Raw genomic sequence first — 144,179 nt, 5'->3', positions numbered from 1 at the left:
CAATGATAGTAGAGTGCACAACAAGATCCAAACCCAATAACCTTGCAAACAAAAACTACAATAACCCCTTAAATACCAAAGCCCCAATTTAGATTCAGCGACAGTAGAGGACATAATAAGACCCAAAACTAATAACCCTACAAATAAACTATAATAACCCCAAAGCCCCAATTTTGATTCAGCAACAGTAGAGGGTGAAACAAGACCCAAAGCCAATAACCCTACAAATAGAGCGATGCAAACAGAGCTAACAGAGATATGAAATATAGATAACAGATCCAACCGAGCTATGACAAATAACAAAATAAAGTGTTGATAAACACAAAACTGCAAACAGAGATAAATCCACCATAGAGTGCCTAGTTGGTAGGATTTAGAATCCTACCGAAGAACCGCAGAATCCACCACCACGTCCAAATGTTGCCCCAAACATCACCATACCTCTTCAACGTCAGCGATACACATTACTTGCAACAAAAATAGAGAAAAGTGAACAATAAACACAAAAAATGCAACCAATTTTGCCAAAAAACCATAGAAATTCACTAGTGACCACCAAACTGCATGTCGACCACCAAACTTGGTCAAATCTCGCACTGACTCCTTCACAAACAAGGACAAGCACCGAATGAACCTCCCACTAGCTCCTTCACAAAGAAGGACAAGTGCTGAATGAACAAACACAAAACCCCCACAGACCAAGTGAACAGACAAAGGCGAAACCACAAACCAAAACCAACATTGCAAACAACAACGTCGGCTGAGCATCGCTATAATGGTGGACCGAGTGAATAGACAAAGGTGAAATGATCAACCCAAGACCAACCTCTACAAACAACAATGTTGGCTGAGCAGTGCTACAGTGATGGACCAAGTGAACAAACAAAGGCGAAACCACAAACCCAAAACCCAACGCTGCAAACAACATTGTCGGTACCTCATCTCAGCAATGATGGACTAGGTGAATAGGAATTGGAGCCGAAAAAGGACATCGTCAGCAGAGCGAAATGCCCACACATCGGGCCCAGACAAAATAATACAGGGCATGAAACACAACTCACAAAACCTCCCGCAATAAACCATAAACATGTCGAAAGTGTGAATATTAATAACTCCCACCAACCACGACACGTGGCTACGTACGATGGACACTTGTCATACATAATATCTAGTGGGGTCCACATCGATTGCCAGCGTGGATGGGAGGGCGCATAGGTAATGGTGTCCCTCCCCTATCACTAATAGATTCCAAATTTCTGAATTCTGGTAGCACATTTTGCTCGTTTCTATTATAGCAATAATAGATTGCAGATTTTAGAATAGGAGTGAAGTAAATTGTTAATTTTATTAATTGTTTGACTTTGTTCATGTCCATTAAAATTTCTAAATATTTATTAAATGATGAATTGCATAATGTTGTTATTCATATGTGTTTCCCAATTTCTATCGCTATAGTATTGACCATCCCCATCTAAGAATCCAAGAAAAAAATAAGAAAATAAAAATCAACAAAGATAAAAACAATAAAGGAGAAGTAAAAAAATAATATTAGATTTCGTTCCAAATTGTTGAATATCACAAAAGTGTGAAACATGTATTTTATTTTTATGAGTTAGAAAATTAAAAATTTTAAGTGCTTATTACTGTGGGTGTGTTAATTTTTCATTCTTTTTTGAAATAGATTGATTATTATTTTTAAATGATTTTTTTCCAATTTTATAATATAAAATTAATTTGGACAAATTATTTTAAGAATTTTTTTTTTTGAAAAATATGTTTTTAGGAAAAAGCATAAAAATCCATTACACTTATAAATATTAGCGCATAAAATTTTTCTTGTTCTAAATTATGAAAATTAGCATAGATCCATCTTAACTCCAGATCTACCAAGTGTCAAGAGGGATCAAATCTCTCAAAATGCAAACTTCTTTTTGAGTGCAAAACTTGAAAAAAGGTTTGCAACTCTAGAGATTTGATTACTCTCATCCCTTGATAGATCCTTATTTATGATAGACCTATGTTGGTTCTTAATAATATTATCTATATTATATAAATTTCAAGTGAAAATATTTTTATTTTTAATTTTATTAAAACTTTGATTTAATCTCTACGGAATATTCACAAAATATTTTTAGTAGTAGAGGATAGATGGTTTAGATATGTCTCAAAAGTAATTATTGCATTTTTTTATTATCTTAGATTTAATTAAAAAATGTCATAAAATTAAAATATTTATAAAATATTTTGATTCTGAAATGAGTTATGGTTTTTAGGCTTTTGGTATTGATAAGCCATGGTATTGGCCCATGATATTATAACAAAACCTATTTACAAGTTAATAATATTAATGGTAAAGTGGAGGTGAACTTCCATGGCTGAGAATCAAAATTACAATATAACAAATTGAATTTTATTATTTTTAACTTTTTATTATTAATTTAGCCAACATTTAAATATTTATACTTATTTATGAACATTACAACATCTCCTACATGCTGGGCTCTATATTACTTTTAACCTTTTAATTAAGTGGACATGTAAATGTTTACAAAAATTTACACCACTACAACATCACCCCTATACTGGGCTCTAGAATGCCTCTCGACGCACTAAAATTAGTTTACCTTATAAACTTCCAAAATTTTATAGGAATTATATAAAATTATTATAAATTTGACTATCTTTACAAAAATATCACTACATATCATGAACTAGTAAGATTCACTAAAGTTTCTAGCATGATTGGGCTTTGAGTGTGCTCTGACAGCCATTATGCTCTAGATATCTTGCTTTGATTAGTTCCCATGACCCCTTCGGAGTCCTCTCCTGGGGGTGATCCCCTGCTCTGCCTAATCTAGCTAAAATCCCATTCTTGTCTCTTATTTCATCTCTCGTCCCACCCGTGATTGCCCCTATGTTTCCAAATGTGTTAAACAATTGGACTCCATACCTAAGATTGATCTTATCCCGACCATTCCTTGCAAGGAATATCTCTCCCTTGTTGTGAAAGAATTGGTCGGGAAATTCACTGATCTCTAGCCCTCTCCAAAAGTTATGCAAAAATGGATAGAGTGAATCTCATCTCCAAAAATCAAAGAGAAAGTCTCAGCACGCTTTTGTGGAATAGGATACTTCACCTTCTATTTCGAATCCAAGAATGACAAAGACTTAATATTTAGAAATGGATAGTATTTCATGGATTTGGGGGGTCTCTAGTTAAATATATGGACCCTCGACTTTGGTCCAAATCTTGACATCCCTAACGTTGTGCCATTCTAGGTTTGTCTCCCTCATTTCCCTCTCCATTACCCGGGGGACAAATCAATAAGAACCATTGAATGTAATCAGAAAATGCATAGATCAAAGTGAACCAAAGGAGAATATTCATGCATACACAAGGATATGCATATAAGTCGATCTAGCCAAAGGACTCCTTGAAGTAGTAAATCTCAAGGTTGATAACTAGACACATATTTACTAATTAGAATACAAATATCTACCTTCAAATGAAAGGTATGTCATGAATATGGCCACTTTGCTAATAGATGTCTAGAACATTTTTCATCTGAATCTTAAGAGGCCTGTGATGAACAATGGGAAACAATTAGGTGAAAAAATAATGACCCCAACAAATCTACTAAATGACCTGAGCCTTCACACCCTACATTTACTTCGTTCCCTCACCCTGCATCCTTTGTTCCTTCTTCTTCAAATCCTAACCCCTTGCCTCAATCTGGGGTCTCTATACCCAACTCCTATAATACCATTGGGATTTTAGCCAATCTCTCTTCTAACCCAAGTGACCTTCAAACCTCCAATGAGCTTGTGGAGGCCTTAGAAGAACCACCTCCCTTAATCCAACCTCATATTATCCATCAAATTGTAGGTGTCGATCATATCATCCCTCTTCCCACTCCCGCTTCATTTGATCTAGTAATAGTTCAAGACATATCTCATGATGATCCCATCACCCTCCTCTCCAATATTCCCCCCTACTTCCTTGAATCGCTCGTCCCCCTTGTTCGCTAGAATCTTGACTAGAATCGTTTTTGATGAAGAAAGAAAAAATGACATGGAAAACAATGAATGGACTCATTCTTAGGGAAAGGGAAATCACCAAAAGAACCTCAAGCCTAGGCAGGGAGAGTTAAGGGATTTTCCACCCCTTCACAAGGTGAATAATGAATTTAGTCTCCTGGAATTGTAAGGGCCTTGGGAATGTTACAAAAATAAATGCAATAAAATATTTGATAAGATCATAAAATCCCATAGTCCTATTAATCCATGAGACCAAAGTAAGAGAGGAAGAAATGATATCCACAATCAAGAAATTGCTAAGGATTTTAAAGAGACAACAATTAGCACACAAGGTGCATCAAGAGGAATATGCATTGTGTGGAACCTGATTCAGATTTTTGTAGGAACAAAATGAAATACAAATATAAAAAAAAAACAGAGCTAAAACAAAAACATAACTTCATTTCATTAGTAACAAAGTGCTGAAAATCGTTACATGCAAAATGGAAATAAACTAGTTCGGGTGATGGTAGCTTATCTCTGAGAACATATGTGGTGGCTACATGCCTTCTAAACTATGTTAAAATGAGGCTTGGAGGAATTTCTATCATTAAGAAACAATAAGAAACCATAAACATCCAAAAACCTAACCCTAGAAGATTACACACCAAAAGCTTGTGGGCCCCGTTGGGGTTAATTAGAACGTCAAATTCCTGGGGTTGTAATTTTGGCATATGATCTCTGTTTGAATGTCATAATACCTCATTTGGAAAATCTCCAAGAGGATACCAGAAGAAGGTTAAGAAACTAGCTTTTCACTTTTCTAGTCTCTCTGTTTTCCTAAAAACGACTTTTAGGCCATCAAAACGACTTCGAAAGTTTAGGATCTAAAAAACAACTCCAAAAATTGTAAGTTGTGCTACAATGAAGGAAATTGAAAGAAAAAATGTTGGAGGTCCGAGTGGAATAGGAAAGTGGCTATCAATATCCACCTGGATCAGTCCTCCTCCCTTAGGAGGTAATGGTCCCCATTGCGTTGAGTGCCTCCATGAGATGGAGAAACATCTATTGAACTTGGTCCTTGGTGAGCCACTTGCCTTGGTGCATGAGTTAGCCCACTTTGAAAACTTGATATAGTTGGATATTCTATTGGCGAATGTTCTTGATATGTAATTCCATGATTCGATCATTTGTGGCTTGTTCAATGCAATTTGGGTGTTGGATGTTATGCAATGTTTGATGTGTCTAGCAATGGTGGAAAGTATGGCCAAAGGTGATCCACATTAAACACTGGGTTCAACCCAATGAATGGGGGAGTGTTGATCTCGAAAGAATTATCTCCCACAGCCTTGGTGATGGTGTAAGGCCCATATCAGAGTGGTTGAATCTTCTGATGGGCTCTAGCAAGGCATTCTTTATGCAAATGCATCCAAAAATTGTCACCCACCTGAAACTTATGTGGCACCCAATGTTGATCATGTTGCTACTTGTACTTGGCATTGGACTTCTCCAAGATGTCGTGAACCTTCTTGCAAATGTGTTAGATGCATTCAAGAAACTTGGCTTCTTTATCAACCTCATATTGTACGTATGTGTATTATGTTTTTGTAGTCGCATGAGGCATGGAAACATCAATCATACACAAATGTTGAAATCCCAGACCCACTTGAAAGGGCATTAGGGGAATTTTTAGGTATAAAATGGGCCTCCTAAGGAAACTATAAAATAATATTGGAAATAATAAAATAATATTAGATTACATCATCAAATTTTAGAGGAAAAAAGAAAAAACTACTTTTTCAACTCGTATTTTCAACTTATCTCTTTTTGTGTTTACTGAAATTTTGAGCGGGAGCACTCATTACATGTATAATTTGATTCCTCATCCAAGGAGTACCCATGTTGCGTACTTTTGATGGACCCTACTATACAAAAAATGAGAAATACATGAAAAATGTGATAAAAATGTGATTGCAATCACATTTTTTCATGTATTTCTCATTTTTAATGTAATAGGGTCCATTGAATGTATGCAACATGGGTACTCATTGGATGAGGAATTAAATTTTACATCCAATGAGTACTCATGCTCGAAATTTGAGTAAAACCTGAGGGAGATAAGTTGAAAATACAAGTTGAAAAAGTAGTTTTATTATTTTATTATTTTTTAATCTTTTTACTTTTTTACCCCAAAAATGGTGAATCATCCCCCATTGTTGACATCATCATCTTTAATCCTATTGGTTCTTATAAATTTTATTTTGGTTGTACATTTTTCTTAGGAGGCCCATTTTAGACCTCAAAAGTTCCCTAATGACTACGACGAGTCAAGCTATGGAGAGCTCTATTATAGCTAGGTTGTACTGCTGATGACCTTTATCTGGCCATCAATATGGGGATGGAATGCAATCAACTTGGTGAACTTGGTGTTAAGTAGTGTCTAGAGGCTCGACCAGAATGTGCTAACAAAACTACTATCCTGATTGATATAATGGTCTATGGGATCCCAAAATGTACCCACACTCATTCAAACAACATTTTGGTAGTTTCCTCTATTGTGATACTCTTCTTACAGGCCACCAATACAATCATCTTAGAAAATATGTCCACGACCACAAATACACAATCATTACGATGCTCAGTAGAAGGGAGGCTAGACAAATAGTCCAAGCAGATGGATTCCCAAGGTTGGTTGGGAGTAGGCACAAGAGTGTACAGGACTTGCTTCTTGATGGTTGGCTTGGCAATCACACAAGCAGTGTATGATTTGATATATTTTCCAACATCCTGTTAGAGTTTTGGCCAATAAGAATACTTTTGTAGTATGACCATAGTTTTCTCCACACCAAAGTGTCCTACGACCATACTGTAGTGTGCCTCCCAAATCAGCTTGGCATGCTCACTTGAAGGAACATAAAGGTGGACTAAGTAGCATAATAATGCATCCTGTAGGTGGAAATATGGAACTTGCTTTCCATCCACTAGCATCTAACACGTGGTGGTGAAATATGGATCATTTTTGTATAGTTGTGGCCATCTAGAGGTCTCATTGCTGCAAGAGTTGAGAACAGTAGTTAGTGTTGCATCTGGGGGTCGAATGATGGAATCTTCAACGTGATTGGTGTTTTCCTTTTTGTATTTAATTTTCAAGTGGAATTTTTGCAGATATGTAGATCACTTCTAATGGTGATCGTTCTGCAACTTCCCTTGTGTCTGTATAAACTAAAGAGGTCAGTGATCTATGTGGATGATTGTCTCCTTCCTCAAAATGTAACGTTTCTAGTGTCAGAAAGCATACACGATATAACACATCTCTTTATCATAGGTAGGGTAGTTCCGAATTTTATTAGAATAGTGTCTCACTATGATAGGCCACCAGATGCTCTTTTTGGGTGAGAATTTCACCAATGGCATAGTTGGAGGTGACCGTCTCAATTTCAAATGGTTGTTGCAGGTTTGGAAATATGAGTATGGGTGTAGAGAAGAGGAGGTGCTTTATCTCAATGAATACCTTATATTAAGACTCAGACCAAGAAAAAATTGATTTTTCTCCACCCTTGGTAACCTGATTCAAAGGTCAAGTGATATGAGAGAATCCCAACACGAACCTCCGATAAAATTGGAAAGGCCCAAATAGTTGTCAAGATTTGTTAGGGTGATCGGGGTTGGCCAATCTTAAATGACTTGGATCTTAGTCAAATCCACATGCACACCTTAGTCATCCATGATGTAACCCAGATATTGGACGTGGCTCATGCCAAAGGTGCATTTATCCAAGTTGGAACATATTTTATGCTACCACAGGGTTTGAAGGGCCTGTCGAATGTGTTGCAAGTGTTTTTCCCAACTCTTGCTAAAGATGAGGATGGCATCTAGATAAATAACCATGAACGAGTTGGTGAAGGGACACAAGATTTCATCCATCAACCTCATAAAAGTTGTAGGGGTGTTTGTTAACTAGAAAGGCATGACCAACCATTCAAAAATGCCTTCCTTGGATTTGAAGTTGGTCCTCCATACATCTGTGGGCTCTATTGGAACTTGGTGATAGCTAGACTTCAAATCAATCTTGCTCAAATAATTGGCCCCCTTGAGATGATCTAGAAGGTCATCAATCTGTGGGATTGGATACCTGTTCGTGACAATGATTTTATTTATTTCCCGATAATTAATTTAGAGCCTCCAGGTCCCATCCTTCTTCTATACAAGTATAATCAGGCACCCACAAAGTCACAAACTTGGTCAGATGTGTCCTTTTTGTAGAAACTCCTGGATCTGTCACTTGATATTTTCATTTTCAAAAGTGGAGTGGTGTTATATCAGGCCATTGGATAGAGGTGCTTCAGGAGTCAAATCAATTGAATGCTTGACCTAACAGGAAAGGGCACCCCTGTGGGTGAGGAGAAGATGTCCATTTACTTTTCCAAGACCTTACCCACCTGATTATGCTAAGAGGAGGAACCCTTCCCAGGGTTCATGGATGTGGCCATGATCTTCCCCTTACTTTGAGAGTGAATAAAAAAGAAAACCAATTTACCAGTCTGGGAGATGATCTTACTACATTTCTTAGCAGAGATCAAAGAGATCACAGTAGGAGAGGTTATCTTGAGTATCCTGTATAACTTATTGACCTAAGTAATAATTACAATGCAAGGCCTAGAATCATACACTTCATGACACTTCCATGAGTATGTTTGGACTAATAATATATTAAAAACTTCAAGAGGAGAAATGTCACGTGGTACCTCATCCATAAAGGGTTTGATGTCATAGGGAAGGAAACACTATTGGATAACATGAATATCTTGTCATTGGTGGAGCCACCTAATGTTGTATTGTTGTAGGTGTGGTGTGGTTGGCAGGTCCAGCCTCTTAATGAATTCTATTGAGATGAGGTTCTTTGTACTCCTGTTGTTGACAATGAACTACAATGACGACCCCTTCACCCACATATGTGAGTGGAAGAGACTCTCCCCTTACTCTTAGTCTTCGGACTCAATATTTTGAAACTTGATGGTGGAAACGGTGGTGCTGGAATCTGCATCAATAATTTTCTTTTGTTTTCCATTCCCCTTGTTAGGGTCTGACTCATATTCGGAACATGCATCTGACTTTGAAACCTTCAGCTTGTCCACCGGTGACTGCTTGGAACAAAACTCGCTTGTGTTTTGAGTGGGGCTCTTTTGGAACTCACCACTAGTTCCCTGTGTCCTTCTCTCTCTTAGTGGTGCTATTCTTTGCTTCCGGCTTTAATGGGTTGTCCTAGGTTACCCTGCCTCAGGTTTGTCCTTTTTTCTACGATTTGGGGCAACCTTTTCCTTGATTTGAATTCGCAAATCCAAAGTCTTTCTTCTTTTGTTTGAATTTCTGCTTGATCTTAACAATGTATCGGTATGTGGCGTTGAGCAAGGAGATGTCCAAGAACTATATCTCATCCTAGATGTATTTGTGTAGACAGACGTAGTACTTGAGTTCTAGCTTCCACTGAAAATCCTTGATACCCAACTTCGTGCGAAGGGCATGAAAAATATTTGTGAACTCTAGCAAGTCTTGAATCCTTCCCTGCCTAAGTGTGATTTGTTTTATGTACTTATCTTCATAGCTCCCGAAAGGGTAATATTGTTCCTTAAAAACATCTTGAAAGGAATTCCAAGTGGGTGAAACTGAAAATAGTGAGGGTTCCCTCTCATCCTTCTAGTCACAATAGGTTTCCCACTAGTCCTTGACATGGGGGGAGGCTTTGAGGAGAGAAAAGGTAATCTTTTCCTTATCTGAAAAATCATGAACCGAAAAATATCCTTCCAACAAATTTAACCATTTATCTACAACATCTGTGTCTATTTGACCTTCAAGTATAGGGATATCAAAGTTAACTTATAGCTTAAAGGGGATGACACCTCCGAAGTGACTATTGGATGAAGGTGTGTCACCTATTGGCATTTGCGAAGGATCTGGGCAAAGTTATCCATCATCTCGTTCCTTTGTAGCTCGAGGGCTTCTTCTAGCAGAAATTCGATAGGATATCCTACTCCCTCTTCTTTCTTTTCTTCTCCCATGGGCATTTGTCAGTTCCATCAGGGGCGATCGTGCAAGGGTTCAACCAATTCAAGTCCCAACTACTTATACCCCGATCTCGCTGGGGACATGCAAAGAAAAATAGAGAAAAAGAATACCACTTTGATACTAATAATTTGGATTTATGCAGGAACTAAATGAAATACAAATATAAACATAAACAAATATCTACAACGAAAACATAACTTTAATTCATTAATAACAAAGTATTGAAAACTATTACATGTGGAATGGAAATAAACTAGTTCAAGCAATGGTAGCTTATCTCTGAGAAGAGATGTCGTGGCTACATGCCTTATAAATTGTGTTACAATGAGACTTGAAAGCCTTTTTATCATTAAGAAACAATGGGAGACCCTAAACATCCAAATACCTAACCCTAGGAGATGAAGTGCTAAAAGCTTGTGGGCCCGATTGGGGTTGGTTGGAACGTCAACTTCCTAGGGTCATAACTCTGGCATACAATTTATGTTTGACTATCATAATACCTTATTTCGAAGATCCCCAAGAGTAAGCCAAAATAAGAATAAGAAATTAGTTTTTCACTTTTACGGTCTTTATGTTTTCCCAAAAAATGTCTTTTAGGCCCTTAAAACGTTTCCGGAAGTTTAGGACCCAAAAAAATGCCAAAAATAGTCAGTTGTGCTACAATTAAGGAAACTGAAAGAAACAATGGTAGGGGTCCAAGTGGAATAAGTGGGTGGCCACCAATATCCACCAAGATCAGAACCATACAATTTTGGACCATCCAAAATATCCACATAGAATAACACTAGATAAAGATAGATTTTCACAACAAAGTAAGTGTAAACAATTACACAATCTACAACATTTACACCCTTGTGAATTATAGGGACAAAGAGAAATTTTTCAACTCTCTCTGTTATTTATACCTAATCTTAGATCTGGTTTTTCATCCTTGTCCTGATGATGAACCACAATAGATGGTTCGAAATGTCGACTCCGAAACAACTATGAGATTATTCCAAAAATTATATATAATAATGATATGGATCACAAAAGTCTGAAATAAAAAACTAATATATAATTAGATGGTGGCCATTTCATTACACTAGGCGGTGACTTGAAACTTGTTATGAGCACTGAAGAAAAAAGAGGTGGTCTCTACCTCCCCGATCCAAGCAAAGACAAGCTAGAAATTGTTATGGTTGATCATAGTTTTATGGCATCAAACCAAAGAATGGAAAATTCACCTGGAGCAATAAATGAATAGGAAAATTCAATATCAAAGAAAAGTTGGACTGATTCATTTTCCATAAGGACCTCATTGCAGGATCTTCCAAGATACTCTCTACAACAGTATCTGATCACAAGCCCACCAACTTAAATTTGGATGAGAGAAAATATATCGACCCTCTTCCCTTCCATTACAACCCCCTCTAATCCACATATAAAGAAGTAAATAAGTTGATTGAATAAGCTTAGCACATAATAATAGATGGTTCTCCAAGCTTTGTCTAAGAGACAAATTAAATCTTGTTAGATATCCTCTCAAGAGCTAGGAAAAAAACGAGCTATAGAGATCCAACAAAGGAAAAGAGAAACCTCCAAAGGGAGATAATAGAAGATAAAAAATGCTAGAAATTGAGGAGGAGATAGTAGAGCTCCAAGAAAAAGAGAAGGAGCTATACAGGAAGACATATCAAATTAACAGAAAAGAAGAAGATGAATGAAGAATCAAATCTAGAAGATTATGAATCCAAGCAGGTTATAAGAACATTGCCTTCTTTCACAATCAAATGAAGGCCCAAAGAAATAAAAGCAATGTCAAATCAATCTATGGCGAAGGGAATGTGCTCATCGAAGGGACAAAGGAAGTCAAACATGAAGCATATCTGCATTTAAGAAGAAATTTGATAATAGATCCTAAGCTAACCAATTTTGAGGAAATTTTGAGATTGATACCAAAAAAAGGTAATAGACGAATCTAATGCTACTCTAACCAAGACAATGAATTAAGAAGCGATGTAATGAGAAGTATGGAGTTTGCTTCTTAACAAAGCACTAGGTTCATATGGATTCACCATCTCCTTCTACCAATATTATTGGGAGCTCATAAAAAATAATTCCCTCAAAATGATCCATTGGGTATAATAGAAATTCAAAGTTGGAGGTAACAACAATTCAACCTTTCTTGCATTAATTCACAAAGAAACCAGACCCTCCTCCTTCAACAGATTTTGGCCTATTTTATTATGAAATTCTTCTTATAAAATATTTTCCAAAATCCTCACAAATCGACTCTATATCCTTCTCCCCCATATGATCTCCAAAAATTGGGGTGGCTTCACTAAAACAAGACAGGTAGTGGACAATATTCTCTTAGTATAGGAAGCAATTCACTCAAGTCTTTATAAAGAAGAGCAAGGCTTCGTCCTCAAGCTCAACATGGCCAATGCCTTTGATAGGGCAATGCAATCCTTCTTGTTTGTTGTTTTAAAAATATTTGGCTTTGGTATTAAATTTTTTAATCTGATTAAAGCTTATATTAGTAAGCCATGGATAACAACCTTAAGAAATGAAGGACCAGGCCACTTCTTCCAAAGTGCATGGGGCATAAGGCAAGGGTCCCCCCTCTCTCTTCCTATATGTCCTTATGGCATAAGTTCTCATCATAAATCTTGAGCAAGACAGAAAAATAGGGTTGATCATCGACATCCACTACAAAAAGGGAGTAAAAATCCTAAACCACTCTTAATTCAATTATGAGACATTATTAATAGGAGGAGATTCATGAATAGCGGTTAAAAGAATAAATACCAACCTGGACCTCTTTCTTGAAGCATGAGGAGGATTACTCAACAAATTCAAGAGTAATATATATGGATGGAACACCCCCCACCGCACCCCCTCAAATTTCAAGAGAAATTCTTAAACCTTTGAAATTCATTACAAATATGAATGGACTCACTTCAATTATCTAGTAATGCCAATATTTAAATAATGCACGAAGGCTAAGGTATGGGAAGAAACAATAGATAAGATGAGTAAAAAACTTCAATATTGGGGGACATTGAGGTTAAATTTGGTAAGTCGCATCCCCCTAATAAAATTGATATTATCCACTCTTCACATTTTTCAATACACAATCCTTCAAGCCTCGAACAACATTCAAAAGCCAATCAAAATTTTCTTAAGAAATTTTTTTGTGGCATGGAGGTAAGACAAGCACAAAAAAATTCCACCTCCTTAATTGGAAGAATGTAACACCCCCATATGAAAGAGGGGGGATCAACATCAAGCAACCTGAACTTATGAATATAGCCCTGGGAGTGAAAATCTTCTCGAGATTAATCACTAAGGGATTAACATGGTGGAAAAATTCCATATAAGGAAAATATTTTAACACCTCTCGAAAACATATTTTCAAGTCTCAGATACCTCTCAAAAATTTCTCTTCAATTTGTAAAATGTGAAAAAAGGCCCCCCCTCTTATCAAATTTCATACTTCTATAATCCTAGGGAATGGAAATGAGATTGAATTTTGGGATGATGACATTCTAGGAAAATCAATTATGTCCACCATGATTGACCTTCAAATGTTAAGGAATTGGTGTGTAGAAAGAGGTATAACAAATATGGCACAAATTTCATTTTGGGAGAAAAATAGATAAGCTTGGAGTGCTTGGAAACCTCCACTTATTGCAGCTATAATTTCCCATCAATGGAACTTACTTACTGAAAGGTGTTGCACCAATCCAAATAAATCAACATGATGGATTCAAATAGAATTTAACAGCAAAATATTATACGGTCAAAAATGGCTACAACAAAGTTCAAGAAGAGAAAACCTAATAGCCTATCTAGCCACGTGGGAAAATAGTATGGAAACCTAAAATTTTACCCAATATCAAACTTTTTACTTGGATGCTTCTCAAAGGAAAGATTCCAACAATAGAAAATTTAAAGAAACACAATATACAGGTACCATCTAGATTTTCCCTATGCATGAATTCAAAAGAGACAACCCAAAATTTGTTTCATTCTTGACCCTTCTCTTAAACATGATATAACTCCTTGCTCCAACCACTTCCATTCCATCCAAATTTTGAATTGAATATGGAAAATTTCTTTTCTCACTAGAATACAAGTTATCCCTTCCCTCTTAAAATGAAAAACTTGATCAAGTGTTTTTGGCTCAATCTCTTGAAATTCCTTTGCTTGTAAATATGGCTAGCAAGAAACAAGATCATATTCAACTTTGAAAATCCTGAGAAAAGAGACATTTTGGCTAAATATGGGGCCTTACAACTAAAGCTATCATCTCAAAGGGTAACAACAAGTTGGATCTCCAAAGGCTATAGGAGGAAAAAATTCAGTGGTTCCAATTTTCCCTCACAAAAACTGCTAAAGTTGCCAAAAACCTACCAAGGGTCCTCCTCTACTTCAAAACTAGAAAATAAGGTTAAAGGATCGAGACTTCATGGCCCAGTTAAAAGAGCGGAAAAGGACTTGTCCTCTTTTTAATATAGCTTCTAAAAACAATCCAGGGAAAGAAGGAGCAATGGGATTCATCATAGCCCTTGGAGGAGAAGAATGAGTATCATTTAAATGGAGCCTTGGACAAGAATCAAATAACAAAATGAAAACCTACAGTATTCTCTTGGGAATCACCATTCTTCGCAAGCTCCACATTGGTAGTCTCATTGTTTTGGGGGATTCTGCCTTGCTAATTAACTAGTTATGCAAAGGTATAACTCCCAACAATGTCGAGCTCAGTCAAATCATAACCCACATCCTAACTCAAATAGTGAATCTAAGGGGGGCCTCCTTCTATCACATCTTAAGAGGTAAAAATAAAGAATCTAATCACCATGCAAATAGATCATGTTAGAGATCCCAAGGGGAGGCAAGAATAAACTCAAACATTTATGAGGATTTCCATCCCTTGACCATGAGCATTGATGTCAGCGCACCTTTTGAATATGTCATTCCCTCCACAGGTTCCAAGTTTGCACTATGTAGGTTTTAAACCCATAAAAAAATTACCTGCATATGAATTCTAAAAACAAAAAATAAAAAATGGTGAGAACATTAAACATAAAAGAAATGCAGACAAAATTTTTCCCTTTGATCCCAAAACCTGGACTACGAAATTGAATTTTCATTATTTTCCTTTCAATGTTACAATACATATATATATACATGTTAAAGCATTCATAAACCCCAATCCATTAACCCTAGATTAAAACATGATCATGGTTCCCTTGACCAAATCTACAAAATACCATAGGCACAAAACCATCATGCCCAAAACCATGTGCAAAACCCATGCACAAAACCATAGGAACATAGAAAATACATGGCTAATCAGCGTAGAATGGACTCTAGTTGTAAACTATGACTCTGCGCAGGAACGTAGAATGGACATGGCTAATCAGCATCCTTGTTGTAAAAATGTCAAAATTAAAGCTACATCCTATGAATCAAGGTCAACAAGTCAAAGGTTTTTGAAACTGACTCAATTTGGGTAAAATAGGTTGATAGCAATTCCCATAAACAATCTGTGTTGTTAGTTGTTTTGAGTGAGCTAGCCAAATGGACCTTTGTCAAAATAACAAGTGTAGGTTGATGTATCTATAGTGTTGGGATGAATGTCCTATTGGTTCTTGGTTATGTTAAAGATATTTCAAGTTTTTAAGGAATTATATATGTGTGTGTGTGTGTGTGAGTGTTTGTGTGTGTATAAGTTGGTAACAATTGTGCTTCGAGGGGAGTAAAGCTCAACGAGATCAAGAGAAGAAACTTGAGGAAAGTTTTTGTAAGTTCTTTGTAAATATACCTTGCTAAGGAAATATAATTTTTGTGTGCATATATGTTTTTACATGTTGTGTTTGTATCCTCAGTTTCAGTGGAGCACGTATAATGGGCTGGGGCACTGTCACAATAAGTATTCGGTCACAATTATGAGCTTGTTGACATATTTGTGCTTTGTTTGAGAGACCAGAGTGGTCCAAGAGAGGAGAGAGAGTTGATTGAGCATGAATCAGACGTTTTAAATGGAATTATGTGCTTATCTAGTGATGTTCGTGTACTTTGTTATAGTTGATTTTCCCAACACTTCATTTCCTTATGAGCTAAGTATGGTGAGTTGTAAGCTCACATAGGGACTTGCATTTTCCTAGTTTTCGTAGTTATCTTTAACCAACACTGGGCCTCCATTGCTATATAATGGAGGTCTTCTATGCACTTTTACACAACAATGTGAGTAAGAAATAAAGCCTTGCTCAAATTTAAGTAAGAAAGCCTTTCCCCAGAATAATTTCATGTAATAGCCCTGGTAAAAATCCATGTAATAAAGTTAAATAAAGGAAAAATAACAACCAAGGTCATGGGACACATATTCCAAATTGAATGCTAGGAAAAAACATAGTGATGGGGATAACTTATGATTAATTAATGGCTATGGAAATTGGCAAAGGCAATGGAAAAGACTTTGGAAAGGAGTGAGGCATTAATTGCCATTTTATTTATGGAAATAATGGAAATTAGGAGACAAGGAAGGTGAAAGTTCATAGGTTTCATATGAGGAGGAAAATGAAGGAAAATAATGGAAAAATGAAGAAAATAGAGGCCTCATTAATAAAAGGATTATGAGGATCAGTTTGTAACCTTTTGTCGGTTCAGTTTTGGAGCTCTCTCTCTCATACTCTTGGACACTTAGATTTTCCTTGGATCACACTTGGAGGAGTGTGACATACTTAGAGTTTTAGATCAAGAAGGGAAAGGAAGAGCAGGAAAGTGCAAGAGGACATTAGGATTCACAGCTACAATGGCTTTTTCTTGCAGGTACCAAATTGTATGTATGATTTCCTTGCTAGTTTTTGCATTCATGGCATATGCATGTGGTTTCTTGGTTATGATCTGGCATTGACATGAAGGAATGCCTGGATTGATGGGGAATTTTCTTAGCCTTTCCATTTCTTGGATAGCCATGGTGTTGTGGGTTTCTTTCCTTTTATTTTTTGGTTGGTTATCATATTCCCTTGGTTGTGGGTTGAGTTATTAGTTCCTGGATCCTTGGCTGAACAAACTCTTTGGAGCCCTGTAATAGCTTGGGTTACATTACTAGTCCTGGTTCCTTGGTTGGAAAAATGCTATGGATCCCTTGGCGGGTTGGGTTACTAATATCGGAGCCTTGGTTGGACAAAAGCTCTAGAGCCCAGCAACTGCTGTGGGCTGAGTTACTAGTCTTGGAAGCCTTGGTTGGAACAAACACTCTGGAGCGTTGGACAACTTGGGTTGAGGGTTAGTGATGTTTGACTGTGAGTTGGAATCACTAGTTGAGGGTTGAGGTGGTTTTTCCCCTGGAAGCCCTGGTTTGGTTTTGTTGGATGTGTTTCATGAGATCCCACATTCATGCTTGGAATATGGCATGGGGGTGACTAGCTGAAAGAGAGATTTGGTTCAACCTAGTCTATGGCCGGGTGGTTCATGGAAGTCCCAAACCTAGTTGCATTTTTCATATGTTAATGATAGCTTATTTCCTCCTATATTTGATGGATAAATATGCTTTTTTATATGTGGTATTTATGGATGAAATATCCATGTTATTTTTGTTGGTTATATGATGTTTATGAGCATGTTTTATGGTAGTGATGATGTATGGCTCTCATCATGTTTTGATTTGTAAAGGAATGAACAATGAATATATGACCTAATAGATGATAATGAAAATAATGTGATAATGCATCAAAGGTTCTTAGTGATTCTCAGATAAGTATGAGACCCCTATGCTCAGATATGTTGTTATGACTTGTAGAATGCATATTTGTGACATGTTTGACAAAATGTTTGTCATGGCTAGTGGGGGTCCAGTCAAGTTTTTGTTCAAGTATTTGCATTAGCATCAATGTTTCACTATTACTTTTAATTCTTTAAGGTTTCATGGAGTTTTGGGAAGTGGCCTGGGTCCTAGCCCTAAAAAGGTGGTACAAAATCTTGGATCATTGGCTCTGAACTAGCTAAAAATGTCCTTACTTTCTTACATGCCCTTGTTGTGGGAGTAAATGGAGGGTTTCAGTTGCATGCATTCCCATGTCATGGGAGCAATTGAGGCCCTAGGTTAGTAAAATGTTAAGCTGCCTTAGGGGTTGGTCACATGGAAAGGTTGGTTGGCTCATGGAGGTTCTGTAGCCTATGTAGAAGGTCAGATTGGTTGTGTTTTGTTGGTTCCACTCCCTTAACTATACAAGGGGAGCTGAATTAGATCATAGTATCCTCTTGTCACATGTTTACCCCAGTGAACAGATTAACTTGGGTAAATGTGGGAGGACGGTTGTTACATTTCACCCCGAAAAACCAATTATATAATATATTATTCTCTTTTATTTTATTTTTGAAAACAAAAAAAAACCTTTTATAATTGCCTTTTTGCTTCTATATAAAATAAAATCATGTGGAGAGATCAAAAAATTGGGTGAATTAAAATAATGGGCGAAAGGAAAACTTGTCAAATCTGAATTATTTTCAGTGCTTGTTATCACTCAGGTTTTCCCAGAAGTTGTAAGAAAGGGAAAGGAGGCTGAGGTAACCACTAACCAATATTTTAGATATAGAATCTAGCCAATCTGTATCCAGAGAGGGCTCTCTCTTTATGATTTAGCTTTGTTTTTAAAGGTATTAGGCTAGTTATGAAGTTCAAGGGTTTTGTTTGAGTTTGGGTGGTGAGATTTAATAGAGCAGAGAGGTAAGACAAAGTAGTTCAGTCCATTGGGCTAATGGAGTCAAAGAAGATGGCTTTCTGGATTTGGTTTGTTAATAGAGGATGTCTTCACAGAGCAAGACAGTCAAACAGGGAACAAATAAAGACTTGAAACGGATGGAATGGGCTGAAACAGGGTGAAGGGCAGTTAAGAATCCTTCAACCTATTTAAAGAGGGAAATTGGATGATTACTGATAAGGAGCAGTTAAGTATTCTTTAGCAAATAATCAACATGAAATAATTAGGAAATAGGACCAATTAAGATTTCACTGTTTACCCTAATTCTGAAGAAAACACAGGGAACAATAATGACTGAAAACAGAGGGCAATCAAGCATATTCTAAAATTAATCATTTCTTTATCATTCAGATTGTGAAACGCAGATGATATAATAAACTAAGAAAACTTTAAAACACAAGATATAGAGGACTTATTGATACAGTGGTTGATTCAGGAAGTTTGTGACAAGTCCTCTGCTTCACTTCTTCATCCAGTAGGCCATGCAATAGTTGATTCCAACAACTCTTTATTCCAAATAATCAATATTACAGCAAAGTCTATGAATCCACCCACAATACTCCATTTGGGGGGGGGGGTATTTATGAAACAAATTATAAAACAAATATCTCATAACAGAGTGAGATAATATCTAGGATGATTAAAAATAGTTTATAAGAAATAGAAATAGCTAGCCTTGAAAATAGGGAAAAGATGAATTGATGTTGTGCTGGTCCTGTTTTTGTTAAATGTGCTGGAGGTAGGCCCTATGATTTAGCTTGCAGCGGTCTTTCTTCGGTCACTCTGTGCTAGCTGCCCTATTCTTACTGATACTCTTTAACCCTAACTTGATACACTTTGACCTTCTTACCTTGTTCACCTTTGTCCATCGTGTTCTGGTAAAACAAAACTGCTAACATGTCTTCTCACCATTTTTCTCTGATAATTCGTGCTTCTGAAGTTTCCTCGAGTGTGAGGAGCATCGACGGGTGGAAAAAGGGGTTTCTATCTTTAGTTCTTTGTAGATTGAAACTGGAATTCGGGCCTTCTGAGGAAAAATAGACCAACAAATGGTTTGGGAGCTCTTCGTGGCAACACCGACTGCATTAAAGAAGGAAACCATATAATAGTTGGTTGGCTAATAGGCCGCGGAGCTCATGCTGTAGTTTTGCTGGTCAGAAAACTAGAAATGTGAACTCGACGTTGTCATTATGCCTGGAGCGCTGTATGCAGCGTATAACACTAAAAAACATGTTTTTTCCCGTTTATTTCAACAAAACAAAGGTTGGCAGGATTTTTTTCATTTGACGGATGACATCAGCGGAGGGCGGATGACGTCAGCAGAGAGTGGATGACGTGGTAGATGACGTCAGTGGAGGGCGGATGATGTGGCGGGTGACGTGGCGGATGACCTGATGTTAGCGGAAGGCAGTTAGTGGTTTTTCCCACACTGCTTTTGGGGTTGGGTGGTTTTGGGCAGAGGGTGAGCGAGCACGTTGGATGGGCGACGCGTGGCAGAGGTACGACAGAAAACCGTCGGGCCCCCATGAGTTAATGCTCGGTGGTAAGGGGGGTTGCGATATCGATATAGACCGCCGGATGAATGGGGGATGATCGAATGGCGGATGGGCGCTGGAGATGGCGGGGGGTTAACTTGTGGTGGGGCTCCATGTATTTATAACTGTTTTAATCATTTCGGGCGCATTTTGATTGGTCGGGGGATGGTTTTTAATTAACCAAAATGGTTAATTAATCCCGTTATCACATGGGGAGGGTTCTTAATAAACTTCAAATAAATTTATCAATCCATGTTAAATTATAACTATGGTTGTATTTGACCGGGGCCGGGATATTTATAATATCGGGGTTTTTATTATATATTTACATAATACGGGGAAGGGTATATTGTAAAGGAATTATATAATAAACGTTAAAAGTTAATATGACAATGAATTGATAATAAGCGCTAAGTTAAAAACAATTGGCTTTTGTAGTTAAACTTAGGCTTAGGATGAAAAAAGGGGTTTTGAGGTGATATCATGCATCTTCCTAAGCAAAATAGGGTTTTTACTTAGGGAAACTTTATGAAATGGAATGAGTGGTTTATGAGTGATATTAAGCACTTAGACTTTTCACAAACCTGAATACTTAGGCAAAATTAGTGAATGATTAGGGAAAAGTATGAAGGGGAGTTAGTTATTTAACCTCGTCTTGCTTGAGCTGCATTAAGTATAATGTCTGCCTCGCACTTTGTGATAAAAATTAACACATTTAGAGACATAATCTAACACAAGTATCATTCTGCAACACCATCTACCTACCCTACCTACTTTGGCCTAGCATTTTTTCTTCTTTATTCAGGTGCACTTAGACTGGCAAACCCTTATCAACTTTCCTTTTCTTTTCATGGTAAGCCTACCTAAGTCTGCACTTATAACACCCAAGGGCTCAGATTAAACTGTTGAGCTCCTTTTTATTTACTCTACCTATCTACTTATCTGCCAAGATTAAATAGTTTGGTCAGATTTTATTCTCTATCTCTAAAATAGGAAATTCAAATATGAATGAGCCACAATTAAGCTGTTTGACTCTTCATCAATGGTGGCATAGATTAACAAGCTGCACACAATGCTTATTACAGAAAATGAAAAAGTAGTGGCATTTTGGACTTGCATACTTTCCTGGTCTATTTTTGTTTGGGGTTCATTTCGTTCACTTTTTTGACCATTTTATTCTTTTTACCCTTTGATTTTTCTTTTAGGGCATACCCCCTTTACATTTTTTAAATTTTTTGATAATATGGAAAACCTTTGCAACAGGAAAGGAATGAACATATTACAAAGCTCATCAAGTCAATCATGAAATATGACACCTATTGGTATAGGAGTATAAAAGTGGCTCCAGTTGGGGATGGCTTTTCCTAGTGGAAATTCAAGAACAACAGGTCATATGGCCTTCTGAATAACTTAGACTGTGCTTTGAAGTCTCCTTCTGTTGGTTGCTTTATTGTATATATATGACAACACACTTGTGAAGTTTAGGGCCTTCTCTTCGGGCTTCAACTCCAGCAAGTTACTATCCAATCCAAACTTTGACATTATCAAGGATATAGTATGTACATGTTAGAGTCAGAATACATTAAAAAATTGGATCAAAGTAATGTTTCAGCATTCGACCATTCACTGGTCCTTCTTCTGTTTCTGTACCATCCAGGCTCTTCAGAAAGTAGGTATTGTTCCCTTGAAAGGCCTGGATAATAAAAGGTCCTTTCCACAGGAAGTCAAACTTCTCATGTTTTCCTTTGTATTCTCTCCTGGAATCTCACCTTAGAACTTTGTCTCCAAGGTAGAAGTCTTCTGCTTTGGTCCTTTTATCAAATATTTTCTTGAGTTTTTCTTGTAACACTTGGGATCTTTGGTGCACTTTTTCTCTGGTCTGCTGCAAATGGATGGTCTGATTTATTCTCCTTTGAATGTCATTGGGTTCCACCTGAGATTCTTGCAGTAATTTCATTACAGGAACTCCTAAAGATACAGGAAATATAGCCTCCATGCCATAAACTAACTCATAAGGGCTAGTTCCAATAGATGTTTTTATAGTAAGTCTATCTACCCATAGTGCATTTGTAAGTTTCTTGTGCCAGTTTTTCTTGTTCTCTTCCAACAATTTTTTAATAATACTAATAAGGCTTTTATTGGAAGATTCAGCTAGACCATTACCTTGAGGGTGATAGGTTGTGGCATGGCCTAAATTGATATGGTATTTGTTACAGAAATTTATCATTTTCTTGGACTTGAAGGCAACAGTATTATCGGTTATGATCTTTTCAGCACAGCCAAATCTAGACAATATGTTGGTTTCTAAGAATCCTATAATCACTGTATCATTGGCTTTTTTAGAAGGAATGGCTTCTATCCATTTGGTGAAATAGTCTGTGGCAGTGAGGATCCATTTATGTTGGCTAGAAGAGGGAGGATGGATTTCTCTAATGAAGTGCAAACCACATTGTTGAAAGGGCTTTTCAGTGGAAATTGGTCTCAAGGGTAAGGGTAACAGTTTCCTTTTTCCTTCGAAAATTTGGCATTTGTGGCAAGCAGTGACAAATTTCTTTACATCAGCGAACAAGTTTGGCCAATAAAATCCAGCCCTTAGGATTTTGTCTGCATTTGATTTCCAGTAAAGGTGTCCACCGCAGTCCCCTGCATGAAATTCTTTGAGAACCTTGTCAGCTTCTTCTTTTATTAAACAATTCAATAGAATATCTTCATGATTTTTCCAAAAGAGAGCATTATCTAAAATACAAAATTTTGAAGATTTCATCTTTAAAAACCTTTTCTTTGTTTTGGATAACCCTGGAGGAGCCTGCAGGTTTAATAATACATGAGTTATATCAGCATACCAAGGTGATTCTAAGAAGGCCTAGCTGATTTGTGGAGTCGCCATCTGTTACAGGGAAAAGTGTCTATTTAGAACTGCTCTATCCCACTAAGGTGTGACAGCTGCCTTAGAAACAAACAGAGAAAAACTACTTTTGTTTTTCCTTTATGAATTATAGATAGAGAGGAACAGAAAGACCAACCTCTGTCTTGCGCTAATCCTTCAATTCAATCCCTCTCTTCTTTGATAGTCCTCAGCTACCTGCTCCCTTGCACGCCCAGCTTCATAAAGTACCTGTAAGATCACAGAAGCATAGAACTATACAAAGACATGGATCTATAATCATAAACAATCTAGGATCAGATGTAAATTGACCATACAAATGTAACAAGCATCAATGATACAAAAGCATGGAGGAAAAACTCAAATAGTTTTTATTGATAAACAAGAAAAGAGACAGGAGGAGTTACAACCAGTTGTTTCGACCCATCATCAACCTCCCAGCAAAGAAGCCCCTCTTCACCTCAAACAAAGCTTAGATCACCCTAAAATCTGATGTTTGTCTCAGAAAACCAACAACAATTCCTTACAATATGGAAAATTCCAGCCTCTGGATCTCTGGGATGAGGGATCCATATATAGATATTTGTAAGGGGGATGAGTCAGCTTGTGATTTGATTAGTGTCTTCTCTCTGATAGTTCTTACTTCCACTTGGAGACTGAGGGCCTCTTTCTCATCCTTGGTCGAATTCAGTGAGCCAAGTGTCACAGGAGAAGATTCTGGAAGCTTCCATTGACTCTCCACCTCGCGGAATGACACTGCCATTTGTCATTTCTCACCCATCGCACCCCACAGAAGGGACTTTTGAAATGCAACGCACCCTCACAGTGTATTTGGGTGAGATGCAACGCACCTAGTCAGTGGAGCAACTGCAATGATCCTGTTTTGACCAATTCTGAGCAGTTTCTCATGGAGAACTTATGGGAGAAGCTGTAATCTGTTGACCTTGTTCCTTTAGGGGTTAGAACAACACTTTTAGGGACTTAGGAGCCCTTGGTTTATGGACATTTCATGCTTGGGGTTGTAGGGCCCAAAAATGTCTATAACAATTGCCCCCTAAAGTATGAGGCCGTTAATCTTTTGTTGTCGGGTGAAATGCTTTATTATGAGGATCCGAAGTTCTTTCAATGCTGGGAGGAGACCTGTAATAAGATACAATACAATACATTATCTTCATATTGTTTTCATGATCTAGCTGAGGCGGGCATTCCCATGCTCAGCTTTATAAATTCATTTTCACGTACATAGGACAGACAATCGTCTGAGTGTAGACTGATGATTCTGGTAGAGCCATCATCCTTTTTATAGGATGATTATCTGTGCTACAATGATGTACATTTAATGTCTTTATTTCCCTGAATATATATCGCAGCCTGGATGGATGAAACTAGATCCGGGGTCTTAAATCTCGTCCGATCTTCACTCAAAATACAAGTCGATCCATGTGAGAAATGTTTTGAAGTCGAACATGGAAAGACATCGCTTGATTACCAGTCAATGATGTAAACTGTTAACAAGCGTGAGAGGAATCACCAATAATGATAATGACCCTCAAGGTACTGCAGTACAATTCACATGGTGTGAATAAAGGACTTGGAGTCGAACACCACGCAAAATATTTCGGTCGAAGGCCATTGATGTAAACCCATCGCCGGAAGTGAGAAACTTGCCATTGAGGCATGCAAGCTTCAAATTACTGAATGGGGTGTTCCTAGATCAACTTCTTGGATAATGAGTTGATGTTGAGAAGAAGTGATACGTCACAGGAGGGCCTTAATGAATCCCACATCAATGACACGGAACAGAGCAAATGATTTTAATGGAGGTGAAAATGATCTGGTGATATAAGGTTCAAGGTGGCAGTCATGAAAGAATGGAGTATAATGTATGGTAGTGGGTGGGACACAGGTGAATTCTCTGAATGACTTCTCTTGAACATATTGGAAACACTGATGTGATGGATTGGTAGCATTAACCCCAAATGTGGATGGTATGGCGTGACCATGGTGATGTGACCGGTGAATGAAACAACCCAACCCGACTCGGACATGGAGCGGAAGTGTCATGTTCAAGAGTGACTTCCTACCAACAAAGTTTCTTTGAGTTTTCTTCCCAATTTTCCCCAGTCATTGCTGACCAGTACCTCTTTATTTTTGTCAAGCTTGAGGAGGATAACATATGCTTTTTCTATAATTTTCCCTTCGGGCAAACCCATCGCTATGTTTTAACGAGCCTAGCGATAGTGAAACTCGTTCTCGTCTATAGACAAGTTTGTCGCTATTTAATCTTTTTAGCGAGTTTAACGACAAAGATAACTCAGTCCTTTTCAATTTTAGAGAGTCTGAAAAGGAACGTAAAGGTAACTCCAAAATTCCTTTTTCGTCATCTAATCCCTTAAGTCTAAAAAAGTATAAAACAATACAGAAGGGATGGATTTTCGATACTTTTAACGAGCCGAACAAAACAAGCGCTTGATCTTTTTGTGTAATAATCCCTCAATTCCAAAATATTAAAATCTAGAGGAGGGATAGCACTTCCTGTCCCTTTAACGAGCTGGAGAGGCCAATGGCTCGGCAATCTTTTCATTTTTTACGAGTCAGTTGAAAAGAGCTTAAAGGAGACTCGTCTTTTGAGGAACGAGTGATAAAACGGGTAACAGCTGATTCCAGGTAAGGTTTGGAATTTTCCAATCATGGCAGTGTCACAAGGATGGCTAGTGAAATCACTCTTCGCAGCTATTCCTCAAAATGGGTAAACAATCAAATGGAGGTGAATGATCGGCCAATGAAAAAGTGGAGGTGACGGTGCAAACATGCCCAAGGCTTTAACGGCTGAAGTACTACATTCATGATGGTTATTTACCGGGGAATAGTTCATTTTTTAACGAGCTTAAACGCAGGTGGAAACATTTGCTCATGTCTTATGTTTATTTTTTAACGAGCCTGAACTATGTGCTAAAACTGCTCGATTAATCCAGTCGTGTGATAAGAATGTCTCATATAAAACGGCAACTTTTAGAGTTTTGCCCCACATCCTTTCTTTATGAAAGTTAGGAAACGACTAATCCTATGAGTTTAAAGGGTTAGAGGTCCTAAAAATTTAAAAAATAAATAGTCGCTCTTCGCTTGCACGCCAAAAGGCTTGAATGCCCCTAGGTATAAAACAGAGTTTCAAGGTCACCTTCTATTCGAGCTGACAAAAAATTTGTTTTATCAGGAAAGGTATACCTCTTTCAGGCTACCCAAATATTGTTCTGTAAACAAAACACTTCTCCGGCGATGTCTACCGAAATAAACAAAGGTGAGCGGCGATGCCCGCCAACCCACATACCTTTGACAAGAGGATCTTATTCCAGTCCAACTCCCTCTTCCAATCACGGACGGGAATACGGAGGTCATATTCTCTCACAAAAACCTACCCTATACCCGAAGTTTTCCTGCCGAAGCAGATCAGGGTGCATGCCCCCTGGGTTTCAGTCATGTCCCCTCGAATCACTCGCGCTCATCGAGTGGATGGACTGGAGATTGAGACATTTCTTGCGTGAAAAGACCATTTAGGGATGGTATATGACTATTTGCTATGCGTGATCCGGGAAATGAAAGCTGGTCTATGAGCTTGACCACTCTTCCTTTGTGCGGAAAACACATCACTCTAAAGAGTGATGAGACAATGGCTCTCATGCAATAAATATAGTCTCGTCCAAGGAATAGATTGTAATCCAGGGGTCCTTGAACTACCATCACGTTCATGTGAATGGTTTTCCCTCTCAATGTTATGGGCACATTGGGAAGGATCCCTAACGGTCGACTGGTTCCTTTATCAAAGCATGTTAGATTTCTCATCTCAGGAAAAAGCGATGGTGAACCAAGCGCTTTCCAAGCAGTTGAGGAAAGGATACTCACAGAAGCCCCTTCATCTATGATGGTACCAGCCATAACCATTCTATATATTTGAACAATAATTCGGAATGGTATCCTAGCTGGTAAACGAGGTCTGCCTAGTTGATTCAAGTTGAAGGAGACAACTAGGTTGCTTGGAGGTGGGACCGAATAGACGGCCGGGTACGACTCTGACGAACTTCCTTCCTGCCGTAAAGGAACGGGTAAATTGACCCCATGTTCGTTGGAATCTTTGCTTATGAAAAGAATTTGGACTGTGTCATCCTTGTTCTCTTCAGTGATTGTATCATCTGAAGATGGAACCTCTGAAGGCAAGACCGGGTCAACTGCCGCCTTGACCTTTTGACTTTCGTCTGGTATGGGTTCAGATGTTTTATCTTCAATGATAGATGCTTCGGCCGACCACCTGAGCGGGCTAGCCGGATTTTCAACTAGTGACGGACTCAGAAAGAGTTTTTTATACCCAGGAGGAAGTCATAACGGTGAAACCAGACGATCATCCAAAACTCTTTTAGCTTCATCTAAGAAGGGACAACGGTGGATGGCATGATCGCCTTCGCACAGTTTACAAGGAAATCTATACTTTCCTTTTTGTTCTGGGGATTCACTTTCACTAGTTGACGGTGTGTTTTCAACATGATCATCAGAGGTTGATGACACGGGGTTGTGCAAACGAGGAGACCAGTCCCTTAAGATCCGAGGGGACTTACAATATGAGCCAAAGGGAGTAGTACACAAGTCGACGTTTAATCCCCATGTTAGAGCAGCACAACATTATAATATAGTGGAAGATTTGGCCCAATCGCCATCCGCTATGTTGACTCTTGAAGTATTGCAGAATTTCCCATCCCAAAGGCAGGCTTTGTTATCAGCCATTGGTGGGTTTGACCCAAAGGATTCCAATCTTGTATCCTTCGATCATAAAGGATACGATCCTCAATTACCAGCTCAACTATCTTTCCTTGTTCAAGTGAAAGCCCTCAACAAAACTGTTCATCGAACAATTATTGATGAGGGGGCATCTACATGGATTATGTCGATGAGTTGCTGGAAAAATTTAGGATCTCACACCTTGTCGTGATCTTCGACGACATTAAAAGCATTTGACGGAAGGACATATACCCCATATGGTATCCTAAGTAACTTGAAAGTTGAACTAGGAGGGAAAACGGTAGAAATATATGTTTAAGTCATCGATGGAAATCTTGATTACAACATCCTACTAGGAAGACCATGGATATATGCTATGGTGGCTGTTGTGTCGACCTATATTAGGAAGATTGCATTTCCCTTTCAAGGAGGGATTACAATCGTCGATTAACAAAACTTCCTCTCCAATGGTTCTCAAGTTACAGGAAGCATTCCCATGATCCATGGAAGCCCCCATTCGCTTCAAAATATCGGAGTAGGCCTACTAAAAGATCCTATACTAATGGGAACTTTCTCCCTTCCACCTCCAATCAACCTGGCGGAAGTAGCGTCGATAGGAACCTGCAATATGATATCTTGTAAAAAGATCTCAGAAAACGATATCGACATGGATCATGCCATGGTTTTGCCCCCAAGCCAAACGGAAATATTATAGCAATCAATGTTCCTAGCGTGGGAGGCAAACCCAAATCAACGCTCATCAAGCATTTAGATAGATAGGTCTAAAGAATATGGTACCCCTTTAGATCCTTGGTCGCAAGTGCATGTCACCGACGAAGGAATTGTCCAATCAATGGTAATTGAAGGGGCACCATGGAATGATTCCCACCATCGTTCCCTTCTTCCAGATTACGGAGAAGATATTAAAGATGACCTTTATCATCCTTCAGTCTTTGATTTCCTATCAAATACTGTAAACACGGTGGATTCCGAGCGAAACTTGTCCAATATTGAAGAGACCATCACCATAAATATCTCGACCAAAAAAGATGTTGTAGAGAATATTTATGTTGGCAAATGTTGTTCTCCTTCAGAACTGGAAATATATAACGCTCTTTTTCACGAATTCAGAGATGTCTTTGCTTGGTTATACAGTGAAATTCCAGGCATTGACTCGAGTATCGTTGAACATGAAATTAAGATGTATCTAGATGTCAGACCAGTACGACAACGGCTAAGGCAGGTGCACCCCAAGAAAGCCGCTGCCATTAAGGCAGAAGTTGAAAAACTTCTCCATGCTGGTTTCATCTACCCGGTTCCTCTAACCGATTGGGTATCGAATATTGTCCCTGTTATGAAAAAACAAGGAACAATTAGAGTGTGCGTCGATTATAGGGATGTAAATCAGGCTTGTCCAAAAGACAACTACCCTACACCCTTCATTGACCAGATAATTGATGAATGCGCCGGATGTGAAATCTTTTCATTCATGGATGGATTCTCTGGGTATAATCAAATAAATATCTGCCCATAGGACCAGTCAAAGACTACATTTATTTGTTCGTGGGGCACATTCGCATATCAAAAATTACCCTTTGGTTTGAAGAATGCAGGGGTGATGTTTCAGAGGGCAATGAACTATGCTTTCCATGACATCAAAAACATCGTTCAACCATACCTCGACGACCTACCGGCTCATTCGCGAAAGCGGACTGATCACCCGCAGCATTTAAGAGCAATATTTCTACGTTGTCAACACTACAAGATACGACTCAATCCACACAAATGTGTATTTTGTGTCAGTTCTGGTCGTTTGCTTGGATTTGTAGTCTCGAAGGACAGGATTTGACTCGACCCATGTAAGGTCCAGGCAATCATAAATTTGCCTCCACCTTCAAATTTGCTTCAGATTCAGAAACTCCAAGGGAAAGCGAACTTTCTGAGGAGGTTCATTCCAAATTACGCTGAACTTGCTAAAGGTTATACACGTCTTTTGAAAAAGCAAGTGCCCTTTGTCTGGGATTAGGTTGCGCAAGCTTCCTTTGATGCTTTAAAAGAATCACTAATGAAGGCATCATTAATGTACGCTCCTGATTATCAAAAATATTTTAACCTGTATCTAGCTGCAGCGGATACGACCATCGCAATGGTTTTAGTTCAAGAAGTCGATGGAATTGAACATCCTATATATTATTTAAGCAAAAACTTAAATGATACAGAAAGCAAATATTCTTACGTTGAAAAGCTAGCACTTGCAGCTGTTCAAGCGATACAGAGATTCCGACACTATGTCCTCTTTCGGAAAACTACTATTCTGTTAGATTGCAACCCCATGACTTATATATTGTCGCGACAGTTGCTGGGGGGAAAATATTCAAAATGGATAGCAATCCTACAAGAGTTTTATCTGGAATTTGTAAAATCCAAGTCGAAGAAAGCTCTAGTCTTCGCAGAATTATTATGCGATCTCCCATCGTCATCCAACGATGAAACATCCGAAGAAACAATCGTGGACGAAAGTTTGTTTCTGATATCTTCAAGCAACGAGTGGTATGGAGATATAATAATTTATCTCCAAACCCAAAAATACAGGCCAAACACCTCCCACTCCAAATAAAAACGTATTCGATACCAAGCAAAAGGCTACATGATCGTCGGTGATACACTTTACCGTCGTGGTATCGATACAGTTCTGAGAAGGTGCATCACCCATGAGGAGGCCGAAAAAGTCCTGAATGATTGTCATTCAGGCGCGTGTGGGGGGCATCAATCTAGATATGCTACAACGCAAAAAATCTTACGAGCAGGATACTTCTGGCCAACAATGTTCAAACATTGCATAACCACAGTCAGAAGTTTCCATGCTTGTCAAATTTTCGATAGCAAAACCAGAAGACCACCCGCACCTCTACAGCCAATAGTGGCTGTTGGGCCATTCACCAAATGGGGCATCGATTTCATGACATGTAACCCCACCTCGACCGGGGGGCATGGGTATATCATAGTCGCAGTTGACTATTTTACCAAATGGGCCGAGGCGATGCCTACATTAGATAATACTGGTGAAAGAACTGCCCTCTTTTTTTTCAATCATGTAGTCGCCAGATTTGGCGTACCACAGGCTATAGTCACAGATCATGCTTCACATTTTCGCAATCACATGATGGTCGAATTAGCTGCCAAACTAGGGTTGTCTCACGATAGCTCTACTCCATATTATCCGCAAGCCAATGGACAGGTTGAAGCAATCAACAAGGTCCTAAAGCGCATGCTGCAAAGGATGATTGGAGTTCACAAAAGAAGATGGCACCTAATCCTGTACTCAGCTTTGTGGGCTTTTTGTGGGCTTACCGAACATCGGTAAGGAATGCAACCGGGTTTACACATTTCCAACTGGTATATGGCGTGGAAGCAGTCTTACCAATCCAGTGCGAAATCTCGTCTCTCAAACTCGCAATTGATCTCCTCCCCAGAACTTCAGAAGAAGAAGCTCATTTCTTGGAATTAATCCAATTGGATGAAACCCGTCATGATGCCGCTTTGGCTAACGAAGCCCATAAGAAACGAGTCAAGGCACAGTTCGACAAAAATGTCAAACCCTGTGTCTTCTCAAAAGGTGACTTGGTCTTGCTTTACGACCAAGAATCCAATAAATTGGGAGCAGGTAAATTTAAGTCTTTATGGATGGGCCCCTATATTGTTAAATGAGTGCTAGCAAAAGGAGCCTACGAGTTAATGGACTATGACGGAATTCCACTAGCGCAACCTCGTAATGGGTTGTACCTCAAGGGTTACTATGCGTAATGGTAACCTGTATGCTTTTGTTATGTTTTTGTTTTTGCTAAAGTGTTTATTTTGGTCAAGTAATCCAATTTTTACATTTTTTGCAGATGTCAAAGCTATTGGAGTCATGTGTTGGATATGCCGACGGAGCGAGTCATAGTTCGTGGAACCTATCTTCCGCAGCTTGGGCTATTTTTGATCCAAGCGGCAAGTTAGTAAGTTTTAGAGGGGTATGTATTGGTCGATCAACAAATAACATCGCTGAATATAGCGCGTTGATAGAACTTCTCTCTGATGCCATCACACATGGTATACGCCGACTAATTGTCAGGCTAGACTCACAACTCGTAATACTACAACTCACGGGTATATATTCCGTCCGAAACCCAACTATTTATCGCATGTTCCTAAGGGTTAAGATTTTGGAAAGACAATTTGATTTTATTCAATATCAACACATTTCCAGAAACTTGAACACATTAACTGACTCATTAGAAAATTATGTGTTAGATAGACATTTGCAACATTTATAAAAGAAAACATACTATCAATGTTTGCATGTGGATCATGTAACTTAACCAAAATAAAACTCCGAAAATAAAAAATATATATATATAACTGTTTATGGTTTACACATAATGTTCTGTAACCAAGACAAAATCGGTCAAATGACCAAAAAACTCAAAATGCTAGGGGGCACCCTAGTCTAATGATGCTCCTGATAAAAAGTCACAGCCTATGCGATCATGCGTAAGAGACGAGTCTATCGTCTTGGCACACCAGTAGTATGCCGCTGTAACCTCAAAGGTAGCTTGTCAGTCCTCACATCTGGAATACCAAGAGTGAGACCCTCAACCTGCTCCCGTAATGCTATAAGAGTCTCGACCACATCGAGGTCACGAAGGATAGCCCTTCCGACGGCCTCTCTTGCTGGGGCAGTAGCTGGTACTCTCAGGCGAACTACTGGACGAACAGGACCAACATCTGCATATGCACATGAGTTTGATTAAAGTCTTGATAGAATAAAGTACAAGGACATTATAAATGAAAAATGATAAACATGAATATGGTCAAAGATTTTACCAATGGCGCCCCACTGTTCGCCATCCGGCAGTACTAAATCTGGATCACCCCGGAAGTCCATACCCGCATATGGATACTCGGAATAAACCATCTCCTGACAATCAAACCACCTGAAGAAGGTATCAGAAAATGAAATCTGAGACTGACTTGCATGCCTAGACATATGGTCAACCCATCTCTGCATACGTGGTTCAGTAGGAGAAGGTAAATCGAGTGCAATATACTGCGGCTGCATCAGTGGTATCTTCTCCAAGGCAAAGGCAGTCAAAATAGAACCGTACCCAAAGTTATTCAACCTCTCGCTCTTTATCTTGGTCAACTGTTCTTTCATCACAAGAAGTACTGCGTCGCACCAGTTGAACATCTTCGGTTGGAGGCATTCCAAGGCATACTACATGTAAGATCGGTTGGCTACATGAAGAGACGCACCACCGGCCATCCTACCAAAAGTAAACAGAATAGTCCTGAGGGACCTGTCAGTGACATCACGAATGATGATCTTGCCGTCTTTACTCAGCTGAGATCCTTCTCTGCAGTACCGGTGAACATAATCTCTCACAGAGTCGCCTCCTCGACCCGAACCTGATAAAGAGATGGGGGCACCTCGCCTCGACAAGCCAGTCAAGAAATAGATGTCTACTACAGTCAAGGGGATAGATTTGCCCCTGATCTGGAAAATCTGGTTGGTAGGATCCCAAGCATCGAGCAAATACTGCAGTAAGTTTATCTGTTGTCTCATGCTAGAAATGCGGAAGAACTTCAGCAAGCCACAGTTCCGCAGTGCATTTACTGTAACTGGATCATGTAGGGCAAGCATGTCCTCTTCTTCATGCTCATGTTCTCGCCATGTAATGGTAATCTTACTCCAAAGATCTCTGAAAAACAAACAAGAGAAGAGTTAGATCCTGATTTTGGTAAGAAACAAGCAAAATTTCCATCAAAAATTGTGCATTAAATTCCTTTTCTGCGCCCAACGCACCTGCAGCAGTGTTCTAGGTGCATTGAATGTCAGATAGCTTTTAGACAGGTCAACATTCAATGCACCTTTCGATACACAAAGGGTGCACTGAAGGCAGAACGAGTTCTTCAAACCCCAGGGGCTCAGAAAAACTAGGAATCAAGCTCAAAATGCAAAATGGAAACCATGAAATGAAAGAGCTCAGGTTTAGCTCCTACTTGGTCCAGATGGCGCCGAGAATCGTCCACAGAATCTCCCGTAATCAGCTGATGAAAATCAAGGGGGAAAAGCACCTCCAAAGCTCCAACAAACCAAAGTTCAAATGGAATGGTAAAATGAGAGGTAAAAACACTTTTTCATTACTTTTTACGTAGTTCAAAGTAAAATATTAGTATTCTAACTCGTTTTCAAGCATGTATTGTTCATTTCTGACTAGTTTGATGAAGCAGTTGAAAATACAGTATGATCTTTGAAAGAATAAAGCTATTTATGGTAAAATAAAAAAGGGACCATTCAATCGAGCAGTTTTAGCACATAGTTCAGGCTCGTTAAAAAATAAACATAAGACATGAGCAAATGTTTCCACCCGCATTTAAGCTCATTAAAAAATGAACTATTCCCAGGTAAATAACCATCGTGAATGTAGTACTTCAGCCGTTAAAGCCTTGGTCGTGTTTGCACCGTCACCTCCACTTTTTCATTGGCCGATCATTCACCTCCATTTGACTGTTTACCCATTTTGAGGAACAGCTGCGAAGAGTGATTTCACTAGCCATCCTTGTGACACTACCGTGATTGGAAAATTCCAAACCTTACCTGGAATCAGCTGCTACCCGTTTTATCACTCGTTCCTCAAAAGACGAGTCTCCTTTAAGCTCTTTTCAAGTGACTCGTAAAAAATGAAAAGATTGTCGAGCCATTGGCCTCTCCAGCTCGTTAAAGGGACAGGAAGTGCTGTCCCTCCTCTAGATTTTAATATTTTTGGACTTGAGGGATTATTACACAAAAAGATCGAGCGCTTGTTTTGTTCGGTTCGTTAAAAGTATCAAAAATCCATCCCTTTTGTATTGTTTTATACTTTTTTGGACGTAAGGGATTAGATGAAGAAAAATGAATTTTGGAGTTACCTTTACATTCCTTTTCAGACTCTCTAAAATTGAAAAGGACCGAGTTATCTTTGTCGTTAAACGCGTTAAAAAGATTAATAGTGACAAACTTGTCCATAGACGAGAACGAGTTTCACTATCGCTAGGCTCGTTAAAACATAGCGATGGGACTTTCATTATCGCACCCCACAAAAGGGACTTTTGAAATGCAACGCACCCTCACAGTGTATTTGGGTGAGATGCAACGCACCTAGCCAGTGGAGCAGCTGCAATGATCCTGTTTTGACCAATTCTGAGCAGTTTCTCATGGAGAACTTCTGGGAGAAGCTGTAATCTGTTGACCTTGTTCCTTTAGGGGTTAGAACAACACTTTTAGGGACTTAGGAGCCCTTGGTTTATGGACATTTCATGCTTGGGGTTGTAGGGCCCAAAAATGTCTATAACAGTTGCCCCCTAAAGTATGAGGCTGTTAATCTTTTGGTGTCGGGTGAAATGCTTTATTATGAGGATCCGAAGTTCTTTCAATGTTGGGAGGAGACCTGTAATAAGATACAATACAATACATTATATTCATATTGTTTTCATGATCTAGCTGAGGCGGGCATTCCCATGCTCAGCTTTATAAATTCATTTTCAGGTACATAGGACAGACAATCGTCTAAGTGTAGACTGATGATATTGGTAGAGCTATCATCCTTTTGATAGGATGATTATCTGTGCTGCAATGATGTACATTTAATGTCTTTATTTCCCTGAATATATATCGCAGCCCGGATGGATGAAACTAGATCTAAGGTCTTCAATCTCGTTCGATCTTCACTCAAAGTACAAGTCGATCCATGTGAGAAATGTTCTGAAGTCGAACATGGAAAGACATCGCTTGATTACCAGTCAATGATGTAAACTGTTAACAAGTGCGAGAGGAATCACCGATAATGATAATGACCCTCAAGGTACTGCAGTACAATTCACGTGGTGTGAATAAAGGACTTGGCGTCAAACACCACACAAAATCTTTCGGTCGAAGGCCATTGATGTAAACCCATCGTCGGAAGTGAGAAACTTGCCATTGAGGCATGCAAGCTTCAAAGTACTGAATGGGGTGTTCCTAGATCAACTTCTTGGATAATGAGCTGATGTTGACAAGAAGTGATCCGTCACAGGAGGGCCTTAATGAATCCCACATCAATAACACGGAACAGAGCAAATGATTTTAATGGAGGTGAAAATGATCTGGTGATATAAGGTTCAGGGTGGCGGTCATGAAAGAATGGAGTATAATGTATGGTAGTGGGTGGGACACAGGTGAATTCTCTGAATGACTTCTCTTGAACATATCGGCGATACTGATGTGATGGATTGGTAGCATTAACCCCAAATGTGGATGGTATGGTGTGACCATGGTGATGTGACTGGTGAATGAAACAACCCAACCCGACTCGGACATGGAGCGGAAGTGTCATGTTCAAGAGTGACTTGCTACCAACAAAGTTTCTTTGAGTTTTCTTCCCAATTTTCCCCAGTCATTGCTGACCAATACCTCTTTATTTTTGTCAAGCTTGAGGAGGATAACATATGCTTGTTCTATAATTTTCCCTTCGGGCAAACCCATCGCTATGTTTTAACGAGCCTAGCGATAGTGAAACTCGTTCTCGTCTATAGACACGTATGTCGCTATTTAATCTTTTTAACGAGTTTAACGACAAAGATAACTCGGTCCTTTTCAATTTTAGAGAGTCTGAAAAGGAACGTAAAGGTAACTCCAAAATTCCTTTTTTGTCATCTAATCCCTTAAGTCCGAAAAAGTATAAAACAATACAGAAGGGATGGATTTTCGATACTTTTAACGAGCCGAACAAAACAAGCGCTCGATCTTTTTGTGTAATAATCCCTCAAGTCCAAAAAGATTAAAATCTAGAGGAGGGATAACACTTCCTGTCCCTTTAACGAGCTAGAGAGGCCAATGGCTGGCAATATTTTCATTTTTTACGATTCAATTGAAAAGAGCTTAAAGGAGACTCATCTTTTGAGGAACAAGTGATAAAACGGGTAGCAGCTGATTCCAAGTAAGGTTTAGAATTTTCCAATCACGGCAGTGTCACAAGGATGGCTAGCGAAATCACTCTTCGCAGCTGTTCCTCAAAATGGGTAAACAATCAAATGGAGGTGAATGATCGGCCAATGAAAAAGTGGAGGTGACGGTGCAAACACGACCAAGGCTTTAACGGCTGAAGTACTACATTCACGATGGTTATTTACCGGGGAATAGTTCATTTTTTAACGAGCTTAAATGCAGGTGGAAACATTTGCTCATGTCTTATGTTTATTTTTTAACGAGCCTGAACTATGTGCTAAAACTGCTCGATTAATCCAGTCGTGTGATAAGAATGTCTCATATAAAATGACAATTTGTAGAGTTTTGCCCCACATCCTTTCTTTATGCAAGTTAGGAAACGACTAATCCTACGAGTTTAAAGGGTTAGAGGTCCTACAAATTTAAAAAATAAATAGTCGCTCTTCGCTTGCACGCCAAAAGGCTTGCATGCCCCCAGGTATAAGATAGAGTTTCAAGGTCACCTTCTATTTGAGCTGACAAAACATTTGTTTTATCAAGAAAGGTATACCTCTTTCAGGGGAATCCCTTGGTTGGTGGATTCCATTTTCTCAACCCAAGATCAACATAGGAAAAGGGTAATGAATATTCCGTTTAAAATAAATTTTAGATGCTTTGACACAACTTGTTTTTTCAGTTTTCAAGAGTCATGAAAAAACAAAAGATGACTCTAGTCTCCTTCGATTTTTAATGAGCCTGAAGTGACAAGTGCTCAGATTGACCCTTTCCGTTAAGGAGTAAGAAAAGGAATGAAAGGGAATGCTCTGGAAATCTAGGTAGAGGGAGTACCAAACCAATCGCAAAACTGCAGAATACTTTTTATGGTATGGCAATCAATCTTCCCGAATGTTGTGTTCAGTGCATTGCGATCGATAGGGCGGCAGATACGACTTCCTATGGATAAAGGATTAAGCCTATTGGGGTCTCCCAAAATATACTCGACGATACGTGGGAGCACAAGTACGTACTGGCACTTATCGTCTCAAAGTGGAGGAATCACCCAACCATCAGTGAGAATAATAGTTACCAGGCTTTACGACGCTGGAATACGTCTCTAACCTAGACTTCTAAATGTTGTGCATTAAGTTCCAAAGCGTTGTTAGATTCATTGAATTTATTTTAAGTTGATCTTGTTTATGAAGTTTTCCTTTCGAGTTCACCATGAGATGTAGATGTAATTCCTAAAATGCAATCTAAGATTATAAACAAACTTTTTATCTCCTTTATGCAGTGAAAATCCTAGCTACTAGGGAAAAGAAAGACAAAATCTTTTCACAAAGAGCAAAGAGCACACTCTAAATGCACTTTCCTAAATCAAGCCAATCAGACTGTCTATATGCAAATGCACATGCATGTATTTGTTTTTTGACTTTCTTAGTTTATGAATGCTAAAAAGAAAGTTGATGCACAAATCTGAATTTATTTTCAAGCGACAAATATAAACAAGTTTCTTTTCGAAATCAAAAAATGGAGACGATTACGACACCTTACGGTTTTGAAACGGATACTTGTTTTTGACACTAGAAAATTACAAATTCAGACCAAAAGCAATAGTAACAGGATAATCGACCATCAACAACAATCAAATTCTTTCCTAGGACTGAAATTGACACTTGCGACAATTTCAAATCAAAGGGCGACAGTACGATTATGCTACTTTTGGAAAGGAGAACTGTAAACGACTCAACAAACACACAAAAACATCTACAGTTCTTTTGTACAAAGGAGGCAGAATAACAGTAAGGAAAAGGGGTTTTAAATAGACATATAATGATCACAGGCAGCAAAATTAAGGAATAGAACTGGAAAGAATGAGTCACAGAAGCCACAACTGCACAGAGCTAGTCTGATCAGCGCACCTGTAACACAGAGAATCTGAAATGCAGCGCAGGTTGTCCACTCGGGAAGTGCGTTGAAATTCAGAATCCCTGAACAGTACCTACGCTTGGCCAGAAACGAGACTCTATTTGGGTTCCGGGTCACAGTTTGCAGTTCAGTTCTTGGGTTTTGGTCGAGTAAAAGGCAATCAGGAATGCAACAATTAGGGGTAGATCTAAGGAGGATCCAAGAGCTATCACAAGGGCAATCAAATAGTTTGTGAATCAGTTTTTTAAATCATAAACAAATCCAGTAGACGGATTGAAGTAGCAGTTGTCTACTTTGCATTTGTTATGGCAAATGCAGTTCGAATGCTACTTGTAAGTTTATGAAACATACAACAAATAATGATAAACAAACAAACTAATTAGCTCCCCAGCGGAGTTGCCATTTTGTTACAATATGACAAGTGAATATATATCGCAGCCCGGATGGATGAAACTAGATCCGGGGTCTTCAATCTCGTCCGATCTTCACTCAAAGTACAAGTCGATCCATGTGAGAAATGTTCTGAAGTCGAACATGGAAAGACATCGCTTGATTACCAGTCAATGATGTAAACTGTTAACAAGCGCGAGAGGAATCACCGATAATGATAATGACCCTCAAGGTACTGCAGTACAATTCACGTGGTGTGAATAAAGGACTTGGCATCGAACACCACGCAAAATCTTTCGGTCGAAGGCCATTGATGTAAACCCATCTCCAGAAGTGAGAAACTTGCCATTGAGGCATGCAAGCTTCAAAGTACTGAATGGGGTGTTCCTGGATCAACTTCTTGGATAATGAGCTGATGTCAACAAGAAGTGATCTGTCACAGGAGGGCCTTAATGAATCCCACATCAATGACACAGAACGAAGCAAATGATTTTAATGGAGGTGAAAACGATCTGGTGATATAAGGTTCAGGGTGGCGGTCATGAAAGAATGGAGTATTATGTATGGTAGTGGGTGGGACACAGGTGAATTCTCTGAATGACTTCTCTTGAACATATTGGCGACACTGATGTGATGGATTGGTAGCATTAACCCAAAATGTGGATGGTATGGCGTGACCATGGTGATGTGACCGGTGAATGAAACAACCCAACCTGACTCGGACATGGAGCGGAAGTGTCATGTTCAAGAGCGACTTGCTACCAACAAAGTTTCTTTGAGTTTTCTTCCCAATTTTCTCCAGTCATTGCTGACCAATACCTCTTTATTTTTTTCAAGCTTGAGGAGGATAACATATGCTTGTTCTATAATTTTCCCTTCGGGCAAACCCATCGCTATGTTTTAACGAGCCTAGCGATAGTGAAACTCGTTCTCGTATATAGACAAGTTTGTCGCTATTTAATCTTTTTAACGAGTTTAATGACAAAGATAACTCGGTCCTTTTCAATTTTAGAGAGTCTGAAAAGGAACGTAAAGGTAACTCCAAAATTCCTTTTTCATCATCTAATCCCTTAAGTCCAAAAAAGTATAAAACAATACAGAAGGGATGGATTTTCGATACTTTTAACGAGCCGAACAAAACAAGCGCTCGATCTTTTTGTGTAATAATCCCTCAAGTCCAAAAAGATTAAAATCTAGAGGATGGATAGCACTTCATGTCCCTTTAACGAGCTGGAAAGGCCAATGGCTCGGCAATCTTTTCATTTTTTACGAGTCAGTTGAAAAGAGCTTAAAGGAGACTCGTCTTTTGAGGAACGAGTGATAAAACGGGTAGCAGCTGATTCCAGGTAAGGTTTGGAATTTTCCAATCACGGAAGTGTCACAAGGATGGCTAGTGAAATCACTCTTCGCAGCTGTTCCTCAAAATGGGTAAACAATCAAATGGAGGTGAATGATTGGCCAATGAAAAAGTGGAGGTGAAGGTGCAAACACGACCAAGGCTTTAACGGCTGAAGTACTACATTCATGATGGTTATTTACCAGGGAATAGTTCATTTTTTAACGAGATTAAACGTGGGTGGAAACATTTGCTCATGTCTTATGTTTATTTTTTAACGAGCCTGAACTATGTGCTAAAACTGCTCGATTAATCCAGTCGTGTGATAAGAATGTCTCATATAAAACGAAACTTTTAGAGTTTTGCCCCACATCCTTTCTTTATGCAAGTTAGGAAACGACTAATCCTATGAGTTTAAAGGGTTAGAGGTCCTACAAATTTAAAAAATAAATAGTCGCTCTTCGCTTGCACGCCAAAAGGCTTGCATGCCCCTAGGTATAAAACAGAGTTTCATGGTCACCTTCTATTCGAGCTGACAAAACATTTGTTTTATCAGGAAAGGTATGCCTCTTTCAGGCTACCCAAAGATTGTTCTGTAAACAAAACACTTCTCCGGCGATGTCTACCGAAATAAACAAAGGTGAGTGGCGATGCCCGCCAACCCACATACCTTTGACAAGAGGATCTTATTCGAGTCCAACACCCTCTTCCAATCACGGACGGGAGTACGGAGGTCATATTCTCTCGTGGAAACCTACCCTATACCCGAAGTTTTCCTGCCGAAGCAGACCAGGGTGCATGCTCCCTGGGTTTCAGTCATGTCCCCTCGAATCACTCACGCTCATCGGGTGGACGGACTGGAGATTGAGACATTTCTTGCGTGAAAAGACCATTTAGGGATGGTATATGACTATTTGCTATGCGTGATCCGGGTAATGAAAGCTGGTCTACGAGCTTGACCACTCTTCCTTCATGCGGAAAACACATCACTCTAAAGAGTGATCAGACAATGGCTCTCATGCAATAAATATAGTCTTGTCCAAGGAGTAGATTGTAATCCAGGGGTCCTTGAACTACCATCACATTCATGTGAACAGTTTTCCCTCTCAATGTTATGGGCACATTGGGAAGGATCCCTAACGGTCGACTCGTTCCTTTATCAAAGGCTGTTAGATTTCTCATCTCAGGCAAAAGCGATGGCGAACCAAGCGCTTTCCAAGCAGTTGAGGAAAGGATACTCATAGAAGCCCCTTCATCTATGATGGTACCAGCCATAACCATTCTATATATTTGAACAATAATTCAGAATGGTATACTAGCTGGTAAACGGGGTCTGCCTAGTTGATTCCAGTCGAAGGAGACAACTAGGTTGCTTGGAGGTGGGACCGAATAGACGGTCGGGTACGACTCTGATGAACTTCCTTCCTGCGGTATAGGAACGAGTAAATTGACCCCATGTTCATTGGACTCTGTGCTTATGAAAAGAATTTGGACGGTGTCATCCTTGTTCTCTTCAGTGATTGTATCATCTGAAGATGGAACCTCTGAAGGCACGACTGGGTCAACTGTCGCCTCGACCTTTTGACTTTCGTCTGGTACAGGTTCAGATGTTTTATCTTCAATGATAGATGCTTCGGCCGACCACCTGAGCGGGCCAGCTGGATTTTCAACTAGTGACGGACTCAGCAAAAGTTTTTTATACCCAGGAGGAAGTCGTAACAGTGAAACCGGACGATCGTCCAAAACTCTTTTAGCTTCATCTAAGAAGGGACAATGGTGGACGGCATGATCACCTTCGCACAGTTTATAAGGAAATCTATACTTTCCTTTTTGTCCTGGGGCTTCCCTTTCACTAGTTGACGGTGTGTTTTCAACATGATCATCAGAGGTTGACGACATCGAGTTGTGCAAACGAGGAGACCAGTCCCTTAAGATCCGAGGGATACAAGGGCAATCTCTGTGATAGTGGTCTCCCTTGCAAATGACACATGGCGATTTAGGCCTGGTCGGTGCAGTGTGTGGATTTTCACTAGACAACACTCGTTTGCCCCCATTCGCCTTTGGCTCCTTCTTCTTCTTCTCTTTCTTCTTCTTTTCCTTCTTCTCCTTAGGTACTTGATTTTTGGCTTTACCAACCCCATCAAGCGAAGAGGAAGGAGGAGAGGAAGAATTAGAGGAAGTAGAAGGTTGGTGGTAACTCTGGACTCGTCTAATTGCTGATTCAATTGTTCAGGAATTGTGGTGTTCTGAACGACAGAGGTTGAGAAGAGCCATACAGGCAAACCAATTGTCAGTCCTGGAAGTGACAATGTGGCCATATGGGGTGTACCAACATCTCCCCAAGAGGAGAAGGGACTAGGATTTCCTCCAAGGGGAATCCCTTGGTTGGTGGATTCCACTTTCTCAACCCAAGATCAACGTAGGAAAAGGGTAATGAATATTCCGTTTAAAATAAATTTTAGACGCTTTGACACAACTTGTTTTTTCAGTTTTTAAGAGTCGAGAAAAAACAAAAGATGACTCTAGTCTCCTTCAATTTTTAGTGAGCCTGAAGTGACAAGTGCTTAGATGGACCTTTTCCGTTAAGGAGTCTGAAAAGGAACGAAACTGCTCTGGAAATCTAGGTAGAGGGAGTACCAAACCAATCACAAAACTACAGAATACTTTTTACGGTACGACAGTCAATCTTCCCGAATGCTGTGTTCAGTGCATTGCGATCGATAGGGTGGCAGCCATGGCTTCCTATGGATAAACGATTAAGCCTATTGGGGTCTCCCAAAATATACTCGACGGTACGTGGGAGCACAAGTCCGTACTGTCACTTATCATCTCAAAGTGGAGGAATCACCCAACCATCAGTGAGAACAACAGTTACCACGCTTTACGATGCCGGAATACGTCTCTAGCCTAGACTTCTAAATGTTGTGCGTTAAGTTCCAAAGCGTTGTTAGATTCATTGAATTTATTTTAAGTTGATCTTGTTTATGAAGTTTTCCTTTCGGGTTCACCACGAGATGTAGATGTAAATCCTAAAATGCAATCTAAGATGATAAACAAACTTTTTATCTCCTTTATGCAGTTAAAATCTTAGCTACTAGGGAAAAGAAAGACATAATCTTTTCACAAAGAGCAAAGAGCACACTCTAAATGCACTTTCCTAAATTAAGCCAATCAGACTGTCTATATGCAAATGCACGTGCATGTATTTGTTTTTCGACTTTCTTAGTTTATGAATGCTAAAAAGAAAGTTGATGCACAAATCTGAATTTCTTTTCAAGCGACAAATATAAACAAGTTTCTTTTCGAAATCAAAAAATGGAGACGATTACGACACCTTACAATTTTGAAATGGATACTTGTTTTTGACACTAGAAAATTACAAATTCAGACCAAAAGCAATAGTAACAGGATAATCGACCATCAATAGCAATCAAACTCTTTCCTAGGACTGAAATCGACACTTGCGACAGTTTCAAATCAAAGGGCGACAGTACGATTATGCTACTTTTGCAAAGGAGAATTGTAAACGACTCAACAAACACACAAAAACATCTACAGTTCTTTTGTACAAAGGAGGCAGAATAACAGTAAGGAAAAGGGGTTTCAAACAGACATATACTGATCACAGGCAGCAAAATTCAGGAATAGAACTGGAAAGAATGAATCACAGAAGCCACAACTACACAGAGCTAGTCTGATCAACGCACCTGTAACACAGAGAATCTGAAATGCAGCGCAGGTTGTCCACTCAGGAAGTGCGATGAAATTCAAAATCTCTGAACAGTACCTGCGCTGGGCCAGAAACGAGACTCTGTTCGGGCTCCGGGTCACAGTTTGCAGTTCAGTTCTTGGGTTTTGGCCGAGTAAAAAGCAATAAGTAATGCAACAATCAGGGGTAGATCTAAGGAGGATCTAAGATCTATCATAAGGGCAATCAGATAGTTTGTCAGTTGTTTAAATCATAAACAGATCCAGTAGACGGATTGAAGTAGCAGTTGTCTACTTTGCATTTGTTATGGAAAATGCAGTTCGAATGCTACTTGTAAGTTTATGAAACAAACAACAAAGAATGATAAACAAACAAACTAATTAAGTCCCCACCAAAGTCGCCATTTTGTTACAGGGAAAAGTGTCTATTTAGAACTGATCTATCCCACTAAGGTGTGACAGCTGCCTTAGAAACAAACAGAGAAAAACTAATTTTGTTTTTCCTTTATGAATTATAGATAGAGAGGAACAGAAAGACCAACCTCTGTCTTGTGCTAATCCTTCAATTCGATCCCTCTCTTCTTTGATAGTCCTCAGCTACCTGCTCCCTTGCACGCCCAACTTCACAAAGTACCTGTAAGATTACAGAAGCATAGCACTATACAAAGACATGGATCTATAATCATAAACAATCTAGGATTAGATGTAAATTGACCATACAAATGTAACAAGCATCAATGATACAAAAACATGGAGGAAAAACTCAAATAGTTTTTATTGATAAACAAGAAAAGAGCCAGGAGGAGTTACAACCAGTTGTTCCGACCTAGCATCAACCTCCCAGCAAAGAAGCCCCTCTTCACGTCAAACAAAGCTTAGATCACCCAACAATCTGATGTTTGTCTCAGAAAACCAATAGCAATTCCTTACAATATGCAAAATTCCAGCCTCTGGATCTCTGGGATGAGGGATCAATATATAAATATCTGTAAGGGGGATGAGTCAGCTTGTGATTTGATTAGTGTCTTCTCTCTGATAGTTCTTACTTCCACTTGGAGACTGAGGGCCTCTTACTCATCCTTGGTCGAATTCAGTGAGGCAAGTGTCACATGAGAAGATTCTGGAAGCTTCCATTGCCTCTCCACCTCGCGGAATGACACTGCCATTTGTCATTTCTCACCCATTGCACCCCACAGAAGGAACTTTTGAAATGAAACGCACCCTCACAGTGTATTTGAGTGAGATGCAACGCACCTAGCCAGTGGAGCAGCTACAATGATCCTGTTTTGACCAATTCTGAGTAGTTTCTCATGGAGAACTTCTGGGAGAAGCTGTAATCTGTTGACCTTGTTCCTTTAGGGGTTAGAACAACACTTTTAGGGACTTAGGAGCCCTTGGTTTATGGAAATTTCATGCTTGGGGTTGTAGGGCCCAAAAATGTCTATAACACCATCTCCTGTTCATTATCTAGTTCATTAATATTCAGGGCTTGAAAGTTTGTTTCAGTCATGAGTTTGGCCAATCCCTATCCTTTTATAAGCTTTGTAGGTTTTATCTCAATATCATACACCAATATATTAGCTATCCATTTACCTCGTTTGCCTTCAATTCCATCCCGAGCCAGGATGTCTTTGACAACAACATTTGGTACATAGGCTATTACATGGGAGTACAATATATAGACTCTGAAGTCATTAGTAGCTTTCACAAGTGCAAAAGCCTATTTTTCCATGATTTTGTAATTTAGAGGTGCATCTCTAAGTGCTTTGCTGAAAAAGGCTATGGGTTTTTCACATCCTTGATCATCGTTTTGCAGTAAAACAGCTGTTATGGTGTGTTCTGATGCAAATGAGAAAATTATGAAGTCTTTATTGAACTTTGTACTTGTAAGGACTGGTGTTCTGGTCAAAGCCATTTTAATTTCTTCAAATTCTTGTTTGGATTCTACTGTCCATTTAACCTTTGAATCCTTTTTTAACATATTGTTCAGCAATCTACTTAATTCAGCCAAATTAGATATGAATCTTCTTAAAAAGTTAATCTTTCCTAGGAAAGCTTGAAGTTCTTTGACATTTCTAGGGTGGGGTATTTGCAGAATAGCTTCTATTCTAGCAGGATCAATTCTGATGCCATCTTTGGAGATAATATGGCCTAACAGTTTGCCTTCTTCTAGACCAAACAAAGACTTTTTAGGATTTAATGAAATACCATACTTTCTGCATTTTAAAAACACTTGTTTGAGATGATCTAAATGTTGCTGATCTGATTCGGAAAATACAGTTAGGTAATCTAGATATATAACCAGAAAATCATGAATTTCTTTTGCAAAAGCTATTTCCATTGCTTGTTGAAAGGTTGCCCCTGCATTCTTAAGTCCGAATGGCATTTTAACATATTTGAATGTACCACATGTTGTTGTAAATGCAGTCTTTTCTTGGTCATCACGATGAACCAAAATCTGATTATAACCTGAAAACCCATCCAAAAGTGAAATCCTAGAAGAACCTACTACCCTTTGTAAAATATGATCCATCTTAGGTAAAGGGTAATTTTCTTTCAAGGAAATCTTGTTTACATTTCTTAAGTCAACACATAATCTGATTTCTCCTATTTTTTTCCTTGTAGGCACTAAATTAGACACCCACTCTGAAAATCTGATTGGAGCAATTATCCTTGCATCATGCATTCGTTTTATTTCTTTTTCAATTAAAGGAAGCAGTACAGAGTTAATTCTTCTGAGCTTTTGTTTGAATGGTTTTTTATTTTCCTTGAGGGGTATTGTATGTTGAATTACAGAGGTGTCATAAGAATTCAGGTCTTCATAGCTCTAGGCAAAAACATCCTGGAATTCTTTGATTAGTTCAACATACTTAAGTTTTTGATTAGGGGGCAAAGATTTGGATAATTTTACCATTTTTGGCTTTTCTTCAGTTCCTATGTTATAGTCTTCAATGTTTGCTTTTAGAGGTTCCATCTGGGGTTTCTTTGGAATATCGTTGAAATTAAAGAGATCTTCCAAAGGTGTTGTCTTTCAAATTGATAACTTCAGATTCTCCTTCAATAATCTCATCAACATCTATTTCTTTAAGATCCTGTATTTCCTTTTTGGTAAATTTCATTGGATGAAGCATTTGAGTTGCATTTTCTGCTGAAATGTCTGTTTCTATCTGATTTGTTGGATCAAACTCACTAACTGTACCTACATCTATGTTAGTGCTAGAAAATTCTTCTTCTAGGGTTAAAAAATTGTTGATCTGATTATCACTGTCAAACACTTGCCAGTTCTTTACATTATCAAGTATGGCTGGCCTGTGTCTAATTTTAGATGTGAATCGATGATTTGGTTCAAATGGTAATTTATAGGTGCTGGCAAACACTGCCAGGCTATGAGCTTGCAAGTTATGTTTTCTCAGGATTTTGGCAAGCTGAGTTTCTAGAAATGTATTGAGGATCTTTATAGTTGTTCCTCTATACTCTCTTAATCTAGGATCATTTGTTAAGAACTTCCCTTTTATCTGTTGAATGATTAAATCATAATCTCCTAGGATTGAGACTCTAGTTGCTCCCAATTCCTTGACAAGTTTAAGACCTAGCAATAGAGCTTCATATTCAGCCATATTATTAGTGCATCTAAATTTTAATCTGTAGGCATGGCCTTCAGCATGATTTTTTTCAATATTGTGCACCCAGACTCATGCTCCTGCTCCTAATTTGTTCACAGAACCGTCAAATTCTAAGTACCAAAGGATTTCATGTTCATAATTAGTATCTGAAGTTTCAAGGATCTATTTAATAGGGAGATCTGGTTTTTTAGTTTCTTCTGGTTTATCTGATGTTTCATGATTTTTAGAAATTTCTTGGATTCAGACACTAGACCTTTTGTTTGTAATTTTCTCTGGTTCATCTGCTAAAACTTTTATTTCATGTGGGGATCAATTTCAGTATTGTAAAGGATAAAAGAATCCATATCTGAATGTACTGAGTAGATAGGGAAATTTTGAGGTTTCTCTTGACTACTTACTACATACTTCATTAAGGTTTCTCTGTATAGTCTCTTTGGTTGACCAAAAATTGAAATAGTAGCATAAGACATGTCTAACTGTAGAGATCCTTGAAGCTTTGCACCTCAATATCTACACAATAACATGCCATACTTTGGTGGAATATCCGCTACTACTATGTCCATTAAGATGGTTTTGGTAGGATATTGGACTAGTGATACACATAAGTCTTTGATTAAGCCTAAACATCTGACTTGACTTGAATCAAAAGAGAAAAGGTCTTTATATGGCTTGGTGATGTCAAGGTCTAATCTCTCCATTACAGATTTAGGCATTAAGTTATGAGAAGCACCAGAATCAAACATGACATTATGAAGTATTTTATCATGTATGTTTAAACTTACTTAGAAAGGAGGAACTTCTCCCTCTACTTTTTTTCCATTTAATCCAGGGCCAAATATCAATTCAGGCTGGTCATCAAAAACATTTACTGAATCTTCGTTCACAGAAATTTTGAGTGATATGCTGATTTGACTTCTGTAGACATCATGTTTAGCTAATTCTGATAATGGAACAACTATCTTAGTTTGCCTACTTCTGTCTCAATATTAAAAGGTTTTTCAGTTGAGTTCTTGCATTTCGGACAACTGGATTTTCTTCGTTTCTCTCCTCTTCAGGAGTGGGATTATGGGCTGAAGTTGTTTCCAAATCAAGTTCTGGAGACTCTCCTACTTTTCCTTTAGAAGGAATAGAAGTGGAAGGTTGTCTGTTAGGTGGTTGATTATCTGATACATCTTCAACAATTGGGTTATTAGGGTTAGGACCTGTTCTAGAAAGAATATGTACAGGGGGGGCACTGATCTTACCTTTGTTAGGCTGCCTGGTATCTTTCTGTTTACTGGGTTCAGGGACATGTATTCTTCTGCTCCTCAAATTGTATTGTTTGTGGACTTCATAAATGGTTGTATCATATCCCTCTCTGAAGTCAAATGTTTCACCTGGCTGAGTTTGGAATTGTTTAAGAATGTGAGCTTCTTGATCCTATTGGGTAAAGAAAACTTGTTGTTCATTGTTGAGTCCCATCAAATTAATTCGAGTGTCTTCTGTTGGTTTATTAGAAGTTGAGGCTTCAGCATAATTTTCTTGAAATGGGGGCCTAATGTTTTGGTTAGGCCCTGTCTTTCCAGTGTTAGGATTTTGGTTCTTCCTGAATTTTGGATTTCTCCCAATATTGCTTGGTTGACCATCCCAAGGGGATTTTGTCTTGATTGTTTCTACTCTATCTCCAAGTCTATCCATTCCTTTAATAATAGCATCTAATTTCTGTTCAAAGGCAGAAGGTTCTTCTTTGAAAGGTGTCCTCCTTTCAGCTCTAGCTCTAGATCGTTTAGATATTAGGTTGGCCTCAACACTGACAGCTATACTTTGCATCTCTTCTAAGTTTCGAGGAGCTCTTTCCCTAAGTTGGTATGCCATATCAGAATCAAATGCATCAGGGAATTTGATCAAGGACAAATCTGGAGGATGTTTGATATTTTGAGGAATAACATTGTAGACATTATTGAATCTGGTACAATAATCTTAGACAATTTCTTGTGTGCCTCTTCTTAGGTTTTCATATTCTGATAAAATGTGGAGAGGATCTTTCTTCTTTTCACATCTGTTCAAGAATGTCTGATAAAGAGCTTGTGGGTCATTGATACTGTTTGCAGGGAGGGCTCTAAACCATGTTCTAACATCTCCAGTCAAACTTTGAATAAATACTTTCATTCTAACATCTTCAACATCAACCTCATATATTTCAAAATAGTCAGTCATTTTCTTGGTATGTTGTTGAGCTGTGTAAGTGCCAGTACCTTCAAAAGAAGTGATTTTACTTTGATAGTCTTGGGGCATAGCCCCTGGATTGGCAGGTAAGTGCAGGGGAGTATATCGGTTTGCCATGGTTGCAGAAGTAGATGTAACAACTGGAGGAGTAGGGATAACAATGTGAATGTGTGTTATAGATGGAGGAGTGGAAGGGGTAGCTTGAGGTTGGGAAGTCTGAGGTGATGATGGTGAAACTGGAGAAGCTGTAGTAATCACAGAAAGGTTTGGCGTTCTTTCAGAGGTAATCTCAAATTGAATGGAGTTCTGAAAATGTCTGTCAAGATGTGAAGTAATAACTTCAATCTGCAAATTTTCAATGAATACTGGATCTTGAACTGTGTGGGTTAACCCAGATTCTGAAAAGGTCACAAGTGAAGAGCTTTCAAAATAATCATAAAAAGGTTCGTCCTCAAGGTAGAACCACCTCACAGGACAGGATCTTGATCTGTATAGAGGCCAAGAACTAGCAGAATTTTCTTGGCTCTCCTGTCTTCTGAGAATCCTAGGAATTAGATTAGGATTTTCAAACACAGGTGGTGGATTTGGATCAGGATTTGATCTAGTGTAATGAATCCCTCCTGAAGCCAGGTTTCTAGGTGTATTTTTGGTTTCTTCTTGAAATAGATTTGAAATACAACTTTAACAGTCTCTTCTAAGAGGTTTTAGATGTGGGAATTTTGAACTTTTCTAAAGACTTATTTGTAAAGAGGAACTGAACAAGTATTTGAAACCAACTGTCCAATATATAAGCTATACTAGAGATAGACTGAAGTAGCATTCATTTACTTCCGCAATTGCAAAGCAAAAGCATTTCAAAGGCTACCTGGCTAACTTCAGGCTCCGTCTGTAGCATATATAGAAAACAGTAGTAACAAATAAATTATTCAGTTCCTGAGTGGAATCGCCATTGATGTTATCACTCAGGTTTTCCCAAAAGTTGTAAGAAAGGGAAAGGAGGCCGAGGTAACCACTAACCAATCTTTTAGATACAGAATCTAGCCAATCTGTATCCAGAGAGGACTCTCTCTTTATGATTTAGCTTTGTTTTTAAAGGTATTAGGCTAGTTATGAAGTTCAAGGGTTTTGTTTGAGTTTGGGTGGTGAGATTCAATAGAGAAAAGAGGTAAGACAGAGTAGTTCAGTCCATTGGGCTAATGGAGTCAAAGAAGATGGCTTTCTGGATTTGGTTTCTTAACAGAGGACGACTTCACAGAGTAAGGCAGTCAAACAGGGAACAAATAAAGACTTGAAACAGATGGAATGGGCTCAAACGGGGTGAAGGGAAGTTAATAATCCTTCAACCTATTTAAAGAGAGAAATTGGATGATTACTGATAAGGAGAAGTTAAGTATTCTTTAGCAAATAATCAACATGAAAGAATTAGGAAACATGAGCAATTAATATTTCACTGTTTACCCTAATTCTGAAGAAAACACAGAGAACAATAATGACTGAAAATAGAGTGCAATCAAGCATATTCTGAAATTAATCCTTTCTTTATCATTCAGATTGTGAAACATAGATGATATAATAAAATAAGAAAACTTTAAATCACAAGACATAGAGGAATTATTGATCTAGTGGTTGATTCAGGAAGTCTGTGACAAGTCCTCTTCTTCAATTCTTCATCCAGTAGGCCATGCAATAGTTGATTCCAACAACTCTTTATTCCAAATAATCAATATTACAACAAAGTCTAGGAATCCACCCACAATACTCCAATGGGGGGGGGGGGGGGGGTATTTATGCAACAAATTATAAAACAAATATCTCATAACAGAGTGAGATAATATCTAGGATGACTAAAAATAGTTTACAAGAAATAGAAACAGCTAGCCTTGAAAATAGGGAAAAGATGAACTGATGTTGTGCTGGTCCTGTTTTTGTTGAATGTGCTGGAGGCAGGCCCTAGGATTCGGCTTGCAGCTGTCTTTCTTCGGTCACTCTGTGCTCGCTGCCCTATTCTTACTGATACTCTTTAACCCTGACCTGATACACTTTGACCTGCTTACCCTATTCACCTTTGTCCATCGTGTTCTGGTAAAAAAAAACTGCTAACGTGTCTTCTCACCATTTTTCTCTGGTAATTCATGCTTCTGAAGTTTCCTCAGGTGTGAGGAGCATCAAGGGGTGGAAAAAGGGGTTTCTATCTTTAGTTATTTGTAGATTGAAACTGCAATTCAGGCCTTCTGAGGAAAAATAAACGAACAGATGGTTTGGGAGCTCTTCGTGGCAACACTAACTGCGTTAAAGAAGGAAACTGTACAGTCACTGGTTGGCTGACAGGCCGTGGAGCTCATGCTGTAGTTTTGCTGGTCGAAAAACTGGAAATGTGAACTCGACATTGTTATTATGCCCAGAGCGCTGTATACAGTGTATAACACTGAAAAACATGTTTTTGCCCATTTATTTTAACAAAACAAAGGTTGGCGGGATTTTTCTCATTTGGCGGATGACATCAACAGAGGGTGGATGATGTTAGCGGAGAGTGGATGACATGGTAGATGATGTCAGTGGAGGGCGGATGATGTGGGTGAATGACGTGGCGGGTGACGTGGCAGATGACTTGACATCAGCGGAAGGCAGTTAGCGGTTTTTCCCGCACCACTTTTGGGGCTGGGTGGTTTCAGGCGAAGGGCGAGCGAGCATGCTGGATGGGCGACGCGTGGCAGAGGTACGGCATAAAACTGCCAGGACCCCGCGAGTTAACGCTCGGTGGTAAGGGGGGTCGCGATATCGATATAAACCATCGGATGAATGGGGGATGATCAAACGACGGACGGGCGCTGGAGATGGCGGGGGGTTAGCTTGTGGTAGGCCCGATGTATTTATAACTATTTTAATCATTTCGAGCACATTTTGATTGGTCGGGGGGATGGTTTTTAATTAACCCAAATGGTTAATTAATCCCGTTGTCGCGTGGGGAGGGTTCTTAATAAACTTCAAATAAATTTATCAATCCCTGTTAAATTATAACTATGGTCGTATTTGACCGGGGGTGGGATATTTATAATATCGGGGTTTTTATTATATATTTACATAATACAGGGAAGGGTATATTGTAAAGGAATTATATAATAAACGTTAAAAGTTAATATGACAATGAATTGATAATAAGCGCTAAGTTAAAAAGAATTGACTTTTGTAGTTAAACTTAGGCTTAGGATGGAAAAAGGGGTTTTGAGGTGATATCATGCATCTTCCTAAGCAAAATAGGGTTTTTACTTAGGGAAACTTTATGAAATGGAATGAGTGGTTTATGAGTGATATTAAGCACCTAGTCTTTTCACAGACCTGAATACTTAGGGGAAATTAGTGAATGATTACGGAAAAGTATGAACAGGAGTTAGTTATTTAACCTCGTCTGTCTTGAGCTGCATCAAGTATAATGTCTGCCTCGCACTTTGTGATAAATATTAACACATTTAGAGACATAATCTATCACAAGTATCATTCTGCAACACCATCTACCTACCCTGCCTACTTTGGCCTAGCATTTTTTCTTCTTTATTCAGGTGCACTTAGACTGGAAAACCCTTATCAACTTTCCTTTTCTTTTCATGGTAATCCTACGTAAGTCTACACTTACAACACCAAGGGCTCAGATTAAACTATTGAGCTCCTTTTTATTTAATCTACCTATCTACTTATCTGCCAAGATTAAATAGTTTGGTCATATTTTATTCGCTGTCTCTAAAACAGGAAATTCAAATATGAATGAGCCACAATTAAGCTGTTTGACTCTTCATCAATGGTGGCATAGATTAACAAGCTGCACATAATGCTTATTATAGAAAATGAAAAATTAGTGGCATTTTGGACTTGCACACTTTCTTGGTCTATTTTTGTTTGGGGTTCATTTCTTTCACTTTTTTGACCATTTTATTCTTTTTACCCTTTGATTTTTCTTTTAGGGCGTACCCTCTTTACATTTTTTACATTTTTTGAATTTTTTGATAATATGGAAAACCTTTGCAACAGGAAAGGAATGAACATATTACAGAGCTCATCAAGTCAATCATGAAATATGACACCTATTGGTATAGGAGTATAATAGTGCTTACAGTATTTGTTGAATGAGGCTTCGCACTTCTCCCACTACTTCAAGAATTTCCAATCATTGCACTCTCATTGTACTCCCTGAACTAATTCATAGGTGTGGAGACTTGTAAAATTTGTTCAATTTTTCGTGGCGTTGAAAATTCTGAGATATAGGTGTGATCTTCTTCCTCACAACATTGCAATCCTGATGGAATTTTTTGAAATGATGATTACTTTTAAAAAAAATATTTGCGCCTGTTGGTTCAGGTTCTGAAGGTCGACGCTCTTGGAAATTCACCCCACTTCTAGTGCACGATGTTATTTGGAGCTTACAATTATCGATCCACCCAGAATATTGTCAACATTACAATTGCATCATACAACCTTATGAACCATGCGCTCGCTTCTAAACCTTGTTGAAAATTGCAGCTACATGGTTGCCAGAGTGAGAATTTGAACTGGGACCAAATAAAAGCCCTCTATTAGTGTTCACAATGGTTCAATGTGCTCTGAGAAAAACATGTGGAGGACACAAAACTATTGATATTCCTTGTTGAGCGGTGGAGCAAATTAAAAAAAAAAAACATTTTTTTTCTACAAAATAGGATTTGGATCAATAAACCAACAATCATGGCAAATGACTTTCAGTCTCACAAAAAAAAATGAGTTACTTGCGCATCCTCATCAGAATAAATTACCCAAGCATCACCATTCTTGGTCAATTACTATTCTTGCATTCATATTGCTACAGAAGAGACATGAAAGAATGAATTGTGGACCAGTGCCAACCATCAGGATCGATCGTCGATGGATTGATGAATGGTCTTGGAATCATTTAAACCAATGGTTGCATAATTCATATTGTCATGTTGCATCAGTTTCTCATTGTTGATTGTCATTGTTCCCTCTGTTGTGTTTCAAGGGGGGGAATTTATTGACAACGAAAACTATTGATTCTTGCTCCTTTCGTAGTTTCTTTTAAGGGGAAAGTTAGATGTCACATATATTTTTTTTCATTGTTTTTTTGACAATTTTCATCTTTTGTGTTTGATCAAAGTGATGGTGACAGTGTTCAGGCAACTTCAGGAGTTTTGTTGTACAACATTTTCCATACTTACAAGCCTCATTATTTTTTTGTTGGTTGATTATGTTGCTTTTATTTGAAGCCTTGTCTTGGTTCATTACTGGCACCTAGTTTCTTTGAATAACTTTTGGAGAAGTTGACAGTGTTTTGTACCTGTGTGCCTCCGCAACAATCCAACTTGAGATATCGACTGACCTTATTGAGGTTTCACAGCTCTCATCTTTAGAATTTTGGTACTTCAACATTCTGTACTTCTTGATTGGAGCAGGCCTATGTTCTTTCCATTCATTGGATCGTTATGGGATCTACAATTTCAGCTCCATGATAATTTGAGCACTGATATCTTTCTCTCTTTTGGGGGGGAGTTTTTTCCTACAGTTTTTTCTCTCTTTCTCTGCTTATGAGAGTTTGTACATGGGTACCTAATCAGGCCTTGTTGTCGGGACTCATTCTTTGTTTTATTTCTTCTTTAGTTACTCCCTATGTTTCACTAAAGGGGGGGGTGGTTATATTTGGTTTTTCCAATGCTTCATTTCCCTATGAGCTAAGTATGGTAAGTTGTAAGCTCACATAGGGACTTCCAATTTCCCAATTTTTGTAGTTATCCTTAACCAACACTGGGCCTCCTCCATTGTTATATAATGGAGGTGTTCTATGTACTTTTACACAACAATGTGAGTAACATAATACTCTTACATCATCTCTGTATGTTGGGGAAAAAATGGTCATAATTTATTGAATCCCGTGTTTTTTTCATGAGGTGGTGATATCTTGCTAGTAGGGGAAAGTACAATAATCCTCCAAAGCATGAAGAAACCTATATATAGGCATGTGCTTGTAGAATTATTTTGATTTTAGGCCTGTGGAATGAGTATTGGGACAGTGATCTCATTAATGACACATTATTATGTACACCCATCATTAATGCTAGGTTAAGATCCATATTTCCAAAAATTTCAGCCAAATTTTGTCAAAATCTTGTTGAAATTTCCATTATTTTTCGAGTGACATTTTCCTCTTTAAATTATACTTTCTCAAACACTCTACCTGAGAGTGATTGTTCCTATAACACCCTCCTCCCACATTTACCAAATTTAATTTGATCCGCTGGGGTAAACATACGATGAGAGACTACTATGATGTGATTCAAATCCCCATGTACATTTAAGGAAGTGGAATCGATAAAACACAAGCATTCTGACCTTCCACACACACTGCAGAACCTTTAGGAGCCAACCAACCCTTCAAAGTGACCAACCCCTGAGATAACTTGCCATTTCATTGATATGGACCCTTAGCCACTACCATGAAAAGCCATCCATGTGACTAAGGTCTTCTAGTCATCCCCACAGTAAGGCATGCCGGTAACTGTCGACTTTTTTAGCCAGTTATGTGCCAGCGACCATAGATTTTGAGCCACATTTTCAAGGCTAGGTCTCAAACCACTTCCCAGAACTTCATGAATCTTTCAAAAATGGTAAATAACAATGGAATAAGGATACCAATACAACCACTAATACAAGTACTTGATCTAACCCCTACTAGCCATGATAGGTATTTCATAAAACATGTCACAAATATGTAATCTACAGGTCATAACAATAGATCTGAGCATAGGGGTCTCATACTTATTTGAGATTATTAAAGAAGCATTTTTTCCCTATCACGATAACTGCATTATCATCTATTAGGTCATATTCATTGTCAAAACATTATGAGAGCCATACATTAAGTCTATCATAAAACATATTCATAACCAGCAGAAATAACAAGGATATAACAACCATAAGAACCACATATGAAAAATTACATTTACACATGAAATACCAAGAGTAAAGAGCTCTTATTAATGAATGCGTAAGCCAGTTAGGTTTGGGACTTCCACAAACCACCCGACCATATATTGGGTTGAACCAAATATTTCTTTTAGCCAATCACCCTTGTGCCATATGCCAAGCATGAATGTGGGACTCATAGCAAAACCAACCAAGGCTTCCTCAGGATTTACCTTATATCCCACCAAGGGATTCCTAGGCCCAAACCCTCATCAGTAAAACTAGGACTTAACGTAATCCCCACCATATCACTAGGCTCTAAATAAGCATTGATTCCTTTGGATATCTCCCCCTAAACTGTGAGGATTTTGACTATCTCAAACTCTCGACTTTACTGTGTAACCCACCATTACCGCTAAAGGAATTTGTAGGCCTACAAGGTCTCCACCCTCTAGGCTTTGCCATGTATCATGCCATTATCGGTCAAGGGATTCCTAGGCCCAATAAAGCATATTCACCACTAAGATTTACCATGTATCCTGCCATTCATTAGTGAAGGTATTCCTAGGCTCAATCGAGGTGTTCACAGCCAGTGTTTATCATGTATCACATCCCGGAATTCCTAAGCCTTGTCAATAATGTTGAGACCACCCCACTCAGCTTTGAGTCCATTGAAAAATCAAACTCAACCAAATACAAGAGAACTCATGACACCATGGATATCCAGAAATGGCAAGGCAAGGATGAACAACATTGTCACACCTAGCAGAACCCATGTTAATGATAGTAAGAACACCATTAATAGAAATGCATGTACCATGCATGCCACATCTATCAAGAAAATCACACATGCAAATGGATACCTACAAATAATCTTGTTGTAATTGCTTGATCCAACTCTTCCTTTATTGATCTTTGCTTCCCTTTTATCTTTTTTGTCCTTCCTTTTCTTTTCTTGATCCAATGCTAGAATGATCCAAGAATTCTCTAGTGTCTGGCAAGACTACGAGGGAGAGAGAGTAGAGAGAGAGAGCTCCAAAACTAAACTGACAAAAAGGTACCAACTGAACCTTAGAAGCCTTTTTATTAATGAGGCCTCTATTTTCTTCAATTTTCAATTATTTTCCTTCATTTTTCTCCTCACATGCAACCTGTGACCTTTCACCTTTTCTTTCTCATAATTTCCATTATTTTCATAAATAAAATGCCAATTAATGCCTCTTTGCCTTTTCCAAGCTTTTTCCATTGCCTTTGCCAATTTTCTTTAACCATAATAAACCAAATGAACACCCACACTAGGATGTTGTTACCAACATTTAGCTTGGAATAAGTGTCCCATGACCTTGGTTATTATGTAACAACCCAAAACAAACATGTAATTAATCAAGTAATTTATATTCAACACACAATTATCAACTAATTAACTTCAAGTTCAAAAATATGAGTAGAATACTTACCTATACCTGTGATTTTTGGTTGAAGTTTGCTGACTGCAACAAGGTGTTGGGGATGACTATCCACCCAACCGTAGGCTCAATTGCGCAAGGTCTTGCTACAACTGGCCACCACCGAGCCCTTAATCAACATACTACTGCCAGTGGATCCTCTATCTTAGAACACTATTCTCCCAAGAGAATGAATGATAGAATCTTGGAATGATGGAATGCTTCCCATATTCCTCACCATCTAATAAATAGAGAAAACATTGGAAGGGGAACCACATGCACACGCTCCATGTGTCTACATGCAACTTTATTGCTTTCTTGTTTTATTTCGTTTTGATAGCTTTACTCGTTTTTTTACTGTTTTCTTGTTTTATTTCTATTTATTTTTATTTTTTTATAGCTTCATTGATTATTTACTGTTTCTTGTTTTAGTTCTATTTATTTTTATTTAGAGCTTTAGTATGGTTATTTATTATTTATTACTATTTTTATTTTTATTATTATGCATTGTTTATTATTTATTTTCTTGTATTTTTTAAATATTATGGTTATTTTATTACTATTATTATTATTATTGTTATTGTTATTGTTATTTATTATTTATTATTTATTATTAAAGTATTTATTATTTTTTATTTTTTATTAAGGGAGGGACATTACATATTATTTTTTATTTATTAACTTTATTACATGGATTTTTAACTAGGTTTGTTATAGAACCCTCCCCTTAGGGGGAACATCATCCTCAGTGTTCGATGGAACCTACAACCAACAAGATTCCCAAAAGAAATACATATTTCCCATGGAGCTTTCTAACTTAGATCGTTGCAGTATTTACAATGATTAACCTATTGAAAAGAAAACCAACATGACACATAACAACATGACAACCATAACGACGTGACACCCATATCGCTTCTTGGAGCTTTATAACACAACTCATGGTAGTATTTACATTCATATACATATGTACATATAGCAAAATGTCACACCAAAACATATACTAAAACAATTCTCTCACCCAACGAATAAAGAAGGATACATAACCCCCATCTGATCCACTATCTCCCATGTAGCTTCATTGGGCCTAAAGTGTTTTGACTACACTTTAACATACTTGATTTCTTGGTTATGGAGCATGAACATATTTTACTGCAATATACATCGAGGTTCTAGCTAAAATTCTCCATCTAGCTCCACCTGCAATACATACCAGTCAGTCAAATGATCAACATCTTTAAAATACTTCTTAAGTAATGACACATGGAAAACATCATGGAATTTCATTGTCGAAGGCAGTGCATGTCGATTGGCTACTGGTCTAATCCTTTCAATAATATTGAAAGGTCCACAAATTGAGGTGCCAACTTGGCACATGATCCAATCCTTAAGGAGATCTTCTTGGGCTTGATGTGCAAGTACACCTATTCTCCAACTTGAAACTCCTTAAGCAACATGTTCCAATTTGCATAAATGTTCTTATTGTCCTGTGCTTCCTTTGGATTCTTCTTGATTACCTACATTTCCTATTCCCTCTCAGCCAACATGTCCGATCTAATCAACACCATGTTCATTGGATCACTCCAACTGATGGCAGTATTACAACTCCGCCCAAAGAGTGCCTCAAACAGAACCATCCTTAGTGACTCTTGATAACCATTATTATAAGTGAACTCAACCAATGGAATGTACTCCTCCCATCTCCTCTGCTGATGCATCACATACATCCTCAACATGTCTTCCACTATCCTGTTGACCCTCTCTATCTGTCCATCTGTCTACCAATGATAAGTTGTGCTGAAGGCTAACATTGTCACAAAACCTACAAATAACTCCTTCTAAAACTTGGAGGTGAGCATAACATCCCTGTCTAACACAATATTCTATGGAACACCATGAAAACCCACCCCATCTCTGATGAATACTTTTGCCACATCACTAGATGAATATGTATATTTTATTGGAATGGAGTGTGCTACCTTAGTTAACCTGTCCACCACAACCATGATGGAATCATGATGTCTAGATGAAATCCATGGAAATGAGCTCCCACTTCAACTCTGGAATCACAGTCGATTGTCGTAGTCCACCTAGATGCTTACATTATGATTTTACGTATTGACAGTCCTAACATCTAGCCACAAACTCTACCACGTCCTTCTTTAGATTTGGCCAATGATAAAACTTCTTCGCTACTACCAATCTCTTCTAGTATCTTTGGTGACCTAAATACAATTTTGCATGAAACTCTCGCAGGATAGTGTTATTCAGCTCATTGTTGTCTAACACATATATCATGTCCTTAAATTTGATCAAACCATCTATTGTAAGACGATAGTCCACATCCTACTCACTTGTACCCTATTGTAACCTATGCACAAGCTCCATGTACCTATCATACTATTTCCCTACCTATAATATCTGATATTGTAAATTTGTACCACAAGAACTCATATTTGATATATGATTCATCTATATCCTCCTACTAAGAGCATCTGCAACCCTGTTCTCCTTACCCTTGATGTACCTAATCTCAAAGTCAAACTCACTAATCATGGCCAACCATCTAGCTTATCTGACATTCAGATTCAATTGGTCAAATAGATACTTCGATCCACTGTGATTGCTCATCAATATGAACCTCTTTCCAAGAAGATAATGTCCCCTCATATGCAGTGCATGGATAATTTCTTCCAACTCAAGATCATGTGTTAGATGATTTTTCTCATGCTCATTCAGTTTCCGTGACTCATAGAACACTACATGTTCTTCCTCCATAAGGACTCCACCAAGTCCACTCTTGCAAGCATCTGTACACACCAAAAACTCTTTGTCTAGATCTCCAATATTTAAAACTAGAGCATTTGTCAACAACTTCTTCAATTTCTCAAAATTGGCTGCACATTCCTTTGTCCATTCAAATTTCTTACCTAGCCTATGTAGTGATGTAAAATGATATGAAATTTGAGACAATTTGTTGATGAGCCTCCTATAATACCCTGCTAGCCCCATAAAGGATCTTACCTCATCCACATTTCTAGGAGTTGCCCACTCCATGATAGCCCTTATCTTTTCTAGATCCACTGCTAGGCCTTCCTTGCAAATAACATGTCCCAAGTAATGTACCTCTATTTAAAAGAAACTGCATTTACTGAGCTTAGAATACAACTGATGCTCTCTCAACAATATCGATACTACTGCTAAGTTCTTGACATGCTCTTCCTCATTCTTAAAATATATCAACATGTCATCAATGAACACAATAAAAAACTTATCTAGATAAGAACACAAAACACTATTCATCAAGCACATAAAGGTAGTTGGATCATTAGTCAAACCAAATGGAACTACAACAAACTCATAATGCCCATACCTGGTCCTTAAAGTTGCCTTGTAAATGTCCTCTTATTTAATGCATACTTGATGGTATCCTGATCTCAAGTCAATCTTTGAGAATACTGTTTCTCCCTTCAATTAATCAAACAAGTCATCAATCCTTGGCAACAAATACCTATTCTTAATGGTCACCTTGTTCAACTGCCTATAATCAATGCATAACCTGATAGTACCATCCTTCTTCTTCACAAACAACACTGCGTTATGAAGGAAAATCCCCTCTATGGACAAAGGCATTCCCTCTAGCCCAATGAGTGGGTCTAGTAACAAACCAAACAATCTAATACTCACTTTCCTAGCTTCTGCTTGACAAATGCAATGAGAAAGAGGAACATACCTTGTTCTGATGCTAATCGCTCGTTCTCGAGAGATGGATTTGAATCTTTCACTCCAGGCCTCACTCCTAAGTCGTTCTTCACATCTGGAAACCTGCAAGGAAGATCAAAGTACTATACAAGACACGAGAGCATATATAACATATATCAAGCATTAACTACTTAACAAATCAAGTAACATTAAGCTAATTGCATAAATATTTATATAATTATGGAAAGTGAACATCAGATGTATATATTAAGAAACTGAAAAGGGAAGCATACAACCTATGCCTTGATGTTGAGGCCTTCAATTGGGTGGATGTCCAAGTCCAAGCAAAGACTCTTCAAGCACTCCTTCTCCAAGATAGAAATGAGAAGTATGTAAGCATAATCTCAGCATAGTGATGCAACAATCAATGTCCAACCATTTGGGAATGGAAGGGGGTGAATTTATAATAAGGGAGAGGGAGTTAGGGATCCAAAAAATAGGGAGGAAGGTCCACATCTCAAGGAGATATCCCATGATGATAATATCAAGAGGCTCAAATGAGAGAGCTTGACCATATCAACAACAACCAATATCCAACTCATTGTTCCTGAAGGTTCTAGTGAGCGAAGCTTCTCCTCCAGTTTGGGAAAGCCTGCGAGAAGGAGTTCAGCATGAGTTTTCCTATGAAAACCCGCAGTGGTAGTGCGAAAGTATAATTGATAAACCTGCCATCATCGGGGGCAAGCAGTGGAGAAAATAGCTTTGATGCTAAAAATTAGGTTTTAAGGCAACTTTCTCCAGAATAATTCTAGGGCATCTTTCGTTTGATTCTTCAGTGAGGTTTTGGTATGTATATCATGATGGATATTTTGCACATTAGTCAATGTTTTGGCACTTCGAGGTATGGCACAAGAAGTGAATAAGAGACATGAAAAAATAATGTGTAACATATGCCCCCTAAAGCATGAAGGTAGAACAAGGAATGATGGCTAAGGTGCTTTACAAGTCATTTAAAGGACAAGAACAACACTCTCAGGAGACCTGCAAATCAAGCATACACATATACATATATGAAATCATTGATGATCATGCCTAACAATACAGGAATAAGCATCTAATGATGCATGAATCCGTGGTATGGACACATCCATCCAAATTGGAAGGATCATGTTCAAAGATCCTCAGTATGGTCACAACCATCCAAATAGAAAGGATCATAAATATTGACCCATGGTATGGTCACAACCATTCCAATAGAAAGTATCATGAATATGGACCCACAATATGTTCACAACAATCCGTCCAACAAAAATGTGTATACAATCATGAAGGACTCATAACTCCACGCAACTTGGATTCCATCAAACAAAATCCAAGGTCATGCACTCTGTCTCAACCCAATCAATGTAGGAATTCTAACATGTGAATAGAAGTGTCGAAGTCGAACATGATAGAAAACCACTTGATTACTCATCAATGATGTAAATTGTTAATAGGAACGGGAGATGCTACTAGTAATGATAATGGCTCTCAAGGCACAATTGGAACAATCCACAAATGTGAATAATGGAATTGAAGTCGAACACCTATGAAGTCATCTGATCGAAGGCTGATGATGTAAACCTGTCATCGAATTTGAAGAACTTACCATTAAGGCATGCAAGCTCTAAGGTACTGGAAATGAATTTCTAAATCATCTTCTCGGATAACGATTTGAAGTCGATGGGAAGTGATTCGTCGAAGGAGGGTCAAAATGAATCCCTCGCCATCGACACAAAAAAAGGATACAGTAGAGTAAATAAGTATGAGTCAGGACTATAGTAGAAAGTCAGATAGTGTATAGGCGGTAAAGAACTACAGATATTACTTCTCTTAAACATATTGGCAACATGACTCTAGATTTTGGCAGGATCAGACTCAACATAGGATCAAAAGTCATGATGACAGAATGGTATGATCAGATGAGAGGAAAAATGGATTTCCCAAACCCCAGAAGGTAAGTGGTGAAGTGAGGATATCCCAAACCCGACACAAATAATAGATGAGTGTCATGTTCAAGAGCGACATGCTACCTTTACAAAATACAAAAGATGGAAACTTTCACTTTCCCCCCACCATTTATGGTGAGTACCCCATATATTTTTTATCATAAGCTTGAAGGGGATAGCATATGATTTCCATAGAAATTCACCCTTCGGATGAATCCATTCTAGTAAGTTTTACGAGTCGTAGGAAGGAAGAACTCAGTCTCATCATTGTGTCAAGTCTTGCATTGTTTAAGTTTTACAAGTCCGACGGAGGTGAAAATCGACATATTTTTCATGTTTAGAGAGTTTGAAAAAGAAGCAGAAAATAAAACTCCAAAGATCCCTTTTCATAAATCAGCTCTTGAACCCTAAAAGGTAGAAAACAATATCCAAGAGAACCTCCTAGCCATGTTCGACTAAGGTGTTCCTTTTTCGTACAATAGTCTATCTTAGTCCAGAAGAGGGTTAAAATTATACTGAGTAGACGTCATTTCATTTACTTTTACAAGTTCGAAATGACAAGTACTCGACAATCTTTTCATTTTATGAGAGTCAAAAAAGAGCTTAAATATGACTCCAGGGGGTCACTTTTTCATTTATTTTTTATGAGTCCAAAAAAGTAATAAAATAAAACTCATTGAATCAGTCAACATAAATCACCATCATCAAAAAGATATGACCTGTTGCTGCATAAGGAAACGTACATTACCAATTTCGAGGAAAAATATAAAAAAATGAGTGAAATATGCCCTAATTTGGTAAAAATATTATTTAAAAAAATATAAATAAGGAAAAAAGTATGCCATTTTTACCAATTTACCAATTGAAATTGTGAGAACATTTTTACCTCATTTTACCTTGATTTTTAGTTGAGGAGCACGAGCAATCTGGGAAACCATTTGTCGAGTTGCTTGTTACAGGTAATAGATTTGTCCTTGCTCTTCATTTTGGAAATCATTTTAAGAATTTTCATCCTAGGGTAGGCTAGGAGGAAGATTTTTCAGAAATTTACATCGTCGGTGACCAACACGGGTTTCACCTATCAGGTTCGTGCTACTCACCCTGAGGCTAGTTAGGTACTCACACTAGCAGCACGAATTTTTTTCGAAACAGGCACGTTGGCATCGAGGTAAAATATTTGAAATGAAATCCTCCATGAAAAATAGTTAATCTTGATTTTTCTCTCCATGGATGCTCATGAAATGTTGGTTTGTTGATGTTTTGTAGAAAAACCAATCCAAAATGGTGATCGAATGGAAAGAGAGGGGTCATGAAGCTAAAGACCATTAGGCAATGTAGGATGAAGACTATATTGATGCCCTTCGAGCATGTGGACTGCTCAAATTCTTCATGATTCCTGGGATCAGAGCACAACTCGAGTTATTGCAGCATTTAATCAGTTGGTGGGATGTAGATCACCAACTATTTATGTTCAGGGATCAAGAGCTTGAAATAGAGGTCACTGACATCTACTTCATTACTGGGTTGTCCAGAAAGGGACAACAAGTATAGTTATCTGGGTCATGATCTGGAGGAGAGAGAACAGACATGCTCATTGCGAGACATTGTCCGGGAGCCAAAAAGGGTAATAGTGGGAAGATTAACATAACAACCATCAACAATATTCCATTGTGAACCATCCTACACACTATGGCTCGAATAACAGGGGTGCAAGCATTTCATGAGGCATCAAAGTCTCACTTCTAGTATGCGATCAAATTCCTAAATCCCACGGTATTCAACTGGTGTGAAGGTTTATTGGCATGCATGAAACACCAATTAACCAAGTGCAAGAGGGGAAATCTGAAACAATTTGGTTTCAGATCTATTCTAGTGATGTTCATCCTAGAACGTGTGCCATTATTTTGTTACCAGTGGTTGGAAGTGGATCCACCAGCCCCTAGAGATCCACATTTGCTCAGATGCGGAGAGTTGATGTTGTGACATGGAGGCGGTCAACAGATGTCTTTCTCTCCAACATTATTCGAATGGTTGCATCAGTATCTAATCATGGTTGATGATTGGGTGTATGCAGGAATGAATTTCTTAGGAGATAGACATAATTAGACAACTCTGATCGAAAATTTTGGGTTTGGAGATAGACAATAATATCCCCGTACCATGGGTCAAGTGTTCTTATGAGAAATAGAGTCTTGTCATGAATGTACTCATCAAAAGCAGTAGATGTGGTTGTAGAGGGAAGGTCACAAATCAATTCAGCGAAAACCAATGATTTCCTTGATTTGGCTATAGAAAACTCTAAATCAAACTCTTGAAGGATAACGATCCACTTAGAGTATTTCCCCCCCAACAACTGACGAGTCAGAATGTAGGTCATGGAGTTGCAATCGAAAATCGCAGTGGTTTTTCCTAAGAGAATATAGTGGCAAAAGCACTGAACAATGTGAATGACAACTAAAGCAAGCTTCTCGACATGGGCATATCAATTCTCGATATCAATAAGATTTTGGTGTAAGTAGTAGATCACGTGTTCATTTCCATCATCATCATCTTGCACTAGTACAATGGTAATAGTACTATCAGCTGCAACCAAGTACAAGAAGTAATCACGGTGATAGTCGGAGGGATGCAACAAAGGAGCACTAATGAGAGTGTCCTTTAATGCATCAAAAGATCATCGAGCGATTTCATCCCAAATAAATGGGATCGACTTTTTAAGAAAACAAGTAAATCCCTTGGAAATTTTAGCATAGTTAGGTAAAAAACGACGAAGGAAATTAACTTTCCCTTGAAAACTCTGCAATTGATGCAAAGATGGTAGTGGGGGTAAGTTTACAATGCCTCAAATTTGAGGGGATCAATCCAGATGCCTTCCTTCGATACTACAAACCCTAGGAGACGACTAGATTCAAGGCATAATACACATTTATGAGGATTTAAACAAACATTGTAATGTCTGCAATGAGGAAAAATCAGTTTTAGGTGGTCATGATGATCTTGACACTTAGTAGAATGAGCTGGAAAGTCAACAAGATATGGTTGAATGATGTGTTTGATGTCATGAAAAGCATAAGACATCACTCGTTGGAAGATAACACCAACATTTTTCAGACCAAAAGGGAGTTTCTTATAGGGAAAGGTCCCCCATGGATAGATAAAGTGGTTTTATGTTAATCAGTGGGAATAATGTTGATATGGTTTTAGCCAGAAAAACCGTCCATAAAAGAAAAAATATCACTCCCATTGCATTCCCCAATGATTTGATCGATATAAGAAGTTGGATAATTGTCTTTGGGACACACCTGATTGATATCATGGTAATCAACACAAACATGAATAATCCCTTGTTTTTTAGTCACTGGGACAATGTTTCAAACCCAATATGTCAATGGAATGGGGTAGATGAAACCAACCTTTGGAAGATTTTCAACCTCTCCCTTAATAGCGATTGCCTTTCTATTGTGCACTGGACGAAGTCATTGACGAATAGGATTCACATTTGTATAAGTAGGAATTTCGTGTACAACTATACGCGGATCAATGCTAGGGATTTCTTCATATGACCAGACAAATAAATCGTAGAATTCCTTAAAAAGAGTAGTGTAAATCTTGATCTCATTAGGTGAACAAGAAACCCCTACATGAATGTTCTCGACAATTCCTGGTTTAATAGAAATGTCGATAGGCATGGTAGTAGTGATATTTCCCATGTTTCCTTCAGACAAAACTTCATGCACCAAGATGGGTGTTTGAAGTGGATGGGTAAGTGTACAAGAAACAAAAGGTATCTAGACATGATGAAACCTCACCAAGACTGGGAAGAAACGAGGAACGATGATGAGCATCATTCCAAGGTGTTTCCTCAAGATACATAACTTTGGTGATACTCTCATCAGTAGGAAATGTCTTGTTCAAAGGATGGAGAGAATCCCAAGTACCAAGACAAGTAGACTCTAAATACGCATCTAGGTGCATAATAAGAGTAGTATGACTTTCAGAAGTGGCCGTTAAATCCAAAACAATAGCTTGGTAAGCTTGTTCTACAGGGATGAGTGGCATAACATTGCTGAAAGAATCAACCTGATCAGGGGATGGAATGATCCATTGATCGTAAATAGTAGAGATCATGTTGACAGAAGCGACATGAGGAGGTGGGAGGAAAAAATTTCCCATAAAAGCAGAATATTTAAAAAGACCTGCACCCACGTTTTCATAATGAATGTCAGTATTTTCCACATATGTCACGTTTCCATTCGAAGAACCGAAAGAGAAAAAGGCCAATTGGTTAATCGTAACTATTTTCCCTTCATGAGGAAAACAGAGCACACGGAACAAAGTAGAAACCACAAAAAACATAGCATGAGTTCGACTTCATCCAAGTAGAAGGTTATAATTCAAATTCGCATCCATGACTTCTACTTCCAATTTGACAGTTTTCCCTTGCAATGTGATGGGAAAACTCATGAGAATACCATACAGACGAGATCCTCTTCCATCAAAGGATTCTAAGGTGTTTAGAGATTGGTTGAGGGGTGGAGAGTTGATGGCTTTCCAACATGAAATAAACATGATGCATGTGGAGGCACCCTCATACATCACAGTTCAATGAATCATCTTTCCTTTAATAATTACTTGAATTAAAAATACAATTTGGTGGGGAAGACGAGGAACGTGATTCTCCACGTCAAAAGTGATCAAATTTGAATCCATAGGTTCAATCCCTCCTATAGTAGACAATAATTCTTTTCATCATGTTGGAAAAGTTTGGATAACTTCCAAGGCATACATCACTAAAGGCACTTGAGACAAGTCTTTGACAATATTGTAATGTTTGGCAGCTCACACATTCAAATTGTAAGATTATTTCCAAAGAACACCTTTGGGTGGTGGTTGGATAACAGAGTTATTACTAGGTCTTTCAATATGAAGAGGACCAGAATTGGGTGGAGTAGAAGTAGAAGGTGTCTCAGTGACTTCTTTCTCCACCATATTCTTTTGAGGAGCTTGATAATATTTTGAACAGGTGGCAATGGAAATAGGCACTATTCCACTCATGTAAACCTGAGAACCTGAAGAGGCAGAAGATTGTGGTTGTTCTACCAATTGGGTTTGCTGTGATGGAAAAGGTTCCTTTAGTATAGTTGGTGTCCCTTGAGTGTCTTTTAACATGTGACTAACTTCCACATGACGGGGAAAATCCTTGGTATAGTGATCTTCCTCACAAATGAGGCAAGGATATTTAGGCATACATTTGGAGGCATCATCAGCAGATGAATTTGGAGGATCTTGTTTTGGGGTAACAGATTTTTCTTTTCCTTTACCCTTCTTTTTACCTTTTGAGGCATTTTTTTCCGTGGTAGACTGGACGACATTAACTTGAGAGGTTTTACTAGGATTGGAAGAGGGTTTTGAAGGAGGATTGGATGCAACATTTGAAACAGATTTTTTCTTCGAAGAAGCTTTATTGGAAGTTTGAGACAGTGATCCAATAATACCATCGACAAGTGGTACATCAAGAGATTTAGAATATGTTGGATCTGTAGATGGTCTTGGAGCATCAGGAAAGGGATCATATAACTTTCCAGATTGGGAATACACCAAATCTATATATTGGGCACTCGCAATGGCTTGACCTTCAGTAACACAACCTCCCATTACTATGTCTACAGAAATTTTTTTGACGAATTATTTGGTAAACCATTTAGTTAAAAACTCTTCAAGTATATCAAACTTGATGAGCCAACATCGACATCTCCATTCCTGGATGTGATCAGAGATGTGGGTAGCAGTATTTTGTTTCAGAGAAGTAAGCATATGGGTACCAATTTCATAATGAACCGGTAACTAGAAGTGAGTAAGGAAGGCCATTTCCAAAGAATTTAAGTCTTGATATGCACCTCGAGGTAACTCGATGTACCATTTCATGGCAGCACTCGTCAAGGATCACTGAAAAATACATAGATGAATAGAGTCTTCAACCCAGGAATTGGATGAACACCACAAGTGGTAAGTCATAACATGGGCCTAGGGGTCCTCTCTAGACTTCCCTTCGAACTCTGAGCAATCCCCATGAATTTTAGTGGGAACCAGAGGCCAGTAAGGTGAATGAAGTATTGGATCATTAGTGAGCCTCGACACATCCAGTAGTTCCAACATTGCTAGAAATGGCAATTGAGGGTTGAAAGGCATGGAAGTCCTTTGATAAGGCCCAACTTTTGGATTCCATCCTTGCTGGTATGGATTTTTCCCCCAAAGTGGTGGATTTTGACCTTAAGGAGCTTGATATTGCCCTCACCAATGGGTACCCTGACCATACAAAGGTGGATTATGCCCCCACAAAGGTGGGTTTTGACTAGGGTAAGGTTGATATTGACCTGCCATACATCGTTGAGTACCATAAGGTGGATAAATAGTTTGCATGGAATATGGATTATAAGGTTGTTGTTTCAACTGTTGGCCTTGCTGCTGCAAGGGTTGACCTTGTGGTTGCAAGGGTTGACCTTGTTGATATAAAGGTTGGTTTTGTTTTTGCAAGGGCTATCCTTGCTACTGCAACAATTGTTGGTAAGGCCCTTGTTGTACATAAGGTCCTTGTTGAACGAAAGGTTGATGTTGTACATAAGGTTGATGTTGGTAAGTTCCTTGCAGAATTGGGTGAACCAAGAGGGTTTACCAAGTATCCATGAACTGTTATATACACCTTATCCGAAATGAAGGATTTAATGTACAACAACCAATCTCCTTGAATGGTGTGTTCATTATATCACGTTTACAAGGTGGATGACTCGGTTACTTGTGGCTAAAGAATAACAACCTAATGGGGTCTCCCAATATATACTTGATGGTATAGGGAGCACAAGTTTGTGTTAGTGTTGTCTAATGCATAACCATTCGGTGATAGCATTCCCATATACTTGCTATACTAGAGTGCCTTTAATATACCCTACAGTATTAGAGAACCTTTGGTATACTTCCGTATCGGAACAAGATTTCACCCTCGGGATACAATGCAGGTAGTTAACAACAACTTCTAGGTTTATTGACACCAAAACACATCTCTAGCCTAGACCTCTAATTGTTTGTGTTAAGTTCCAAATGCTCCTTACGTTAATTCAGTAAATTTTATTTTTTTTCTTGAATTAGGTTTCAATTTCAAGCTCAAATGATGTCACCTGAATCCTAGTATGCAACTACATGAGAAAAAGAAAACCTTTCATTTCATTGAATTATATGCTAGTGAGGGAAGAGAGTACAAGCAATTAGTGCATCAAACAATATGCCTCTAACTTTCTCCAAATGCAAAATGCAAGAGCAAAACTAAACTTCACTTTCACTAATGAAAATGCAATCTATTGAAAGAAAAAAATGATATTCATTTCACCAAGATGCACTTTTACTTATATGATGCTCTTTGATTTTCATATGTATATATGCAACTAAGATTCAACTAAAGCAAAAATGAAGATTTTGTTCAAAAATGCTCCTAAATGCAACAAGACATTAATCAAAATAACGCCAAATTCAAAGCACTTCAATGAGAATGTCTTTCATTTTCTCTTTCAAATATACAATCAAATATATTCAATTTAGTTTGCAGACCAAACAATGTAATATATGCTTGATAAGCGACAAAGATGGATTTCAAATGCTAGATGACCTAATACACATGAAAAAAGACTTTGCACAAGACAAACCGAAATCAATGTAAATCAATGTTTCAAGTGATTTTACCAAATGAAAAGACCTAATCATCAACAAAACAGAGACTCAGAGACACTCAAAAGCAACAAGAGGCAACCAATCGACCTACTAACCCTAAAATCAATCAAATTGCACTCATATACTTGAAAGTCAAAATAAGTAAGGATTTGCTAATAAAACAAGGCAATCAATCAAAACATCAACCAAAAGCAGTCATACAAAACAAAACAAGATCTCAGGGGCGTAGAAACACTAGGGTTTGATAGAGAAACCCTAAATTTTTCCAATCTTAGGGATCAGCATAGTTTCAAGGCCAAATAGGAACTGAACAAGGGATAAGCACATATGTTTTAAGAAAAAGCGTGCTAGGAATGTTATTGTCAGATCAAAAAATGTGTTGGTCGAGGAAATAAGAAAAAAATAAAAATAATTTCACAAAATTTTCTAGACTGAGCACTCCAAGACTATAAGCAGTGATTGTGCAGACCTATATCAACCCAAACTAACTGAGAACATTATTGTTGGTCAAACTGCTCATGAGATCATTTGAGAAAGGAGGATGAACATGCTATAACATCCCGAGTGGAGACACCATTTTGTTCTGAAGGAAAATCCCCTCTACGGACAGAGGTGATCCCTATAACCTAATGAGCAGGTGTCGCAACAAACCAAACAATCTAATACTCATTTTCCTAGATTATGCTTGAAAGATGTAATGAGAAAGAGGAACCTACCTCATTAGGATGATAATCACTCGTTCTCTAGAGATGGATTTTAATCTTTCACTACAGACCTCACTCCTAAGTCATTATTCAAGTCCGGAAACTAGCAAGGAAGATTTAAGTACTATACAAGACACAAGACCATATATAACATATATCAAGCATTAACCACTTAACAGATCAAGGAACATGAAGCTAATTGCATAAATATTTATACAATTATGGAAAGTGAACATCAGATGTATATATTAAGAAACTGAAAAGGGAAGCATACAAATTATGCCTTGATGTTGAGGCCTTCCTTTGGGTGGATGTCCAGGTCCAAGCAAAGACTCTTCAAGCACTCCTTCTCCAAGATATAAATGGGAAGCATATAAGCATAATCTTAGCATAGGGATGTAGTAATCAATGACCAACCATTTGGGAATGGAAGGGGGTGAATGTATAGGAAGGGAGAGGGAGTAAAGGATCCAAAAAAGAGGGAGGAGGGTCAACATCTCAAGGGGAAATCCCATGATGATAATATCAAGAGGCTCAAATGAGAGATATTGACCATATCAACAACAACCAATATCCAGCTTGATGTTATCGAAGGTTCTAGTGAGCGAAGCTTCTCCTCTAGTTTGGGAAAGTCTACCAGAAGGAGTTCAATGTGATTTTCCCTATGAAAACCTATGCTGGAAACATGAGTGTCTAACCGAGTAGCCTACCATCAGCACATGTAGGAAGTGGAGAAAAATTTGTTGATGCCAAAAATTAGTTTTAAGGCAACTTTCTCCAGAATAATTTCAGGGCATGTTTCCTTTGATTCTTCAAGGAGGTTTCAATTTGTATATCATGATGGATATTCTGCACAGTAGTGAATAAGAGTCATGAAAAAATATTGTGTAACACACTGGTTCACCCCAAGGTGATACACTTGGCCTAATGTATCCCTTGTCAAGCATTTCCTTCAACTGCAACTTCAACTCTACTAACTCTAGAGTGCTCATCTTGTATGGTTCTTTTGATGCTAGTGTTTCCCTTAGTACCAACTCAATGGAAAAGTCCACTTCTCTATGAGGTGACAATTTTGAAATCTCTGTTGGAAATACATCATAAAACTGTTGCAAGATCGGGTACATTCTAAATACCTATACATCCTCAACATCCTTACCTTTATCACTAGAAATATGCACTGCAAATAGCACACGCCCTTTTATGTGATTGTGCTTTGTCTACATAGTTGTCACCATTCTAACTGATATTTCCTTCTTCATACCTTGTAAGATTCTTCGTTCTCCATTGTCATCCAAGCACTCAATGGACTTGTGATAACAATCCACCTTAGTCATATGAAGATACAACTAATACATAACCAAAAGCATACTATATGACCCCAAAAAAATACATTCAAACATGCTAAGGTAGGCATACCATTCAACTCGAATGCATAAGCTCTTGCCCAATGGTGAACTCTCTTCTTTGTACCTGTAGTTAACTACAATAACCAAGATTTTGTATGCACTTTCTTATTCAAACTACACTTATCCACCAAGCCAAGACTAACATAACTATAATTAGATCTAGGTTCAATCAAAATAGAAACAAATTGATCACAAATCTTACCTTCCATCTTGATAACAATTTCCTGGTGATCCACCTGCTTGCTATCCAATGCTGCATAGATACGAGGAATGCTCTGCCTAAAATCCCCAACTGTTTGTGCCTTTTTTGAACTATAGATCAAAGGCCAACCACCCTAATACTACATAAAATATCTCTTGAGATTCTCACATATCCAACACTGCAATGTTCCCATACAATCACGTCTATTATTCTGCCCTCTAGGTTGTCACCCATGTCCCTATCTAACTACATTGGACTTCTTATAAGGTGCAACATTTTCTTTCTCACCTACATCCCAAGGTATTGTTCTTTTTGGCTGCCATTTATGTTTAGCATTGTCTTTCCCTTTCCATCCCTACTGCGATTCAGTCTTATGCTTTGATTTCTCATAACAATTCTTCAATTTACCAATAACTTCGTGAAGTAATCAAGGCTCATCATACTCAATCCGATCTCTAAATTATAATGGTAATCCACTAAAAAATATATGAAATTTGGAATTATCATATTTAAGACACATTACATACCTAAATAACTCTATAAACTTGGTCGTATACTCCTAATCTATCATCGATCCCATCTTTAGCTCATAGAATTCCTTGGCTTTGTTTTCGTAGTACCTTTCTGACAAGCACTTCTTCCTGAATAGTCTCTTGAATTCATGCCAACTCAACTCTTCTACCCTGATGTCCCTGCCTCACTTCACATCTTCCCACCAGATGTTTGCTTTCCCTTTGAGGCTAAAGATGGCTATTTTGGCATTCATATTCTTTGTGTACTCATGCACCTCAAAGAATTTCTTCATCCCAAGTAACCATGCTTCTGCATCCTCTAGATGCTTCAAATATCCATCAAAGGTAGGTGGCCTCACTTTCTTGAACTAATCTGGAAAATATCCCTTGTCACTCCTCCTATAAGGATGATAACCATGACGATCACAATGTCTATTAGAACCAAAACTAGAATAGAACCTATGTCCATCACCTCTCCTATTTGGTGTATCCAAGAACCTGTCATCTCAGATTGTGTCATCCCTATCTGACCTATTCCCACAATGAGATTTGTTGGCATATGCCGCTTTAGTCCTATCCTCTTGCCCATTGCTACTCCAAAGTGGTCCATGTCTTTGTAATTTTGACAAACTCTTAAGGATTACTACATTGACTTCTACTTTTTTATCATATGCCTAAATTATTTTGTCATTATATTCCTTGCAACTTCTTATTTATGCCTTCAAACTTCTCATTTGATCCATATGGAGAGTCCCATGAACTGTAATCTACCATCTTGCTAGTGATATTTGTTCTTCTTCATGTAAGTATACCATGTCATCTTAAACCAAAACATAACATCATCAACATACCTCAGTATAGTTCAAGGGAGGATATCGCGTATGCAAGATCAACCATATTAGCACAATTTATGTATAATCATAATCATATAAACACATAATCATCATATAATCCACTATTAAATTACCATACCTGACCATACCAACCGCATACCATGACCTCATGCATCACAATTATCACCATGTCAATGTATGTATAACAACATATAAGCACTAACATGCATAACCAATGCATAACCAACATATATTGATGATGACCACATCTGAAAACAACACCATCAACTTTCACATGGAAACCCAATTGAAACCATGACTACCACCATGCATACATAACAAGCACATATACCACAACCATAAGGAACACATGTACAACTGATATGTATGTATGTCCAACACACACCACCCATCCAATCCAAGGGGTGAACCATGCTCTCAGACCACTCTATAAAAACATCCTCCCACATTTACCCAATTTAACCGATCCGCTAGGGTAAACATGTGACGATATTCTACTATGATGTGATTCAATTCCCCATGTATAGTTAAGGAAGTGGAACTGACAAAAGAAAACCATTCTGACATTCCACACATTCTATAGAACCTTAAGGATGCAACCAACCCTTCCAGGTGAACAACCCTGGGGCAACTTGACATTTCACTAATATGGAACCTCAATCACTCCCATGATAAGCCATGCATGCGACTGAGGCCTTCCAATCACTCCCACAACAAAACATATCGGTGACTATGGAATTTTTTAGCCAGTCTTGTGATAGCGACCAAGGATTCTGAGCCAATTTTTTAGGTCTAGGTCTCAGACCACTACCCAAGGCTCCATGAAACTTTTAGAAATGGTAAATAACAATGGAATACGGCTACTAATACAATCACTAGTATAATACTCGATCTGACCCTGACTAGCCATGACAGGAATTTCGTCAAACATGTCACAAATATGTAATCTACAGGTCATAACAACATATCTGAGCATAGAGGTATCATACTTATTTGAGATCCATAAATAAGATTTTTTTCCCTATCATATTAGTTGCATTATCATCTATTAGGTTATATATTCGTTTTACATTCATTTGATAATCAAAACATGACAAGAGCCATTGTTACAAAACATTTTGTCACTGTCCCTATACTCCCCATTCCTTGATGCTGGGGGACCTCTACAGTGAACCCCACATGCTTTGCCTTCATGGAGAAACTCCCATTATGTCCCTCTCCATGAACAAATCTTTTCCCTTTTGCACCATTTCCCATGAAACTTCTGTTTTTCCTAGCTTACAAGACCAACACTAATGGCCTTTGTCTCCCCCGTGCTGATGTGCAGAGATTAGCACTATTCCCCATGCTGACCGGTGTGACTAAGTTGTGTTCTAGTCACGCTAGTCCTATTACAGAAAGTTTTTTAAACTAGAGCCGAAGATTTTAGCTCTAGAAGCTCCATAACAGAAGTCTGGTAAATGGTTTGGCCAGATGGGGTCGAGGATGACAGTTTGGGCTCCTTTCCCCTATAATGATGGAACTACCTCAAGGGATAATTCCTTCTCCCATGAGAAGAGGATCCATCTCCCATCCATATTTCCTATAGAAACCTCCCTTCTTCCCAAGCACAAGCTAGTTAGAGTTATAGTGTTCGCTGAGTGTGAGTATACTATTTTGATTAGACAAGCAAGCTATTATTAGTTGTAGCCATCTAGTTGTGTGAGGGAGAAGTGCGTTTGGTTTGGAGTGAAGCCTAAAGGGAAGAGCCTTTAAACTATTGTTGTTTGAAGCCATCATGGAGTGCTAGCAGAAGTGTGTGGGAACCTAGTCTTGTCAGAGGAAGACTGCGACGTCAAGACAAATGGTTGTAATCTCTCTTTGATATTAACATATGCAACTATCGATTGATTTCCTACATGTTTTGTAATATTACATATTCATGTATTAATGCTTCTTGACTCATTAGGTAGGTTGAATTCAAATTTGTCTATTACTATGTTTGTGTGCTGTTGTTGTTTACTTGTTTTAGGAGCTTGAAGAAGAAATCGAGAAATTGCTGGAGCGAGCAAGCGAGGACATCATCAAGAAAGATAAGTGACCAAGAGGTAGGCCCTCTTGATTGATTCTAACCTAAGGAAATATTCCATAGAATGTATCTTTTGTGGCTAGACCCACTATCAGGCTAGAGGAATTTGTTCGTGTCCGCACTTATAATTTTACTTCACCACAAATTGGCGACTCCACTGGGGACATCCCATCTTTTGTTTGCTTTGGATTTCATGATTTCATGAGAACTTTGCTAGTTTCATGTTTTCCCTTTGGTTCTATTTCTTTTCTCCTGCTCACTGGCCTAAGTCTAAAATTCATAGTATCAGATCTGGTCCTTGTTTTTTTATTTTTCCTTAGTTGCCTCAGCCAATGCGTTTAATCTGCTGATAGTCGCATTGACAAGTGCGAACTACGGAGGAACAGTGACGTCAACCACCCTCTGGCGCTTGTTGTCAGTTAGGCAGTCACGTCGATGCCTGTAAGTGAATATTAGGGCATGACCCCAACCTTGGCTAGTGTGTTCTGATCCTGCGTTTTTGATCCCATGAGCCCTTTTGACTATTTTCTCCCTGATTAGGAAACTAATTTTCATTTATTTTTTGCTTGCTTGTTGGCTTGTCATCTTGCTATTTGATTGATTAAGTCTTTGAGTGGTTAGCAACACTAGGGCATCTAGTTAGTCTCCCATTCAACAAGTTATGGAATCATCAAGTCCGAGTGTGGGTGTGTTTGCTCCCTGCCTTTGTTTTTGGCCCTTTTATGACCTTGACCTCTTTTTCACAAGTTTGAAAAAGGTTTTATTTACTAGCTTGAACATATTTTTACGGCATATATTACATTGTTGGTCTTGCGTTTGGTAAATTCAGTGTTTCACTAATCTGAATGAACTTCTCTTTTCATGTTTTCATCTGCTTGAAAAGCTCATAGTCTCAAAAACTTTTTGAAAGATTGTATGCGAAGGTTTGTTTCATTGTTTCATGAGAAAGTTTGGAATTCTAGCCTATTGCATCATTATGATTTCCATATTTAAAAAAAAAATAGAATTGCATCAACGTTTGAAAAAAGAAAGGAAAATTTTTCATTTTCAAAGGACTGATAGATAAGTGCTTGTAAGGAAATTAGGAATTGGAATGCATTTTAAATTAGTTTATTTTTTGAAAAAGTGAAATCATGAAAGATCATTTTGCTTTCAGTTACTTTATTGTTTGCATTTGATTGAGTAGTTTCTACCCTCTCTAGTGTAGGCATTTCATTGAATTGAAAGGGTCTTGTCCCATTTAGTTGCATTTTAGGTTTTTTGAGTAGCATTGCTAAGACCTAAAAAATTAAAATTAACTCAAGATCAACTCTAAAATGAATTCAATTAACCTAAGTCGCATTTGACATTAACAATCATATCTAGAAGGTCTAGGCTAGAGATGTGTTCTGACGTCTTTAAACCTAGCAGCTGTTGTTAGCTTTGGCATTGGATAACGCTAGCATGGATTTGTACTCCCCACACCATCGAGTATATAATGGGAGATCCACTAGGATGCAACCCTTTTATCCTTAGGAAGCCAGGTCTGCCGCCTTGAGAACGTGATACACCGAACACAACATACAAGGAGGTTTCCTGCTCGTACTTCTTGGTTCGCCAGGAGGTATTTTATAGTTCACAGTTGCCTAGTAATCCTATTTACCTAGATCATCCAAAGTAGTCCTTTGATGTTTTTGACTCATTAAACTTAAAATATCATTCGAGCACTTGTCCTTTTGAGCTCGTTTCCAATCGAAAGTGATAGAGTCATCTTTGTTTCTTTCTTGACTCTTTAAAAATGAAAGAACATCAGACTTTTATGTGTCTTAATAATTGATTGCCCATGATCCAAAACATCGCGTTAGTCTTTTTGACCAAATCATGAGTTCCCTTAAAAGGACATTTTAAAGCCTTGAAGTTATTTGTTCTATCGACTAAGACAAGGTCATCAGGGCTAAACCATCTGGTTCACCCAATTCCTCTTCCTCTCCTCCATCTGAAAGACTGTCTGAGGAGCCGTTTCCTGAGTTATCAGAGTCACTTGAGGACCAAAATGTTGAACTGGTAATTGTTTTGAGTGTTCAACCTTTGTCATCTCATCCTCCGCCTACTTTTGATTCAGGGTCATCTACTGATCTTGGCCCAGAATCTCCAAATAACCCCCTTCAAACTCCAGAGAACTCGGCGACCACTGATGGTAAGCTTGGACTGGTTATTTATCCTCTGAACTCTCTGTTTGATGCTGTTGAGATATCACCGTAGTGTCCTTAGAGTCTGTACGACCAACCGGGTGTTCCTTTGGAACTATCCCCCAGTACACGTTCGGCCATTCGTCATCATTTTTTCTCAAACATGGAACTCGAAGTCGATGCTCCAGTCACTTCTCCGAATGAGTCCAAATTTTTTACTCCACACACTGTTAAGGAGGAAGAATTGTAATTGCAGTTTCCTCCCAAGGGTTTCCTTTATTCGGAAGGTATTCCCGCCATCTTGCCACTCGGCTATGTGTCTTTTGGACACTTGGTTTCAGACACACCTAGTGCCTCATCACTCTACCATAATCCTATTTGGGTGTCAGGAATCAGGCCTACCTCAGGTCTGTTCGTCATGAACACGACTTCCCAACTAACTGTTACTTCAGTCCCGATGCAACCCACCATCCCAAATACTCTTGTATCATCGATCCATGTTAAACGTTAGTCACAACCAGTGATTTAAAATATTGTCTCTGCCAGTTCTTCTGTCCCAATAGTCAGTGGCCAGATTGTGCCACCACCTGGGGGGTAGAACATGAATGTCTCTATGGTTTCAGGTGCCACTAATGTGAGTGGCTCACAAGCTCACATGCTTGGTATAAGCCAGCCCTCTTTTGGTATTATTTATAACCTTGCTGACCCTACCAGATCAAGAAATGTCCAATACCAACAGGTTCAGAATCCTGGTGGTCCATATGGATCGGGCAATGTTTAGTATCAACAACCCTATGGGGATTGGGTCCAATACCAAAATCCTTACGTTCCATATGGTTCTCAAGGATTGGTTAATCAACCTTACACCCTCTAATCTAGGCAATACATCTAGCCTGGCTATGACCAGATTTAGTTCAGTAATTTCCTGGGCACTATTCAAGTACCCTTGCAATAGCAAGGACAACCTTTACAACAACAAGGGAAGCCTTTGTACCATAAGGGAAACCTTTGTTGCAACAATGGTTTTCTGTGAAACAACAAGGGCAGATTATCCCATAAGTGTTGGACCTAGGAACTACTCAGCATGGTGGTCATGGTAGCATGAGATAGCTCATGCAACACGACTCAGCAGTCGACAGATCCGATCTAAGACTCCCACCGTGTGCCTCTGGTACCGATGGGGCATATATCCTATCCGAGCATGCTCTGGAATACCGTTAGTTAACCCCTCAAGGTTCCTTACAATCTCCTCCCCATTATCACTCCCTTCCTAATAAGGGGCGACAACATCAATTAGACGGGGGATGTGCCTAGCTATCAGGGATATCCCAGATGGCTGCTTTGGTCCAACATCTGCATAAACAAGAGAAATTTTATAAGCATGCATATACCAAAAACAGTTTAAAAACATCAAAATATAAAAGTTTTGATTTTTACCTTTGTCATCAAAGTCCTCTCCATCTAGTAAGGGCATATCTAGGTCTCCACGAAAATCAGTGCCTCTATACGGCCAGTCCTCCATGAAGATATTCTATCATCATAGCCATGAGAAGAATTCCGGATGGTATGACATATGCTAACCCCCAGTGATCCTGGGCATCAAACGACTCCAACGGGCCATCCGCAGATCACGTGGTGCAGGATGATCGACCTCAGTCAACTGATACTGGAACAGTGGCACTAGTTCTAGGAAGAAGGTCGAAAGTACTGATCCAAAGCCAAATTGCTTTAGATTCCCCACCTTGGCCTTGGAAAACTAGCGCTTGATATTTATCTTCACAGCCTCTGCCCAGTTGAGGATCACAGGAGCTGCGCAGTCAATAGCATACAAGAACTTCGACTTGTTAGTCTCATGTTCCACCTGGGACCCTACCACTCTATTGATAGTCAACAGAAGCACCCTCAGTGTCAGATCATGCACACTGGAAATCTCTATCTTCCCACTCTTGGATTTCAAGGCCTCAAGGCAGTGTTTGGCAAGCAAGGAAGATATGCTTGCCCCGATCAGACGTGACCCATACAAGTTCACTAGCTCACCTCTATGAGACAATCCAGTGATGAAGTAGATATCCAAAGTTCTCAACTACAGCTCCTGGTCTCCAATGACAAAAATCTCGCGATTGATGTCCCAAAGGCTTACCAAGTATCGAAGAAACTCAGGCTGGGCCCACATCCCTGGTGTAAGGAAAAAATCGAGGAGCCCATAAGCCCTCAAAGCCTCTAGGTAATTTGGATAATTCAATACCTAGGTGTCAACATCTTCATGTTCTCTTTCCTTCAAAATCCACCATTTTTGACAATTTCTCTCGTGATTGTACGCAGGATAATGTGATCATCAGCGGACTTTGCGCAAATGGATCTGGTGCCCACTTGTTTCTGCTTGCTTGGATCTGCAGCTTGGGTAGATACTTTTGGAAGCTTCCCAGCATCTGCATGTATTTTTTCTCAAACCACTGCAACACTTCTGTGGTGGTGTCCTGAATTTTATCCTTGATCTCATCAAGATCGCCCTCTATAAACACCATGGCATCGCCATGTGACTTATTTGATTTCTGCTTCTTCCTCGTACCACCCTGCCTCTCCTTGCCACGTCTCTTCAAAATAAATGGGGTGCTCTGCCCCTCATCGCCTTTGCTACCTTGTCTTAAAAGTTCTTCCTCCTCTATCTCTAGCAAAGGTGACTTGTGACCTTTTTATGACTCGTGTTGTTCCTATTCCGCCTACTCCTTGGTAGTGAATTCTTGTTCCACATGAGCCTTTTCTGCAAATTCCTTCTTTTTCTACTCTGCGAGTGTACGTACAGCTTTCTTAGTTGCCTACTTTCTTTTCTGTGCAGAAGAACTTCCCGCGCCCGTGCTTGTTCCAACATCTAAGTATGACGAGGTGCACCACTCTGCAGGCCATTTTGATATAACCTCTTGGACGTCCATTTATAACACTAAGTAAGGTAAGTCGTGCCATTTCTGCTCTAGATCCTTCCACGCTTGGATATATACTCTATGAAAGTGAGCCTTGAATGTCATGTAGGCTAATAGCTATGTGAACAAGGTTGGGGACAACCTCGAATGCTGATTGATGGCCATGCAAAGATTCATTTCCATAAGAACCCAAAATATCTTTATCTCTGTAATCCACGGGGAATCCTTTTTAGACCATATGGAAGTGAATTGCGCTACCTCCGATAATCCTTCCTTGAGTGGAGGAAATTAGCTATCTACGGCGATTCCCATGCAACGAGCACAATTGACAGCAATAACCAAGCGTAGTGGAATGACTTGGATTCATCTTGGCCTCTTGATAGTTTGCTAGGAACTCCTAACAGAGGTATCTTGACTAATTAAATTGGATACCTTTCACGCACTACACAGCAAGGGAAACTACAAGCGTCGGAAATTCATTCGTGTGACGTTTTCTCATCAAATTCCTTGCTAAAATCTAGGCTACCACTTGAACTACCGGTTATATTATAGAAATAATTGAATACCCTTGTGACTTCTTAAGGAGGTTATAATCCCTCTTCATCCTTTCTTCGTGGTATTTTTCCCAATCTTTCCGCGAAACTCCTTAGCTGAGTTCACGCCCTTATAAGGTAGGTGTGTGATTCTGTGAATGAGCCTGTCTGTAATGGGGATAGGCCCTCCTAGCCATAAACACCCATTGTGCACCAATGTGAGAAGCTGGCGCACACATATTATATTAATGGGGGTGCGGTGATAATGGGGTACCCACAACAGATTGAGTATCCCTGAGTGCATGACAACGCAAACCTATTCCTCCATTTCCAACCCTGTAACACCTGATTATGCATAATAGACCCTATGGATATACTTGTTCATCGCCAAGTGTGGAAACTTAGTGTGGTATGCGAGGTCCCAATTCTCCATTTTCAACAGTGGGACCCTTGCGATCCATGGGCTTTCAAAAGGGATCTTCTTGGATAGCAGGGGCATAGATATGGTGAACTTCTCAGAATCGGGTCCTTTGTGACCTTTTCTTTTCCCTTCTGCAGAGGGATATACTTGGGTAGCCTTGTTATGGGTTTCACTCCTTCAGCATCAATATCCTCTGTTCCCTGGGCTTCTCCTGCCTCTAGGTCCACTACTTTCTTCGGTTGCTTGTATTTCTTCTGCTTCTGCGTTTCAGTATGCTTCCTAGGGGATGCATGCACCAACACTCGCTTTTTTTCTTTTCCTTCGTGGATTTCTTTGATTTTGCTAGTTGGGTTTCTCTAGTAGGGGCAGGCTTCGGCCTAGGCGACCTCATCCCCATAGGCACAGTAGCTGGAGCTTCCATACTTACAACTTCTGGGGCAGCGGTCTAGGAGGCAACATTTCCAGTACTAACAGTTTCAGTAGTGTTGTGGGGAAAAATGCCTATGCAGGACGATCCTATCCACCTAAGGTGTGACAGTGCCTTAGCAACAAACAGAGACAGCTATTCTAGTATTCTTCCTTTATGAATTAAGAATGAAGAGAGATGGATGGACTAACCGGTGTCTTCCGTTTGTCCCTCGATCCGGTCTCTCTTCTCTTTGGGTGTTCACAGCTACTTGCCTTCTTTCTCGCCCAGCTTCAACGGGTTCATACGAGATCACAAGAGAACAGCTACTTGCCTTCTCGCTAGCCCAGCTTCAACATATTCCTGCAAGATCACAAGAGAACAGCTACTTGCGACAAGAGAAGAACACTACACAAAGACGGATATTCACATTCATAACTAGTTCAGGATTAGAAATGAACCAAATACGCTAATGCAATCATACATCAAAGATACATCAGTATATAGGAGAAACCAAGATAACTTTATTGATGAATAACAAGGTTCAGGAAGAGATACAACCCAGAGGGCTCCAATCCAGCATCTCCTTCCCAGCAAATGGAATTCCTATCTTCACCCCCTTCAAAGCATTAAGCACCCAATAGTTCCAGTCTCAAACCAACAGCAATTCTTTGCAATAACAAAATTCCAGCCTCTAGATCTCATGGAGGAGAGATCCATATATAGATGTTTGGAGAGAGGATGAGTCAGCTTGAGATCTGACTAGTGTCCTCTCCCTCTGTCAGTTCTTGATTCCACTTGGAGGTTCTTGCTTCCACTTGGAGATTTGGAACCTCTTACTCATCACCAGTCGAATTCCCTGAGGCAAGTGTCATTTTGGAAGCTTCCTGGGTTTTGACACCTTGAGAAATGAGCTTGCCACATGTCCACTCTCGTTCAGCGCAGGTAGCCAGTGTTCCCTTTGACATTCAGCGCAGGTAGCCAGTGTTGGCTTTGACATTCAACGCAAACAGCTAGTGTAGCCACTGAAATGATCCTGAATTGACTTGTTTTTGAGCAGTTTCTGATGGAGAACTTCTATGAATTGCTGTGGTTTGTTAGCCTTGTTCCTCTAGGGGTAGGAACAACATGTTTAGGGACTTTGGATCCCTTATATTATGGACATTTCATGCTTAATGCTATAAGGCACAAAAATGTCTATAACAGTTGCCCCCTAAAGTATGAGGCTGTTTATCGGGTGAAATGCTTTATCAGGGGGATTCGAAGTTCATCCAATGCTGGGAGGAGACCTGTAATAAGATACAATACAATACATTATTTTTCATATTGCTTTCATGATCTAGCTGAGGCGGGCATTCCCATGCTCAACTTTATAAATTCATTTTTCTGTACATAGAACAGACAATCGTCTGATGGTAGACTGATAATTTTGATGAAATTATCATCCTTTGAGTAGGATGATTATCTGCTGCAATGATGTACATGTCAATGTCTTTATCTTTCCTGAATATATATCGCAGCCCGGATGGATGAAACTAGATCCGGGGTCTTCAAACTCGTTCGACCTTCACTCTAAGTACAAGTCGATCCATGTGAGAAATGTTCTGGAGTCGAACATGGAAAGACATCGCTTGATTACCGGTCAATGATGTAAACCGTTAACAAGCGCGAGAGGAATCACCGATAATGATAATGACCCTCAAGGTACTGCAGTACAATTCACGTGGTGTGAATAAAGGACTTGGCGTCAAACACCACGCAAAATCTTTCGGTCGAAGGTCATTGATGTATACCTGTCGCCGGAAGTGAGAAACTTGCCATTGAGGCATGCAAGCTTCAAAGTACTGAAGGGGTTGTTCCTAGATCAACTTCTTGGATAATGAGCTGATGTCGACAAGAAGCGATCCATCAAAGGAGGGCCTTAATGAATCCCACATCAGTGACACGGAATGGAGCTAATGATTTTAATGGAGGTGAAAACGATCTGTGACATATGATTCAGGGTGGCGGTCATGAAAGGATGAAGGATAATGTATGGCAGTGGATGGGACACGGTTGACTTTTCTGAACGACTTCTCTTGAACATGTGGTGACACTGATGCGATGGATCGGTAGCATTACCCCAAATATGGATGGTATGGCGAGACCATGGTGATGTGACCGGTGAATGAAACAACCCAACCCGATTGTGGTACGGAGGAAAAGTGTCATGTTCAAGAGCGACTTGCTACCATCAAAGTTTTCTTGAGTTTCTCCCAATTTTTCCCCAATCATTGCTGACCAGTACCTCTTTATTTTTGTCAAGCTTGAGGAGGATAACATATGCTTGTTCTATAACCTGCCCTTCGGGCAAGCCCATCGCTATGTTTTAACGAGCCTAGCGATAGTGAAACTCGTTCTCGTCTAAAGACAAGTTTGTCGCTATTTAATGATTTTAACGAGTCTAACGACAAGGATAACTCGGTCCTTTTCATTTTTAGAGAGTCTGAAAAGGTACATAAAGTTAACTCCAAAAGTCCTTTTTCGTCATCTAATCCCTTAAGTCCGAAAAAGTATAAAACAATACAGAAGGGATGAGTTTTCGATAGTTTTAACGAGCCGAATAAAACAAGCGCTCAATCTTTTTGTGCAATAATCCCTCAGGTCCAAAAAGATTAAAATCTAGAGGAGGGATAGCTCTTCCTGTCCCTTTAACGAGCTGGAAGGCCAAGGACTCGGCAATCTTTTCATATTTTACGAGTCAGTTGAAAAGAGCTTAAAGAAGACTCGTCTTTTGAGGAACGAGTGATAAACAGGGTTAGCAGCTGATTCCAGGTACAGGTTGGAATTTTCCAATCACGACAGTGTCACAAGGATGGCTAGGTGAAATCACTCTTCGCAGCTATTCCTCAAAATGGGTAAACAATCATATGGAGGTGAACGATCGGCCAATGGAAAAGTGGAGGTGACGGTGCAAACACGACCAAGGCTTTAATGGCTGATAAGGTTGCATTCACAGTGGTTATTTACCGGGTAGGTTCATTTTTTATTTTAAAATGAGCTTAAACGCTAGTGGAAACACTTGCTCATTGCTTATGTTTATTTTTTAACGAGCATGAAGTCCGCGTTAAAACTCCTCGGATCTTGCGTTTATTTTTTAACGAGCATGAACTGTGTGCTAAAACTGCTCGAATCTTGCGTTTATTTTTTAACGAGCATGAACTGTGTGCTAAAACTGCTCGATATTATATGGTCAAATTTTTTGATTTTTACCATAACTAGCTTCTCCCTTTTCAAAGATAGTACTGTATCCTCAATTGCTGCATCAAACTAGTTAGAAATGAATAACATTTGCTTGAAAATGAGATTAGAACCCTAATATTTCGCTTTGAACTACGTAAAAAGCAATTAAAAGGTGTCTTTACCTCTCATTTTACCATTTCATTTGAACTTGGTTTGTTGGAGCTTTAGAGGTGCCTCTTCCCCCTTGATTTTCATCAGCTAATTCTGGGAGATTCTGCGGACGATTTTCGGCGCCGTTTGGACTAGGTAGGAGCTAAACCCTAGCTCTTTCTTTTCATGGTTTCCTTTTCCTATTCTGTGCCTGTTTTCCTGTTCCCCTGAGCCCCTGGGGTTTTGTTAGGGCGCTCTGCCATCAGCGCAGGCAGTCCACTCGAAACCTGCGTTGAATGTCAAGCTGCATGACGGCAGTTTGACCTTCAACGCAGGTGGAACACTAGCCAGTTGCGTTGGGCATAGAAAAACAGTTCTGTTGCACAGTTTTTGATGAAAATTTTGCCAGTTTCTCATCAAATCCAGGATCTTACTCTTTCTCTTGATTGTTTTGCAGGGACTTTTGAGAAAAATGACCCTTACATGGCGAGAACGAGAACATGAAGAAGAGGACATGATTGCCCTCCATGACCTTGTCACGGTGAACGCGCTGCGAAACTGTGGCCTGCTGAAGTTTTTCCGTATCTCTAGCATGAGAGCACAGATCTCCTTACTGTAGTATATGCTTGATGCTTGGGATCCTATCAACCAAGTATTTCAGATAAGGGACAAATCTATCCCCCTGACCGTAGTAGACATTTACTTCTTGACTGGCTTGTCGAGGCGGGGTGCTCCCATTTCTTTGTCAGGTTCGGCCCGAGGGAATGACTCCATGAGAGATTATGTTCGCCAGTATTGTAGGGAAGGATCCCAGCCGAGCAGAGACGACAAGGTCGTTATCCATGAGATTGCTGACAGATCTCTCAGGTCCATTCTGTATACTATTGGTAGGATGGCCGGTAGCGCATCTCTTCATGTTGCCAACAGATCCTATGTGCAGCACGCCTTGGAGTGCCTCCAACCGAAAATATTCAACTAGTGTGATGCAGTACTTCTTCAGATGAAAAGTCAGTTGAACAAGATAAAGGATGGGAAGCTGAAGAACTTTGGATTTGGTTCTATTCTGACTGCCTTTGCCTTGGAGAAAATACCACTGATGCAGCCTCAGTATATCGCACTCGACTTGCCTTCTCCTACCGAGCCATGCATGCAGAGATGGGTTGATCACATGTCTAGGCATGCTGGTCAATCTCAGATTTCTTTCACTGATACCTTCTTCAGGTGGTTCGAGCGTCAGGAGATGGTCTATTCCGAGTATCCATATGTTGGTATGGATTTCCGAGGTGATCTGGACTTGGTGCTGCCGGACGGCGAACAGTGGGGCGCTATTGGTAAAATCTTTGACCATATCACTGTTTACTGTTTTTATTTATAATGTCCATGTGCTTTTTTCTATCAAGACTTTAATCAAACTCATGTGTGCATGCAGATGTTGGTCCTGTTCATCCAGCAGTTCGCCCGAGAGCGCCAGTTGCTGCCCCAGCAGGGGAGACTGCTGGGAGGGTTATTCTTCGTGACCTTGATGTGGCCGAGACCCTTACAGCTGTGCAGGAGCAGGTTGAGAGTCTTACTCTCAGCATTCCCGATGTGAGGATTGATGAGTTACCTTTACAGTTGCAGCGGCATACTACTGGTGTGCCTAGACGATGGACTCGTCTCTTGCGCATGATTGCACAGGCCGTGACATGCTATCATGAGCATCACTAGGCTAGGGTGCCCCCTAGCATTTTTGAGTTTTTGGGTCATACGACCGATTTTTGTCTTGGTTACAGAACATTATGTATAAACGATAAACAACTTATATATTTTGATTTTCGGGGTTTATTTTGGTTGAGTTATATGATCCATATGTACAACATTGATGATGTGTCTCTTTTTATAAATGTCGCAAATGTCTATCTAACACATAGTTTGCTAATGAGTCGGTTAATGTGTTTAAGTTTATGGAAATATACTGGTATTGAATTAAATCAAACTGTCTTTCCAAAATCTTAACCCTTAGGAACATGCGATAAATAGCTGGGTTGCAGACGGAATATATACCATTGAGTTGTAGTATTACGAGTTGTGAGTCTAGCCTGATGATTAGTCGGCGTATACCATGGGTGATGGCATCAGAGAGTAGTTCTGTCAACGCACTATACTCAGCGATGTTATTCATTGATTGCCCAATACACACACCTCTGAAACTTACTAACTCGCCGCTTGGATCAAAAATGGCCCAGGCTGCGGAGGAGAGGTTCCGCGAACTACGACTCGCTCCGTCGGCATATCCAACACATGTCTCCAGAAGGTTTGACATCTGAAATAAATGTAAAAAGGTGGATTACTCGACCAAAACAAACACTTTAGCGAAAACAAAATACAACAAAAGCATACAGGTTACTATTTAAGCATAGTAACGCTTGATGTACAACCCATTACGGGGTTGCGCCAGTGGAATTCCGTCATAATCCATTAACTCGTAGGCTCCTTTTGCTAATACTCGTTTAACAATATAGGGGCCCATCCATAAAGAATTAAATTTACCTGCTCCCAATTTATCGGATTCTTGGTCATAAAGCAAGACCAAGTCACCTTCTGAGAAGACACGGGGTTTGACATTTTTGTCGAACTGCGCCTTGACTCGTTTCTTATGGGCTTCGTTAGCCAAAGCGGCATCACGACGGGTTTCATCCAATTGGATTAATTCCAAGAAACGGGCCTCTTCTTCTGAAGTTCCAGGGAGGAGGTCAATCGTGAGTTTAAGAGACGAAATTTCACACTGGATTGGCAAGACTGCTTCCAGGCCATACACCAGTTGGAAAGGTGTGAACCCAGTCGCATTCCTTACCGATGTTCAGTAAGCCCACAAGGCTGAGTACAGGATTAGGTGCCACCTTCTTTTGTGAACTCCGATCATCCTTTGCAACATGCGCTTCAGGACCTTGTTGATTGCTTCAACTTGTCCGTTGGCTTGCGGATAATACGGGGTAGAGCTGTCGTGAGATAGCCCTAGTTTGGCAGCTAATTCAACCATCATGTGATTGCGAAAATGCGACCCATGATCTGTAACTATAGCCTGTGGTACGCCGAACCTGGCGACTACATGATTGAAAAAGAAAAGGGCAGCTGTTTCACCAGTGTTATCTAATGTAGGCATCGCCTCAGCCCATTTGGTAAAATAGTCAACGGTGACTATAATATACCCATGCCCCCCGGTCGAGGTGGGGTTACATGTCATGAAATCGATGCCCCATTTGGCGAAAGGCCCAACAGCAACTATTGGCTGTAAAGGTGCGGGTAGTCTTCTGGTTTTGCTATCAAAAATTTGACAAGCATGGCAACTTCTGACTGCGGTTATGCAATCTTTGAACATGGTTGGCCAGAAGTATCCTGCTCGTAAGATTTTTTGTGCTGTAGCATATCCAGATTGATGCCCCCCACACGCGCCTGAATGACACTCATTCAGGGCTTTTTTGGCCTCTTCATCGGTGAGGCACCTCCTCAGAACTGTATCGATACCACGACGGTAAAGCGTATCACCGACAATCATGTAGTCTTTCTCTTGGTATCGTATACGTTTCTGTTCTGAGTGAGAGGTGTCAGGCCTGAACTTTTGGGTTTGGAGATAAATGATTATATCTCCATACCACTCATTGCTTGTAGATATCAGAAACAAACTTTCGTCCACGATTGACTCTTCGGATGTTTCATCGTTGGACGATGATGGGAGACCGCACAATAATTCTGCGAAGGCTAAAGCTTTCTTTGATTTGGATTTTATAAATTCCAGATCAAACTCTTGAAGGATCGCTATCCATTTTGAATATTTCCCCCCCAGCAACTGTCGCGACAATATATAAGTCATGGGGTTGCAATCTGATAGAATGGTAGTTTTCCGAAAGAGGACATAATGTCGAAATCTTTGTATCGCTTGAACAGCAGCGAGTGCTAGCTTTTCAACGTAAGAATATTTGCTTTCTGTATCATTTAAGTTTTTACTTAAATAATATATAGGATGTTCAATTCTATCGACTTCTTGAACTAAAACCATCGCAATGGTCGTATCTGTTGCAGCCAGATACAGGTTAAAATCTCTTTGATAGTCCGGGGCATACATTAATGATGCTTTTACTAGAGAATCTTTCAGAGCATCAAAGGCAGCTTGCGCCACCTGATCCCATACAAAAGGTACATCCTTTTTCAAAAGACGAGTATAACCTTTAGCAAGTTCTGCGTAATTTGGAATGAACCTCCTCAGAAAGTTTGCTTTCCCTTGGATTTTCTGAATCTGAAGCAAATTTGAAGGTGGAGGCAAATTGATGATTGCCTGAACCTTGCAAGGGTCGAGACGAATCCCATCCTTAGAGACTAAAAAGCCAAGTAAACGACCAGAACCGACGCAAAACACACATTTGTGTGGATTGAGTCTTATCTTGTAGTGTCGGCAACGTAGAAATATCGCTCTTAAATGATGTGGATGATCAGTCCGCTTTCGCGAATGAGCCGGAAGGTCGTCGAGATATGGTTGAACGATGTTCTTGATGTCATGGAAGGCATAATTCATTGCCCTCTGAAACGTCGCCCCTGCGTTCTTTAAACCAAAGGGTAATTTTCGATAAGCGAATGTGCCCCACGGACAGATGAATGCAGTCTTTGACTGGTCCTGTGGGCGGATATTTATTTGATTATACCCGGAAAATCCATCCATGAATGAAAAGATTTCACATCCGGCGCATTCATCAATTATGTGGTCGATGAAGGGTGTAGGGTAGTTGTCCTTCAGACAAGCTTGGTTTACATCCCTATAATCGACACACACTCTAATTGTCCCTTGTTTCTTCATAACAGGGACAATATTCGATACCCAATCGATTAGAGGAACCGGGTAGATGAAACCAGCATGGAGAAGTTTTTCAACTTCTGCCTTAATGGCAGCGGCTTTCTTGGGGTGCACCTGCCGAAGCCGTTGTCTTACTAGTTTGACATCAGGATACATCTTAATTTCATGTTCAACGATACTTGAGTCAATGCCTGGCATTTCATCATATGACCAAGCAAAGACATCTCTGAATTCGCGAAAAAGAGTGTTATATATTTCCAGTTCTAAAGGAGAACATCCTTTGCCGACATAAATATTCTCTACAACATTTGTTTTAGTCGAGATATTTATGGCTATAGTCTCTTCAATATTGGATAAGTTTCGCTCGGAATCCACCGTATTTACAGTATTTGATAGGAATTCAAAAACTGAAGGGTGATAAAGGTCATGTTGAGTATCTTCTTCATATTCTGGAAGAAGGGAACGATAGTGGCAATCATTCCATGGTGCCCCCTCAATCAACATTGATTGTAGGATTCCTTCGCCAGTCCCATGCACTTTCGACCAAGGATCTAATGGGGTACCATATTCTCTAGACCTATCTACCCAAACGCTTGATGAGCGTTGATTTGGGTTCGCCTCCCATGCTCGAAACATTGATTGCTACAATATTTCTATAGGGCTTGGGGGCAAAACCATTGCATGATCCATGTTGATATCATCTTCTGAGATCTTCGTGGAAGATATCATGTTGCAGGCTCTTACCAATGCTACTTCCCCTATATAGATTGGAGGTGGAAGTGCGAAAGTTCCCATTAATGTGGGGTCTTTCAGTAGGCCTACTCCGATGTCTTGAAGCGAATGGTTGCTTCCATGGATCATGGGGATGCTTCCTGTAACTTGTGAACCATTAGGGAGGAAGTCTTGTTGGTCGACGATCGTAATCCCTCCTTGAAAAGGGAATGCGATCTTCCTAAAATAAGTTGACACAACAGCTGCCATGGCATAGATCCATGGTCTTCCTAGTAGGATGTTGTAGTCAAGATTCCCATCGATGACTTCAACATCTATTTCTACTATTTTTACTCCTAGTTCAACTTTCAAGTTATTAAGGATACCGCACGGGGTATAAGTCCTTCCGTCGAATGCTTTCAATGTCGTCGAAGATCGCGACAAGGTCGGAGACCCTAAAGTTTTCCAGCAACTCATCGACATAATACATGTAGATGCCCCCTCATCAATAATTGTTCGGTGAACAGTTTTGTTGAGGGCTTTCACTTGAATAAGGAAAGCTAGTTGAGCTGGTAACTGAGGATCGTATCCTTTGTGGTCGAAGGATACAAGATTGGAATCCGTAGGATCAACCCCACCAATAGCCGATAACAAAGCCTGCCTTTGGGATGGGCAATTTTGTAGTACTTCAAGAGTCGACATAGCGGATGGCGATTGGGCCAAATCTTCCACTATGTTATAATGTTGTGCCACTCTGGCGCGAGGATTAAATGTCGACTTGTGTACTACTCCCTTTGGCCGTTTTATTGTTAATTCAGGAATGATGGGTGGTACAACTTCTGTCGAAGTTGTCGTCGAACTACTTGGTTGATCTTTACCTTTGTCGTTCGACAGCTGCGGATTCCCGTAATTTTTGTTCCTTGTCGAAATCAAAGCATCATTTTGTTGCTTGGAGATTGACAACATTAGCACTTGCGACGGGGAAGCATTTCCACTATCAACCAGATTTTGACTTGGATTGGGAAACGGATCAGTTAACACAGCTGAGGTTTGCGAACTTTTGAAGAACCTTTTGAGCTCAGCTTTGTATGGACAATTTTGTGTCCAATGATCCTCATCACATATAAAACATGGATTTTTTGGTTTTCCTTTCCCAGGAGGGTTTGAAGAAGTTTTCTCAGAGGATGACTCACCCTGTTTCTTCTTCTTCCCTTTGTTTTGCTTCTTCTTGCTTCCTGGTTGATTGGTTTCTTTGCCTTTATCTGCTGATACGGCATTTACTTCCGAAGCAAGAATTTCTTCTTTTGCATTTTGATCCGAATTCTTACGGGCTTTCTTAGACGAAGCCTTTGTCGATTTCGTGTTTGCCGTGCCAATCACACCATCGCCGGCATGAGAGTCACTATTTGATTTAGGAGGAGGAGGAAATGAGAATTCCGGTCTAGGGGCGTCAGGTATTTTGTCGTAGAGCGTGCCAGACTGAGTGTAGACTAAGTCTAGATATTGTGCACGAGAAATAACTTGCTCTTCCGTTACGACTCCCCCCTTGGCCACATCTTCCGTTATGGCAGGAAGTAACGACTTGATAAACCATTCAGGTAATAACTGATCGGGAACGTACATTTTTACCATCCTTCGACGATGACGCCACTCATGTATATGATCAGATATGTGAGGGGCCATTGTTTGCTTGAAGTTGGTTAAGATTTCTGTTCCCATTTCATACCTTATTGGTAATTGAAAATGGGTTAAGAAATTCGTGGCTAGGGAGCTGAAATTGTCGAACGAGGCTCTAGGTAATTCAATATACCATTTTGCCGCTGGACCCGTTAACGTCCTCTGGAAAAGGCGAAGCCTTATCGAATCATCATTTAGGGTGTTTGATGAACACCACAGATGAAAAATCATCACGTGATTCGATGGGTCTTCACCTGGATTTCCATTGAATTTAGGAATGTCAGATGGAAGTTTGTGAGGAATCGCTGGCCACCAAGGGGCGTAAGCAATCAGATCGTTGGTTAACCGGTGTAAATCGGGTATCTCTAAAGTTGCCACGAATGGTAACTGTTGATTCAGGTTAGGTGAAGCATACCCAGGATACGAAGGAATCGCCTGAGCAGTGGGCCTTTGCATACCAGCATAATGTAATTGATGTTGGTATGACTGATACGGTTGGTGGACTTGACCACTGTAAAGTGATTGGTTTTGACCGTTTTGAATATACGGTTGTCCACTGTTCGCAAAGATCTGCTGCTCAGAACCTTGGTACACTTGCTGGAATTGTGGTTTTTGGTATTGCACCAGCCACGGTTGTGAAGCCATGTTCTGCTGTGCTATACTAACCGTTGGACCAAGGTGTGGGGTAATTGTACCCGTTTGGACCTGTGTCGCCCCACCAATAGGTGATTGTGGTTGAGTCACAGGGTCAAGGGGCTGTTGCATTACAACCTGAGAAATCTGAGGTTGGCATACAACAGGCAACGTTTGAACTTGCGACATTGTCACAATAGCCAGTGTGGTCGGGATGTTCGACATAGGTACACATTGTTGCATAGAATACACAACCCTTGGTTGTTGAGGTAGCATAGGTACCCAACCACTTGATGTAATTCCAGTATAACCTGAATACTGTTGTGAACTCCCGTATGGATACCCTCCCGGAGGGGGTAGTGAAAGGGCACACTGCCCCCCATACGGTAGCAATCCAGAACTCAAGGGGATTGTTTGTCCTTGGGGACTGGATTGCCCAAATTGACCTCCAAATGGATCAATTTGGCGAGTCTCAACATAAGAGTTGCCGGATATTATTCCGGAGGAACAAACTGGAACGGACCACACTGTTGAAATAGTCCCTGGGTGGACTCCTTCTAGCGGTTGTGAGCTAGTTGGGACAGATGGTGTGCCGGCAAACATTGTCAGAGTGACGGCAGGGAGTTTTGCTGTCGTTGTTTCATTCGACAGAGTCCTAGATGTTGACGGTTGTTCAGAAATTTTGAGTCTATCCAATAGATTGCCTAGCGATTCTACAGGAACTTCCACTGGTGGTAGACTAACTTCTGATGTAGAAGGAAATAGAGTGACCCCTACTCCAAAATGGGTTGGAGTACTTGCTTGCGGGTCCTCTACAATTTCCTCTATCGCAATCAAACCAGGTGGAAGGGGAAGACCGTCAGGTCCGTAAAATATTTCTGGTGCCGAAGAAGGGGTTGAATCGACAGCGACAGTTGTTTGAGGAGCAAGACTCTCTGAACCGGTCACAGATGGAACTGGTTCAGTAACGCAAGTATTTTCCCCCAGACTAGGATCAGTGTTACTGTCCCTCTGTGGCTGTTGAACTTCTTCTATAGAGGCAGGGTTTCCAAAAATGTTTGGAGTAACCAGAATCTCAGATGTCGTTGGAACACTTGTTCTAACTTTGATAGGAGATTTCGAACCGGTTAAACGAGTTCGCTTTGTCCGTACTGTTTTCGATTCCGGAGACAAAGACGGTTGACTCGTAAGCCTCCGCGAACGACGGGGTTTCAATTGAATTTCTTCCACGATTGCAGATTACTCGATCAACCAAAATACAAAAGGGGAAAGTGTGTTTCCGAATTAAATGAATTTTTTAGACGCTTTTAGACACAACTTGCTTTTTCACTTTTAAAGAGTCGAGAAAAAGCTAAAGATGACTCTAGTCTCCTTCGATGTTTTAACGAGCTCGAAGTGACAAATGCTCGGATGGACTTTTTCCGTTATAGAGTCTGAAAAAGGCCAAAAGGAACTGCTCTAGAGTTCTAGGCAGAGGGTGTGCCAAACTTTTCGCAAAACCGCAGAATACTTTTTAGGGTACGGTCGGTCGATCTTCCTGAATGCTGTGTTCAGTGCATTGCGATCAGTAGGGCGGCCGACACGGCTTCCTAAGGATAAAGGTTTTATGCCTATATGGGTCTCCCAATATATACGCGACGGTACGTGGGAGCACAATCCGTACTGGCGCTATCGTCCCTCAGGAGGAATCACCCCCCATCCACGAGATCGACAGTCACCAGGCTTTACGACGCCGGAACACGTCTCTAGCTTAGACCTCTATGTTGTGCGTTATGTTGCAAAGCGTTGTTAAGTTCATTCAATTTATTTTAGGTTGATCTTTTTAGAAGTTTTCCTTTCAAGGTTCACCACGAGATGTATGATACAAATTCCTAAATGCAGTCTAAAGATGATAAGCAAGCTTTATATCTTTTCAACTTTGAAAATCCTAGCTACTAAGGGAAAAGAAAGACACCATCTTTTCTCAAAGAGCAATCAGCACACTCTAATGCACTTTTCCTAAATCAGACATGCAAACTATCAAGATGCAAATGCACAATGCAGGTGTTTGTTTTCCGCTTTCTTAGTATTGATGCCTACAAAGAAAGATTTTGTACAACTTTGAATTTGTTTTTAAATGACAGATACAAACAAGTTTACTTTTTCGAAATCAGAGAGGGTAGAAGAGATTACAACACTTAACGATTTTCGAAATGAAGACTTGTTTCGACACTTAAAAGAGACAAACTCAAACCAATAAACAAAAGTAAATGTATAATCAACTGTAAACAGCCAGTGAACTCTCTCCTAAGATCACAATCAACAGATTTGAATCAAGGGCTACAGGATGATTATTTCACTCATGCAAAGGAAAACTGCGAATGACGCCACAAACACATAAAAACACTCACAGTATTTTTGTACAAAAGGAGGCGGAATTTAAGCAGAGAAAAGGAGTTATTAGACTGGTACCTATGCTGGTTACAGGCTGCAAAAATCAGAGATCAAAACAAGGCAAAACAGAGCAGAGAACCTCAGCTGCACAAGGCCAAACTGGTTCAGCGCAACCTCAACACAGGGGTTTTGACATTTAGCGCAGGTAGCCTTCACGGGACCTGCGTTGAAATGCAGAATCCCTTCACTGGGTCTGCGCTGAAGGAGAAACTCTCGTTTCTCACTGGTTCTGGGTCACAGATTGCTATTTAATCTACTGTTTCAAGCCAAATAAAAGCAACAAGCAAGGTACAATCAAAGGGATGCTTTGAGGGAGTACTAAGATCTATCACAAAGGATCATCAAATCATTTGTGAGTCCATAGTTCAGATCATAGACAAGTCCAGTGATTGGATCAAAGTAGCAACTGTCTACTTTGAATCTGGGAATAGCAGATGCAGTTCGATTGTTGCTGTCAAGTCTATGAAACAAACAATGATAGAAACACAAATAAAATGACTAAACAGATCTCCCCAGCGGAGTCACCAATTTGTTGTGGGGAAAAATGCCTATGCAGGACGATCCTATCCACCTAAGGTGTGACAGTGCCTTAGCAAAAAACAGAGACAGCTATTCTAGTATTCTTCCTTTATGAATTAAGATTGAAGAGAGATGGATGGACTAACCGGTGTCTTCCGTTTGTCCCTTGATCCGGTCCCTCTTCTCTTTGGGTGTTCACAGCTACTTGCCTTCTTGCTCGCCCAGCTTCAACGGGTTCATACGAGATCACAAGAGAACAACTACTTGCCTTCTCGCTAGCCCAGCTTCAACAGATTCCTGCAAGATCACAAGAGAACAGCTACTTGCGACAAGAGAAGAACACTACACAAAGACAGATATTCACATTCATAACTAGTTCAGGATTAGAAATGAACCAAATACACTAATGCAATCATACATCAAAGATACATCAGTATATAGGAGAAACCAAGATAGCTTTATTGATGAATAACAAGGTTCAGGAAGAGATACAACCCAGAGGGCTCCAATCCAGCATCTCCTTCCCAGCAAATGGAATTCCTATCTTCACCCCCTTCAAAGCATTAAGCACCCAATAGTTCCAGTCTCAAACCAACAGCAATTCTTTGCAATAACAAAATTCCAGCCTCTAGATCTCATGGAGGAGAGATCCATATATAGATGTTTGGAGAGAGGATGAGTCAACTTGAGATCTGACTAGTGTCCTCTCCCTCTGTCAGTTCTTGATTCTACTTGGAGGTTCTTGCTTCCACTTGGAGATTTGGAACCTCTTACTCATCACCAGTCGAATTCCCTGAGGCAAGTGTCATTTTGGAAGCTTCCTGGGTTTTGACACCTTGAGAAATGAGCTTGCCACATGTCCACTCTCATTCAGCGCAGGTAGCCAGTGTTCCCTTTGACATTCAGCGCAGGTAGCCAGTGTTGGCTTTGACATTCAGCGCAAACAGCTAGTGTAGCCACTGAAATGATCCTGAATTGACTTGTTTTTGAGCAGTTTCTGATGGAGAACTTCTGTGAATTGCTGTGGTTTGTTAGCCTTGTTCCTCTAGGGGTAGGAACAACATGTTTAGGGACTTTGGATCCCTTAGATTATAGACATTTCATGCTTAATGCTGTAAGGCACAAAAATGTCTATAACAAGTAGGACTTTGCGCAGACATTTTGTCAAGAATAAACTTCTAGTTTAGTGCAGGAAACTCAGCAAACATGGGGCTCGCAATGAAATCCTCTCAAAACACTCGGCTCATAGGCAACAAACAATGAGAGTCACTAACAATTCTTAGAGTGCAAAGTGTTCTCTATTGGACTGGCACGTGTAGTTTATAGGGGGTTATGAATTCAAATCCGATCGTTACCCCTAATTTCAGAAAATAAATGTTGTTTTGATGAAAAATCTTCAAATATTTCTACCCTAAATGCTGCCAGCCCAATCCACTTAACCATATTTTGGCTGTCAATTCGTGAATAGTAACTCTAACGGTCACTTTCCTGTTGTGCTGCACGGTACCACGCCCCCTTACGTAGCTTCCTGAGTTGTATCTTCGTCATTCTCCGCACAGCTTTCCTGCTGCGTTTTCCTCCAGATTGGGCAGTGTAGTTTATAGTCTCACGTGCCCTTGCAACTGCTTGGAGAACTACGACTATCATGTTGTCATATAGTCATTGTGCAAGATCCCTTGTATAAAATTTCAACTTGCTCCCATTCATTCTTCCCGAGAAGGGTTCCCCATTCAACTTTGTGAGCTGAACTGTGCCTCCATCTGTAATTTATTTGACAAGATGTAGCCCTAGCCAATGCGTCTGCAATTTACTGGGAAATTTAGTGAATTTACTGTCATATAACAGGACCAAATAATTTACCTTGAATGTGCGAAGCTTCATATGGTGATGATGCTATGTTTTTTCACACTCCTTCTGTACTTGTTGATGAAATCTTGCCAAAAATCAATCTTCTTCGAGCTCCATCAGCTGCATGAGTCATTCCTCCAATGCCTCACGATTCGCCATACCCGCTAGGGTTGCTATGCATAAACTGGGCACAATGTACTCCATCAACATTACAGCTTCGACCCCATATACTAATCTAAATGACATTTTCCCTGTCAGCTTCTAACAAGTAGTCCTATAAGCCCATAGTACTACAGATATGCGCACATCCCATTCATTCCACTGCGCGTTTCATATCTTCGTCAGTGCGTTCTCCAAAATATTATTGAAGGATTCAATAGCTCCATTGGCATGTGGTTGATATGGTGTACTCTTCTGATGGTAGAACTGGAATTCTTCAGTCAACGCACTAATCATTTCGTTCAGAAAGTGCATACCTCTGTCACTCATCAACACTTTTGGGTAGCCAAATCTGGTTAAGACATACTCAAACAAAAAATTTGTTGTCGTAGCCCCTGTACAATCCTCAACAGATTGCGCTTTTTCCCATCTGATTAAATATTCCATCACAGTGATAATATACTGCGCACGTGTTTTCTTTCCCTGGGGATGAATTGGCCCAACAAAATCAATCACCCATTTCTCAAATGGCTGTAAAGATACTTGAGGATGTGATGGAAACTCATTCCTTTGCGATGGTCTGCCAGTTCTTTGACATGCATTAGATTCATTAGAATATGCCTTGGAATCCTTATGTAATGTAGGCCGCCATAGACCTATGCGCAAAATCTTCTGCGTAGTTGCCTTGCCTACGTAACGACCTCCCACAACTCCCCCATGCTCTCCAGCGAGAAGTCTATCCCGCTCAAAGTCTGGCACATATCTTCACAATATTTTATCTGCACCCATCTTATACAGATGTCCCGCAATGACTAAAAAATCAACCACGTGCACTACTAAGTCCTTCTTTTGCTGACTTGTATATTTTTCAGTGTCATCCCCATTGTCAAGATGTGAATAATGTCTACAAAATGATCATCCGCTACCCGCACTGGGAAGAGCTACACATCCAACAACCCTTCCTCTAGATTATTAGGCTCCTCTACTATTTTGATCTGCAACAGATGGTCAGGTTTTGCATTTAACCTTCCTGGCTTCATAATTACTTCAAAGTCATACTGCTGGAATAATACCAACCATCTTTAGATCTTCCCCCAAACACAGGCTTATTGACTAGGTATTTCAATGAAGAATGATCTGTGGACATCTTGAAATGCCCTCCTAACAGATAATGCTTGAACTTTTGTAGCGTGTACACCATATCGAACCCTTCACACTCAGTTGTTGAATAATTCTTCTTGGTCTTCGATGGCTTCCTACTCACAAAGGCTATAGGATGGTTCATTTCTCCTTTACCAGCCTATGTTAACATTGCACCCAATTCAATGCAAGAGGCATCCACATGTATGTGAAACTCCTTTTTCCAATCAGGGAATACCAAGATCAATGCAGTGACCATATTTTATTTCAATACATCTAAGTTGTGCTGACATTATTCGTTCCAATAGAATGTTGTGTCCTTCTTCAGCAGTTTCTCCATGGGCGCAGTAATTTGAGCATAGGCTTTGATAAATTTTCTATAGTATCCCATATGTCCAAGTGTTGCGTGCATCTTCTTTACACTCATAGGGGCCTCCAGATTCATGATTACCGCAATATTTGTAGGGACCACCATCAATCCTTGCTTACATACCACATGACCCAAAAAAATCCCAAAGGGAACATAAAATATGCATTTTTTCAAATTCACGTGATCTGGTATCTATAACATGTATCTAACATCAGGCATAGACTTGCTACATGGCGCTTCACTAATCCAAATACCGTCCAATCATCGAATTATACTTCTAGGAACTTGTGAATGAACTCCTTGAACGTTGCTATGACTACGCGAGAAAATATCGTCGGTGCATTCTTAAGACCAAATTTCATAAGAGTGTATTGAAAACATCCCCACTCCATTGTGAAGGTCGTTTTCCTCCTATATTCTGGCGCGATCTTGATCTGATGATACCCAGAAAACCCGTCAGTGAAGGAATATGCCTCCTGCCCTCCAACATTGTCTAGCACTTCATCTATAAATGATGTTGGGAATGGGTCGTGAACACATGCATGATTAAGCTTCCAAAGATCGATGGAAATCCTTATTTCTCTCTTTTTTTATTCTCTTGAACCACCATCGATCTTGATAGTGTCAGTTAGTTTAGTCTGTCACCAGTGATCAAATATGCTCTTACAAGGTGTTGTTAGGGTGTGAAGTCAAATTTTTGTCATTTCAGTGAGTCTTCAAAAAAAAATTTGGTCACTAGTTGTTGTGTCTAGGTCACTGTTGCTCCCTTCACTTACTCATGGTATTCATTAGTTATCATGGTCATTGTCTTCTTCCCGGTATCATATCTTCATTTAAATGTCTTGGGTCATGAAATGGTTAAATTCCTCATTTTAGGTCATAGTCTAGGGTTTCACTCCATGTGTCATCATGATACCATATGTCAAAAAAAAACATGTCCATCATGTAATTCAGTGGGTAAAGGGAGTTATCAGCTTAGGGAAAGAAAAATAAAGGTAAAGGTAATGTTTTATTTCAAATAAGAAAATGTTGTAGTACACTACCTCACCTCATCATTTCTCATAGGGACATGTTTTCTTCAAAATTTGTTTCTGACAAATTGGAGAATAATTTTACAACAGTGAGAGAGGTTTTTGTCCATTATAGTCCGAGGAACAAAATCCTCCTTCAGTTTATGCACAGGTGTTATTATTTGAAAGAAATTCCCAAAATACACTTGCTACGGGAGAGTTAATGCACTTCTGGACAGCTTGACATCAAGACAGGTTTTCAGGGGTTTGGAGCAGGTGTTGGTAGTTCTTAAGGACTCTATTGTGTATTAGACATCCTAAGATTTCCAATGGTACCTTCAGATCATGATTTGGATTAGTGGAAGGCATCCAAAAGTGCTCTGCAAGTTGGAGCTTCTCTTTTGTCAGAGAAACCCTGAGTTTTTGGAGCGACCTTGGGAAAATCAAATTTTCTCCCTCATGGAGTGTCCAAATTACATTCTTGGGGTGTCCATATTATAGTAGAATTCAATAGCTTTCCAATTTGTTATCAAGCTCTCGATTTGGAGCAGTTTAAGGCCTCCAAAAGTGGTTTTAAATATGGTGCTACGCTTCTGTGAACTGTGCTATGCTTTGGCGTTGCGTGTAGGACAGAGTGCCCAGAAATCCTTCAAAATTCTCCCAAATCTCAATGTTTCACTTGAAATCTTGATTTTATTGACTTCTAAGCCAAGGGAAAAGTAATTGAACCATCATTATCCCTCTTTTTCTTTTCCAAATTCATCTCATGTCAATGATTCTTCAAGTTAGGGTTTGTAGTGAAATTTGCATGGGAAACGATAGGGTGAAATTGGCCATCTTTATTTTTGGTTTCTAAAACATGTAAAATGATATCCTACACCTGCATACATGTTTAATGAGCCATTTTCACCATTTTACCCACCTCAAAACAAAATTTAAACACTCAAAAATCAAAGCCCTGGCTCATTCATAGAGGTTTTTTTGGCAAATTTCATCATAAACCCTCTTGTTTCCACCTGCAAGAAGATCAATCTTCCATTGTTTCTTCACTCATTTTAATCATCTTCTAAAGTTCATATCCACCTTTTTCAAACCTCCTCTAGCTTTTTGTAAAATCCACCTTCACATCACTTCATTTTCATTCATAGCGCTGAGTTTATTTTTCATTCAAATGGAGGTGGGGTCCTCTAGCAAAACAGTGGAGAAGAATCAGTTACCCAAAATTGAGGTGACTAAAGTGTTTAAGAGAGGGTAGAAGCTTGTGTTTTCTTCTCACAAAGAGAAAGGGGCGAAGCCTTCTTCATCGACAAAGCAGGAATCGACAGCAAAGGATAAAGACAAAGTTGAACATGAGTTTGAACTAATTGATCCAGAGACTGAGGATCAGACCACAAACATGAGACAGACTATCAGGGATAAGGACTACCAAATCAAGGAGTTGGTGATCAATTTGGAAAGGGAAAAGTATTTTATATCACTCCTTGAATAGGAAAACAGTCAACTCAAAGCAAAGGAGTTGATACTAGAAAAGGAAAAAGCTAAGTTAATGCATCAAATCGGCAAAGGTAAAGAAATCATGACATCAAGAGAGCTTGAAGCATTAGAGGTGAGAGGAAAAAGGAAAATACCAAGAACAAGAGGCCTCAATAAACAATTGCAAGAGGAACGAGAACAAATTCTTTTTAATGAGGACCTTGACCTAGAAGAAAGGATTGCCCTAGAGGTTCATCAAGATAAGGAATATTGGATTAATAGGGTGAATGAACACTTGGATAATCTCCTTGAGAAGGAAAAAAGAGACAATCAATTGCTCAGACACATGGCACATCACTATCAAGCTCAAAACATGATCGCTAATGTCAAAGTGAAACAACTTGAAAACAAGCTCAATGAGGCCAAAAAAGACCAAAAGGATGAGGGAAACTTGGAGATGCTTGCTGAAGCATCCACGAATCTATAAAAAACCTATTTTTACACCTTCCCTCTAATTTTGAGCAAATTCTGAGAATTTTCAGTTTTTCGAGAATTTTTTGTCTAAGTTCAGAGATTCAGCTGCTCCAGAAGCACAACACCTTGGCGCTGCACTTTTTCTTCAAGCCTCCATTTGAGGAAAGGTCTACATTTTTGGAAAGGTATTTCCATCCTCTGAAAACCTATTTGCCTAGATTTTGCAGAGGTGGTTTAGTTTTGGAGAAAAAGGCAAAAAAGTGGCAAAAAAATAGCATTCTGGAGAATTTTTTGACAAGCGCTGCGCTTGTAGAGTGACCTTGGGCAAATGGATTTTTCAAGGTCTTCCCATGCTCCAAGTTCATAAATTCAAATTTTTCTGGAAACTGGACTTGAAGAGATAGTTCACAATTCTCTCATATTTTCATTTTGACCCCTCGAACACACCTAAAAATCAACTCAAAATTGGCGTTGTGATAATGCACTTTCTGTGTTTTTATTTGGAAAATTTCACTGTGTAAAATTTCTAGTTTCTAGTCTGACTTCGTCAAAGTCAAGATTCTCTATGTAATGGAACTAGTCATGAGGCTAGGTGATGTAGGCATGAATAAATGTACATCATAGGTTGATTTTGATGTTTATTAGGCCTCATAAACGAAGCAAACTCCTAAACAAACTCTTCATGAAGTGTTTGAGTTGCACCTTCTCACTCTCACTTGTTGGTTGAGAGAATCTTGGACTCAGTTCCTCCACCAAGGAATTCGACTCCTGAAGGTGGGAAAGTGGTCTAGGAGAGTCCATAAGTATCATTTCTCCTTAGGAGAATAGGGTTGAACTTTTTGTGAAGGAGGCTTGCATTGTAATCATCTTTCAGCTAATACAGATACAGGTTGCAGCTATTTTCAGAGAACTCTAGCCCAGTGAGTTCATGGTGCTTGTACTTCATTCTTTTTGTTTTCTCATGGCCTAAACATATTTATCTACATTATATCTCTTCTTTCTATGAATTCCTTGTGATAAAATACTCAGAATTCTTGGTTTTCAAGCTCTATTATCTGGTTTTCATGGTTATGTGTTTTGTCTTCCTAAGATAATGAAATCATGTTTATTTGTGCTCATTAGTTTCTTCCACATTAAATCCTCTATACTACACTAAAAAATACTCAAATTACACCATGGCTTCTGATATCTAGCTCCTTCTTATGTTGCTCCTGCAGTCCCACAACCTAAACCTACTTGTGGCTCCAAACCCTAAGTTCAGCAAATCCTTAAAAAAACCAAAATTTCACAAACAAAGACACATATCTGTCCTAAAATTCATTTTCTTTAAAGTCATGTCACTGATAAGAGACTTAGAGAGATCCCTCTCATGCTTAGTAGGGCTAGCTACTAAGCTGAAGTGGTTTGAGGTTACCCTTGTCGATTTCCTTTTTAGCCTAAGAGATTGTAAGGACTAACATTTTTGGCGCCGCTGCCAGGGAACGAAAGATCATATCTTCCCTGGGAAAGAAGGACAAGGATCAGATTTGATTGCTGATGGTGAACAATGATCAAACACAAGAAAGGCTATGCATCTTTCCCCTTGCGACTCTAGTGTCGAAGAATCCAAAGGTTCAAAATTTTCAAAAATCATTAGTTTGAAGAACTTCTTGGGGTCTTAATTGTTTTCAAGATGGATTCAACTGCTCAAAGGTATGCTCCTATGAAGCGAGCTCATATTCCTGATTTTCCGAATCAAATTCCTTGCATAGATTGACAAACTAATTTGCCCAAATTCATATATGGAAATGAGGATGAGGCTATTCTACATCTAATCAAATTTCATTGGCATATACATAAGCCAGGGATTAAGTTTCATTAGGATTGTTTGATGAAAATATTTATATCTACCCTAGAAGGAAAAGCAAGACCATAGTATGAAGGATTGAAGCCATGTAGCTTATTCTCTCTTAAAGAATTCCACACAACATTCTTTGAGTTTTATGGAAAATCTCATCATTCATTCTTGTTGTTCGAAGATTGTTGTGAATCATGTGAAAACTTTATTCAATACCTTGGAGAAACTTTTGGTGATGAAGAATGTCTAGATTATGAGATCATAGAGGCCCTTTATGAATATTCTTCCCCCAAAAAAATAACAAAGATTAGCTGCTTTGATGCAAAGTATCATTCACAGCACACATCAACTCCTTCTTTGCTTGAAGATGAAATAGATCTGCATCCTAACAGTCAAGAAGAAATTGGTCCAAGCGAGAATTCTGAAATTGCATGTACAGAAAAGTTAAGCAGTGAACCATCTAATGACAATGATCATCTACTTTTGCAAGGAAATAGTGAACAAGAAGTTTTTTTCCTTGATTCTTGTGGTAGTCAAATTGATGTTCTTCCTATTGAAGCACATGAGGAATCAAACATACTTGAAGTGGTTGTTGCATTTAAAGTTTTCCATGAGCATCCAAAACCTTGTGTTTTGGATGAGAGGTATGAAGATAGACATTCACTTGTTCTTTCAGATTGTTCTTTCTCTGAGGTTTTATTTCAAGATCAGGTTTGTGAAGACCAAGATGAGGTTTCTGATGAAATGTATGAATAAGGATCTCTATACACTCACGACTTATATGTCTCTCTAGCTCATCCATTTTCTGAAGCACTATTTCAAGGGAAGATTCATGAAAATCATAATTTAAAATTAACATGTGTGAAGGTTTCAGAAAATGTAATTATGGCAGAGAATAATCATCAAACATTACAAGGAAATTATGAAGAGGAGAGCAGCGATAAATAAGAGGAGTTTTTAGAGCCACTTGCACAAGATGATCTTCCTCTAGATTCAGAAAATGAAGAGTGTCCTTATATTTATTTTAACTTTCAAGATATGCTAATGTTCCAGATTATTATAGACCCTATTGCCAATTTGTTGCAGCGATCTGGAAAGATGAATTTTCTTGTATTAATGGATCATGAGCACATATTTAGTGGACACTCAGAGTTCCCTAGCTTTTGTTTGTTCTACCTGCTCAAGGAAAGTACAAGCCGAATTCAACGAAGTAGCCACTTGCTGGATTGGTTACAGTGGAGGGATCCTTACACATGATTTTATATATATCTTCAACAGGAAGGTGGTTATCATCAGGATTTGAAGCTTGAGGTGAAGGCCCTAAGATCCTGATGGTACGCTGCCATAAGTAAGTTCAGTAAGTATGTTTTTTATAGTCAAGTCAGTCCGTTAGTCAGTTAGTTTTTAGTTTGAGTTTAGTCTTTGCATTTTGACTCCATGTACAATGGATAAGGCTACATGGTCTACGATGTTCTTGACACCTCCAAATAGTTGCCATCCCCAGTTGGAGCCAATGTTAGTGTCAGTCAGTTCAGTTTGTCACCAGTGATCAAATATGATCTTACAAGGTGTTGTTAGGGTGTGAAGTCAAATTTTTGTCATTTCAGTGAGTCTTCAAATAAAAATTTGGTCACTAGTTGTTGTGTCTAGGTCACTACTGCTCCCTTCACTTACTCATGGTCTACATCAGCTATCATGGTCATTGTCTTATTCCCAGTATCATATCTTCATTTAAATGTCTTGGGTCATGAAATGGTTAAGTTACTCATTTTAGGTCATGGTCTAGGGTTTCACTCCATGTGTCGTCATGATACCATATGTCAAAAAAAAACATGTCCATCATGTAATTCAGTGGGTAAAGGGAGTTAGAATATTATGGAAATAAAAATAAAGGTAAAGGTAATGTTTTATTTCAAATAAGAAAATGTTGCAGTACACTACCTCACCTCATCATTTCGCATAGGGACATGTTTTCTTCAAAATATGTTTATGACAAAATGGAGAATAATTTTACAAACGTGAAAGAGGATTTTGTCCATTATAGTCCAAGGAACAAAAACCTCCTTCTTTTTATGCAAAGGTGTTTTGATTTGAAAGATATTCCCAAAATACACTTGCTACGAGAGAGCTAATGCACTTCTGGACAGCTTGACTTCAAGACAGGTTTTTAGGGTTTTGGAGTAGGTGTTGGTAATTATTAAGGACTCTATAGTGTAGAAAAAATCCTAATATTTCCAATGGTACCTTCAGATCATGATTTGGATTAGTGAAAGGCATCCAAAAGTGCTTTGCATGTTGGAGCTTCTCTTTTGTCAGAGAAACCCTGAGGTTTTGGAGTGACCTTGGGAAAATCAAATTTTCTCCCTCATGGAGTATCCAAATTACATGCTTGAGGTGTCCATATTAGATCATACTTCAATAGATTTCCAACGAGCTATCAATATCTCAATTTGGAGCAGTTTAAGGCCTCCAAACGTGGTTTGGAAGATGGTGTTGTGCTTCTGTGAGTTGCATTGCACTTTGGCACTGCGCATAGGAACACTACACTCCGCACAGGACAGAGTGCCTACAAATCCTTCAAAACTCTCCCTAATCTCCATTTTTCACTTGAAATCTTGATTTTATTGACTTCTAAGCCAAGGGACAAGTAATTACACCATCATTATCCCTCTTTTGCGTTTCCAAATTCATCTCATGTCAATGATTCTTCAAGTTAGGGTTTGTAGTAAAATTTGGTAGGGTGAAAATGGGCATCTTTATTTTTGGTTTCTAAAACATGTAAAATGATATCCTACACCTGCGTACATGTTTACTGAGCCTTTTCACCATTTTAACCACCTTAAAACAAAGTTTAAACACTCAAAAATCAAAACCCTAGCTCATTCCTAGATGTTTTTTGGCAAATTTCATCATAAGCCCTCTTGTTTCCACCTGCAAGAAGATAAACATTCCACTATTTCTTCACTCATTTTCATCAGCTTCCAAATTTCATATCTACCTTTTTCAAGCCTTCTCTATCATTTTGTCAAAATCCACCTTCACATCACTTCATTTTCATTCATACCTCACAGTGTATTTTTCATTCAAATGAAGGTGGGGTCCACTAGAAAAATAGTGGAGAAGACTTAGTTACCTAAACCTGAGGTGATTAAAGTGTATACGAAAGGGTAGAGGCTTGTGTTATCTTCTCACAAAGAGAAAGGTTCCAAGCCTTCTTCGTCGACAAAGCAGGAATCAGCAGCAAAGGATAAAGACACTGTTGAACATGAGTTTGAACAAATTGATCTAGAGACTGAGGATTAGACCATAAAAATGAGACAGACTATCAAGGATAAGGACTACCAAATCAAGGAGTTGGCGATCTATTTGGAAAGGGAAAATTATGTTATATCATTCCTTGAATAGGAAAATAATCAACTCAAAGCAAAGGAGTTGATACTAGAAAAGGAAAAAGCTAAGTTAATGCAACAAATTGGCAAAGGTAAGGAGATCATGACATGAAAAGATCCTGAAGCATTAGAGGTGAGAGGAAAAAGTAAAATATCAAGAACAAGAGGCCTCAAGAAAGCTTTGCAAGAGGAACAAGAACAAATTCTGCTTAATGAGGACCTTGACCTAGAAGAAAGGATTGCCCTAGAGGTTCATCAAGATAAGGAATATTGGCTTAATAGGGTGAATGAACACTTGGAGAAGCTCCTTGAGAAGGCAAACAGAGATAATCAATTGCTTAGACACATGGCACATCACTATCAAGCTCAAAACATGATCGGTAATGTCAATGTGAAACAACTTGAAAACAAGCTCAAGGAAAACAAAAAAGACCAAAAGGATGAGGGAAAATTGTAGATGCTTTCTGAAGCATCCATGAAGCTATAAAAAACCTATTTTTACACCTTCCCTCCAATTTTGAACAAATTCTGATCATTTTTAGTTTTTTGAGAATTTTTGGTTTAAGTTCAGAAATTCAGTTGCTCCAGAGGCACTGCGCTTTTCCTCAGGCCTGCATTTGAGGAAAGGTCTACATTTTTGGAAATGTCTTTCCATCCTATAAAAACACATTTGCCAGATATTACAGAGGTGGCTTAGTTTTGGAGAAAAAGGAAAAAAAGTGGCAAAATCTAGCATTCTAGACCATTTTTTGACAGGTGCTATGCTTCTGGGGTGACCTTGGGAGAATGGATTTTTGAAGGTCTTCCCCAGCTCAAACTATTTTGGAAACTAGACTTGAAAGGCTAGTTTACCATTCTCTCAGATTTTTATTTTGACCCCTGGAAGGCACATGAAAAGCATCTCAAAGTCGGCGATGCACTTCTACACTTTCTATGTTTTTATTTGGAAAATTTCACTGTGTAAAATTTCTAGTTTCTAGTCTGACTTAGTCAAAGTCAAGATTCTCTATGTAATGGCACTAGTTACGAGGCTAGGTGATGTAGGCATGAATAAATGTACAACATAGGTTGTTTTTGATGTTTATTAGGCCTCATAAAAGAAGCAAACTCCTAAACAAACTCTTCATGAAGTGTTTGAGTTGCACCTTCTCACTCTCACCTGTTGGTTGAGAGAATGTTGGAGTCAGTTCCTCCACCAAGGAATTCGACTCCTGAAGGTGGGAAAGTGCTCTAGGAGAGTCTATAAGTATCATTTATCCTCAGGAGAATAGGGTTTAACTTTTTGTGAAGGAGGTTTGCATTGTAATCATCTTTCAACTAATACAAATACAGGTTGCAGCTATTTTCAAGGAACTCTAGCCCAGTGAGTTCATGGTGCTTCTACTTCATTCTTTTTGTTTTCTCATGGTCTAAACATCTTTATATACATTATATCTCTTCTTTCTATGAATGCCTTGTGATAAAATACTCAGAATTCTTGTTTTTCAAGCTCTGTTATCTAGTTTTCATGGTTATGTGTTTTGTCTTCTTAAGCTAATGAAATCATGTTTATTTATGCTCATTAGTTTCTTCCACACTATATCCTCTATAATACACTGAAAAATACTCAAATTAAACCATGGATTCTGAAATCTAGCTCCTTCTTATGTTTTCTCCTATAGTCCCACAGCCTAGACCTACTTGTGGCTCCAAACCCTAAGTTCAGCAAATCCTTTAAAAAAACCAAAATTTCACAAACAAATACACATTTCTAGCCTAAAATTCATTTTATTTAAAGTCATATCACTGATAAGAGACTTAGAGAGATCCCTCTCATGCTTAGTAGGGCTAGCTACTGAGCTGAAGTGGTTTGAGGTTACCCTTGTCGATTTCCTTTTTCAGCTTAGGAGTTTGTAAGGACTGACAGTGCTCACCCAATTAGATTCTTCAATAGGTTTGATGATGTCTACCTCGATCATCTTATCCTGCTCTTGGTGAACCTTCTCCTTGTATTTAGGATTAAGGTGATACGATCTTTGTTGAATAGGATTCGCGTTTGGCTTCAGAGTGATCTTCATAACACCCAAATCGCCAATTATGCCCTTCAAATCCAAAAACTTAGTGGGGAAGAGATCCTGGTATTCATGGAGTAACTCAACAACTTTGTCCATGGTACCATCATCCCAGTAATATCCAATTTTCACGAACTTCAATTTTGCTTCAGTGCGAATGTTTACTTGCTTTGTCTTTAATGGTGTGATGATGTCCGGGTTGTCTATTTGTGGGCCTTTGACTTTGCAATGCCCTTTTACCTCTGGAATATTAATGTTTCTTGGATTTTCATCTTCTTCTTCAGTGGTCACATTATAGCATTCCAACGCATGGCGTAGCTGGGTGTTCCAATCTATTTGGGTCCATTCCATAGGTTCTTGCGGCATTCGAAAGATAACCACCTTAATCTCTTGTAGCACTTCATCGATGCTTGCAAAGCCATATTCAAAGTTGAAGGTCAATAAGAACCCTTCCTTCAATATATCCCATTGCGTGGTGCCATGGCAGAGCTCTATTTCCAGATACCAATTCATGGAAATTGCATCCAAAGTATGGAAATATATGTGTACCCACTCCGGCTGTGGTTTTGTTCCCCATGCTTTAGTCCATTTCACCAGGTGATCATGCAGATTGTCCCTTCCATTATATTTCTCAGTCACTCTGGTGTTGGCACGTCCAAACCGCAACTTCATCATCCTTTTGTAATCCTTCCATCCAACAAAGTTATCCTTATGCATTCCCAAACATCGTGCATGCATATCACGTAGTTCCAAATCTAAAGCTTGAAAGTGGTGACCCTCAGGGACTTCATGCTCAAATTCATCCAAAAATAGATCTACATCAGTTAAACCATCATAATAGGGTAGTTTCCTTACCTCCGATGAAACATAGCGGAATGACTCCATCATCATATTGCATCATAGTGTAGATGCATCATGCAAGAAATTCTGGTAATGCTCCAACTCTTCGTCTGAATCATAGGTTTAGGAACTCTCTCGTTCCCATGCAATCTGTACATCTACCATCAGATTGATCTAGTCCTGGTCTCACACTGTTATTTTGTAGATTTGATCTAGTTCATCCTCACTTTCTTCATAATCACGGACGGGTTCAGTATAACGTGCTCCTTATGCAGGGTCCAATGGTACTACAACCTGAAGATATTTTCTCTCAAACGATATCATCCTCTTCTTCAAATTGATGACCCCATTCATATGAATGGCCCAATCAATTCCCAGGAGCACGGGGTATGAATTACTATCATCGATGATTTCTATAACCTCAAAATCATCCATCACGCTCGCACCTTCTATATCAACTATTACTCCATATAATTGTCCCATGGGGATGATTTTATGTTGGTTCATTGTTCTAAGCTAAATTGGAGACCACTGTAGTGCAGGTCTCCCCATTCTTTCCCATGTTTGTTTTGGTAATACATTCACATCAGACCCCAGATCGAAGAGGACCTGGTCCATCTCATAATCACCTATCTACACGATGAGGCTCATCTCGCATGCTGTTCACACCTTATGTTTACCAATTTTTCAGACTACGCACTATCCATTAGGGACCTTCTCTTCACTAGCGCATTTGTTTATTAATTCCTGTAGGGCTTCCATAACTTTGTTATGGCTAAGTAGTTTTATGCATGTCTCCAAAAATGTAGTGAGTACAAAGGGATCAACTTATGCAGGCGCACTGGTTTCTTGCACCTTGTTCTAGCTTCCTCAAGTGGACGCCTCAACGAAGCTCTTCTTGGATTCCATAAAATTTTCCTTAGCGCACTCTAGATCAAAGCCGGATTCTTTCTCCAAGGCCTTGTGGACCCATCTGTCCTCTTCAGGCTATTTTCCTTTGTCATCGCCAGTCATTATTCCACTTCCCAGCACTATATTCATTCTTTGATCCTCCTCGCAAGGCTCAGCTCTCATCATCTGTAAGTTCTGCGTAGGCTGTTGAGGCCGTGCTTTCTTCTCTTGCATTTTAGCTATAATAGTATGGTAAAACTGGCTGCAGTATTGACATGACGGGCATGTTTGATTCTAGCATTCTCGTGCATAATGCCTTGATTGTCCGCGGTTGTAACGGATAATCTGACCTCATCCTCTACCAGGTCCTCCTCCTCTATGGCCCTATCCTTGACCCTAATAACCTCTGTATGCTCCTCCGGCACCCTACTCTGGAGGCTGAGTTTCTACTTGCATCTAGTATATAGGTGTTCTTTCCATCAATAGCTCATAGCCTCGACATTGGCACTCATTGTGGCCCACCAATTTTCAGAAGTTACAAAACAACTGCTGGGGTGTTTGGACGAAATTTTGAAGTAAATGAAAATTAGCTGTCGTGTGTTGTCCAACAACCTAAAAAATAACACATCATAGCCCAACCCTACGCTTGGCCCTACTAGGGCTTCTAGTTTCATGGGAATTGGTCCCCGTCTTGTAATATAATTCACATACACAGGATAGTGGTATTTATCATTCCCCTAGCTCTTGCACTTCAAACACCAGACTTCCATACACACTTCTAGTTTAATCTCCTTATCTTTCTTCAAACTCTATAACTCTAGGTGTAGGCTCTGTAATTGTGAGTGGATTTGTTGTACCCACAAGGTAGCATCCTGGATAGGTGATGCATGCAACCTCATCACTATTTCTAAGGCTTCTACCTATGTTCCTATCTTCTATTGTGACATAGCAATTCTCAGGAGGGGCAGAAGTGAAGCTATAAACCATTCACGATGATGACTATCTGTGAGCTACATGTTAGCTTCTCGAATTTGACACTTCAACCTTTGTTCTAATCCCCAAGGAATCTCATCTACATTAATCAAGATTTCTTTGAATTCAATCACTGACTGTGAGTCAGACTTAGGCTTTCTAAACTCCATGTTTAAAGCCACCTTAGTCTTTGCTAGCGATGCAACAGGATTATCAGAACAATACTTAATATATGAAGTTAGTGTGTGATCCTGTAGAGTGATAACCAACTGTGCATTCTTTATATTTTCATCAGTAATATGTTGCATTGTCCACACATCATTCACAACAAACCATAATTTCTCTATATCTTCACTTCCTATGCCCTTAAAAATCGGCATCTTCATTGCGTTTGCCATGTTTAATGGTGGTGGTGGAGGTGGAGGTGGAGGTGTGGGTGAAGGTGTATGTGGTGGAGGTGGAGTGGATCGATTATTTACTCAAGGAATCCCCTGAGTGATTAGTTGAATAGCACTTCGCGATAGAGTCTGTTCGTCCCTTCATCGACACTTAAAGAAGGTCCAATCAATGGACTATACTTTGGTCAGGATCCTTCGCAATTTCTAAAGAATCATCCACTTTGCATAGCTCTGAACATCAAGGTAAAGAAATCACCTATTTTTCACATAAAAACATTTTAATACAAGTATTCAATGATCTTAAGTACTTACCTCATGTTCCTTTGCAAAAATTTCGCTATAGTTTACTGAGGTATCAACTGCAAATTCTGTAACAAATACTCCTATAATTCGATTGAGCCATTAATCGACAGATTTCACAATCTTGTTTTTAGAGGCTTCTAACTGTCACACCAATTATGGAGTCCACACTATAGGACTATCGAGCTTCCACCTTCCTTGGTTGTCTGTTAATTTAGCTAACCACTCATACAATTCAATGGGAAAAGTGCAAAAGAAAATCTTGTGTATCTCCATATACAAATACATGTTCAACCACTCTTCCTTTGAAGGGCATATATTCCTATTTTATTGCGTTGTGAACTCATGAATCTTCCAATCCAACCACTTTCTTGGTCGGATTCCAATGATGCGACATCGCACATCTCTTTCAATTAGATCTTGATCCCAGCAACAGAACCATTAGTTGGCTTAGGGGGTCCTGACCAAGGTTCAAAGTTAGCATTTCCAACCAACAAAAACCTACACTACTGGCCCTTTCGGCAACAATGTGCATAGCATACGCTGCAGTCTCACCCGAAGCAGTATGGGGGGATGCAAGAACCATTCTCTGCATCCAGAGACTAGTGTTATGTCTTCGAGCGCCTTAGATCTGCCTTCATGCATATCGATACACTCTTAGGGCACATTGTTGTAACTCTATTAAAATAGCTTTCAGACCTTCACGAAGGTCTACGATCAGTCCTTGCGGACCTCTAACAATCAATTTGTCTACTTACACGTATTATAGAGTAGTCCTAAATTAGGGTTCACGTAGATTTAGTTAAGTTATTAGTAAACATCAGAGAATTCATCAGAGTCTTTGTGAAACACTTAAACATGCATTATGTACATCATTCACATTTATTCAAGAGAATCACACAACATTCCATCAATATTCCATAAAAAACATCATTCATCAACAACATATAGCATTAATAGGAATAAATATAAATACGTAAGAATTATTTAGAAACTGTCTTTATTTATCTTCAATTCAATATTATATACTCAAAACCATCCTACACACTCAGCTGCAAGGGTCCATGCACTTAGCTGCGGACTCTACCTAGGCATCCATGCACTCAACTGCAGAACTTTTCTTCTATCTTACCCACTTCTCTTCACTATTACTTCCCCTTCCTTATCATCAATTATCAATTAATATCCCTGAGACTCCCTAAGACACACCTATTTATGGCCTTTTCATACAATGCCATGGTCTACAGACCATGGGTGAATCTCAAAACCGACTCAAACTTTACATAAAACAAGGGGCTAAGCCCCTTTGACTCCTATTTATCTACATCCTCTACATCCACAAATCGTGGATACTTTACATTATTTACAAAACTTGTACAAAACTTGGGTTATCTTAACCCCAAAACTGACCTAGGGGACCCCATCCCAACACATAAGATGCCTTTCACTACAACCCAATGACTCTCAAGAGGCTTTGACATGAATTGGCTCAATACGCTGACTGCATAAGCCAAATCCAACCTAACTTTAGTCAAGTAGAATCCCAACTAACTCTCTATACAATGTTGCATCTTCCTCCTTATAACCATCATCATTCTAAAGTTTGGTATTCTACTGTAGAGGGGCTAATGCAGCTTTCCACTGATCCATTCTGCACTTTTTCAGTAAACTCCTGACATACTTACCCTATGACAGAAAAGTCTGGCCAGAATCCCTCCAAACTTCCAGACCCAAAAAATAGTGTGGATATCCAAGGTCTTTCATCTCGAAAACCTGTGACATTTGCTCTTTGATTTCGTTAATGAGTTCATATGAATTTCCTGTAATGATAATATCATCTACATATAAAGAAATCAAAACAATTCATCCTTCTTTGTCAAACACAACATACAGATTAGGGTCATTCTTGCTTCTTTTCTAACTATGTTGTAGGAAAAATGAATCAATTTTGTCATACCATGACCTGGGTGCCTATTTTAGTCCATACAATACTTTCTTCAATCTACAAACTAAATGTTCTTCCCCCTATTTAACAAACCCCTTAGGTTGCACTAAATGCACTTCTTCTTTTAATTCACCATTTAAGAATGCAGATTTCACATCTAGCTGGTGTATCACCCAATAATGTTTGGTATTTAAAGAAATTAACATTCTGATTGTGTTTAATTTAGCTAAAGGGGCGAAGGTTTCCTCATAGTCAATACCTTCTTTCTCAGAATACTAGCCTAGCTTTATATTTGTCTATACTCCCATCTGCGTTGAATTTAGGCTTGTATAACCATTTACAACCTATGGGTTGTTTGCCTTTAGGTAACTGAACTAGATCCTAGGTTTTTTTTTTAAGTATTGATTCATAATCCTCTTCCATGGCTGCCCTCCATTCACTATATTGTTGGCTTAGGGGGTCCTGACCCAGGTTCATACTTAGCTATGCCAACCAACAAAACCCTACACCACTGGCCCTTTCGATAACAACCCGTGAGTAGAGGCTGCAGCCTCACCCGAAGCAGTATGGGGGGATGCAAGAACCAAGTTTCTGCATCGATAGACTAGTGTGATGTATTTTAGCACCTCAAATCTTCCTTCATGTAGATAGATAAACTCTTAGGGCACATTACTGCAACTTTGTTAAAACAGTCTTTAGACCTTTGCGAAAGTCTACAATCAGTCTTTGCGGACCTTTAACAGTCAATTTATTCACTTACGCGCATCAAAGAACAATCCTAAATTAGTGTTCACGCAAATCTAATTAAGTTATTAGTAAACATAATAGAGTTCATCTGAGTCTTCGCAAAAGTACTTAAACATGCATTGTGTACATCATTAACACTTATTCAAGAGAATCACGTAACATTTAACCAATATTCCATAAAACACATCATTCATTGATAACATATACTATTAATAGAAATAAACATAAATACAAAATAATTCTACAGAAACTGTCTTTATTGATCTTAAGTTCAGGATTACAGACTCAAAACTACCCTGCACACATAGCTATAGGGGTCCACACACTCAGCTGCGGACTCTACCTAGGCCTCTTGGCACTCAGTTGCAGAGCCTTCCTTCTATATTACCCACTCTCTTTACTATCACTTCCCCTTTCTTATCATCAATTACCCATTACTATCCAAAAACATATCCCTTAGACTCTCTAAGACACACCTATTTATAGCCTTTTTCATACATTGTCATGGCCCACGAACCATGGGCGGATCTCAAAACTGACTCAAAATCTACATAAAAAAAGTGGCTAAACCCCTTTGACTCCTATTCATCTACACTCTCTACATCCACAAATTGTAGAGACTTTACATTAATTACAAAACTATATCAAAAATTGGGTTATTTTAACCCCAAAACTGACCCAGGGGACCCCATCCCAACTGGCCCCCAACATAAAGATCATGACTTGCACTCGATTCACTCTGCTAGTGATGTGATCTTACTATGAAGACCTCCTAGCTCCACCTGGATCACTGCAACTTCGGTAGTGCTCAACATTGCTTCCTGCTTGACTTCCTCAACCAATTTTTCCATGGCTAGTCCTTCTATGGCCAGCCTCATTGTCTGTTGTTTCTGCTGCAACCATTTAAGCTTATCTTGAATATTAGTCATGACTTGATAAGCCTCCTCTAAACAACGCTACAGCCTGGCCTTTAGTAAGGCCTCCTTCTTCTGCACTTCCTCGACCTGTGCTAGGATCTTATTTCCTTCCTAAAAAACATAGCAAGGCACTGCACTAGTGCTAAGGAGTGTGTAGCTGCCCTGACTTCATCATATTGTTGTTGCAACTCTCTTACCTCTGTCTTCAGTGTCTGTAGGTTCAGATGATCCTGTAAATTGGTCATGAGCTCCATAGCCTGCTCAAATAATGTCGCATAGTCAGTGATTGTGGCACCCACTGTGGCCATAACTTCCTTTATCGCAACTCCGCGCTTCTCTCAGATCTCCGGCGGAGTTGTGGGCTGCAACTTTAACTACAACTATGTAATCTTCATGTTGAGCTCAAACACGGCTCGGCCAACCTCTGCTTTAGCCTCACGCACACCAATGGCTAGTTTTCTGATTTTGGCTTTTGGTTGTGCATCCTACGAGATGTGAAGCTTAGGAACTATCTTGTATGCATGTGCTACTGCAGATTCCACACTAGAACTATGCATCTGAAGTGCCTCCTTTCCCTTCAAAGTGTGCTTCTTTTCAACGAACAGTCTCTCCTTGTTCACTTTATACTCACTTATGAGGTTGAAGGCATGCTGCTCCCTAATTCTCAATTAATCTGCCACCCCCGCATACAGCGCGTGGAGGGTCTCGTTGGAGAGCGTCACTATATTCAATCCAATGTTTTTTATTGTACTCAGGATAATGCAATCATCAATAGACTTTGCATGAATAGACCCATCTAGTAATGGTATAGTTCTGAGGTCTAGGGTCCTTACTAGCTCTGCTGCTTGGCTTGTCCCGGGTATCAGGCTATCTTGCTCCACGCTCACTTGTCCAGTGCCCACCTATATTCTGCTTGCTCAGATCTACAGCTCACGCAGATCCTTTTGGATGCTTCCTAGAATCTGCATGTATTGTTTCTCAAACTACTGCAACACTTCCATGGTGGTATCCTAAATTTATCCCCGATCTCATCAAGATTGCCCTCTGTTAACACCATGGGATCACCCTATGACTTATCTGATTTTTGCTTCTTCCTTGTACCACCCTTCTGCTCCTTTCCATGTCTCTTTAGAATAAATGGGGTGCTCTACCCCTCATACCCTTCGCTGCCTTGTCCTGAAAGGTCTTCCTTCTGTGTCTCTAGCAAGGGTGACTTGTCACCTTTTTGTGACTCGCGTTGTTTTTGTTCCGCCTACTCCTTGGTAGCGCGTTCTTGTTCCACATGAGCCTTTTTCCTTCTTTTTCTTCTCTTGGAGTGTATGCGTAGCTTGCTTAGATGCCTCCTTTCTTTTATATGCAGCAGAACTTCTCGCGTCCGTGCTTATTCCAGCATATAAGTCTGACGGGGCACACCATTCTGTAGGCTATTTCACTACGACCTCTTACATATCCATTTTTATCACGAAATAGGGAAAGTCATGCCATTCCTGCTCTGGATCCTTCCACACCTGGATATAAACCCTATGGAAGTCAACATTTAATGCCTCATAGGTTGACAGTTGCGTGAACAAGGTTTGGGACAACCTCGGATGCTGATTAATGGCCATGCAAAGATACATTTGCATGAGAACCCAGAATATGTTCGTTTCTGTAATCCACACGGGGTCCTTTGTAAACCATAAGGAAGCAAATTGCGATGCCTCCGGAAATCCTTCCTCGAGCGAAGGAAATTGGCTATCCTTCAGCAATTCCCATGCAATGAGCACAATTGACAGCAATAACCAAGCATAGTGAAATGGCTTGGTTCATCCTGGGTCCACGATAGTTCTCTATGAACTCCTGACAGAGGTATCTTGCCCAATTAAAATGTACGTCGTTCACGCACTGTGTAGCCAAGGAAACTACTGCAATCGAAACTTCATCTGTATGCATTTTTGCATCACCTTCACTGCTAAAATCTGGGTAGCCACTTGAACTATCGGTTCTGTTATAGAAATAATTGAATACACTCATGACTTCTTAAGGAGGCTGTAATCCCTCTTCATCCTTTCTGCGAGGTCTTTTTCCCTAGTGTTTTGCTAAATTCCTTTTCCTAGTTCGTGCCTTTATAAGGAAGGTGTTTGATTCTGTGAATGAGCATGTCTGTAATGGGGATAGGCCCTCCCATATATAAACAACCATCATACACCAATGTGAGTAGCTGGCGTACACATATCATGTTGATGGGGGTGCAGTGGTAATGTGGCACCCATAGCAAATTGAACAACCCTGAGTGCTCGAAATTGTGGATCTATTCCTCGTTTCCAACGCGTTAACACTTGATTCTACATAATAGACCCTTATCATATACTTATTCATTTCCAAGTGTGGAAACTTAATGTGGTCTGTGAGGTCCCAATCCTCCATTTTCAGCAGCGGGACCCTTGCGAGCCGCTGGCCTTCAAAAGGGACCTGCTCAGGTAATAGGGGTGTACACATGATGAACTTCTCATAATCTAGGTCTTTCGTGACCTTTTCTTTTCCCTTCCACAGAGGGATATATTGAGGTAGCCTTCTTATAGGTTCCACTCCTTGAGAGTCCATATATTCTGTTCCCTAGGCTTCTTCTGCCTCCAGGTCCACTACTTTCTTTGGGTGCTTATCTTTCTTCAACTTCTGTGTTTCGATATGCTTCCTTGTGGATGCGTGAACTTGCACTAGCTTCTTCTGCTTGTCCTTTGTAGATTTCTTTGATTGGACCGGTTGGGTTTCTCTGGTAGGGGTAGGCTTCAGCTTGAGCTTCCATACTTTCAAATTCTGGGGTAGCAATCTTAGAGGCAACATCACCAGTACTAACAATTTTAGTAGGACTTGGCATAGACATTTTGTTAAGAATAAACTTCTGTTTTATCTCAGGAAACTCAACAAACATGGGGCTAGCAACGAAATCCTCCCAAAATGCTCAGCACATAGGCAACAGACAACAAGAGTCACTAACAATTCTAAGAGTGTGAAATGTTCTCTGTTGGACCAACATGCATAATTTACAGGGAGTTTTGAATTCAAATATGACAGTTGCCCCCAAATTTTGATAATAAATGTTGTTTTGGCAGCAGTCTTCAAATATTTTCACCTTAAATTATGTCATCCCACTCTGTTTAACCATCTTCTAGCTATCAAGTCATGAACACTAACTCCAACAATCACTTTCTTGCTATGCTGCACAACACCTTCCTCCATGGCGTAGCTTCCTACGCGCAGCTTTATGGATTATGTCTTCATCATTCTCTGTGCAGCCCACTCACTGCATTGTCCTTCGAGCTTGGCAGTGTATTTTATAGTCCCGCGCTCCCTTGCAACTGCCTGGAGCACTAAGACTATCCCACTGCCATATTGTCATTGTGCAGGATCTCCTGTATACAAATTCAACCTACTCCCATTCATTCTTCATGGGAAGGGTTCCCCATTCAGCTTCGTGAGCTGAACTATGCCTCCATATGTAATTTCTTTGACAATACATGGCCATAACCAATGCATCTAGAATTTACCCGGAAATTTAGTGAACTTACTATCATATAACAAGACAAGGTTATTTACATTGAATGTGTGAAGCTTGATATGGTGATCATGTCATGTTTTTTCACATTGCTTCTATAATTGTTGATGAATTCCTGCCAAAAACCGGTCTTCTCCAAGCTCCATCAATTGTGTGAGTCGTTCTTCCAAGGCCTCTCTATCCGCCATTCCTTTCAGCGCTGCTATGCACAAACTAGGCACAACGTACTCCATTGGCATTATAGCTTCGACCCCATATACTAATCTAAACAACATTTTCTTTGTCATCTTCTTACAAGTAGTCCTATAAGCCCATAGTACTATAGGTACACACACATCCCAGTCATTCTGCTACACGTTGCAGATCTTTGTTAGCGCACTCTCCAAAATATTATTGAAGGCTTCGACGGTTCCATTGGCATGTGGGTGATACGGTGTACTCTTCTGATGGTAGACTTGGAATTCTTAAGTCAACGTGCTGATCGTTTCGTTCAGAAAGTGCATACCTTTATCGCTCATAAACACTTTTGGGCATCCAAATATGGTTAAGACATAATCAAACAAAAACTTTTCTGTCGTAGCCCCTGTACAATCCTTAACCGGTTGTGCTTCCACCTATCTAGTGAGATATTCCATCACAGTGATAATATATTGCGCACCTATTTTCTTTCCTAGGGGCTGAATTGGTCCAACAAGATAAATCACCCATTTATCAAATGGCTGCAAGGATACTTGAGGATGTAATGGAAATTCATCCCTTCACAATGGTATACCAATTCTTTGAAATGCATCACATGCCTTATAGTACGCCTTGGAATCCTTGTGCAGTGTTGGCCACCATAGACCCACTTGAAAAATCTTCTGCGTAGTTGCCTTACCTACATAATGAGCTCCCGCAGCTCCTCCATGAGCTTTAGCAAGAATGCTAACCCTCTCAAAGTCTGGCATATATCTTTGAAATATTTCATCTGCACCCATCTTATATAGATGTCTCGCAATGACTGAAAAATCGACGGTGCACACTACTAATTCCTTTTTTTGCTAACTTTTATATCCTTCTAGTGTCATCCCCGTAGTCAAGAAGTGAATAACATTAGAAAAATGATCATCTGCTATGCTCACCGCAAAGAGTTATGCATCGGGAAACCCTTCCTCTAGATTATTAGGTTCCTCTCCTGTTTCGATCCACGACAGATAGTCAGGTCCTTCATTTAACCTTCCTGGCTTCACAAGGACTTCAAAGTCATACTCTTGGAATAATAGCAACCATCTGCAGATATTGCCCCCCCAATACAGGCTTATTGACCGAGTGTTTCATGAAGAATGATTCGTGAACATCTTGAAATGCCCTCCTAATAGATAATGCCTGAATTTTCGATGCGTACACCATGGCCAATCCTTCATACTCAGTGATTGAATAATTCTTCTCGGCCTTCGACAACTTCCTACTCACGAAGGCTATAGGATGGTCCATTTTTCCTTCACCAACTTGCGTTAACACTGCACCCAACACAGTGTAAGAGGCATCTACATGTGCATGAAAGTCCTTTCTCCAATCAGGGAATACAAAGATCAGAGCGATGACCATCTTTTCTTTCAATACATCTAAGTTGCATTGACATTCTTCGTCCCAATAGAATGTTGTGTCCTTCTTCAGTATTTTCTCCATGGGAAGAGTAATTTGAGCATAATCTTTGATAAATTTTCTTTAACATCCCGTATGTCCCAACATCGTGCGTAGCTGCTTAACGTTCCTCAGGGCCTCCAAATTCACAATTACCTCAATCTTTATAGGGTCCACCATCAATCCTTGATTGCACACCACGTGACCCAGCAAGATTTCAAAAGGAACACATAATCTTCATTTCTTCAAATTTAGCGTGATCTAATATCTACGACATGTATCCAACATCAGGCACATACTTGCTACATGGTGCTTCACTAATCCAAACACCATCTAGTCACCGACGTAGACTTTCAGGAACTTATGAATGAACTCCTTGAACATTGCTATGACTACATGGGAAAATATTGCAGGCACATTCTTAAGTCCAAATGTACTGAAAACAATCCCATTCCATTGTGAAGGTCATTTTGCTCCTATCCTCTGGCGCGATCTTAATATGATGATAGCCGAAAAACCCATTGGTAAAGGAATAAGCCTCTTGCCCTCCAACATTGTCTAAAACTTCATCTATAAATGGTGTTGGGAATGGGTCGTGGACACATGCATCATTAAGCTTCCGCTGATATACGCAAATCCTTATTTCACCCTTTTTCTTATTTTCCTGAACCACCATCGGGCTCACCCAGTCTGATTCTTCAATAGGTTCTATGATGCCTGCCTCCAGCATTTTATCCAGCTCTTGGCAAACCTTTTCCTTGTATTTGGGATTAAGGTGATAAGGCCTCTATTTAATAGGCTTTGCGTCTGGCTTCAGAGTGATCTTCATAACACCTAGATCGCCAATTATGCCCTTTAAATCTAAAAACTTAGTAGGGAAGAGATCCTGGTATTTGTGGAGTAACTCAACAACTTTATCCACGGTAGCATCATCCCAATAGTCTCTGTTATATAGAAAAATAACCCCCTCATCAACTCAAAGGGGAAAGACATGATAGCTGAGGCAAAGACCAAGATCACAAGCCTTGTTTCCACACTAACGCTGGCTAAACACTGACAACATGCTTTATAAAGCTTCTCTCTAAGCCTAAGGGAGCGTTAGTGACCTTGCTAACTCTAGCTATTAGTTCAGGGACAACGTTAGTGGATCCTAATGAGAATATAGAGGTTAAAGGAGGGAATTGACTCATAAATATCTCTATATTCCCTCCTAAATCTACTCGGAAAAGTAAGGAAACATCTCAAGTTCAACCTATTTGTGGGATTTCTAATCCTAATGAAGGAGGCAAATGGGAAAGAGCTGAAAAGCATGGCAACATCGTTGCTTTTACCTTGAGATACTCATGGAGGAACTTGGCAACCCTAAATCAATTGCTACATAAGCAAAGCTAGGGCTATGGTGATGGAGGTCAGAGCATCTGAAAGGATAACTTACTTGATTGTTGAGCATAGTCTCCAATCTAAGCATAAGAAGTTGGTAAGAAGGGAGAGAGAGAGAGAAGCTGGAGGGGTAAGGGAAGGCTAATGCAACAGATGGTTGTAATCACCCTTTCGACATTAATATAGAACTGCAGTTGTACTGTTTACTCCGTGGTGTTGGTACTATCATTCATTTATTTGTTTGTCCAATACCTTTTAGCATGAGTAGCTTAGTTATGTGTAACTAGATGTCTTTTATGTATTCATGTATTAGTTATCAAGGTTGTATGTTATGATTATGCTTGTCTCTTCTATGTGCAAGACTTGATCTGGAGCCAGGTCAAGGAACTTCCACCTAGTTGCATTGTTCTCTCCAGCAAATCTGCACAGAGGCTTGAGGTAATCCATCTGTTTTGCTTTAATAGTTAGATAATGTTTATGGACATGCATGTAACTTTGTGATGGCTGCAAATAATCTTACAGTCTGTCAAGGGTCCCGAGAAGACCCTTGAGGGTATCTTCATTCTCCATACATCGTGCATTTTATCCTATAGAAGAATTGGCGACTCTATTGGGGACTATACATCTAGTTCTCGGTTCACACGGACAGTTCTCAATTTCCTCCTCCTTCTAAGACCTCCCTATACTCCTGCATTCCCTTTTTGACCCACCAAAACCTTGTTGCAGTCTGCCTTCATATATTAAGCCTTGAATCTGATCCTAAAAGCCCTGTTTTGAGCTATTTTCCCACACTAACGTAGGTTAGCAGACTACACAGTGCTTTATAAATCTCTGTGTTTGCACACACAGAGCATTAGCGGAATTAGTAACTCTCGGTGGCCACTGCTACAGAGCGTTAGTCCCCCAAATCTTGACATACAGCTATGTCTTTAAACTCAAAGGGATGGGAAGCCTTCTCATGGACTGAAAGGGATCTGCAACTACATTTTGTTAGCAAGATCAGTGTCCTGAAAGATTCTTTTTCAAGAAATAAGTTTCTTTTTTCTTTCTTAAAACATTTTTTATGAAAGAAAGACCACATTTTTGTTTATTCTTCTACTTAGCTAGTTAAAATCAAATTTATTTTGGTTTCAAATAGTTGTTAGGAAAGCATTGGAAAGATTTATGTTGGTTATCCATGTATTATAATGACTAGGATGCATGGAAAAAATATGAATATGTGAAAGACTCTCACCTGTAGAATACAACTTGTTTTTGTCGAATTGAATATTTTTTAAGCATTGTCTTGTGAATGATTTTTGAGTCAGAGTCCCATCACATTTCATACATCAACTCCCCTACCGAAGACACTAAAAAAGTGCACATAAAATTTACCTAAAATCAATCAGTAACTCTTTATTGAGCAAAAAAACATTAGTTCAGGCTAGGATATTGGGATAGGCAGTGTAAGTAAACTTCCCAAGATCAAAAACCAAAACTAGTGTCATTAAAAGAGAGAAAATTCCTTCTGCACTCATACTACCGGGACTACTCCAGTCAAAGTGGAGCTAAATATGAGACAACATTAGACTATAAGTGAAGGTAGCCCTCCTTCGCTTGCAACTCCTTTGGGTATTATGTGTATTGGGGATCCCTTCGGGGATTTCAGAGCTAAGTCGGGGACTCGAGTATCCTGCCCACACAACGTACTATCTGCGACTATGTCCCCCCCAGTAGTGTTTGTGATCTGAGGTATCCTTAGTGGCCAAGCTTTTAGGGACTTACACAAGGTGATTGGGGCGGGCTGCCCTGGTACCTAACACAGACGGACCTACTCTGTCTTCAGTTTTTGGGAGGGTGCTCGTCTTCACGAGGGTATTTGGACCCTCAATTTGAGGTTCGGGCAAAGCTCTAGAGTAACTGTAACTGTACATTTTGCCAGCCTTCTCTATTATTCATTGTGATACTGCGTTTCATCTCTAGTGATCGGTGCTTACCAGACAAGGTCATTTCCCTCTGTTTGCTGATTGATCAACTTAGTGTATTTTTTATATTTTTTAGGTACCCGTGTGCTATCATTGAGACTTTAACAAATATCATGATAAAATTTATTGATAAAAATTAATGGTCACTGTGGCTACATCCGGTCCTCGTCATCAATCTAGACTATTGTTAGGACTTCCTCCACTCATTGTGGAATATCCTCCGAGCTCCAGGGAACCAGATTCCCCATATTCGGGGAATCAGTCTCCTAGATCTCACATGGAATCTGTTTGGACAACTGATGATTCAAGTTTGCCAGAGGATTTCTTTACAGAAGGATTTCTTCCTCCCTTAAACCCTCCGCTCACAAATCCGTTGGACCCACTCTTGTTTCCTGTGGCACCTGTACTCCTTGTTTCTTTAGTTGGAACATTTCCATCTTGTTAGTGTCGGTATCTTCATCCCTCCATCAGTGATCAAATTACTCTTTTTGCATGCATGTTAGGTGTCCCATCTGATCAGCTGCATTCCATTAGTGTTATGGACATTTTTGTGCCCTGCAACCCCAAGCATGAAATGTCCATAAACCAAGGGCTCCTAAGCCCCTAAAAGTGTTGTTCTAACCCCTAAAGGAACAAGGTCAACAGATTACAGCTTCTCCCAGAAGTTCTCCATGAGAAACTACTCAGAATTGGTCAAAACAAGATCATTGCAGTTGCTCCACTGGCTAGGTGCGTTGCATCTCACCCAAATACACTGTGAGGGTGCGTTGCATTTCAAAAGTCCCTTCTGTGGGGTGCGATGGGCGAGAAATGACAAATGGCAGTGTCATTCCGCGAGGTGGAGAGGCAATGGAACTTCCAGAATCTTCTCCTGTGACACTTGCCTCACTGAATTCGACCAAGGATGAGTAAGAGGCCCTCAGTCTCCAAGTGGAAGAAAGAACTATCAGAGAGAACACACTAATCAAATCACAAGCTGACTCATCCCCCTTATAGATATCTATATATGGATCCCTCATCCCAGAGAACCAAAGGCTGGAATTTTGCATATTGTAAGGAATTGCTGTTGGTTTCTAGAGACAAACATCAGATTGTTGGGTAATCTAAGCTTTGTTTGAGGTGAAGAGGGGCTTCTTTGCTGGGAGGTTGATGCTGGGTTGGAACAACTGGTTGTAACTCCTCCTGGCTCTTTTCGTGTTTATCAATAAAAGCTATTTGAGTTTTCCTCCATGCTTTTGTATCATTGATGCTTGTTACATTTGTATGGTCAATTTACATATGATCCTAGATTGTTTATGACTATAGATCCATGCCTTTGTATAGTGCTATGCTTCTGTGATCTTACAGGTACTTGGTGAAGCTGGGCGTGCAAGGGAGCAGGTAGCTGGGGACTATCAAAGAAGAGAGGGATCGAATCAAGGGATTAGCGCAAGACAAAGGTTGGTCTTTCTATTCCTCTCTATCAATAATTCATAAAGGAAAAAACATAAGTAGTTTTTCTCTGTTTGTTTCTAAGGCAGCTATCACACCTTAGTGGGATATAGTAGTTCTATATAGACACTTTTCCCTGTAACAAAATGGCGACTCCACTGGGGAGATAATTAGTTGTTTGTTTATTACTCTTTGTTGTCTATTTCATAAACTTACAAGTAGCTTTCGAACTGCATTTGTCATAACAAATGCAAAGTAGACAACTGCTACTTCAATCCATCTACTGGATCTGTTTATGATTTAAACAACTGATTCACAAACTATCTGATTGCCCTTGTGATAGCTCTTAGATCCTCCTTAGATCTACCCCTGATTGTTGCATTACTGATTTCTTTTTACTCGGCCAAAAACCAAGAACTGAACTGCAAACTGTGACCCGGAGACCAAACAGAGTCTCGTTTCTGGCCCAGCGTAGGTACTTTTCAGAGATTCTGAATTTCAGTGAACTTCCCGAGTGGACAACCTGCGTTGCATTTCAGATTCTCTGTGTTACAGGTGCGCTGATCAGACTAGCTCTGTGCAGTTGTGGTTTCTGTGGATCATTCTTTCCAGTTCTATTCTTGAATTTTACTGCCTGTGATCAGTATATGTCTGTTTGAAACCCCTTTTCCTTACTGTTATTCGACCTCCTTTGTACAAAAGAACTGTAGATGATTTTTTGTGTTTGTTGAGTCGTTTACAGTTCTCCTTTGCAAAAGTAGCATAATCGTACTGTCGCCCTTTGATTTGAAACTGTCGCAAGTGTCAATTTCAGTCCTAGGGAAGAGTTTGATTGTTGTTGATAGTCGATTATCCTATTACTATTGCTTTTGGTCTGAATTTGTAATTTTCTAGTGTCAAGAACAAGTATTCATTTCAAAATCGTAAGATGTCGTAATCGTCTCCATTTTTTATTTAGAAAAGAAGCTTGTTTATATTTGTCGCTTGAAAAGAAATTCAGATTTGTGCATCAGCTTTCTTTTTAGCATCCATATACTAAGAAAGTCAAAAAACAAATACATGCATGTGCATTTGCATATAGACAGTCTGATTGGCTTGATTTAGGAAAAGTGCATTTAGAGTGTGCTCTTTGCTCTTTGTGAAAAGATTCTGTCTTTTTTTTCCCTAGTAGCTAGGATTTTCATTGCATAAAAGAGATAAAAAGTTTGTTTGTCATCTTAGACTGCATTTTAGGAATTACATCTACATCTCGTGGTGAACCTGAAAGACAAACTTCATAAACAAGATCAACTTAAAATAAATTCAATGAATCTAACAACGCTTTGGAACTTAACGCACAACATTTAAGAAGTCTAGGCTAGAGACGTATTCCGGTGTCGTAAAGCCTGGTAACTGTTGTTCTCACTGATGGTTGGGTGATTCCTCCACTTTGAGACGATAAGTGCCAGTACAGACTTGTGCTCCCACATACCGTTGAGTATATTTTGGGAGACCCCTATAGGCTTAAATCCTTTATCCATAGGAAGCTGTGTCTGCTACCCTACGATCGCAATGCACTGAACACAACATTCGGGAAGATTGACTATCGTACCGTAAAAAGTATTCTGCAGTTTTGCGATTGGTTTGGTACTCTCTCTACCTAGATTTCCAAAGTAGTCCCTTTTGTTCCTTTTTAGACTCCTTAATGGAAAAGGTCCATCTCAACACTTGTCACTTCAGGCTCATTAAAAATCAAAGGCGACTAGAGTCATCTTTTGTTTTTTCTCGACTCTTAAAAACTGAAAAAACAAGTTGTGTCAAAGCGTCTAAAATTCATTTAATTCGGAAACATACTTCCCCTTTATTTTAGTTGATCGAGTAATCCGTAATCATGGAAGAAAGTCAATTGAAACCCCGTCGTTCGCTGAGGCTTACGAGTCAACCGTCTTTGTCTCCAGAATCGAAGCCAGTACAGACAAAGCGAACTCGTTTAACCAGTTCCAAATCTCCTATTAAAGTTAGAACAAGTGTTCCAACGGCATCAGAGACTCCGGTTACTCCAAACATTTCTTGAATCCCTGCCTCTACAGAAGAAGTTCAGCAGCTACAGAAGGACAATGACACTGATCCTAGCCTGAGAGTAAACACTTGTGTTACCGAACCAGTTCCATCTACAACCGGTTCGGAGAGTCTTGCTCTTCAAACATCTGTCGCTGCCGATTCCATACCTTCTTCGGCACCAGAAATATTTTACGGACCTGACGGTCTTCCCCTTCCACCTGGTCTGATTGCCATAGAATAAATTGTAGAAGATCCTCCAACAAGTACTCCATCGCAATTTAGAGTCGGGATCACTCTATATCCTTCTTCATCAGAAGTTAGTCTACCACCAGTCGAAGCTCCTGTAGAATCGCTAGGTAATCTTTTGGATAGACTACAAACGTCTGAACAACCGTCAACATCTAGGACTGTGTCGTCTGACACAGCGACGACAGAACTCCCTGCTATCACTCCAACAATGTTCACCGGTATACCATCTGTCCCGACTAGCTCTCAGCCGCTAGAAGGATCCCACTCAGGGGCTATTTCGACAGTATGGTCTGTTCCTGTTTGTTCATCCGGAATAATATCCGGAAACTCTTATGTTGAGTCTCAACAAATTGATCCATTTGGAGGTCAATTTGGGCAGTCCGGTCCCCAAGGGCAAACAATTCCCTTGAGTTCTGGATTACCACCGTATGGGGGGCAGTATACCCTTTCATTATCCCCTCCAGGAGGATATCCATACGGGAGTTCACAACAACATTCAGGTTATACTAGAATTACCTCAAGCGGTTGGGTACCAATACTACCTCAACAACCAAGAGTTGTATATTCGATGCAACAATGCTTACCTATGTCAAATATCCCAACTACACCAGCTATTGTGACGGTATCGCAAGTTCAAGCGCTGCCTGTTGTATGCCAACCTCAAGTTTCTCAGGTTGTAATGCAATAGCCCCTCGACCCTGCGACTCAACCACAATCGCCGACCGATGGAACGACACAGGTTCAGATGGGTACAATTACCCCTCATCTTGGTCAAACTGTTAGTATCGGGCAACAACACATGGCTTCACAACCATGGCTGGTGCAATACCAACAACCACAATTCCAACAAGTATACCAAGGTTCTGAGCAACAAATCTTTGCTAATAGTGGGCAACCATACATTCAAAACGGTCAAAATCAACCATTTTACAATGGTCGTGCCCACCAACCTTACCAAACATACCAGCATCAAATGCATTATGCCGGTATGCAAAGACCAACTACTCAGGCAATCCCATCTTATCCTGGGTATGCTTTGCCTAACTTGAATCAGCAGTTACCCTTTGTGGTGACTTTAGAGTTACCTGATTTAAATAGGTTAACAGACGATCCAATCGCTTACACCCCTTGGTGGCCGGCGATTCCGCATAAACTTCCATCAGATATTCCTAAATTTAATGGAAATACGGGTGTAGATCCATCGAATCACGTGATGACCTTTCATCTATGGTGTTCATCAAACACCCTAAATGATGATTCGATAAGACTTCGCCTCTTTCAGAGGACGTTAACGGGTCCAGAGGCAAAATGGTACATCTAATTGCCTAGAGCTTTGTTCGACAACTTCAGTACCTTAGCCACAACCTTTTTAACCCATTTTCGGTTACCAATAAGGTATGAAACGGGAACAGAACTTCTTACCAAATTCAAACAGACAACTGCCACTCACATATCTGATCATATACATGAGTGGCGACATCGTCGTAGAATGGTAAAGACGTATGTCCCTGATCAGCTCTTAGCTGAATGGTTTATCAAGTCATTACTACCTTCCATCACGGAAGATGTGGCAAAGGGGGGATTCGTAACAGAAGAGCAAGTTATTGCTCGTGCGCAATATCTGGACTTGATTTACACTCAGTCCGACACGCTCTATGATAAAATACCTGATGACCCTAGACCGGAATTCTCAATTCCTCCTCCTCCTAAATTGAACAATGACTCTCATGCCAGCGATGGCGTGATTGGCACAACAGACACGAAATCGACAAAGGCTACATCCAAAAAAGCCCGTAAGATTTCAAGTCAAAATGAAAAATATGAACTTCTTGCTTTGGAAGTAAATGCCGTATAACCAGATAAAGGCAAAGAAACCAAACAACCAGGGAGCAAGAAGAAAGGCAAAGGGAAGAAGAAGAAACAGGAGGAATCATCACCTGAAAAATATTCTTCAGACCCTCCTGGAGATAGGAAACCAAAAAATCCATGCCTCATATGCGATGAGGATCATTGGACCGCAAATTGTCCACACAGAGTTGAGGTTAAAAAATTCTTCAAGAATTCGAAAACCTCCGCAGTGTTAACTGATCCGTTTCCAAATCCAGGAACAAATTTGGTTGAAAGTGAAGATGCTTCCCGGTGTCAAGTGCCAATGTTGTTAGTTTCAAAACAGCAAAATGATGCTTTGATATCAACAAGGAACAAAGATTATGGGAATCCACAGCTGTTGAACAACAAGGATAAAGATCAACCTAGCAGTTCAACAACAACTTCGACAGAAGTTGTGCCACCCATCATCCCTGAATTGACAATAAAACCGCCAAAGGGAGTAGTACACAAGTCGACGTTTAATCCCCGCACTAGAGCAACACAACATTATAATATAGTGGAAGATTTGGCCTAATCGCCATCCACTATGTCGGCTCTTGAAGTACTACAGAATTGCCCATCCCAAAGGCAGGTTTTATTATCAGCCATTGGTGGGATAGACCCAAAGGATTCCAATCTTGTATCCTTCGACCATAAAGGATATGATCCTCAATTACCAGCTCAACTAGCTTTCCTTGTTCAAGTGAAAGCCCTCAACAAAACTGTTCATCGAACAATTATTGATGAGGGAGCATCTACATGCATTATGTCGATGAGTTGCTGGAAAACTTTAGGATCTCCAACCTTGTCGAGATCTTCGACGACATTAAAAGCATTCGATGGAAGGACATATACCCCATATGGTATCCTAAGTAACTTGAAAGTTGAACTAGGAGGGAAAACGGTAGAAATAGATGTTGAAGTCATCGATGGGAATCTTGATTACAACATCCTACTAGGAAGACCATGGATATATGCTATGGCAGCTGTTGTGTCGACCTATTTTAGGAAGATTGCATTTCCCTTTCAAGGAGGGATTACAATTGTCGATCAACAAAAGTTCCTCCCCAATGGTTCTCAAGTTACAGGAAGCATTCCCATGATCCATGGAAGCCCCCATTCACTTCAAAATATCGGAGTAGGCCTACTAAAAGATCCTATACTAATGGGAACTTTCACCTTTCCACCTCCAATCAACCTGGCGGAAGTGGCGTCGATAGGAACCTGCAATATGATATCTTCTAAAAAGATCTCAGAAAATGATATCGACATGGATCATGCAATGGTTTTGCCCCCAAGCCCAACGGAAGTATTGTAGCAATCAATGTTCCTAGCATGGGAGGCAAACCCAAATCAATGCTCATCAAGTGTTTGGATAGAGGGGTCTAAAGAATATGGTACCCCTTCAGATCCTTGGTCGCAAGTGCATGTCACCGACGAAGGAATTGTCCAATCAATGGTAATTGAAGGAGCACCATGGAATGATTCCCACCATCGTTCCCTTCTTCCGAATTGTGGAGAAGATACTAAAGATGACCTTTATCATCCTTCAGTCTTTGATTTCCTATCAAATACTGTAAACACGGTGGATTCCAAACGAAACTTGTCCAACATTGAAGAGACTATCGCCATAAATATCTCGACCAAAACAGATGTTGTAGAGAATATTTATGTTGGCAAATGTTGTTCTCCTTCAGAACTGGAAATATATAAGGCTCTTTTTCGCGAATTCAGAGATGTCTTTGCTTGGTCATACAGTGAAATGCCAGGCATTGACTCGACTATCGTTGAACACAAAATTAAGATGTATCCAGATGTCAAACCAGTACGACAATGGCTAAGGCAGGTGCACCCCAAGAAAGCCGCTGCCATTAAGGCAGAAGTTGAAAAATTTCTCCATGCTGGTTTCATCTACCCGGTTCCTCTAACCGATTGGGTATCGAATATTGTCCCTGTTATGAAAAAACAAGGAGCAATTAGAGTGTGCGTCGATTATAGGGATGTAAATCAGGCTTGTCCAAAAGACAACTACCCTACACCCTTCATTGACCAGATAATTGATGAATGCGCCGGATGCGAAATCTTTTCATTCATGGATGGATTCTCCGGGTATAATCAAATAAATATCCGCCCACAGGACCAGTCAAAGACTGCATTTATTTGTCCATGGGGCACGTTCGCATATCGAAAATTACCCTTTGGTTCAAAGAACGTAGGGGCGAAGTTTTAGAGGGCAATGAATTATGCCTTCCATGACATCAAAAACATCGTTCAACCATACCTCAACGACCTTCCGGCTCATTCACGAAAGCGGACTGATCACCCGCAGCATTTAAGAGCGATATTTCTACGTTGCCGACACTACAAGATACGACTCAATCCACACAAATGTGTATTTTGCGTCAGTTCTGGTAATTTTCTTGGCTTTGTAGTCTCAAAGGACGGGATTCGTCTCGACCCATGTAAGGTCCAAGCAATCATAAATTTGCCTCCACCTTCGAATGTGCTTCATATTCATAAACTCCAAGGGAAAGCGAACTTTCTGAGGAGGTTCATTCCAAATTACGCCAAACTTGCTAAAGGTTATACACGTCTTTTGAAAAAGGAAGTTCCCTTTCTTTGGGATCAGGTTGCGCAAGCTTCCTTTGATGCTTTAAAAGAATCACTAATGAAAGCATCATTAATGTACGCTCTTGATTATCAAAAAGATTTTAACCTGTATCTGGCTGCAGCGGATACGACCATCGCAATGGTTTTAGTTCAAGAAGTCGATGGAATAGAACATCCCATATATTATTTAAGTAAAAACTTAAATGATACAGAAAGAAAATATTCTTACGTTGAAAAGCTAGCACTCGCAGCTGTTCAAGCGATACAGAGATTTCGACACTATGTCCTCTTTCGGAAAACTACCATTCTGTCAGATTGCAACCCCATGACTTATATATTGTCGCGACAGTTGCTGGGGGGAAAATATTCAAAATGGATAGCAATCCTACAAGATTTCGATCTGGAATTTGTAAAATCCAAATCGAAGAAAGCTCTAGTCTTCGCAGAATTATTGTGCGATCTCCCATCGTCGTCCAACGATGAAACGTCCGAAGAAAAAATCGTGGACGAAAGTTTGTTTATGATATCTGCAAGCAATGAGTGGTATGGAGATATAATAATTTATCTCCAAACCCAAAAATACAGGCCAAACACCTCACACTCCGAACAAAAATGTATTCGATACCCAGCAAAAGACTACACGATCGTCGGTGACACGCTTTACCGTCTTGGTATCGATACAGTTCTGAGAAGGTGCCTCACCCATGAGGAGGCCGAAAAAGTCCTAAATGACTGTCATTCAGGCGCGTGTGGGGGGCATCAGTCTGGATATGCTACAGCGCAAAAAATCTTACGAGCAGGATACTTCTGGCCAACAATGTTCAAAGATTGCATAACCGCAGTCAGAAGTTGCCATGCTTGTCAAATTTTCGATAGCAAAACTAGAAGACCATCCACACCTCTGCAGCCAATAGTTACTGTTGGGCCATTCGCCAAATGGGGCATCGATTTCATGACATGTAACCCCACCTCGATCGAGGGGCATGGGTATATCATAGTCGCAGTTGACTATTTTACCAAATGGGCCGAGGCGATGCCTACATTAGATAATACTAGTGAAACAGTTGCCCTCTTCTTTTTCAATCATGTAGTCGCCAGATTCGGCGTACCATAGGATATAGTCACAGATCATGGATCACATTTTCGCAATCAGATGGTCAAATTAGCTGCCAAAGTAGGGTTGTCTCACGGCAGCTCCACTCCATATTATCCGCAAGCCAACGGACAAGTTGAAGCAATCAACAAGGTCCTAAAGCGCATGCTGCAAAGGATGATTGGAGTTCACAAGAGAAAATGGCACCTAATCCTATACTCAGCTTTGTGGGCTTACTGAACATCGGTAAGGAATGCAACCAGATTTACACCTTTCCAACTCGTATATGGCCTGGAAGCAGTCTTACCAATCCAGTGTGAAATCTCGTCTCTCAAACTCGCAATTGATCTCCTCCCCGGAACTTCAGAAGAAGAAGCTCGTTTCTTGGAATTAATCCAATTGGATGAAACCCGTCGTGATGCCGCTTTGGCTAACGAAACCCATAAGAAATGAGTCAAGGCGCAGTTCGAAAAAAAATTCAAACCCCGTGTCTTCTCAGAAGGTGACTTGGTCTTGCTTTACGACCAAGAATCCGATAAATTGGGAGCAGGTAAATTTAAGTCTTTATGGATAGGCCCCTATATTTTTAAACGAGTGTTAGCAAAAGGAGCCTACGAGTTAACGGATTATGATGGAATCCCACTGGCACAACCTCGTAATGGGTTGTACCTCAAGCGTTACTATGCGTAATGGTAACCTGTATGCTTTTGTTATTTTTTTGTTTTCGCTAAAGTGTTTATTTTGGTCAAGTAATCCACTTTTTACATTTATTGCAGATGTCAAACCTATTGGAGTCATGTGTTGGATATGCCGATGGAGCGAGTCGTAGTTCGCGGAACCTATCTTCCGCAGCCTGGGCTATTTTTGATCCAAGCGGCGAGTTAGTAAGTTTCAGAGGGGTATGTATTGGTCGATCAACAAATAACATCGCTGAATATAGCGCGTTGATAGAACTTCTTTCTGATGCCATCACACATGGTATACATTGACTAATTGTCAGGCTAGACTCACAACTCGTAATACTACAACTCATTGGTATATATTTCGTCCGAAACCCAGCTATTTATCGCATGTTCCTAAGGGTTAAGATTTTGGAAAGACAATTTGATTTTATTCAATATCAGCATATTTCCAGAAACTTAAACACATTAACTGACTCATTAGAAAATTATGTGTTAGATAGACATTTGCAACATTTATAAAAAGAAACATACCATCAATGTTTGCATTTGGATCATGTAACTTAACCAAAGTAAAACTCCGAAAATCAAAAACATGTATAACTGTTTATGGTTTACACATAATTTTCTGTAACCAAGAAAAAATCGGTCAAATGACCCAAAAACTCAAAATGCTAGGGGGCACCCTAGTCTAATGATGCTCGTGATAGCAAGTCACAGCCTGTGCGATCATGCGTAAGAGACGAGTCCATCGTCTGGGCACACCAGTAGTATGCCGTTGTAACCTCAAAGGTAGCTCGTCAGTCCTTACATCTGGAATACCAAGAGTGAGGCCCTCAACCTGCTCCTGTAATGCTGTGAGAGTCTCAGCCACGTCGAGGTCGCGAAGGATAGCCCTTTCGACGGCCTCTCCTGCTGGGGCAGCAGACGGTACTCCCAGGTGAACTACTGGATGAACAGGACCAACATCTGCATGTACACATGAGTTTGATTAAAGTCTTGATAGAATAAAGCACAAGGACATTATAAACAAAAAACGATAAACAGGGATATGGTCAAAGATTTTACCAATGGCGCCCCACTGCTCACCATCCGGCAGTACTAAATCTGGATCACCCCGGAAGTCCATGCCAGCGTATGGATACTCAGAATAAACCATCTCCTGATGATCAAACCACCTGAAGAAGGTATCAGAAAATTAAATCTGAGACTGGCCAGCATGCCTAGACATATGGTCAACCCATCTCTGCATACGTGGTTCAGTAGGAGAAGGTAAATCGAGTGCAATATACTGCGGCTACATCAGTGGTATCTTCTCCAAGGCATAGGCGATCAAAATAGAACCGTACCCAAAGTTCTTAAACCTCGCGCTCTTTATCTTGGTCAACTGTTCTTTCATCACAAGAAGTACTGTGTCGAACCAGTTGAACACCTTCGGTTGGAGGCATTCCAAGGCATGCTGCATGTAAGATCGGTTGGCTACATGAAGAGCCGCACCACCGGCCATCCTACCAAAAGTAAACAGAATAGTCCTGAGGGACCTGTCAGTGACATCACGAATGATGATCTTGTCGTCTTTACTCGGCTGAGATCCTTCTCTGCAGTACCGGCGAACATAATCTCTCGCAGAGTCACCTCCTTGGGCCGAACCTAATAAAGAGATGGGGGCACCGTGCCTCGACAAGCCAGTCAAGAAATAGATGTCTACTACAGTCAAGGGGATAGATTTTCCCCTGATCTGGAAAACTTGATTGGTCGGATCCCAAGCATCGAGCAAATACTGCAGTAAGTTGATCTACTGTCTCATGCTAGAAATGCGGAAGAACTTCAGCAAGCCACAGTTCCGCAGTGCATTTACTCTAACTGGATCATGTAGTGCAAGCATGTCCTCTTCTTCATGCTCACGTTCTCACCATGTAGTGGTCATCTTACTCCAAAGATCTCTGAAAGACAAACAAGAGAAGAGTTAGATCCTGATTTTGGTAAGAAACAGGCAAAATTGTCCATCCAAAATTGAGCATTAAATTCCTTTTCTGTGCCAAACGCACCTACAACAGTGTTCTAGGTGCGTTGAATGTTAGATAGCCTTTATACAAGTCAACATTCAACGCACCTTTCGATACACAGAGGGTGCGCTGAAGGCAGAACGAGTTCTTCAAACCCCAGGGGCTCATAAAAGCTAGGAATCAAGCTCAAAATGCAAAACGGAAACCATGAAATGAAAGAGCTCAGGTTTAGCTCCTACCTGGTCCAGACGGCGCCGAGAATCGTCCACAGAATCTCCTAAAATCAGCTGATGAAAATCAAGGGGGAAAAGCACCTCCAAAGCTCCAACAAACCAAAGTTCAAATGAAATGGTAAAATGAGAGGTAAAACGCTTTTTCATTACTTTTTACGTAGTTCAAAGTAAAAATATTAGTGTTCTAACTCGTTTTCAAGCATATATTGTTCATTTCTGACTAGTTTGATGAAGCAATTAAAGATACAGTACAATTCTTGAAAGAACAAAGCTATTTATGGTAAAATCAAAATGGGACCATTCAATCGAGAATTTTTAGCACATAGTTCAAGCTCGTTAAAAAATAAACATAAGACATGAGCAAATGTTTCCACCCGCGTTTAAGCTCGTTAAAAAATGAACTATTCCTCGGTAAATAACCATCGTGATTGTAGTACTTCAACCTTTAAAGCCTTGGTCGTGTTTGCACCATCACCTCCACTTTTTCATTGGCCGATCATTCCCCTCCATTTGATTGTTTACCCATTTTGAGGAACAGCTGCGAAGAGTGATTTCACTAGCCATCCTTGTGACACTGCCGTGATTGGAAAATTCCAAGCCTTACCTGGAATCAGCTGCTACCCGTTTTATCACTCGTTCCTCAAAAGACGAGTCTCCTTTAAGCTCTTTTCAACTGACTCGTAAAATATGAAAAGATTGCCGAGCCATTGGCCTCTCCAGCTCGTTAAAGGGACAGGAAGTGCTATCCCTCCTCTAGATTTGAATCTTTTTGGACCTGAGGGATTATTACACAAAAAGGTCGAGCGCTTGTTTTGTTCGGCTTGTTAAAAGTATCGAAAATCCATCCCTTCTGTATTGTTTTATACTTTTCTGCACTTAAGGGATTAGATGACTAAAAAGGAATTTTGGAGTTACCTTTACGTTCCTTTTCAGACTCTCTAAAATTGAAAAGGACCGAGTTATCTTTGTCGTTAAACTCGTTAAAAAGATTAATAGCGACAAACTTTTCTATGGACAAGAACGAGTTTCACTATCGCTAGGCTCGTTAAAGCATAGCGATGGGTTTGCCCGAAGGGAAAATTATAGAACAAGCATATGTTATCCTCCTCAAGCTTGACAAAAATAAAGAGGTAATGGTCAGCGATGACTAGGGAAAAATTGGGAAGAAAACTCAAAGAAGCTTTGTTGGTAGCAAGTCACTCTTGAACATGACACTTCCGCTCCGTGTCCGAGTCGGGTTGGATTGTTTCATTCACCGGTCACATCACCATGGTCACGCCATACCATCCACATTTGGGGTTAATGCTACCAATCCATCACATCAGTGTCGTCGATATGTTCAAGAGAAGTCATTCAGAGAATTCACCTGTGTCTCACCCACTACCATACATTATACTCCATTCTTTCATGACCGCCACCCTGAACCTTATATCACCAGATCGTTTTCGCCTCCATTAAAATCATTTACTCCGTTCCTTGTCATTGATGTGGGATTCATTAAGGCCCTCCTATGACGGATCACTTCTTGTCGACATCAGCTCATTATCCAAGAAGTTGATCTAGGAACACCCCATTCAGTACTTTGAAGCTTGCATGCCTCAATGGCAAGTTTCTCACTTCCGGCGACAGGTTTACATCAATGGCCTTTGACCGAAAGATTTTGCGTGGTGTTCGACGCCAAGTCCTTTATTTACACCATGTGAATTGTACTGCAGTACCTTGAGGGTCATTATCATTATCGGTGATTCCTCTCGCGCTTGTTAACAGTTTACATCATTGACTGGTAATCAAGCGATGTCTTTCCATGTTCGACTTCAAAACATTCCTCACATGGATCGACTTGTACTTCGAGTGAAGATCGGACGAGATTGAAGACCCCGAATCTAGTTTCATCCATCCGGGTTGTGATATATATTCAGGGAAATAAAGACATTAAATGTACATCATTGCCGCACAGATAATCATCCTATCAAAAGGATGATGGCTCTATCAGAATCATCAGTCTACACTCAGACGGTTGTCTGTCCTATGTACATGAAAATGAATTTATAAAGTTGAGCATGGGAATGCCCGCCTCAGCTAGATCATGAAAATATTATGAAGATAATGTATTGTATTGTATCTTATTACAGGTCTCCTCCCAGCATTGAAAGAACTTCGGATCCTCATAATAAAGCATTTCACCCGACACCAAAAGGTTAACGGCCTCATACTTTAGGGGGCAACTGTTATAGACATTTTTGTGCCCTGCAACCCCAAGCATGAAATGTCCATAAACCAAGGGCTCGTAAGTCCCTAAAAGTGTTGTTCTAACCCCTAAAGGAACAAGGTCAACAGATTACAGCTTCTCCTAGAAGTTCTCCATGAGAAACTACTCAGAATTGGTCAAAACAGGATCATTGCAGCTGCTCCACTGGCTAAGTGCGTTGCATCTCACCCAAATACACTATGAGGGTGTGTTGCATTTCAAAAGTCCCTTCTGTGGGGTGTGATGGGTGAGAAATGACAAATGGCAGTGTCATTCCGCAAGGTGGAGAGGCAGTGGAAGCTTTCAGAATCTTCTCCTGTGACACTTGCATCACTGAATTCGACCAAGGATGAGTAAGAGGCCCTCAGTCTCCAAGTGGAAGCAAGAACTATCAGAGAGAACACACTAATCAAATCACAAGCTGACTCATCCCCCTTACAGATATCTATATATGGATCCCTCATCCCAGAGATCCAAAGGCTGGAATTTTGCATATTGTAAGGAATTGCTGTTGGTTTCTAGAGACAAACATCAGATTGTTGGGTGATCTAAGCTTTGTTTGAGGTGAAGAGGGGCTTCTTTGCTGGGAGGTTGATGTTGGGTCGGAACAACTGGTTGTAACTCTTCCTGGCTCTTTTCTTGTTTATCAATAAAATCTATTTTAGTTTTCCTCCATGCTTTTGTATCATTGATGCTTGTTACATTTGTATGGTCAATTTACATCTGATCCTAGATTGTTTATGACTATAGATCCATGTCTTTGTATAGTGCTATGCTTCTGTGATCTTACAGGTACTTGGTGAAGCTGGGCATGCAAGGGAGCAGGTAGTTGGGGACTATCAAAGAAGAGAGGGATCGAATCAAGGGATTAGCGCAAGACAGAGGTTGGTCTTTCTATTCCTCTCTATCTATAATTCATAAAGGAAAAAACATAAGTAGCTTTTCTCTGTTTGTTTCTAAGGCAACTATCACACCTTCGTGGGATAGAGCAGTTCTATATAGACACTTTTCCCTGTAACAATTAGGTCATGGATCAATTGATGGTAGTGGTTTCATGTTAATTTCCCTCATGAAATTCATCGGTTGACCTCTTGTCACATTTTTTAGGTCATTTACTATCATCCAGTTTCATTTCATTCATAAAAACCAGTTTTAGGGTTTTTGTCTCACTAGGTCTAGGGTTTGTCATCATAGTCATCCAAAACTGAATAAAAGGTCAGCAGGCACATGAGGAGGATAAATAAACTCATAAAATCATAAATTTTACTTCTGTTAGGCTCAATAAATTTGTTTCACCTCAAAACTCTGTTTTGAGGTGAAAACAGGGTTTTTTCCATTTCATGTACAAATTTCATGTAATTTCAATGTTTCTATATGTAATATGTATTTGAAAGTTGTTCTTAGTGACCTGGTGACAAGATCCACTCCTGCCATGCAAGATTCCACCTAAAGAAATCAATGTAAAAGTCCACCTGCAAAAAGACAAAAGTCAGAAATAAAGTGAAATAGGGCATTTGTGAAAAAGCTAGCACAACATTAGAAAAGTGGGTTTGGTAAATGAAAAAATTAAAAGCAAGGGGATATAAAGTCATCTATGTGTTTGAAATCTTTATTGTTGCAAGTGAAAAGAGCTAAAGGCAAGAAATCATGTTTTTGGAGGAAAGAGGCAAAACATTGAGCAAAAATCCCGAAATTTTACCAGCACTACGCACCTGGTGCGGGTTTTACATTGCAAAGTGTTCGGGCACTGCGCATGCAAAGTGCGTTGCGCACCTGAGAGGTAGCGCTGCTCACCTATCCGTCGAGCATCAGAACGATTGCTATCCCCTTCTGTTGCTTCAAACTCCTCAATTCACCTCTCAACAAGTAAGTGAAGTTTCTCATCTTATCTGGCAAGGAGTTTTTCATAAGTTGTGGTGACTTGTATGTCTAAAACACTAAACCCTAGCTACCTCCAAATTGTCCTGTAAGATTTGTAAAGGGTATTGTCTACTGTTGTTTCTATCCCCTTAGATTATTTTCCTATGCCACATCCCCTTAAACTAAATTTCCCTAAATCCCTTTCCCTTTCCCTTTCCGAAAATCATTAGCACTTACTTCCCAAAC

This window comes from Pinus tabuliformis, chromosome 7 (assembly GCF_031772625.1).
Source record: "Pinus tabuliformis cultivar Carrire ecotype Pingquan chromosome 7, CPIR1, whole genome shotgun sequence".
NCBI lineage: Eukaryota > Viridiplantae > Streptophyta > Pinopsida > Pinales > Pinaceae > Pinus > Pinus tabuliformis.
Note: the sequence above shows the minus strand (reverse complement) of the source record.